The sequence below is a fragment of the Lynx rufus genome, unplaced genomic scaffold (genome assembly GCF_022079265.1).
Source record: "Lynx rufus isolate CCGP_SWC_20201006 ecotype Redwood Valley unplaced genomic scaffold, mLynRuf1.p SCAF_10, whole genome shotgun sequence".
Classification (NCBI taxonomy): Eukaryota; Metazoa; Chordata; class Mammalia; order Carnivora; family Felidae; genus Lynx; species Lynx rufus.
The window spans coordinates 37,768,918-37,913,096 of NW_025814824.1; positions in this window are offsets into that span (position 1 = coordinate 37,768,918).

Below are 144,179 nucleotides of genomic sequence, written 5' to 3' on the forward strand. Positions count from 1 at the left end.
AAATATGGGGAACCAGAAAAGGGCTGGAATGTTTATATTACAACAAGGAAAATTAGGCTGTAAAACAAGAATTTAAAAGCAATCCAACAACATTGTGCTGGAACCAGCATGGCAAGAAAGAACTGTTCAAAGATTAATGCATATATAAGCATAAGAAACAGCATCCAGGAAACAAGAATTATAATTTATTCAATGTAGCTCTGAGGCTCAAAGGTATTCACTCACATTTTTCTAAATTCCAACCTCCATAGTGAGCAGCAGAAAAAATAAAAATTATTCTATCAATATGTGCTTGTATAAAAATTCCACTGAAATATATTTGAAATCTAAAGTACCCTTGAGAATTGCCACAAAAAGTGCACATTTAGCTACATACACTTTTAAATTTAAAATATATTTTTCACAAAGTGATTTTATTCTCAAACTCTATTGCACCCTAGACATGAATATCATATCCTTCTACCCACTACATCTTTTCTCTGGCAGTCAATTACCTATTTTAGAGAAATAAATAATAAATGGTGAACTAAGCGACTTAATATGTTGGCAGATATACCGTGTATAATTTCCAAATGTTTAAGCTCCTTTCTTCTGAAATATGTTTAATACCAGAAATACTTCTTATATTGTTCTAATTAAATCTTTATAACTGTGAATGCAAGAAATGTTTTTAGACATATTTGAGTTTATTAGTAATGTTAATTTTCCACTCCTATTATTGAGAAAGGCTGAATGCATATGTAGCTGACCTCTCTCAGAAACATATGTATAAATCGGTTTACCACAGAGCTGAAGATCCAAGAAAAATACCCTAGGAATTAAACTCTTTTATATATATTTTATCATGAGTTTGAACAGATTTCAGTATCAATCAATCTCTTCTAAAAATTTTTAACAATGTCAGAAGCAGATGTAGTAAGATCAATTGGTCAACTTAAGCAATGTATTGGAAATGTATTATTAAGCCAAAAACACATCCTGTGTTGCTGAATTCTGACTGCACACTTAAAACTTTGGCTGACACTGATAAAATAAGTAATCTTAGAAATAGTTTTGTTACCTATTCCTGCTCTTATACTTTATTTAAAGAATTAACTGAAAACAACAGAGTTACTTTCTCAACTACACAATGTTACATACATTGTGCTCTCATTTACATTTATTATGTTTACAATACATGTAGCTCTCATATTAAGTCATGGAAGGACAAGGCATTACATTATTGAATTTAAGCAATACTATTAGCAGTGAAACATATAATATCACAATGCAGGGAAGAGAAAAAATGCATATAGGAAAACAGTTTTGATATTGCTTTTTGTTTTGTTTTGTTGATGTATGGGTGTGTATGTTGAGTGTATCTATTGCAAAAGGACAACCTAGAAATTCTTGCCAACAGGAATGAAGGTAACTATAACATTTCAGTTTGTCATTTTCTGATATCTTCCTCTTTACTCATCTTCTTTCTGGGGCAGGCAACAACACAAATGTGTTCCCAGGAGACCCCAGCATGCTTATTTACAGAGACTATAGAGATGAAAATGTCTCCACCATTGGGGCAGAGATTGTCAGATATTTACTGAAGCCTGTTTTCCTTCTGGGTATGCAGCTAGACAGCATTTTCCATATCCCTGTGGATAGAGAAGTCTGAGTTATAATTAAAGTAGTGATATCATGTGAGTGGTAGGTGAATTTGTTTTCTTTTTTACTGCCTTGCCTGGACTATAAAATCCTCCAAATTTCTCTGTCCCTTTCTCTTCCTTGAAGGGACATGATGGCAAGGTGCTAAGAGATGCTACTATCCTAGAGGTAAGGAGTCAAGGTCTCTGAATGGCACCTTTTAAAGGAACTGCCACCTGCTGCTATTACCTGAGAAAATTATGAACGTAAACTTGTTAATGAATACTAGAGTCCCAATACAACTTTACATGCCACACAATATACTTCACCACACAGAACTGAACAAACATAGCTATAGAAACAGCTAAGAAAGATTATAATTTTGAGACTGACCTTTGAACAAATATAGACAAATTGCCTATGTGATTATTATTATATCTGTCCAGATATTGTTAAATAAACACTGTGATGGATGCTGACATGACTATATCAGCCTCCAGTGAGCAAAAACTCCAGAAGAGAAGTGATAATCCAGATATTGAAGATAATAAGTGCAATTAGGAGAAAGACATTTTTCATAGGCCATTTACCATAGACATTTCAGTGTGTGTGGGGGGGTGTGTACTAAAGTATTATATTATTTTGTAAAATGTGTTGAAGTTAAAAACAGTGAATAGTTATTCCTTTGTTTACAAAAAAAGTCTGCATTAAAGTAATACTAACATATACTGAAAATATAGAGTAATAGTGACCTAAATAATTCAGCTCAACCCTCTCATTGAGAATGACTAGACAGATATGAAACTCTTGTTTGTTTGCTTGCTTGTTTGTTTTTTTTTTTTAAATCTACAAAGGGGTAAAATAGGCAGTAAACCATTATAGGACCAAGATTCTAGGTAATTAGGAATCAAAAGGAGGTAACGTTGGCAGTAGTAGCTGCTTTTCTCTTCTAAGCATCTGGTAATTCAAGATGAAGCAGACGAGATATGGAAAAGTTGAACAGAAGTTTTTGCAGCTTTATGAGGATGAGGAACAACAACAATAACAATAGCAACAAATAAGCCCTAGGAGTGGGCAAGCTTTTAAGCCCATTATGCTTTGTCTTGAGACCACAAAATGCTAAAATCTAGCAGTAAGAGTGAATCGGAAATATACTGGAAGTTTTAAGAACCGCAGCTTTGCTTCAAATATTCTAAACTCCCATGAGAAGATTAAGGTTATCTAGGGTTGCTATTGTTCTTGACACCTGACAAGAGTAAATAAAAGTCCTCTTTAGAAAGACGTAAACTAATTGCAGTGTTTAACTATTTCTACAATTTTTATATATTATATTCAGCACTATTTTACCCCTTAACTGACAAAAGTGAATAAGATGATATTAATACAAAGCAAAAATACAATAAACTATAAAAACAGATGCAAAAGAGAGCCATATGATCTAATTATCCAGATAATGTTCAACATAGTCAAGAATATAAAACACAAGATAGAAAACTTGGCAGAGAGCTGGAAAGTATGAAACCCAGTAAAAATCTAATCCATTTAACAGGAGAATAGATTAAGCTGAAGAGAAAATAATGAGTTGGAAGATAGTTTGAAAATATTCAGACTGGAGGCAGGCAATGAAAATAGTAAATACTGAAGAAAGGATAATATATAGGCACAGTAATGGAGTCTAATCTGAATAAGTGAAGAGTCAGAAAGATAGAAGAAAGAAAATAAGCCTAAAGTAATATGTGCAGAAACAATGCCTGAGAATTTTTTCAAAAGTGATGCAAGATATTCAGCTACAGATTTAGAATTCAGTAAGACCTAAAAAATCCTAGAAGAGAACACAGGCAGTAACTTCTTTGACATTGACCACAGCAACTTCTTCTAGTATGTCTCTTGAGGCAAGGGAAACAAAAGCAAAAATAAACTACCAGGACTACATCAAAATAAACTGCTTCTGCACAGCAAAGGAAACAACCAACAAAACTAAAAGGCAACCTACAGAATGGGAGAAAAGATTTGCAAATGACATATCTGATTAAAGGGTGAGTATCCAAAATATATAAAGAACTAATACAACTCAACACCCCCAAACAAGTAATCCAAAGGTAAAATGGGTAGAAGATATGAATACACATTTCTCCAAAGAAGACATCTCAATAGCCAAGAGACACAGATAAAAGATAATCATCATCACTTACCATCAGGAAAATGCAAATCAAAACTATAATGAAATATCACCTCACACTTGTCAGAATGGCTAAAATCAAACACACACACACACACACACACACACACACACACAAACAGGTGTTGGTGAGGATATGGAGAAAAAGGAGCACTCCTACACTGTTAGTGGGAATTCAAACTAATGCAGTCACTGTGGAAAAGTGTATGGAGTTTCCTCAAAAAGTTAAAAATAGAACTACCCTATGATCCAGCAATCACACTACTGGGTATTTACCCAAAGAATACAAAAATACTAATTCAAAAGGATACATGCACCCCTATGTTTATGGCAGCATTATTTATAATAGCCAAGATTTGGAAGCAGTCCAAGGGTCCATCGATAGATGAATGGATAAAGAAGAGATGATATATAATACAATGGGATATTCTTCAACCATAAAAAAGAATAAAATCTTTCCATTTGCAACAACTTGGATGCAGCTACGTAGTAAATGCTAAGGGAAATAAGTCAGTCAGAGAAAGACAAATAGCATATGATTTCACTCTTACATGGAATGTAAGAAACAAAACAATGAGCAAAGGGAAAAAAGAGAGAGAAACCAAGAAATAGGCTGTTAACTATAGATAATAAATTGATGGTTACCAGAGGGGAGGTGAGTGGGAGAGTGGGGGAAGTGGGAAGGAGTGCATTTGTTGTAATGAGTACATGATGTATAGAATTGTTGAATCACTATATTGTATACTTGAAACTAATATATAGCACTGTTTGTAAACTAACTGGAATTAATTAAAATAAAAACTAAAAAAAAAAAGAATTAGGGGAGAAAACAAAGATAGGTTTATCATAGTTAAGCGACAAAATAAAGGCATATAAGAATGTGCAGGGTAACCTGGAATTGAAAGGCCAATATACCAGGAAGAAGAAAGCTTTTCTGAAATAAGCTCAACATTTTGCAAAGCATTCTTCCTCCAAGTTTGAGTCACTTCTTAAGAGTGGACTGAGCAACCGAACAGTACTCTTAAACCCAGAGTATCTAGGAGAGTCATAAGACTAGGAATAGAAAGCTGAAGTTCAAGGCTAGTAAGGCAATCAAAACTTGAGGGACAAGATCCTATAGAAAAAAAGAACTGCAGAGAAGTGAGGCCAAACCTGTCCTAGCACCCCACCCCAGTCTTCCCAAAGTGTTTTCAGTTTTCTTAGACTATACCTGAGGCTTTTAGGACATAAGTAAAATGTACCAGCTAAAAAGCAGTAAAAATAACAAAGACTTTCCACAATTCCAGTGCTGGGAATACAAAATCAAAGTTAAGAGACCACTGGGTTACTACTAGAGACCTCATAGGGGACACATCCTAGGAGTAAACGCAAACCAAAAATGATATGCCTTAAGAAAATTAAATGCAAGGCACTTGGATGGCTAAGTCGGTTGAGCATCCGACTTTGGCTAAGGTCATGATCTCGCTGTGAGTTTGAGCCCTGCATAGGGCTCACTGCTGTCAGCCTGTCAGTTCAGAGCCTGCGTTGGATCCTCTGTCCCCATCTCTCTGCACCTCCCCATTTGCACACGCTCTCTCCCTCTCTCTCTTTCTGAAAATAAAAAAAATAAATAAATTAAATAAAACATTAATAAATACACTTAAAATTTTTAAAAAAGAAATAAAAAGAGAAAATTAAATGTAACTTCTAGATATTGCTTTCCCTAATTGGAATAATGATCAGACTACATATAAACCCTCATTGTAGGAAGATGATATCAACCAAAGTCGCTAGAATAGCCCTTTCCAACGAAATGTTCTGTCATTGTGAAAGCTGTATTGCCTCAAAGTGTAGCCACTAGTCACAGAAAGCTATTGAACACTTGAAAGTTGGCTGCTCTGACTTAGGAGCTTAGTTTTAAATTCTATTTCATTTCAATTACTTAAATTTAATTTTAAATAGGCACATGTCCTTCATGGATATTTTACTGGGCAGCACAATTTTGGCAATTCCCAACACTGATTCAAAAGTTATCGTATATAACAAGAGATTGGAATAAATTATAGTAACTGAGAGGTGAAGGAACATTATTAAAAGCAACCTACCAGATGCTACACTTTCTGGAGTTTTCAGGTATATGTATACATGTATACTTTTGCCTTTCCCCCACCCCCCATCAACCCTCAGTTTGTTCTCAGTATTTAAGAGTCTCTTATGAGTGAAAACATATAGTATTTGTCTTTCTCTGTATGATTTATTTCACTTAGCATAACACTCTCCAGTTCCATCCACATTGCTGCAAATGGCCAGATTTCATTCTTTCTCATTGCCAAGTAGTATTCCATTGTATATATAAACCACATCTTCTTTATCCATTCATCAGTTGATGGACATTTAGGCTCTTTCCATAATTTGGCTATTGTTGAAAGGGCTGCTATAAACATTGGGGCACAAGTGCCCTTATGCATCAGCACTCCTGTATCCCTTGGGTAAATCCCTAGTAGTGCTATTGCTAGGTCATAGGGTGGATGTATTTTTAATTTTTTGAGGAACCTCCACACTGTTTTCCAAAGCAGCTGCACCAGTTTGCATTTCCACCAACACTGCAAGAGGGTTCCCTTTTCTCCACATCCTTGCCAGCATCTATAGTCTCCTGATTTGTTCATTTTAGCCACTCTGACTGGCATGAGATGATATCTCAGTGTGGTTTTGATTTGTATATCCCTGATGAGGAGTGACATTGAGCATCTTTTCATATGTCTGTTGGCCATCTGGATGTATTCTTCAGAAAAGTGTCCATTCATGTCTTCTGCCCATTTCTTTACCAGATTATTTGTTTTTTGGGTGTGGAGTTTGGTGAGTTCTTTATAGATTTTGGATACTAGCCCTTTGTCCGATATGTCATTTGCAAATACCTTTTCCCATTCTGTTGGTTGCCTTTTAGTTTTGTTGGTTGTTTGCAGTGCAGAAGCTTTTTATCTTCATGAGGTCCCAATAGTTCATTTTTGCTTTTAATTCCCTTGCCTTTGGAGATGTGTCAAGTAAGAAATTGTTGTTGCTGAGGTCAGAGAGGTTTTTTCCTGCTTTCTCATCTGGGGTTTTGATAGTTTCCTGTCTCACATTCAATTCCTTCATCCATTTTGAGTTTATTTTTGTGAATGGTGTAAGAAAGTGGTCTAGTTTCATTCTTCTGCATGTTGCTGTCCAGTTCTCCCAGCACCATTTATTAAAGAGTCTGTCTTTTTCCATTGGATATTCTTTCCTGTTTTGTCAAAGATTAGTTGTTCATAAATTTGTGGGTCTAGTTCTGGGGTCTCTATTCTATTCCATTGGCCTATGTGTATGTTTTTGTGCCGATACCATACTGCCTTGATGATTACACCTTTGTAGTAGAGGCTAAAGTGTGGGATTATGATGCCTCCCGCTTTGGTTTTCTTCTTCAATATTACTTTGGCAATTCGGGGTCTTTTGTGGTTCCATAAAATTTTTAGGATTTTTCATTCTAGCTTTGAGAAGAATGCTGATGCAATTTTGATTGGGATTGCATTGAATGTGTAGATAGCTTTGTGTAGTATAGACATTTTAACAATATTTATTCTTCCAATCCATGAGCACAGAATGTTTTTCCATTTTTTTTTGTATCTTCTTCAATTTCCTTCATAAGCTTTCTATAGTTTTCAGCATACATATCTATTACATCTTTGGTTAGGTTTACTCCTCGGTATTTTATGATTCTTGGTGCAATTGTGAATGGGATCAGTTTATTTCTCTTTCTGTTGCTTCGTTATTGGTGTATAAAAATGCAACCGATTTCTGTACAATAATTTTGTACCCTACGACTTTGCTGAATTCATGTATCAGTTTTAGCAGACATTTGGTGGATCTGGCAGGTTTCCCATGTAAATTATCATGTCGTCTGTGTAAAATGAAAGTTTGACTTCATCTTTGCCAATTTTGATGACTTTTATTTCATTTTGTTGTCTGATTGCTAATGCTAGGATTTCCAACAGTAAGTTAAACAACAGCAGTGAGAGTGGACATTCCTGTCATGTTCCTGAGGTCAGGGGGAAAGATCTCAGTTTCTCTCCATTGAAGATATTAGCTGTGGGCTTTTCATAAATGGTTTTTATGATGTTTAAGTATGTTCCTTCTATCCCAACTTTCTCGGGGGGGGGTATTAAGAAAGGATGCTATATTTTGTCACATTCTTTTTCTACATCTATTCACAGGATCATATGGTTCTTATCCTTTCTTTTATTAATGTGATGTATCACATTGATTGATTTGTGAATATTGAACCAACCCTGCAGCCCAGGAATGAATCCCACTTAAAAATGGTGAATAATTATCTTCTTAAGCTGTTGAATTCGATTTGCTAGTACCTTGTTGAGAATTTTTGCATCCATATTCATCAGGGATATTGGCCTGTAATTCTTCTTTTTTGTAGAGTCTCTATCTGGTTTGGGAATCAAGTAATGCTGGCCTCATAGAATGAGTCTGGAAGCTTTGCTTCCATTTCTATTTTTTGGGGTAGCGTGAGAAAGATAGTTATTAACTCTAAATGTCTGGTAGAATCCCTGTTGGAACCATCGGGCCCAGGACTCTTATTTGTTGGGATATTTTTGATAACTGATTCAATTTCTTCACTGTTTATGGGTCTGTTCAAATTTTCTATTTCTTCCCATTTGAGTTTTGGTAGTGTGTGGGTGTTTAGGAATTTTCCCATGTCTTCCAAGTCATGCATTTTGTTGGCATATAATTCTTCATATATTCCCTGATAATTGCTTGTATTTCTGAGAGATTGGTTGTAATAAATCCATTTTCATTCATGATTTTATCTACCTGGGTCCTCTATCTTTTCTTTCTTCTGGCTAGAGATTTATCAATTTTGTTTATTTTTTCAAAAAACCAACTCTTGTTTCCGTTGATATGCTCTACTGTGTTTTTGGATTGTATATTGTTTATTTATGCTCTGATCTTTTTTATTTCTCTGCTTCTGCTGGGTGTCTTTGCAGTTCCTTTAGGTGTGCTGTTAGATTTTGTATTGGGGATTTTTCTTGTTTCTTGAGATAGGCCTGGATTGCAATGTATTTTCTTCTTAGGACTGCCTTTACTGCATCCCAAAGGGTTTGGAATGTTGTATTTTCATTTTCATTTGTTTCCATATATTATTTAATTTCTTCTCTAATTGCCTGGTTGACCCATTCATTCTTTAGTAGGATGTTCTTTAACCTCAATACTTTTGGAGGCTTTCCAGACATTTTCCTGTGGTTGCTTTCAAGTTTCATGGCATTGTGACCCAAAAGTGTGCATGATATGATCTCAATTCTTTTGTATTTATTGAGGGCTGTTTTGTGACCCAGAATGTGATCTATATTGTAGAATGTTCCATGTGCACTCAAGAAGAAAGAATATTCTGTTGCTTTGGGATGCAGAGTTCTAAATATATCTGCCAAGTCCATCTGGTCCAGTGTATCATTTGGGATCATTGTTTCTTTACTGATTCTCTGTCTAAATGATCTATCCATTGTTGTAAGTGGAATGTTAAAGTCCCCTGCAATTACCACATTTTTATCAATAAGGTTGCTTATATTTGTGATTAATTGTTTTATATATTTAGGTGCCTCTCAATTCGGCACATAGAGATTTATAATTGTTACCTCTTCCTGATGGATAGATCCTGTAATTATTATGTAATGCCCTTCTTCATCTCTTGTTACAGTCTTTAATTTAAAGTCTAGTCTGTCTGATATAAGTATGGCTACTCCAGCTTTCTTTTGATTTCCAGGAGCATGATAGATAGTTCTCCATCCCCTTACTTTCAATCTGAAGGTGTCCTCAGGTCTAAAATGAGTCTCTTGTAGACAGCAAATAGAGGGATCTTATTTTTTTTTATCCAGTCTTATACCCTATGTCTTTTTATTGGAGCATTTAGTACATTTACATTCAGTGTTATTATTAAAAGATATGGGTTTAGAGTCATTGTGTTATCTGTAGGTTTCATGCTTGTAGTGATGTGTCTGGTACTTTGTGGTCCTTGCAACATTTTACTCACAGAGTCCACCTCAGGATGTCTTGTAGGGCTGGTTTAGTGGTGATGAATTCTTTCAGTTTTTGTTTGGGAAAAACTTTACCTCTCCTTCTATTCTGAATGGCAGGTTTGCTGGATAAAGGATTCTTGGCTGCATATTTTTCTTCATCATCACATTGAAGATTTCCTGCCATTCCTTTCTGGCCTGCCAAGTTTCAGTAGATGGGTCTGCTACTACCCCTGTGTGTCTACACTTGTAGGTTAAGGCTCATTTGTCCATAGCTGCTTTAAGAATTCTCTCTTTATCTTTGTATTTTGCCAGTTTCACTATGATATGTAGCACAGAAGATTGATTCAACTTACGTCTGAAGGGAGTTCTCTGTGACACTTGGATTTCAATTCCTGTTTCCTTCCCCAGATCGGGGAAGTTCTCAGGTATGATTTGTTCAAGTACACCTTCAGCACCTTTCTCTTCTTCTTCTGGAATTCCTATGATATGGATATTGTTCTGTTTTATTGAATCACTTAGTTCTCTAATTCTTCCCTACTGATCCTGGATTTTTTTTATCTCTTTTTCTCAGCTTCCTCTTTTTCCATAATTATATCTTCTAATTCACCTATTCTCCCTTCTGCCTCTTCAGTCAGTGCTGTAACCACCTCAATTTTATTTTGCATTTCATTTATAACATTTTTTAACTCATCATGACTATTTTTTGTCCCTTGATATCTGCAGCAATAGATTCTCTGCTGTTCTCTATGCTTTTTTTCAAGCCTACAATTAATTTTATGACTATTATTCTAAATTCTTGTTCAGTTATATTGCTTAAATCTATTTTATCAATTCATTAGCTGTCATTTCTTCCTGGAATTTCTTTTGAGGGGAATTCTTCTATTTCCTCACTTTGGCCAGTTTTCTGTCCCTTATGCATCTTAAAAGCTTGTTGTGTGCTCTGCACTTGCAAGCACTGCTCTATTAAAGGAGGGTCATACACTGTCCGGGGCCTGGTGCCAGAGTCCAGCTCCAGCAGGTGCAGGGGTTCCCGAAGGAAAAACGGCGTCGGTGAAAATAAAACAAAACTAACATTAAAAACTGGAAAATAAAGAACTAAAATAAAAAACTAAAACTAAAATAAAAATGGACACAGACAACAGCAGTGTGTTGAACTGGCCGATTTATTGTAGCAAACGTGGCATTATATATGCTAGTGATTTCCCTGTAGCATACGTCAACTATGTTTTTCTAACATTACCTAATTTTGAAAATGTTCCTATATATAAACAACCTTTAAAAAATAACATGGTGATTTTCCCCTAACTTTCCCACATACCCTTTGATTATAGATTAATTTCTTACATTATTCCATTATGCATCTGCGTTTATCTATAATCTACAAAGCATTTGCTTTGGTCTTCTCGTGAAAGGCCCTCCATTTCTCAACACTTCAAGTGGAACAGTTACAGGGACATGACCTCCTAACCACATGAGGCCAGAAGAACAATGTGTTTGCCTAGGTCCAAGGTGCCAGAAAGGGGCTGAAAAAACCTTAGAAACCCATGTCTCATACATTCTGAGAGAGACAATGCACCTAGGAACCAATGAACCATTCTGTAGCTAAACTAATTAGGTTCAGTCATCATCTGGAATGCCTCCGTGGGGCCAGGTGGGCCTAGGGGTTGACGTCACCTGTGCCCAGAGATACACTCCTTAGTTGCTGGAGTGAGGCTTTCAAATCCGTATGTCTGTCCTTTACAGGCCCTCTTTGCTGGCAAAGGTATGAGGCTATCCTTCCTGTAAGTAGAGGAGTCTCCATAGGGGATGGCAAGAGCTAAACATGAGGCCACACAATTTCTTGAGGAACCGTATTTTCATCCCTAATGGTTCTTTTCCCAGGAGACCTGCCGAGGGCAATTCCCCAACAGACAACACCCCAGGTAGTTTTAAGGCCGTATTACCTAAAAGCTGGAGTACAAGAAGCTTCACTGTTGGCAGGCCGCCCTGCAGTCACCAATCCATCCACAGCCCGGGCCCTGCCACTCAGGCTGGGTTAGCTCGGCTTCCAACAACCTGGCCCTTCAGGAGGTGTTTTTTCAGAGTTTGTTACTCGCTCTCTGTTGTTGTGACTTTGGTTATTTTATTACCCTACTCGTAGTGATATTTTGGACCCTCTACCAGGTGTGTTTTGATTTGTTCCTTGGAGTATCCCTGTAAACGAAAACAGACAAGCAGGAGACAAAATCAGGCAAACATACAAACAACACAAACAAACAAGTAAACAAAAACAAAACAAACAAAAAAACTAAAAACAATCCAGAAGCAAAAAAACAAAAAACACCACTACAAGTAAAGAACAGGGTGGTGTGGTGCTGATGGAAAAGCACATACAAAGGGAGAAATGACAGGAGCGGGGGCTGGGCGGGGGAGGAAAAATAAACATTGATTAGGCAGAGAGACTAAAAGGCTTAATCCAGAGAGAGAAAGGAAAATAAAAAGAAACAAAGATAAAGTTATCCAGACAGAGAAACTATATGTGTTGATTATTCCAGAGAGAAAGGAGTATGAAGAAGGAGGTGTAGAACATGTATCAAGAGAATGGATTAAATATGTCTGTTTAGACAAACCAATAACCAGAGATACCAGCCCAGAGGAGGGAAGAGTTAAGGAGGAGAAATGGTGGGAGAATATATCTACATATCCAGGACTGCCCTAGAGTTAATCCAGACAATGCTGCAGTGCTGGTCTAGAAGAGCCATCCATCTCCTTAAACAAAATCTGTCTCGCTCCAGTAGATACACCTTTATCTGGTGCAGAGGGGCGTGGTTTGGTGTAGGCTGGTCCTGCCTCCACTGTCGCCAGTGGACAGATCCCTGAAGCCCCACCTTGGGGGGGGGGCGGGGGAGGAAAATGGAGATCCCCCAGTTTCTTCACAGAGCCGGACCAATGGACTCCATTTGAATCGTCCTCACTATGCCGTGGGCACAGATGGGGCAGTCCTTCTCGCTTCACCAACTCCCATGACCTTGCGGTTGTCTAGGATTCAAAATCCCGCTCTGTGTGCTCTGGCCCTGGGGAAGCGCCTCTCAGTGTGGCCCCATATGTGGTCCTGGCTGGCTCTGTCTGTGCCTCCGCACTTCAGTGAGGACCGCCTGCTCCTACTGCGGACTGTGCCACCGAGCTCGCCACGGAGCCCCAGGGGTGGCAGACGCAGGCAGGCTTTGGCTTTTTCCACAAGACTCCAGGGAGGGGGCCTCTTTCTCCTACTGCGGACTGCACCCCTGGTCTACCACCAAACCCAGGGCTGGCTCCCCTCCTCCCCAGGTGCGTGAATAGGGAGCCATCCCCAGTCGGAAGAAAGACCTGGAGTTAGAGATAGGATCCCTCTCAGTCCCAGTCTGAGCGCTTTCTCTAGTCCAGATATAGTCTTACACTTCCCCAGCCCCTCTTTCTCTTCCCTTTGTCTATCTGCAGAAGGGGATCTTTCCCCCCTGTGCCTACACAGCCTGTTTGATCTCCCCTACTTCACAATCACCCACCTATCTTTTCTCCAGTTGACCCATTTTCTTCATGGTAGATTCAGTCTCTTTTCCACCCAGACTCTTGGGGTTCAAAGTCCTTTGGCCTCGGGGCGCCTGGGTGGCGCAGTCGGTTAAGCGTCCGACTTCAGCCAGGTCACGATCTCGCGCTCCGTGAGTTCGAGCCCCGCGTCAGGCTCTGGGCTGATGGCTCAGAGCCTGGAGCCTGTTTCCGATTCTGTGTCTCCCTCTCTCTGCCCCTCCCCCATTCATGCTCTGTCTCTCTCTGTCCCAAAAATAAATAAACGTTGCAAAGTCCTTTGGCCTCAGCACCTCGCAGGAAGGCTCTCCCTCTACTTCTCCGCCATGTTGGCCCTGCTCCTCTGGTCTTTTATCTCTATCCAGTCTTATTTTAACTATTATTTTAAAACCTATGATAGGGAATTCCATTATCTGAAGCTCCCATGAATCTCTCTCTCTATGGTCTTTTTTTCCTTCATTCATTATCATCTGCATTAATGTGTTCCCTTATGTGCTAAGTTCCTTTTAATTCAGTGCTGAATTTTTGACATCTTACTATTTTTATTTTTCTCTGTCTCACTTAGGATTTATCATTTATACATGAACCACTCCATGTATTTCAAGTAAGAATTTGAGCTTAAACTACAATTAGAAGGGCTGGGAGAACAAAGGTTAATGAGGATATCTCTGTTTTTCAGAAAATTGGAAAGTTCAAAAGTCTCAAGAGAAGTTGATGGCAGCTTCGGGAGCAGCAGAGGGTATGATTCTGAGGGAGATGCGTGAAGAGCCCTGGCAAATCCCCACATTTCTCGCATACATGTGCCACATGCTTGCTTTAAGCTTTTACCAAAGAATAATGGCTTATTTTTCTTACTCCACTTTTCATCTATGAGAGTTCTTTCATCAGCTAAGTGTAACTGAAACCCTGCTGGCAGAAATGCTAGGAAAAGTAATCTCTAGTCTTTCAAATCTTTTGACACAGAGGAAATTTTAGAATGTTGGAATGAAACTATGTATCAAATGAAGTATCTGGACACATCTTGTTTGCTTCCCCTCCCCCTCCCCTCCCCCCCCCCCCCACCATCTGGTAACCTAAATGCTTTTCTTTTCAGGACACATAACGTAAATGTAGGTTTGAAAATAAATAATATACCTTTTTAACTTCCCCTAACAAATATAAACCTTAGTTGAGGAGGATTTTAAAGAGACAGACATATTGTTGAAGTATAGTACTGTGATTAGAAATATTTAGAAAAAAAAATACCAGCTTTGTTTGGATTATTAGTCATTAGTCATGTCACATAGGACAGATTCCTTCATTTCTTTAACATGCTGCCTTGTACATTGATACATCTCCAAAATTGTTATTATAGGGGCGCCTGGGTGGCTCAGTCAGTTAAGGGTCTGACTCTTGATTTCAGTTCAGGTCATGATCTAGTTGTGACATCAAGCTCCACGTTGGGCTCTGCATTGACAGTGTAGAGCTTGCTTGGGATTCTCTCTCCCTCTCTCTCTGCCCCTCCCCCACTCATGTTTTTCTCTCTCTCTCTCACTCCCTCCCCCTCTCTCTCTCTGTCTGAATAAATAAATATTTTACTATATTTCTATCATCATCTTCATCAAAAGCTCAAGTATGCCTACTGTGCAAAACAGAACCCTGATATTAATAGGCAGATTGGTCCCATTTAGTTCAAATAGTTCTATTTAACAGCACACAATTTTTTTTTTGGAAGCCAGAACTTTATAAAGATAACAAATATTTGTTGAGAATAACTGAGCCTATACTCTAAAAAGAGCTATAAATATTTTACATTACATGGTGTTGGCCTTTAGATAAAAGAATACAGTTTTCTTCTGCACAGATACATTTCTCCTTCACTCTACTTCCAGTGACAAGTCAGTAAAAATTTATTTCTCTTCAGTCCCAAGAAAAAGACCTGTTATGGTTCATCAAGTCAATAACATTTCATGAAGCCAGGATTGTTTCCATTTCCCCTGCTATTCCAAATAATCTAAATCCAGAGGACACACTTTTGTGTGTATTTATAAGTACATTTGGAAATTGCCCATACCCTCCTGCACCAAAATGTTTATTTTCGACAAAATGTGTGAAGTGACCTAGAATTGTCTTGACCGAGTCTTATTTGCCATCTTTTGTGACATATGGTAATCAACTAAGAGCTCAGTGAAAAATGCAAGCACTTTAATCTACTTTGGTTTCTTTTTAGCCTAGGCTAAAGAAGTTGTCCTGATGATCTATTTTGCTTTACTGGATCTTACTCTGATCTTTGAGGCCAACATTTATTAATAAAAACCAAGTACTTTTGTAAATTTTCATTCTATCTTTAGGTATTTTTCTTAAACACATGCAGGAAAGGGGTAACACTTTGACAAGACTCAGGTATCTGTGATGGCCTTTGTCCAAATACCTGTTCAGTTTCCTAGGGCTGAACAAACTGTTATAAACTAGATAACTTAAAATAACAGAAAAGTATTATCTCACAGATCTGGAGGCTACAGGTATGGATTCAAGGTGTCAATATCATGGGTTCTTTCTGAGGACTGTGAGGGAGAATCTGTTCCACGCCTCTCTCCTTGCATCTGGTGGTTTGCTGTCAATCTTTGGCGCTCTTTGACTTACAATTATATCACATTCATCTGTCCTTCATCATCTCATGACTTAGTCCCTGTGTTTGTTTTTGTGTCCAAGTTTCCCCTTTTTATAGAGACACAGTCATATTGGATTAGGACTCAGTCTAGTAACCTCATCTTAATTTGATCACAAAGACCAAAGCTTTTAGGATAGATGCCTGATTGAATATGATTGCACTACGACCTTTCAGTTTAAGTCTTCTATGCATAATATAATATAGGCTGAAATGCAAACATCTATTTTATTTTTGGTTGACGATACTTTGTTCAACGAAAAAAATCTTCAAACAGATGTAATACGACAATGCTTAAATAGCTTTATTCAGAACAGAAGGTAAATCTTCCCTCACCTTTCTGTAGCTGAGAACTTGAGTTCTAGTGCTGTTAACAGAGACAATAAATGTGGTCATGAGCCTGTGTAAGCCAGGGAACTAACTAGAGATGAGATCCCTCTGGAAAACAGAAAGAGCTGCCCTTCCATTAAAGAAGATAGGAAAATCTCTATACATGATTCACACTTATGCCAGTGCAGGAAATAATGTCTCCTTATTTATTTATTTATTTATTTAGAGCAGGAGAGAGAAAGAGAGAATGAGTGGAGGAGGAGCAGAGAGAGAGAGAGGGAGAGAATCCCAAGCAGACTCCGTGCTATCAGTTCAGAGCCCCACACAGGGCTATATCTCACTAATCGTGAGATTGTGACCTGAGCCAAAATCAAGAGTTGGATGCTTAACTGACTGAGCCATCCAAACACCCTGATCTAATGATCTGTGTGTGGAAAACAATTGATGGTTCCCCAGTACAGAAAACCTGGCTGCAAATTAATATAAAATTATCATAATCATAAGATTAAGAATCATATGAGGATCAATAATGGAGGTATCAAACCCAACAAAAAGGAGATACAATTCTACAAGAAATGGAAACAATAGGGGTGCCTGGGTGGCTCAGTCGGTTAAGCGTCCAACTTCGGCTCAGGTCACGATCTCATAGCTTGTGAGTTCGAGCCCCGCTTCGGGCTCTGTGCTGGCAGCTCAGAGCCTGGAGCCTGCTTCCGATTCTGTGTCTCCCTCTCTCTCTGCCCCTCCCCCGTTCATGCTCTGTCTCTGTCTCAAAAATAAATAAACATTAAACAAATTTTTTAAAAGAAATGGAAACAATAAAACATTCTATAAAATCTAAAAAAAAAATACATGCAATAAAAATGCCTAGAAAATGGGCAGAAGAAATCAAAACCATGTTAAAATAGCACACACCAGGAAATAATCTGAAGACCACTGCCTGGGTTTAACTCCCAATTCTACTTTTTGTATAATATTTGATACTCTTCTTGTCTGCTATGTCCTTCAGTTTACCCATTTGCAAAGTGGGGATAATTACAGTATCTACCTCATTAGGTTGTTGTCAACAAACACTAAAGATCTCATAATGTGTAGCCCATAGTTTTTTCCCATAAAGTAGTAAACTTAGAAATGAGTAAAAGAGTATTTTTTTAAGGGTGTGTGGGTGGCTCAGTTGGTTAAACGTCCAACTCTTGATTTCAGCTCAGGCCGTGATCTCACAGTTCATGAGATTGAGTTCCTCAGTGCTGTCCACACAGACTCTGCTTGGGATTCTCTCTCACTGCCCCTTCCCCACTCATGTGCGCACGCGCTCTCTCTCTCTATGAAAAAATAAGCAAACTTAAAAAAAAGAAATATAATCCATAATATAAAATCAAACTAAAAATCACAATTAAGCTAAAGTCAATAAACTGAATAAGCTTCCAGAACCAAATAATAATACTAATAATACTAATAATAATTAATGTAGAAAGAAAAAAATTAAAAAAAAATTCTTTCTTACATATTCTTCCAGAAACTAATAGAAAGGGGAACATATATAAGTCCATTTAATAAAGTAATCTTATCCAATTGAAAACTAGACAAGGACAATACAACAATACAAAAGAAGAAAATTAAATTTGTTTATGTTGAGAGATTAAAAGAAAATCATAAATAAGATACAAGAGACAGTTAAAATACATTTTAATCCATTATGGAGTTGTTCAAGGAATGCAAAAAATGTTTTACTATTGGAAAGCTCTTTAATGCAATTTACCACATTAACATTAAAGAAGTTATTGCGTGTAAAATTTTATTGGGATACAAAAAACACATTTGATATTAAGCCATAAACTCATAACAGAAAATAAACTCTCCAACAGCTTAGGGATAGATGGTAATTTCCAAAACCAAATGAAAGGGATCTAGGAAAATTCTAATACCAACAGAACACTTAAAAGTGAAATATTAGAATATCTTTTCTAAAATCCAGACATTATATGTCTGTCTGATACCAGGGCTTATAATCAGTATATATTGGAGATATTATCCAGTAGAATAAAATAAAAAATAAGTAGTAGCTATAAGAATAATAAAGAGGAAAACATTTGCAGACAATATGACCATCAATAAAAAAAATCCATTAAGGTACAAAGATTTAATGTATGAACTTTTGAAAAAAATTGTTAGATGCAACATAAAGATGAAAAAAAATGAGAATATTGTTATTGGTATTTTATGATTTTATCAGCATCAAGATACACCAGTGGATATAAGATAAAAATATTCATTTTGTGGAAATTAGAAATCAGAACATATAAATAGAAATTCCTAGTAACAGCTAATAAATGATTTAATTATTTCAGTCATTTGATAGCCTTTAGTCATTTTTGCCTTTTTTAAACACAGCCGTCATATAACTCACCATAAAATTACCTCTTCTAAATTTTACACGAGTGGTTGTTAGTAATATTTACAAGGTTCTACAACCACCATCACTCCTATATAATTCCAGAACATTTTCCTCACCCCCCCCAAGAAACCCCTATTAATTAGCAATCACCCCCAATCCCTTCTTTTCCTAGTTCCTGATAGCCACGAATTTTTCTATTATTATGAATTAGCCTATTCTGGATATTTCATTTAAATGGAATCAGACAATTTGTGACCTTTTGTGTTGGCCTTCCTTTGCTTAGCACAATGTTTAGAAGGATATAGAAAAATTTGAACCCTCATACTCTGCTAGTGGAAATGTAAAACAGTGCAGCCATTTGGAAAACAGTTTAGTGGTTCCCCAAAAGGTTAAAGTTACATTTGACCTAGACTTCTTACCTTTTTGCAGTTCAATTTCCAAATAATCAACCTGACCTGTCAACTCGCTACCCTGCAGTTACCCTACAAGCCCACAAGAGGCGGTGTAGTGTAGTATTTCAATACCAAAACTCTGAAATCAGGAAAAGCTAGATTTGCATCTATTTCACCCCATTTAGTTGGTGTTCACCACTGTAAAAGGTCAATAATATTGCCATCTTCACTAGGTTGATATGAGGACCAAATAGTTAATTTGTATAGACTGTCTAGAACAGTGCCTGAGAGCCAATGATGACTTCATTATTCACTCGGCAAATACTTTAGAGCTTCAGCTATTTGTTTCACATTATCCTAAGTGCTAGAGATGTAATGACAAGAGAAAAGGCTCTAGCTCACACAGTTACAATTCTATTGGAAAAAAAACAATGTATGTTTTAATGTTACTATATTTTTCTTACATAAAATATGTTATGTTAAAGATATTATATATCTTTATAATATTTACATATAATAAAATCAGATGGTGATAACGTTCATGAAGAAAAATAAAGGCGAAAGCAATAGAGACCATGTGTGTGACATGTGCAAGTTGCATAATCACAGGTGGTACCTTTGTGAAGGTGACATTACTGCACAGACCTGAATGAAATCACAGAGAGAGTCAAGCAGATATTTATAGGTACAGCATTAGAGCATTAGAGGAAAAATAAAGAAAAGCGGAAATACCTTCACAGTATTAGTTCCAGTGGTACAGGAACAGCATGGTGGCCTAGGACAGCAGCAGGACAAGGAGCATGAGTGTGGTTCCTCGGGTCAAGTAAAGAAAATAGTTCAAAAAGACGTTAGAGAGGGAGGGAGCCAAAACATAAGAGACTCTTAAAAACTGAGAACAAACTGAAGGTTGATGGGGGGTGGGAGGGAGGGGAGGGTGGGTGATGGGCATTGAGAAGGGCACCTGTTGGAATGAGCACTGGGTATTATATGGAAACCAATTTGACAATAAATTTCATATTTAAGAAAAAAACAAAAATAAATAAAATAAATAAAATTTAAAAAAAGAAAATAGTTCAAAAAGGAGAAGGTGACCACCTGTCCCAATTTACTCAGAAAAGCCTTGGTTTTACTACTGACACTGAGACATTTGGTCACTCACTAATGAAGATGAAAAACTGACACTAGGATTGGCAACGTGGAAACCTTTCTTGACCTAAGAGTATGAGTAAAATGGTGGGGAAACGTCTGATTTTCTTCTGCATTCAAGAGAATATAGGAGGAAGTACCAAAATTAGATTCATGAAGAATACACAAATCTTTCAGAGTTTTTATACGGAGAACAGAAAATAGGAAGGTAGATCAAGAGTTTTCAGTTTGTTTTCTTTGTTTTTATTAAAAAATATTGATCCCCACCCCGATCCTTCCATTCAGTAATTTTCTTAATTCAACAGTTTGGTGTATATACTACCTTTTGTCAATCCTTCTGCTATCAGTTAAATGTATCCCTCCAAAATTCATGTTAAATCCTAATGCCTAATGTGATGGTATTTGGAAGTGGGGTCTTTGGGAATTTGATTAGGTTACAAGGACAGAGACTTCATGATTGGGATTAGTGCCCTTATAAAAGAAACCCCCTATGGGGCGCCTGGGTGGCTCAGTCAGTTGAACATCCAACTTTGGCTCGGGTCATGATCTCACACCTCGAGAGTTTGAGCCCCGCATCGGGCTCTGTGCTGACAGCTGGGAGCCTGGAGCCTGCTTTGGATTCTGTGCGTCCCCCTCTCTCTGCCCCAACCCACTCGCGTTCTGTCTCTCTCCAAAATAAATAAACATTAAAAAAATTTTTTAAATAAAAAAAAGAAACCCCCTTTCCCCTTTGTGAGGATACAATAAAAAAGGGCCCTCTATGAACAAGAAATCAGGGCCTCTCCAGACACTGAATTTGATGGCACCTTGATCTTGAACTTCCCAGCCTACAGAAGTGTGAGAAATAAATTTGTTTTATAAGATACCCAGTTTCTGATATTCTGTCATAGCACCCTGAACTAATTCAAATAAATTAGAATTAAGGAATTTTGGAGAAGTCACTAATATTTAATAATCTCATTCCAAAGTCCTTCCTTCTTCTTTTGAACAATTTCAATCCTATTATTTTCCTCAAGACCCGTTTAAAATGTTATTTTTTCCATAGATGAGGCTCAATCGTATCCTCTACTTTTTTTGTTTGTTTGTTTTTGTGGTACCTTTAATTGGCTTTGACATATATCATGTTCCTGGACCCCTAGTAGACTTTAAACATCTGAGTAGTGGGTAATGGCACATTTCTATTTCTTCTGACTCCTCTTTTGTACTCAGTGTGTGTGTGTGTGTATGTGTGTGTATATGTGTGTGTGTGTGTGTGTGTGTGTGTGCAGTACCTAGTCAGAGTACTTCGCAAAGAGAATCTGGGCATGTCGATTAGAGGATTTTATGTTGTAAATTCACCCAAAAAATCCCCTAATGGACATACTCAGATTTCCCTGCAAAGTACTCTGACTAGATACTGCATACAGGTTCTGTGCACTGCTTTAGCTAAAAGACGCTTTGCTTCCAATACCCACTTCATTATTATTCATCTCAAGGTAATAGAAATACATTCTTCTCTCCTTTCTGCACTGATGTCCAAACAGTCAAGCACAATCGTCGTGTTCTCTTCTTCTCCTAGAGGTGTAATTTAAATTCCGAGATACTCAGAGTGAGGAATTAGAATGCCTTTTGCTTCATTTATAAAACCTGACAGCTTAATTCCAAATACTTTGGAGATTTAATTAATGAGAAGTGAATCAACCCTTCAACATTAAAAAGAAAATCTATAATTTGGCCTCTTCTAGCGAGCAGAGTAAAATGTCAAATTATTTTAGGCCAATGGACAGGATTTTTCATAACTTTTATGATGTAAATGTTTCATAATAATGTCAAAACTTCTGCTCTATTAAGCCAGAATGTAACTGATCCAATACAAATTGCCCATGACACAAAATTGTATTGATGTCTTCTTACCACAGAGATAAACTTGGCTGTGGAAAGTGGGCCATGCCCCCTCTGCAGCAAAAGAACGATATTTGGGAAATCAAGTGACCAAGCTCCTTACTCCTCCTGGAATTGCTTGCCAGTAGCAGCAGCTCTAAGGTGTACCTGCTTAACCTTGAGTAATAAGAGTGGAAAGATCTAAATTGGAACTGACAGTCGGGTTTTATATGGTAATTTTCTATTTGCTCTGGCTTCTCTTTTTACTCAGCCTTTAGGTATATACAGGGTACCTATTAAAAGCACTCTAAGCTACAAATTCTGAAGGATCAAATGCTTGGCCCAGACAGCAAATGAAAATGTTGACAAATGTGATTTCCACAAGTTGCTGCATTTATACCACTTTATATCACTTTTCAGGGTATATATATTTATTCTTCAATTATCAGAACTGATTAAGAGCTACAAATAATTTGATAATAACTCATAATACTATGTGCATGTATTTGCAATTACAAAAGATCTTGGTAGCTATCACAAAGCCTTTAGTTGTAAAGCATGGTAACCTGTACTACAGTTATATATATTTATGGAATAAAGAAAAGCAAGACATGGGAATATTTTGTTCTTATAAATGGCCAAATGAAATACAAACACTTAACCAAAGTAAGACAATGTTGAAGATAACTTTTCAAATAAAAAAGTAAGGTGAAGTATAAGGATGAGGCACATTGTTTAATGCTTAAAAGACAGTGTAAGAAGGATAGAGATGATAGGAAGGTATATTTCAACTCAACAAAAGAAGTGTGTTCCTATATTTATTTAGAATTAGTTCAACATTGAGTTAGTTGGTTGGGGTAGGCAGTGAATTTTCCATTTCTGGATGTTTAAGCAAAGCATATATCAATCTTCTTTTCACTATGCCTCATGTTATAAAATACCTTTACCATTGCCCTTAATAAACACATGTAAGCTTTATAAAACATTGTTTATCATTTATACCTATGATGTATTCTGATACTATCTGTATATATTTAAGAAAAACTCCTGTTATGACCCTTAACATTGATTTTTGCATGTTACTAATATTTCATAACAATTTGAAAATCACTGAAATAAATATTTTTTTAAATCTCTTTCAGTCTTATGATTCTATCAAAATAAAATGATGATACCCAACAAAATGATGCAAAGCACAGCAACAACAACTTCACATCTCTATTGTTTGAATCAGCTAAATTTGACCTATAACTGACTCGGAACTGGAAGAGATTGTTTCTCAGTCATATGGTAGAGGTCTTAATCGTTTCTACAATCATGTCAGAATCTTTTGGAGGCCCAGTGTCTTCGTCCATTCAGACTATTATTTTGAAATATTACAGGGGAGCCTGGGTGGCTCAGTTGGTTAAGAACCTGACTTTGTCTCAGGTCATGACCTTGCCATTTGTGAGTTCGAGCCCCGTGTCGGGTTCTGTACTGACAGCTCAGAGGCTGAAGCCTGCTTTGGATTCTGTGTCTCCCTCTCTCTCTGCCTCTCCCCGCTTGTGTTCTCTCTCTCCCTCTCCCTCTCTCTCTCTCTCAAAAATAAATAAACATTAAAAAACTTTTGAAATATTACAGGCTACGTAGCTTATAAAATAGAGAAATTTGTTTCTCACCATTCTAAAGGCTGGGAAGTCCAAGATCAAGGTGCCAGTATGGTCTTGTTCCAATGGAAACTCTCTTCCTAGTTCATAGCCAGTACCTTTTCTTTGTGTCCTTTCATGGTAGGAAGAGAAAGGGATCTCTGTGGATTCTCTTTTTTAAAGCACTAATTCCATTCATGAGGGCTTCACCCTAATGACTAAGCAGCTCCCAAAGACCCACCTCCTAATATCATCATTTTTGAAGATGAGAATTTAAATATATGAATTTGGAGGGCATATAAATATTTCTCCTATAGCATTCAGAAATTTAGAAGGTAACAGAGAACCCTAGTCACCAGTGTCAGAGTCACCCTTAAAGTGTTCATTGCCCAAGATCCTGTCATCTTCTTGAGAGAGACAGCCCCATTAACTCTAGACTAAGAATACACAGGGGATCTTCAATTTCAGTACTATGGCCATGGTTATGGATGTCTAGTTCCCTTGACAAGAGAAGCTGGAAATCTCAGTGTCTATGCAACAAACCATTAAAATCTTAGATGCATAATATGTATATTATGTTAAATACGTAATCGAAATGTTTCAAAAATGTGGCAACCGATGACTCTAGTTTTGCATATAGCTTTATATTGTGCTTTTTTTGGAAGATTATATGTGGTTCAATATTCCTTCATTGTATTAAGTCTTAGCTAGTTTTGGTAAAATTATATACATAAAAGTGACCGAGATATAGTATAAAATAATTGATAACAAAATCTGATAGACCTGAATTAAACTCCCATGTCTTCTTATTTAATGTGCCTGAAAGGCATGGTTTTTCTCACTTGTAAAATGAGTCTCAAACCTGTAGGGTTATTTGAAGATTAAACCAAAAAAGAGTGCCTAGAAATTGCCAGTGCCAAGAGGAACTTATGGAGACATGAGAGTGTAATGTGGTATCCTATCCCTGGAACAGCAAAAGGACATTAGATAAAAGTTAAGGAAATCGTAATAGAGAATGGACTATAGCTAATAATAATGTATCAATATTGGTTCATGAATTGTGACAGAGGTACCATACTAATTTAAGATGTTAAAAATAGGGAAAGCAGGGTATAGGTATATGGAAACTCTCCAAACTATCTTTGTAATGTCCTTGCAAATATAAAAACATTATAAAATTAAAAGTGTCTTAAAAAGAATGCCTTGAACAAATTACACAATTGCTTAATACACATATACAAAGAGTTCGTGTATGTATATATGTGGATATGTAGACACATTATACATATTTGTATAGATATGAGTAGTTGATTGAATATATGTATATATGCATATATGCTCAATAGATGAGTATTTACACATATATATGTATATACTCAATATATGTGTATATAAATATGTGTCAAAACTCATAAGAATATACATATATACATAATATACTTGTATACAAATGCACATATAAGGTCATGAATTTCTAAAAAGTTACCTCAACTTTTGAAAGTTCTCAAAATTTTTGCAAGTTACATGAAATAGAACAGAATGAAGAGACATTTAATATTTTTCTTTAGTTTTAATTTTTAAATTTTATAACATTCAGTGAGGTCTTCTTAAGTTTCTGAGCCTTCACTAATTAGACAGATGTGGTTTACATAAATCTGTATTAAAGAAGTGACTAAATAATCATCTGAAGGTGATAACCAGTTTTTATTCTAATAAGGATACAGTTTAGTAACAGCAGACCAAAGGACTCAACTTCAGGCCAGTCTCTATAACTCTGCTTAATTGACTATTAGAAGGTTCATCCTGTTGGCATTATTAGTTCAGAATCATCCATTCTCTTATGTAACAGTTAATTGCCATTCAGCATTAAGGCAAATGTTATATCAATTTCTTCTCCTTGGGCTTCAAATTATTACTTTAAATTGTTAGGTTTGCATTTACTGATATCATTAATATATATAAATCCACAATAATTATGTCACTTAAAAATACCGTTTAATAATATAGCCTAACATCTATATAGCCCTTTTGTAAGATTAAAAAAAAAAGACAGTCTCTTTAGCAAATGGTGCTGGGAGACCTGGACAGCAACATGCAGAAGAATGAAACTGGACCACTTTCATACACCATATGCAAAAATAAATCCAAAATGGATGAAAGACCTAAGTATGAGTGAGGAAACTATCAAAATCCTGGAGGAGAACACAGGTAGCAACCTCCTTGACTTCTTACTTGACACATCTCCAGAGGCAAGGAAAATAAAGCAGAAATGAACTACTGGGATCTCATCAAGATAAAAAGCTTCCATACAACAAATGAAACAATCAATAAAACTAAAAGGCAACTAATGGAATGGGAGAAGATATTTGCAAATGACATATCCAATAAAAGGCTAGTATCCAAAATCTATGAAGAACTTACCAAACTCAGCACCCAAAAAACAAATAATCCAATGAAGAAATGGGCAGAAAACATGAATAGACACTTTTTCAAAGAAGACACCCAGATGGCAAACAGACACATGAAAAGATTTCTCAACACTGCTCATCATCAGGGAAATACAAATCAAAACCACAATGAAATAACATCTCACACTGGTCAGAATGGCTAAAATTAACAACTCAGGAAACAACAGATGTTGGCAAGGATGTGGAGAAAGCCTATTGTGGGATGTGGAGAAAGCCTATTGTGGGATGTGGAGAACGCTATTGCACTGTTAGTGGGAATGAGAACTGGTGCAGCTATTCTGGAAAATAGTGTAGAGGTTCTTTAAAAAATTTAAAATTGAACTATCCTATGACCCAGCAATAACATTTCTAACTATTTATCCAAAGGACACAAAAATGACGATTCAAAGGGGCACATGCACCCCAGTGTTTACAGCAGCACTATCAGCAATACAATAGACAAATTATGGAGAAAGCCCAAATGTCCATCAACTAATGAATGGACAAAGAAGATGTGGCATACACACACACACACACACACACACACACACACACACACACACACACACAAAGGAATACTACTTGGCGATGAAAAAGAGTGAAATCTGGTCATTTGCAACAATGTGGATGGAACCAGAGGGTATTATGATAGGCAAAATTAGTCAGAGAAAGACAGAAATCATATGATTTCACTCATATGTGGAATCTGAGAAATTTAACAGATGAAAAGAGTGTAAGGGAAGGAAAAATAAGATAAAAACAAAGAGGGAGGCAAATGATGAGACAAATACAGAGAACAAGTTGAGGGTTGATGGACGGAGTGGGGCAGTGGGTTAAATGGGTGACAGGCATTAAGGAGGGCATTTTTTAGGATGAGCACTGGGAGTCATATATAAGAGATGAATCATTGGGTTGTACGCCTAAAACCAAAACTACACCGTATGTTAACTAACTTGAGAATAAAAAATAAATAAAAATGAAAACATCCAAACTGCAAAATAGCTTCTTCACATTCATCACTCTTCTTCCAACACAGGCAGTCAACAGATGTCACAATATTAGGAATATGTGTTTTAGAATTAGAATTTAACTGAAATATTGGCCCTAGTATATTGTTTGTGCAGGTTACGATTTTCTCACCTGAAATTAAGCAATGGTGTGATATCCAAAATATCTGAAATTATTAAATTTCCGAGATAATGTGACCATCAGCTCAGGTGCCTCTCTAACTGTCTCCAACACCTTCCCGTAACCATTGTATGACTGATTTCTAGTCGTTTTTTTCCTCCATGTATTCAAATTTATTTTCAACCAGAATTAACTTCATGACTACCTTATTTTAATACTTCTTTGTGAACTTTGAAAACTACTAGGCTTAATGCTTTACCACCATTTACTTTGGAGATTCTTTACCTGAAGTAGTATTATGACTTTCACTACAAGACTTTATGGTATCTATAATTATATAATACTGTGTTATTTAAAATCTCACCTACAAAAAATTATGCCATAGGACATGTAAATTTCACCAGATAAAATGTGATGGTGTTAGAATAAATTAACAATCCCTTTGTACTTGTTATAATAAATAGTATTTTAGTCTGTTTTAAATCTGTGTAAAATAAGTAAATTTCTTAAAGATGATTTTGTTACTATAAAAAAGTACTAAAAATGTTCTATAAAAACAGCAAGCAAAAGTCCATTTAAAGCTTAGTTATTTTTCGTAAAAAACAAAAGTATTTAAAATATATCATACAAAGTCTAAGAAATGATGCTTTTATCTCCTGCACTTATTTTGTAATAACTTGAAACCCCCCTTTCTCTTTGTATCCTTGAAGTCAGTTTGCCTGTAGAAAATCTAGACTGATTTGCATGATGTAAACATAAATACAAGCACCAAAAAAGGAAATCAAAGAAGTGATAATAAATTAGAATTTTTGGATAAAAGAAGATTAGGAAAAAATAAAGTTAGGATAAAATAAGTTAAGATGAAATAATATTAAAATATATGCTATTCAAAAGAAGGCAAGGAGGTGAGAATACAATGAACAAAAAGCATATACAATAATAGAACATAAACATCCAGGACACACACTTAAACCAACCCGTACTGATAATTATAATAAATTTACACTGTTTTTAAAAGCCAAATACTAGATACAGATAATCAAAATGGATAAAGCATGACTCAACAATATTGTGTCTATATGTAATATATAAAATAATTTGTAGGTTCAGAGTAAAAAAGATGGGAAAAGATATGACATGCAAAAACTGATCAGTAAGCTGGAGTAACAGCATGTATATCAAACAGAATAGATTTGAGGATAAAAAAATGTATTACCAGTAAAAGGGATCCAGGACCCATTTCCCAGTGTTGAGGAGGGGAGGTTTTTCCACACACTACCAAGCAATCTGTAGACACAAACTGAGAGTCCTACAATTCAACTAAATTCTATCAACTGACACTACCCAAGTCAGCATCAGATCCCACAGGTTAAGGACTCAGTCCTACAAAACATGCCCCTCCCCAGAGCCTTCAGATGCCAGTTGAAAGCACAGGTTATCTATCACCTGTGCTTGTGACCAAAAAGCTATAGATTAGAGGTTCTAATGACCTCTTTGGGTTCCATTAATTAGCTAGAGCAACTCACAGAACTCAGAGAAACAATATAGATTCCTAGATTACTAGAAATACTAGATTATGGGTTCATTATTAAAAGATGTTATTTAGAAAAGTTCAGATGGAAGAAATGCATAGGGCGAAGTAAGGGGAAAAATGGGCAAAGAGGCATAGTTTGTATACCCTCTTGTAGCAGGCCATTCTCCCCAAGTCTCTACCAAATTGAAAGGTCTCCCAAACATCTCCTTTTCATTTTTTTATTGAAACTTGATTGCATAGGTAGGATTGATTAAATACTTGGTCACTGGTGATTGGACTCGATCTCCAGACCCTCTCCTTTCCCAGAAGGTCAAGGGATGGGACAGAAAATTTCAACACTCTACTCACAGGATTGGCTCCCAAGGAAACCAATTCCCACCTTCAGGGGATTTCTAAAAGTCATCTTATTAACATAAGCCAAGTGGTCGAAAGGGGTTGTTCTGTATGGAGGTTCCTTAAAAAATTAAAAATAGAATTACCCTACAACCCAGCAATAGCACTACTAGGAATTCATCCAAAGAATATTGGAGTGCTGACTCATAGGAGCACATGCACCCCCAATGTCTATAGCGGCGCTTTCAACAATAGCCAAATTATGGAAAAAGCCCAAATGTCCATCAGCCAATGAAAGGATAAAGAAGATATGGTATACGCATGCACACGCTCATACACACACACACACACACACACACACACACACACACACACAAAGGAATACTACTCGGCAGTGAGAAAGAATGAAATCTTGCCATTTGCAACAATGTGGATAGAACCAGAGGGTATTATGCTAAGTTAAATAAGCCAGAGAAAGACAGATATATATTTTCACTCATTTGTGGAATTTAAGAAACTTAACAGAAGCTCATGAGGGAAGGGAAAGAAAAAAAAATTGTTACAAACCAAGAGGACAGCCAAATCATAAGAGACTCTTAAATTTGGAGAACAAACTGAGGGTGGGTGGTGGGGGGGAGAGAGAGGGGAAAATGGGTGATGGGCATTGAGGAGAGCACTTGTTGGGATGAGTACTGGTTATTGTATGTAAGTGATGAATCATGGGAATCTAATCCCAAAGCCAAAAACACACTGTATACACTGTATGTTAGCTAACTTGAGAATAAATTATATATATAATTAGATAACAATATATAATAATAGAATATATAATAATACATATAATAATAATATATTATATATACATATATAGGGGTTTGTTACATATAGCAAGACACATATTTCATCATTAAGTCTCTGAAGCTATTGCAGGAACTAAGGACAAGAAAACAAATATTATAATATTATTATATTTAATATAAATATTTTAAAATATATTATATATTAAAAATATTATAATTTAACAAATATATATAAATATTATAAAAGATGCTCCTGTTGCTCGTATCACACAGGGAATTCCAAGGGTTTGGGGAGCTCTGTGTTAGAAACAAGACAAAGACCAAATACATTTATCTTTTTGGCATATATAATATTTTATTATTTATTTATTTATTTATTTATTTAAATATAATTTATTGTCAAGTTAGCTAACATATAGTGTATACAGTGTGCTCTTGGCTTTAGGAGTAGATTCCCATGATTCATCACTTACATAAAACACCCACTGATCATCTCAACAAGTGCTCTCCTCAATGCTCATCACCCATTTTTCCCTTTCCTCCACCCCTGCATCAACCCTTAATTTGTTCTCTGTGTTTAAGGTTCCCTTATGGCTTGCCTTCCTCTCTGTTAGTAACTATTTTTTCCCCTTCCCTTCCCCAATGGTCTTCTAAGTTTCTCAAATTCCACATATGAGTGAAAACGTATGATATCTGTCCTTGACTTATTTCACTTAGCATAATACCCTCCAGTTCCATCCATGTTGTTGCAAACGGCAAGATTTCACTCTTTTTTATTGCTGAGTAAGTATATATATATATATATATATATATATATATATATATATATCACATCTTCTTTTTCCATTCATCAGTTGGTTTGGGCTTTTTCCATAATTTGGCTATTGTTGATAGCACTGCTATAAACATTGGGGTACAAGTGCCTCTATGAATCAGCACTCCTATATCCTTGAGATAAATTCCTTGAGATAAATTGCTGGGTCATAGGGTAATTCTATTTTTAATTATTTGAGGAAACTCTAGTTTCCTCAAATAAGTCAGTTTTCCTGAGTGGCTGCTCCAGTTTGCATTCCCACCAAGAGTGCAGTAATGTTCCCCTTTCTCCACAATCTCACCAACATTTGTTGTTTCCTGAGTTGTTAATTTTAGCCACTCTGTGTTTGAGGTATTATCTCATGGTTTTGATTTGTATTTCACTGATGATGAGCAATGTTGAGTATCTTTTCATGTGTCTCTTAATTGTCTGGATATCTTCTTTGAAAAATTGTCTATTCATGTTTTCTGCCCATTTCTTTTTTTAAATTTTTATTATTTTTTTAAAATGTTTATTTATTTTTGAGAGAGACAGACAGAACATGAGCAGGGGAGGGGAAAAGAGAGAGGGAGACTCAGAATCCTAAGTATGCTCCAGGCTCTAAGCTGTCAGCACAGAGCTGGATGCTGGGCTTGAACTCAGGAATGGCGAGATCATGACCTGAGCCAAAGTTGGACATTCACCCTACTGAGCCACCCAGGCATCCCAGTATTCTGCCCATTTCTTCACCGGATTATTTGTTTTTCAGGTGTTGAGTTTGGTAAATTCTTTATTGATTTTCGATACTAACCGTTAATCTGATACGTCATTTGCAAATATCTTCTCCCATTCCATCAGTCGCCTTTTAGTTTTGTTGATTGTTTCATTTGTTGTGTGGAAGTTTTTTTTTTTTTTATCTTGATGAGGTCCCAATGGTTCATTTCTGCTTTGATTTCCCTTGCCTCTGGAGACATGTCAAGTAAGAAGTTGCTGCAGCCAAGGTCAAAGAGGTTGCTGCCTCTGTTCTCCTCTAGGATTTTGATGGTTTCCTGTCTCACATTTAGGTCTTTCATCCATTTTATTTTTGTGTATGGTGTACAAAAGTGGTCCAGTTTCATTCTTCTGCATGTTGCTGTCCAGTTCTCTCAACATCATTTGTTGAAGAGACTATCTTTTTCCCATTGGATATTCTTTCCTGTTTTGTCAAAGATTAGTTGACCATACAGTTGTGGGTCAATTTCTCAGTTTTCAATTCTGTTCCATTGATTTCTGTGTCTGTTTTTGTGCCAGTACCAAATACATGTTTCTCATTATAAATCACAATATCACTACCAGTGATAAAAAAAATTTGATAAAATTTGATAAAAAAATAATGATAAAAGGATCAATTATGAATATATAAAAAATTTTAAAGTGTCTACACCTAAGAAGTAAATTTTTAAACATATGAAAAGCCATATATCCCCCTCAACCTTTCATCTCTGTCATCTCTCTCTCTCTCTGTCTCTCCATAAAAAGAAAAATAGATATATGAATTCCATTTGTTCCTGAGTGATTTTATAGTGCTGGTGAAGGGGCGCCTGGGTGGCGCAGTCGGTTAAGCATCCGACTTCAGCCAGGTCACGATCTCACGGTCCGTGAGTTCGAGCCCCGCGTCAGGCTCTGGGCTGATGGCTCAGAGCGTGGAGCCTGTTTCCGATTCTGTGTCTCCCTCTCTCTCTGCCCCTCCCCCATTCATGCTCTGCCTCTCTCTGTCCCAAAAATAAATAAACGTTGAAAAAAAAAATTTTAAATATAGTGCTGGTGAAAATGACCTTCTATTTATTTGTGTATATTTACCTTACAGGGTAAATCAAATTTCCTAAGAAGAGCTTAACTCTTCTTTCAGATGCAATCTATGTACATTTAGTATTTTTATTTTAGTGTATTTAGAACAGCAATGCATTAATTTTTTTCAGCATACAGACTAGAATAGTCCATTAAAACAAATTGTGTTTTTTTTTCCCCTCTAAGTCATTATATAATCCATTTATTTTTTTCATTTAAAAAATAAAATAATAAGAAAACCTCATTTTCCAAAGCAGTGTAAATTCTCCTGGGATTTTTTTTTCTATTCTTTTCTTTTTTTTTTTTTTTTTTTTTTTTTTTTGCAGAGAGAGAGAACATGCATGCACGCAAGAGCATGAGCGTGGGAGGAACAGAAAGAATCTTATACTACATGCTCAGCACAGAGCACAACACAGGGCTCAATCCCACAACCTTGGGATCATGTCCTGAGCTGAACTCAAGAGTCAGATACTTAACTGACAGAACCACCCAGGTGGCCCTGTTCTGGGATTCTTTATATAGGCTAGGCATCAGACTGCCTGCAGCCTGAAAGGGTGAGTGGACTCGAAATTTATTTGATTAGAGTAAACAGGGGCACATGGGTGGCTCAGTTGGTTAAATGTCGGACTCTGACTCAGGTCCTGATCTTACAGTTTGTGAGTTTGAGCCTCGTATTGGACTCTCTGCTGTTGACAAAGCCTACTCCAGTTCTTCTCTCCACCTCCCACCCCCAATCTCTGCCCCTCCCCACTGGTTCCCTCTCTCTCTCTCTCTCAAAAATAAACTTTAAAAAATCAGAGGAATCAGAATTGTCACATGCAGGACTTTTCAAGGGGAACAGAATTTGGGACCCAAAAATAAGCCTCTGGAATCCATATTTATCTGGAGCATGTATTTTTGAGAAATAGCAGACACAGGATTGACTGAAAACATAATCGATGTTACCCTTTTGTAAGAAACATTTACATTTGTAAGGGAAAGCTCCATTTGTAGGAGAGTCTTCCTCTGTACCAGGAAAAGGAGGATGGCTAAATCTCTAGAAATGCTCTTCAGTGGAGAAGGCAGGAACGTAAATCTGCATGATAACCATATAGTTTACTGTGCTTTGTCTGATAATCTCCCATAATTAGCTCTTCACCTTCCAACATCTTTTGTCTTCAGATGAAAAAGGTATTTAAGGTGAGGGCTTAGGGAGTTTTGCTGGGTATCTCCCTTGTATAAGGGAGGTATATACATGTTATTAAACTTCTGTTTGTTTTTCTCCTGTTATTCTTGCACACTAGAACTGCAATAGGTGACAGATGTCAGCCTTTTGTGACCCTCTCAAGTGACCTGAAGGAAACGTGAAAAACAGGAAGAACTGGAAAACCAATTAAGCAGAGGCATGCAGGAAATATTTTCAGATAATCAAATATGATAGAAACATAATATATTAAGATGACCTAAAGGTCTTTCTCATGTGTAAGTGTAAATCAGAAAACCCTAATTCTTACAAACATCACAAATTATACTGGGGACACACATGTATCTGGAAAACCCTTTTCCCCTTTTGTATATATAATGCCCTACAGCTAACAAGCTTCAGAGCTGTTCTTGAGAGCAATCTGAAAACTCTCCCAGGCTATAATCCTCAGTAGGAAAATGAATAAAGCATTTACTAACCTACTTCGTGGTTGGCTTTCTTTTAGCCCACAATCTGTCTTTCATTACATAATGGGTCCCAGCCAAGAACCTAGAAGGGCAGGGAAAATTATTTTGCCTCCTCTCTACCACCATAAGTGATGCTGATGCACTTTTATGAGGATCGAAAACCGCTGATTCCTAGAAATGTAATCAAACTAATGTGAGTTTGCTCCTTGGTGAGTTACAGCTAGAGATTTCATCAGGTGGAGTTGTCACCAAAAGGAAACTTTATTTGCTACAAATAAGGAGGTCATGGGGAATAACTGCCAAAGCCATGACTTCCTGAGTGGGATTGAGTGGGTTCTTTATTTAGGGTTTAGAATGAATGAATATTCATTCATTCTAAAGAGGAGTTTTGTCATGGCAGGTAAAGGTGGGCTGAAGACGGTGCCCATGTGTTTAGAAATCATGCCTATAAAGGCATCCCGTGTTATGATAATGAAGCTTACGCCCCCCCTTTGGGTGGAGACATTATAATGAGGCAGAGGTAACTGTTGGACAAGGAGAAGGGACTTTGGGCATGCTTCTGTGAGCCAGTATAAACCAGATGCCATCTTTGGCTTATCTCATGTAAGCAATGTAACACCTTGCTTCCTTTTGAACAGCACTGGGAGTTTACCACTTATATGTTGTCTCTGATATGGTTAGGCTATTTCCTGGCCTGGTAGAGACTCTTACATTTTTGTATTCATTTAAAATCCATAACTACTGAGGCTTTTGCATTTTTTTGTGCTTCTGACAACTCCTATTTTCTGTGATCTATGACCTACAATCTATGACCTGGGGTCCTAACGTGACATCTCCTATGTCACAAAACCAACGTCTCATCTTTCTTTTTCTGGGCATTCCCAACTCTTTCTGCTTACAGAAACACAATCTAAAATCATTTTTAAATTCTGATTCAGACATATGTTGTATTGTACACCGAAGTATAGGTGTAGCAGAACAGGGTCAGCTTACTTCTGCTCTTACTAATACTACCTGTTTTATAAGTGAGATTGAGGATTTTTTTTATGTATTAATAGTTCTCTCATTGTGACTCAATGAAATGAAACATATTTGAAGATCTAAAATTCTAATTTTTTGCATACAAACATTATTTCCAAATAAGTAAACCTGAGCCTCACACTCTATTTTGTAAATATTCATACCATTCACCTGAGAAGTATATTCTAAATGTCTCAGCTCAAAAAAACAGCCATTGATCCATATTAAATCTAAGTGAATATTTGGCTTCTCTTATTAAAAAAAAATAAACCTCAAGCATCTTGTATTTGTTGGATAAATTGTGCTTGCAGTTTTCACATTCATGAATATAAATTTCAACTTCAACCACATGTTTTATCACAATAGATTTACGTCCTATTGAGAAGGAACAGAATAGGCTATTCCAAAATGTACTACTTCGGCATGAGGATGGTTTTGAGATAGAGATCATTAAGAACGAACAGGTTCAGGAAAAGCTTTGTATCTCTCCTTAACTGTCTAAAAGACTTTAGATAGGAGGCCTGTACCAGGAAGAGAGCTATTACCAGAGATAAGTTTTTATATAAGAAAGATTTACTTGCATGGCATGGCAAACAATTGTTAACAAAACATTTGCTCTTTTCATCTTCCTGTGATTTATCGTCCTCTTCTTTAAAGCTCCAGACCCCTCCTAGCATCTCTTTAACTTAGTCTGGTGTATGAGCCTCAATGGCCTGACGACATTGGTTTGTGAGACTCCAGTAAGTATGTAGTTAATTTTTTTTTCTCGTTAATCTGTCTTATGTCAATATAATTAATTATTAGGCCAACTGAAGAATCTAGAAGGGAAGAAGGGAAAATTTTTCTTCTCCTAGATTATTTTTGGCTAATAGAATCTAGATTATTCTAATGGGTTAAGTACAGATATATATCTAGACTACAAAAAAAAATGTGGACTTCATTGTAAAAAGTAGTATTAGGATATAATATGTATCCTAGTTGTTAAAAACAAGACAAGGCCAAAATGGAGTCACTTATGCTAAGCCCCACATCACCAAAACAAGACTTAAGTATTTTTAGTATTCTCAGAAATAGAATCTTAAACCAATTGCAGGCCAGGAAGAATTTCCTGACCCCTTCAAGGTTTCTCTAACTGTTCTAATAATCAAATTGACACAAGGCAGATTAGCAAACAGAAGAAAAGCAAATTTAATTTACTACATATGGGGAATTAACATGAAACTCCAAGGACAGTCAAGGAAAATGAGGTATATATGTCATTCTAAACTAAGGATACAGGGTAGGAGTCTAATACTTCAAAGAGAAGACATGCAATTCATAGGACAATGAGAAGAATTGCAGATGTTTGATAATGAGTTATTTGTCTTACCATAACAATAGGTCACTCAGATAAAATTTACCTCTGGTAACAACCATCCTTTTGGGAAGGACTCCTCAATTTAGATTCTTCTATGTAGTTAAGTGAGAGGCAAAAGTTTCTCTTGAGCCCCTAGGGCCTTGATTGCCTTCAGCTTAATATAGTTTTCATGCTTAAGTGGCACATCGGGGGTACCTGTTCCAAACTCCTTCACAGTCAGGAATCATGTGATCAGCACTAAGTAGGTAATCTCCCTGATAACTCCTGCTATCCTCTCAAGGAGAGTTACTCTGCCATAACCAATCTGCTTTGTTGCCTGGTATAACTTCTTTGTTCCTGTTCCCTTCTGCCTATAAACGTGTCATTTTGTACAGCTCCCTGAAGCTTCTTTTCAGTGTGCTAGATTGGATGCTGCCCAATTCACAAATCATTGAATAAAGCCAGTAAGATTTTTTAAATTTACTCAGTTGAATTTTTTTACACTGTTAATATTGCTCTGTAGAAGTTTTGTTTATACTATTGAGAATTCAGTGCTTTATACATTAGTTCATTTTTTTTTTTCATTCAGAGGATATTATGTTTGTATTGTGGGATAAAGAACAAGACTAATTTATATGATATCTTTTAAAGAGTATATTTTCTACACTGAACAAAGGGTAGAGAAATACAAGTTAAATAAGTTTAAGTAACAATCTTTACATAATGAATTTGATTTGGAAGTATTAGTATGAACCCCTCACAATGCCATTTAAAAAAAGTTTTTTGTTTTTAATTCTTTGTTCCTTAAAAGTATCAAGAAAGAAAATAGTCAACTTAGTGACCAAATTGTGGTCTCTAAAACTCTTTTCAACTAAATTAAACCACCATTTCTCAGAGATGGCTGATTCCAGGTCTAGAACAGGAAATACACTAGACCAGCCAGGAATGTCTTATATAATAAAGCAAAAAATTTTTCCCACACTCCCTGATATCATATAAATGATTTCAAGAGTGAACTGAAAGGTACTCTCATTTACTGAATAATAAAAAAAAAACTCGATCATCAAGAAGAAAAATAATTATATTAGTTGAGATGCATCACATTTATTTAAATCCATGAGATCATACTGGCATTAAAGAAAATAATAAAAATAATTTACTAACATTATAAAATTCTAAAAAAAAAAACAAAGACCCCACTAAAATCTACAGACCCATATCCCTGATGAATATGGATGCAAAAATTCTCAACAAGATACTAGGAAACAGGATCCAACAATATATTAAAAGATTCATAGGGGCACATGTACCCCAATGTTTATAGCAGCACTTTCAACGATAGCCAAATTATGGAAAGAGCCTAAATGTCCATTAACTAATGACTATATAAAGAAGAGTGGTGTGTGTGTGTATATATATATATATATATATATATATATATATATATAATGGAATATTACTCAGCCATCAAAAACAATGAAATCTTGCCATCTGCAATGATGTGGATGGAACTAGAGTGCATTAGGCTAAGTGAAATCAGACAGAGAAAGACAAATATATGATTTCACTCATACGTGGAATTTCAGAAAGAAAACAAATGAACATAGAAAAAGAGAAGAAAAAATAAGATAAAAACAGAAAGGGAAACAAATCATGAGAGACTCTTAAACACATATAACAAACTGAGGGTTGCTGGAGGGGTGCTGGGTGGCAAGGATGGGCTAAATGGGTGATGGACATTAAGGAGGGCACTTGTTGGGATGAACACTGGGTGTTATATGTAAGTGATGAATCACTAAATTCTGCTCCTGAAACCATTCTTACACTATATGTTAACTAACTTGGATTTAAATAAATTGGAAAAAAATTCTAAAGAACCCAGTTACTATTTTGAAAACTGAAAAGAAGCATAAGAGCCAAGAATTTATATCACCTTGCTGTTCAAAGTACCTTTCTGGATAACTAAATAATTGAGAAAGGCATTTCTCTTTATCAGAGCATTCTAGTTTTAATGAAAAGAAAGAACAGAATTAGAATATCATCATTTGTAACCACAAATGAAATTATGGATCTAGGCAATGATCACTAAAAGGAAGCAATTAGACACAGAGGCTTCCTAATGGAAGAATACAATAGCGACTAACTACACCATGTTCTTGTAGAAAATCAATCTTAAATTGATCAGACTTCCAGATCTGAGTTTCAGTTTACAGAAAATATATGAGACAGAGGAAGAAATCAAATGCCATCTCAAAAATATAGCCAACAGTTCCAGACTAATATGTATGGGATAATGTATAGACAAAAAACATCTAATACTTTTAACAGACAAAGGGTAAGTAAAAGACAAAAGACAGAGAATCATTTCTTTGGTCTTTACTTTCCAATTCCGCAGTCACTTGCCACATGTGGCTATTTTAATTTACATCAATAAAAATTAGATTAAAAATTCAGTTCATCCAAGTGTACTTCAAGGGCAAAATAACCACACATAGAGACCATACGTACAGAAGATTTCCATGTTCACAGCAAGTTCTATTAAACAGAAATGCTATAAACTGAAAGGAAATTCAGAGCTGTATTAACCAAATATAATGTGTGTATTTTATTTGGATCCGATTGCAACAGCAGGGGTGCCTGGGTGACTCAATCGGTAAGCATCTGACTCTTGGTTTTGGCTGAGGTCATAATCTCACAGTTTCTGGGTTTGAGTCCAGAGTCAGGCTCCACACTGACTTGGGATTCTCTCTTTCCCTTCCTCTCTGCCCCTCCCTCGCTTGTGTATGTGCGAGTTCTCTCTCTCTCTCTCTCTCTCTCAGCTTTATCAAGGCCTAATTGACAGATAAGATTATATATGTTTAAATTGCACATGTGATGATGTGGTACATATATACATTGTGAAGAAGTTACCACAATTAAATTAATTAATACATCAATCATCACACTATAGTTAAAAACACTGTATTGCATATTTGATATTTTCTGAGAGTAAACCTTTAGCATTTTCATCACAAAAATGTTAAATTTTTTGAAGAAAACATTAAATGTGAAAGAATATATGTTTTAAATTTTCTTTTAAGAGTAACGTGAGCAAAAGTTTGAAGACCATTATTAAAACACTCAAGTGCATAAAAATCATTGTTATCCGTTAAAAATGCAGATTTTCCATTCTGCCACCTGGGATTCTAATTCAATGGGTTTGTGCCTGGAGTTTAGAAAGCTTCTAACTTTGGAAGTTAGTTTCTTTTCATAAAACTGTGAGAAATGCTGCTTCTGTAAGCATTGGCATGGCCCTCCCCAACTATCTCTTGCAACAAATGTGATACAAACAGAAATCACTCACTCAACTTAGCGGGTGTTGCAGCCCAAATCCTCAACACCCATTGACCCAACCTCAGAGAACTGAAGTCTATTAGGATATCAACGATGATTTTCTCTCAACCCTAACTTACTCCATTTACTCTACCTAACTAAATCTTAAAATTTCAGGATATGACTGAAAAACGGCTCTATTCATGATGCCTCTGACAGATTTCTTTCTAAATGGCAAGGATTTAGGGAAGCTTAACGTACATCGATCCAAATATTATAGAATGTAGTTATTTTGATCACTGTAAAATAGGCTTAAATCTCTACAAATCTTCATATAATGTGCCAAAACACAAGCCACCCATCAACTACTTCTGCATTAACATGATATCTGGAAAATATTACATTTGTCTTGTTTTGGTTTGGCTGATGAGCCAGTAAAGTAAAAAAGTGCAACTGGATTCATAGCTAAAGTTGGTTTTTGTTTTTGGTTTTTTTTTTTTACATAGCATAAAATGCCAGTATTTAAGCCTAATCAGAAAGTTCTATTTTACCACTTTCATGAAACCCCTAAGTGTTTCACTACTTTGAACAAGACTGTGATCTAATTAGCCATCCTCTCATCTTCCTGAAAGACAATGTCAGGGTTATAAAGGATGATCATCTTTGTTAAGCCACCCACTTATTGACTGAAGACTCAAAAGAAGATGTCACTGTCTCATGGTCTATTGACTGGGGGAGTAGAGGTCAAATCAGAAGGAGAGAGTGCTCTACTAGTGAGAAGCAAGAGAATCTGGAAAAAAAACTGTCAATTGTAGATCCTAATGGAACAGCTTCTGTATTTGTAGAACTCAGACAAAATAAATGTAGAGTAGCTACCACGAAGAATCATGTTTCCGCCTCCAAAAAAAGGGCCATAGTTAGTTTGATGTTATAGGTAAGTTATACATCACTTCCATTTCCAGTTGCTCACATCTTGCTTTTAATAACTTCCTTGCTGGCTTTCCTGTCTTTTTTTTTTTCTTGTCGTATTCATCCTATATGTCAAAGATAAAGTAATCTTTTGAAAACTATTTCTTTGTTGACATCAACATCATCATAAAAATCTCCAGCACATTCTCAATTAGCTATTAATTGAAACCCCAACCGCTTGCATTAACAAGCAAGACTCCTCATTAGATGATGAGTCCTAGCCAGTTCATCAGCATTCTTCCATTATCAGTCTGCAACGAAAGCCTTTTGCTTTAGCCAAGCTGAGATATGCTTTTCAAACTTGACATCGTTCACGTGGAATGGAATGTCTTTTTATCATTTGTTACTCAGAATGAAGTTCAATGCAATGTCTTCTCTGATGCTTTCTCAGGTCACATCGTCCTGAAAAGACTCATCTCCCAGATGATCTCTTAAGCCACTTTATTGTACCAGTGATATAACACTTGTCACATAGTATCTTTTACTGTAGCTTTCTGTGTGTGAATGCGCTGACACATCCTCCTGGTATGTTTGGGAAGAATCTTGACAGTGATCTTGTCCTCAAAGGAAAATTTGTAATTTGGCAGATAAATAGGACATAAGGAAGCTCAGAAAGGATGCAGAGGTATAAAAGGCAAAGGCATGTATATTCAGCCGTGTACAGGGCCCATTGTTTTCATGACACAATTGGCAGTAAAAAGAAAACTAAATCAAGTCAGATATCATCTTTGAGCTTTAGTATCTTCAATACTATGATTATGAAATGTGAGACTATATTACAAAGAGCAGAGTATGCTTACTAACATCTAGGAAGTACCCATTAGCTTCTGGTTTCCTTTGTTTTCCTCCATCATCTTCCCTAACTCTGTTTCCTTAACTGGATCAATTTGCATGATTCAATAGTACTAAGCATAAAAATAATTCTAGAGTGTTCTCTTCTTTCTTTCTTTCTTTCTCTCTTTTTTCTACAGTAAAAGGTAACTATATTGAAATTAGGCAAAACCTGCATTCTGGTCCTCTTTTAGGTAGAATTAGGATCAGGGAGGCTGGGTGGCTCAGTCAATAAGCGTAAGACTCTTGGTTTCAGCTCAGGCCATGATTTCACGGTTCATGGGCTCAAGCACCACATCAGGCTCCGTGCTGCCAGTGTGGAGCCTTCTTGGGAATCTCTCCCTTCCTCTCTCTCTGCCTCTCCCCCACTTGTACTATCTCTGTCTCTCTCAAGATAAATAAATAAACTTAAAAAATTTTTTTAGAATTATAATCTTAGGCAAGTTAGTTCACTTCTCTGTGACTCATTTTCTTCATCTCTAAAGTAAGACTATTAGATTAGATACATTTCAACCTTCCAGCTGTGGCATTTCATGAAATTCTCACAGGTATTTTCCAAAAGCAAAATTATTCCATTAGGAAACCTATGTGGTCTCTTGGAGGTCAAAGTCCTTTTTGCTGCATTTATCATGCTTCTGGATTCAGTCCATTTCCTCCTATCCTGCAGGTAGACAGAAGACAATGATAAGTAGTCCTTGATACACATATGAGCAGATTTTCTGTGAAGCCAAGAAAGCTCAGACTCAAAGATGATCGCTCACTTGTATGGATTGCAATCAAGTCCCCAGGAGTTTTTGATGCTTGTGAAAATCAACAGATTCCAAAATTCACTGTGTATTTTTTCTTATTTCTAGATACATAGTAACATTTGTACCTCATTTTTTTTTTTTTTTGGTAATTTCTTATCCTCTTTCCTAAAAAGAATCACACACATTTTAAAATATCTAGGCCCACCAGAACTTGGGTCTGCCCTGATGAGGCCCCTGCTAATTTGGGATTCTTTCTTGAAATGTACCATTAAGAACATAAATAACTAGAGAAGATAAAATTCCATGGCCTATGAATATATTCAAATTCATACTGAACTTTAAGAGTTAAAATAAAATCAACATATTGGATATTAAAACTAAAGAATTTTTGGGGCGCCTGAGTGGCTCAGTCGGTTAAGCGGCCAACTTCGGCTCGGGTCATGATTTTGGGGTCCGCGAGTTCGAGCCCTGCCTCGGGCTCTGTGCTGACAGCTCAGAGCCTGGAGCCTGTTTCGGATTCTGTGTCTCCCTCTCTCTGACCCTCCCCCATTCATGCTCTGTCTCTCTCTGTCTCAAAAATAAATAAACGTTAAAAAAATTTAAAAAAAAAGTAAAGAATTTTTGCATGAAGTGGTATGGTTTAGGGCGAATTAAGCCTAATTAGGATAATTTGTTATAAATACTTATTATTTTTTTCATATTTTCAGAAAACGATTTAATCTTTATTTTTGAGAGACAGAAAGAGAGACAAACACACAGTGTAAGCAGGGGAGGAACAGAGAGAGATGTACAGAAACTGAAGCAGGCTCCAGTCTCTGAGCGGTCGGCACAGGGTCAGACATGGGGCTCAAACTCACCAACTGCGAGATTATGACCTGAGCAGAAATCAGATGACTAACTGACTGAGCCACGCAGGTGCCCCATCATATTTTCACAGTAATAGTTATTAAGCATTAGTTACTTTCACATCCTTACTAAACAAAAAACTAAAAGTCATCTTACATACATTTAAATAAAGGATGATGTTTAGAACTTCTTATTGCATTAATTCTGAGAGACATGTTTTTATATCCAATTTAACATTTCTTAACTGGTGGCCAGTTGTCAGTCATAACGTCGTTGCCTCTATGACACATCTCAAGACTTGATTAGTGTTCCTGATGGGAACAATAACTGAATTCTCAGTAAACAAATCTTTTAAGAACCATTTGAAGAAGAACTATAGCTTCAGGTGTTGTTTCAAAATTTTCTGTGATACTTTCTGGCATGACTTTAAGAATGTGAGTGTCCACCCATTGCTGGTGGTAATGTAAAATGGTCCCACTACTGTGGAAAACAGTTTGGTGGTGTCTCAGAAAGTTGAACACAGAATTACCACATGATCCAGCAATTCCAATTCTACGTATATATCCAAATTAATTGCAAACAGGTGCTTAACCAATAGTCAAAAGATGGAAACAATCCAAATATCCAACTGATTAATAGATAAGCAAACAATGGAATAGGCATACAATATAATATCGATCAGCCATAAAAAAGAGTAAAACTCCTGATCCATACTACAACCTTAATAAACCTCAAAAACATTATGCTAAGTTAAGGAAGACAGATACAACAAGTCTCATATTATATGATTTCACATACATGAAATATCCCGAAGGGGTAAATCCATAGAGACAGAGGGCAGATTGGTGGGTGTCAGGGACTAAGGGGGAAAAGGATGGGGAGTAACTGCTTGATGGATACACTGGAAATGGAAGAGCAGAAACTTTGAAATCGAAATCTTGGTGCAGGTGGGGCCCAAAGTAAAAGCGTCAGAAAGAAGTTGCGTGCACTACATTTTAACTCCTGTGAAGATACCTAATGGTCTGGGCAGTGCTGATCACACTCTAGTTTCCTCCCTCTTTCCATCTTAACCCTCAATCAGTGGTCCAGTCTAATATAAGTAAATGGCACATTAGTCAAGGAAAGTTTAGTAATACCAATAAATGAAGTCAAATATTAATTTACTTGTGAGGATTCACAATGAAAATTTTTGGTCTCCCCTGAATGCCAGTTACTTACTATTTAATTAGATTTTCACATGTAAACAAAAATACTTTAATATAAGCTACTAATTACCTATTTTTGGATTTAACTAGAAAGCCTATATGCAAACAAAACAGCCAACTTAAATAGCATAGGGGTGATAATTTGATTAGTCGCTAATTAGCCTGAGTCTGCCTGAAATATCAGTTTTGACTACACTACTGATATTATATCCGTGGCTGGATAATGATAATACAGTTAAGTCAATATCATACATGGGCGCCTGGGTGGCTCAGTTGGTTAAATGTTCAACTCTTGATTTTGCCTCATGTTGTTATCTCGCAGTTCATGAGATCAAGCCCCACGTGGGACACTGTGCTAACAGCACAGAGCCTGCTTGGGATTCTTTCTCTTTCCCTCTCTCTCTGCCCCTCTCCCACTTGCACTGGCACATGCTCTCTCTCTCAAGATAAATAAATAAGAACTTTATATATATAAATATATATACATATAACATAGAAACTTAATATCTATCTATCTTTATGTATATCACTCAATATATATCAATATATATCATAGAAACTTACTCAATTTCTTGAAAATGTAAGAACAGATAGGGTAGGTGAATATAGCAAGCAATGATTTTCAAATAGGTAGTATCTGACTATTGCCATTTATACATACAAGGCTTATTTTGAGAAAGTGGTTTAAAGTGTCAGCGTCTTATACTGACAAGATATAGCACACACCAAAATCAGAAGTCTGAATACAATTTACCTACGACTATTGATTAATTCTGTGGAGTCTCACAGATAGGTCTTAGATATAACTGAAATATGTAAGAATCTCTGTACAAAATAATTTTAAGTTTAAAATGAATATGGCTAATAGCTTGTGTCTTTCCTCCAAGTTCTTCTCAGATTGTGTATTTCAGAGAAAATGGGGACGTGATAACTCTTGAGAAGACACATTGTTTTTTCTCCTCAAATATCGGAAAAGATGAAATGTTTGCATTTATTTTACAGAACACTTTCTCTACTTTGACCTATTTCTGCTCTTTCCACACCTATGATCTGTCTGATAATTCAACTGTATGTTACGTTTAGACAAGATAATTTTAACTTTGTTGATTGTAGCTGTATATGTGGGAAATGGACTTCTTGATTATTTAAGAAACAAAGTTTTAAAAAATATGTTTCAAGGTTCCAATGGGCATATTTTCTTCATAAATAGATAATAGATTACAGGAATATTTACTAATAAGTTTAAATCCTTATTTGGCTTATTTGTTTAACATAGATGTCATAATATAGTCAAATCAAGTATAGTCACTTCTGTAATAATGGTAATTAGATCATACATAATAAGTAAATAATAAATTCTTATGTGATAGAAATTAAATAGATTAGAATGAATGTAAAATTTATTCTAAAATAAGTGTGAAATTTATTGAATGATGGGATAGTTGTCTTAAACTACATGTTACTATTTTAAAAATATTTATTTTAGTTAGAAAATAACATAGTTATAAAACTTCGTTTCTGAAGTTACCAATAAACTCTGTTCTCTTTGATTCTGAGGCCTAGAATTATTGAAGGAACAGTTTAGTGATATAGAAACATAGAAAATATTATCCAGATAATATAAAAAGGTTTGCCAAATCATGAAGTCAACAGGTCTGTTCTTATATTTGCTTTCCAGTGAATTGGCTGTTACAGCATTTAAAATTCAGTGGTGTTTTGTAGTCTTTATATTTCCATGTTCTTCTTTATTCATAGTGAAATTTATAATACACGGGGAAACAATTTTGTTGAAATACATATCCTGGTTACTACCAAATACCAAATTTGTGACTCAGATATCATGAAATTTTTCACACAGCAAAATTATCTATGTAAGTCAAACCTTGTTAATAGAAATTAAATAAAATTTTAAAATGGAATGATTTTTAGAAAATGATTAAAACTTTACTCTCAAATGAGAACGTATATTTTTCCTGAAGATACTTAGGGGCTGTAAGCTTCAATGCTTTGGAATGAGTTCTAATATCAAACTTATTTCTCCTCACCGTACACAGGAGGATGAATTATAAAGAGTGTGGTCAAGAATAGATTTCTGCTTTGGCCTGATTTTTGTTTTCCAGAACATTCTCAAAACCTAGCAGGATATTCCGTGTTGCTTTTTCCCTTTACCTTTGTATCCTATACGCACAAAATAAAAGAAAAAAAAACCTTAATTTTTACATAAAAAACACCTAGTCTTTTTAAATGATATTATTATCTACTGAAATATAAGAAAGACTTGTTTTCCTCCAAATTATTATTTGAAATGTTTGTTTCTTGTGTTACTTGTTAATGGGAATGATAGTAGGATTTATAGTAACTTATTCATATTTCCATTCTCTCTCTCTCTCTCTCTCTCTCTCTCTCTCTCCCTCTCCCCCCCACCTCCACTGCATGCTTTGTCTCTATATTTCTATGTGGTTTTACAATTTTATTTTCTCTTCAACCATCCCTTTTCCACGTGAACTATATGTATTTTTTCTCTCTATGGCAGTAAAGGGAAGGACATTTTAACCTCTTTGGGATCAAAGAGTCCTTTTTTCCTTTGAATTCATATGAAAACTGATTCCCTGCTGTGCAGTGTTATGAAGCTTCCAGTGAAAATCCATTAAACATCTCCTTAGGAGCTAGGAAAGCGATGAGTTTGCCATTTAGATTATTTCATATCCATATTCCCTTGGGCCATATTATACTTGAACTTCTACTACTGTACTTTTTCTTTCAAATCTAAGTAAAACTAGAAATCTTTAAGAAACTTCAAAAAAGAGAGAAAGATAACTCAAACAGTTCATTTATTCTTGCTCTTCTAGTATTTTCCTGATAATCTTTAAAACTTGAAAGGTCTTATCAGTTCAAGATGATTCCTCTTTAGATGGGTAGATAAATGGAAAGATGGCTGGCTGCTATTTCTCACTTCCTTAGTAGAAATTTTATTGATTCTAAGGCTGTATGAGCTATGATGGAAAATTAGTGTGACAAGAGAAGAAATGAGGTTTGTTTGAACAGATGTGAAAACTAGAGATTAATTTACCATTAATATATCTTAAATTATAAATTTTCTTAATCTGGCCCTAACCCATATATATTTATTTCTATAGCCTCGAACTCTTACATTATTCTGCTTGTCCCACAAAAATTATTTAAAATTATTTTTACATAAGAATTGTTACAGACCAAATAAAAGTTAAATAGAACATTCTACTTTAAAGGGAATTTGTTTTTTAATTGATGGATACTAAGTGCATAGTTGTGCAACTTCAAAATTTATTTTTATTTTTTTTTAATTATTTTTATTTTTTTTTAATTTATTTATTTGTGAGAGGGATCCTGCTTGTCTGCACGCAAATACGTGTGTGAGGAAGGGAGGGACAGAGAGAGAGGTGAACAGAGGATCTGAAGCAGGCTCTCCCCTGATAAGCACAGAGCCTGATGCTGGTGTTGAACTCACGAACAGCAAGATCCTGACCTGAGCTGAAGTCAGAAGCTTAACCAACTGGGCCACTCAGGCACCCATCAAAAAAATTTTTTAATGTATTATTTTTAGAACTCCATTGGGTTGTAAAGCCTGGCTGCTAACCATTGCTAAAATGGTCTACCAATATCTTTTTTGCAAAGTAAATATGAGCATGGTAAGTAGAGGACCTGTGGTTCAGTTCCATCTTCTAAAGACTTTGGAAGTTATCACTTACATCCTTACAGCAAGAAAAAGCTGGACAAACTGAAATTTAAGGACATTTTGAGACTTCTCAAAGAACTAAGTTACAGGCCAAACTTCTACTTCAAAATCTGGAAACGGAGGTGCATCCAGAGGCACAGCCAAAATGTGCAGGTCTGGAGTAGAAATTGCTGAGGCAAAATAAAGGAAAGGGATATTTAAATAATATTATGATTATTAATATTATGATAATTTTGATAAGTCATTGAAAGCTGACTGTTGATTAGCATCAGAGTAAGAAATTCCTTTGGACCAAAACCACAGATTCGTGGGGTTTACACATTCAAGAAGCCTACCAGGTTCTCACTCAGAAGATTTGAAAAAGGGCCTTCCTAGCTCATTCATTGTAAAATACTGCAAGAGCCTTCTCTGTGACAGAGGTCCATTTCTCAGGACAAAAGACTTTACCAGAGCCTAATCTCAGCTGGGACATGGGCATTTCTCCTATCCCAGCCTGCTCAGGATTTCTGGTTTTACCAAATGGGAGTCAACTATTATCAAGGTTTCAAAGAAGAGAGTATGGGTAGGTGGGAAGGGATACTATACCATTGGAGAAACACTGATGAGGGTCACAGGCCCCAGACCCAGTCTTATTAAAACATTGAAATTTACCTGAAGTTTATAGAGCACTTCCCTTTCTCTGCACCATACCGTACAACAAATAGGGTCCAGTGTAATAACGGTGGATTATAATGAATCGAGCTGCAGGACAGACTCTCCGAGGTGGAGAGCTCAGTCTAGCCAGGGTCAAGAGATAAGACACAAATAAGTAATACTAGAAGAATTTAAAGACTGTCACCTATAACTACTTTAAACATTAAAATGAACCCAAATCCTAGAAGTCTATTTCACACAAAGCTTATCTTATCAGTAATTGATACAACAGGTCTATTTTTTGTTTCGACAGAAAATTACAAAGCATGCCATCTACCCAGAATAAAGAGCAAAGCATTCATGAAAACTGTATTCATGTATGATATAGATCTTGGAATTATCAAAAAGGAGATTTAAAATAAGGGATTAATATATTAAAAGATTCTAAGGAAAAAGACTGCACATAACGGTAGATGGATAATATGGGGCGCCTATTTGGCTCAGCGCCCAACTTGGGCTCAGGTCATGATCTTGCAGTTCATGAGTTATCGGGCTTTGTGCTGACAGCTCGGAGCCTGGAGCCTGTTTCGGATTCTGTGTGTGTGTTTCTCTCTGCCCTCGCTTACTTGCGCTCTGTCTCTCTCTCTCTCAAAATAAATAAGTATTAAAAAAAAAAAAAGAATAGAATGGGCAATGTAAACAGATATCAAAACTCTAATAAGGAGTCGAAAACAAATGTTAGAAAGCAAAAGCAACAGAAATGAAGAGTGTTTCAATGTACTCATCAGGAGGCTCAGCGTGGTCAAAGAATGTTCAGAGATGTTGTAGACTAAGTGAACAGCTACTTTCCAAACTGAGATATGAGGAGAAAAAAGAAGAAAAGAACAGAGCAAAACATCCAAGAGCTATGGAGCAATTACAAAAGATGTTACACATACATAATTGGAATTATTTGAAGGAGAAAAGAAAGAGCAGCAAAAATACTTCAAGTAATAATGATTGTGAACTTCCCAAAATTAAGGACAGACACGAAACCACAGATTTAGGAGCTCAGAGAATACCATTCAGGATAAATGCTAAAGAAGTGTTTTTGTTTTTTTTTTTCTTTTACTTAAAAAAAAGCCCTCATACCTATGCAGATTATATTCAAACTGTAAGATACCAAAGACAAAGGGAAATTCTTGAAAAGAGACAGAAAGAAAAACTTCATCAGTGAAGAACAAAGGTAATAATTACAGCCAACATCTATTCAGAAATCATTCAAGCAAGAAGATAATAAAGTGAAACACTTTAAAGTATTGAAAAGAACAACTATAAACCTCAAAGTCTGTATCCAGTGAAATTACCTTTCAAAAATAAAGGACAAAAAGACTTTCTCAGACAAACAAAACTGAAGGAGGTCATTGTCAGCAGACGTTGCAAGAAATGTCAAACTGAGTTCTTCAGGCAGAAAAAAGGATTATAGGTCAGAAACTTGAATCTATGTGAATAAAAAAAGAGCATTAGCAAGGCGTGAATGAAGGCAAATAAAATATTTTATTTTTCTCATTCTTATTGAATTAAAACAAACAAATATTTGTTAAAAGTAATAATAGTAATACAGTGGACGATACTAGCATATGCATAAATAAAAATAATAAAACAGTATCATGAGTAGTGTGAGGGGCGAATTGTGAAGTCCATTATAAGGCACCTGCATTACACAGATACTATTAGTTGAATGTGGACTTCCAATGGCTTAAGATATATATTTTAAACTCTAGGACAGTTTCTAAAAATCTTTAAAAATATAGATATGACAGAAAATATATTTTAAAAAGATATCAGGGTTTGAAGGCCCACATTCACCCCAATGTTTATAGCAGCATTATCAACAGTAGCCAAATTATGGAAAGAGCCCAGATGCTGATCAACACATGAATGGATAAAAAAGATGTGATATATATCTATACAGATATATTGATGTTTCGATATATATAGTTGGATGTTATTCAGCCATTAAAAAGAATGAAATCTTGGGGCGCCTGGGTGGTTCAGTTGGTTAAGTGTCTGACTTTGGCTCAGGTCATGATCTCACAGTTTGTGGGTTCGAGCCCCGTGTCGGGCTCTGTGCTGGCAGCTCGAGCCTGAAGCCTGCTTCAGATTCTGTGTCTCCCTCTCTCTCTGCCCCTCCCCCGCTCATGTTCTGCCTCTCTCTGTCTCAAAAATCAATAAAACATTGAAAAAAAAAAACATTGAAAAAACATTTAAAAAAAAGAATGAAATCTTGCCATTTGCAATGACACGAAGCTAGGTTGTATTATGCTAAGCAAAATAAGTCAGTCAGAGAAAGACAAATACCGTATGATTTCACTCCTGTGTGGAATTTAAGACACAAAACGTGAACATATGAGGAGGGGTAAAAAAAGAGAGAGAGAAGCGAACCATAAGAGACTCTTCACTATAGAGAACAAACTGAGGTTTGATGGAGGAGAGAGATGGGTGGGGGAATGAGCTAGAAGAGAGATGGGAATTAAGCAGGGCCCTTGTCTTGTGCACTGGGTGTTTGTTATACGTAAGCGATGAATCACTCAATCCTACACCTGAAACTGATAGTACATTATATGTTAACTAACTAGAGTTTAAATAAAAAATTGAAAAATACAAAATAAAATAAAATAGATACCAGGAACATAAATGCAGCAAGTAGAAAACAGTTACAGACATTGTGGAAATTAGCCTAACTGAGCCAATAATCAGTTTAAATGTAAATAATACAAATGCAATTAAAGTTAAGGATTCTAAGAATAGATTTAAAAGCATCCAACTTGTTTTAACTATTTTAATTTTAAATATATATACATATATGTATGTACATATACTCAAAAAGGTTAAAGGAATGGAGAAAGATAGACCATGCTAATAGGAACTGAAAGGACGTTGGCGTGTAATAATATAGTAATACTGTTGTATGGTAACAAATGGTAGCTACACTTATTGTGGGTGAGCATAGTCAAATTCATAATTGTTGAGTCACTAATGACAACTATACTTCAATAAAAAAAAAGGAAGCTGGAGTGGCTATATTACTTTCACACAAAGCCGACCTCAGTATAAGGGAGATTACAGGAATATAAGAAACATTAAACAATAATAAATTTGTCACTTCTCCGGGAAGACATAACAATCGTAAATGTGTACACGCTTAACAACAGACCATCACAATAAGAGACAAAAACTGAGAGAATTTTAAGAAAAAAAGAAAAATCTACTATTATACTGGAATACCACCTCACCCTTCTGTAATTGACAAATCAAACAGGAAGAAAATAAATATTTAGATGACCCGAACAATTCTAACAATTATGTTTGAACTGACAATTACAGAATAATCCATCCAACAAGAGCAGAATATACATTCTTCCCAAGTTCTCTTGGAACAATCACCAAACTAAGCCAATGGAATGAAACTATATACCACTAATGGAAATCCAGAAAATCATCAAATACTTGGAAATTAAATAAAAATATTATTTTTAAAAACATGGATCAGAGAAAAGTCCCAAGATATGTTTTTTAATTTTGAATCGATAGAAATATAACTTATGAAAGTTTGTGGGGTACAGTGAAAACAATGCATAAAAAAATCATAGCCTTAAAGGTATCTATACTAGATCTAACATAAATAACTTAAGATTCCACTTTAGGGAAACTAGAGAAAGAAGAACAATTTAAACCTAAAGCAAGCAAAAAAAAGAAATTAGGACAGAATTCAATAAAATTGAAAACAGTGGGAAAAATTAAAGAAACCAAAAACTGTTTCATTTTTAAAAATCAATGAAATTGATATGCTTCTACTCAGGCTAAATAAGAAGAAGGAGAAGATAAAAATTACCAATATCATAAAAGAAAGAATGGTCATTATTTGTGATCCCATAGACATTAAAAGGGTATTAAAAATACTATGAAAAACTAAGTGTTCACAAATTTTATAACTTGTTTGAAATGGACCAACTGCTAGAAAGACAAAACTACCAAAAACACAAACAAAAAAGGAATAGATAATCCTAACAGACCCATAATTATTAAACAAACTGAATTAACAATTAATCACCTAAATAAGAAAGCAACCAAGCTAATGGTTTCACTGATGAATTCTGCCAAATATTTAAGGAAAAAATTAGAGCAATTTTCTGGATTTTTTTTTAGAAATTAGAAACAGAAGAAATACTTCCTAACTCATTGAAAAGAAAGCTGAAGTAGCTTTGTTAGGTTCATACAAAACTAACTTCAGAACAAAGATTTTCAAGGATAAAAGGGCATTATATAATGATAAGTGTATCAATTCTCCAAGAAGGTATTCTAGGGCAGCATTTCCCTAAAATTAAAAATAGCTAAATATGTTACAAAAGAAACTACAGCCCAGTATCTCTTAGGAATAGTACATGCAAAATTCCTCAACAGAATATTAGAAAATTTAATCCAACAATGCATGGAAAGAGTCACATACCACAGGCAAACATGTTGTATGACAGGTATGCAAAGCTGGTTTCACATTTGAAAATCACTCAGTGTAAGCCAACGCATCATCAAGCTAAAGAAGAAAAATCATATGATCATAATAACTGATGCAACAAATATTGGACAAAACCCAACATCCTTTTGTGATAAAAAAAATGTCAGCAAACTAGGAATATAAAAGAACTTCCTCAATTTCGTAAAGAACATCTACAGAAAGCCTTACAGTTGACATCGTATTTTATGATGAGAAACTGTTTCCCCCCTGAGATGAAGAACAAAAAAAATGTGTCTGCTCTTACCACTTTCATTTCAACAATATAGTGGAATCCTAGCTAGTGCAATAAATAAGAAAAAGAAATACAGTATACAGTTTGGAAGTGGATAAATAAATCAATAAATAAAACTATTTGCAGATAGCATGCTTGTATATGTAAAAATCCTTAAGAATCTATTAAAAAACATGCCTGGAGCTATCAAATCAAATGAGTATAGCAAGGTCCCCAGGTCCCAGGACACAAGGCCAACATACAAAAGTTACTTCTTTTCCTATTCACCAGTGTATTAGCCAGCTTAGGCTGCCCTAACAAAATATCACAGACTGGATGCCTTAAACAACAGAAATTTATTTCTCACAGTTCTGGAGGCTAGAAGTCTGAGATCAGCATGGGCAGGTTCTGCTGAGAGCTTCATTTCTGGTTTGCAGATGTCTCTCTTCTTGCTGTGTCCTTACATGGAAGAGATGGAGAGACAGAGAGAGAGAAAGAACACTCCCTAGTATCTTTCCCCTGCTTTTTTTTTAAAATGTAATTTCAGTTGACATACAGTACAAGTTTGATTTCAGGAGTAGAATTCAGTGATTCATCACTTAATACAACATCCAGTGCTAGTCAAAAGTGCCCTCCTTAGTGCCCTTCACCCATCTACCCCATCTCCCTCCATCAACCTGCAATTTGTTCTCTATCATTAAAGAATGTCTCATGGTTTGTTTCCCTCTCTTCTCTTCCCCCCTTTCTCATATATTCATCTGTTTTGTTTCTTAAATTCCACATATGAGTGAAATCATATGGTATTTGTCTTTCTCTGACTTATTTCACTTAACATAGTACATTCTACCTCCATCCACATTATTGTAGATGGCAAGATTTCATTCTTTTTTTAAGGCTGGGTAATATTCCATTGTATATTTATACCACAACTTTTGTATCCATTAATCAGTCAATGGACATTTGGGCTCTGTCCATAGTTTAGCTATTGTTGATAATGCTGCTGCTATAAACATTGGGGTGCATGTACCCCTTCAAATCTGTATTTTTGTATCCTTTGGGTAAATACCTAGTAGTGCAATTGCTGGATTGTAAGTAGTTCTATTTTTAGTTTCTTGAGGAATCTCCATACTGTTCTTCAGAGTGGCTGCACCAGTTTGCATTCCCACCAACAAGGCAAGAGGGTTCCCTTTTCTCTACATTCTCTCCAACACCTGTCGTTTCTTGTGTTGTTAGTCTCAGCCATTCTAAGGGTGCCACGGTGTCTCCGTCAGTTAAGCATCTGACTTCACTTCAGGTCAGGATCTCAGGGTTTGTGAGTTCACCTCAGGTCATGATCTCAGGGTTTGTGAGTTTGAGTCCAGCCTCAGGCTCTATGAGGAGAGCTCAGAGCCTGGAGCCTGCTTCAGATTCTGTGTCTCCTTCTCTTTCTCTCCCTCCATGACTGATTCTCTCTTTCTCTCTCTTTCTCTCTCTCTCTCTCAAAATAAATAAATATTAAAGAAAAAATTTTAATTTCAGCCGTTCTGACAGGTGTGAGGTGATATCTCATAGTGGGTTTGATTTGTATTTCTCTGATAATGAGTGATGTTGAGCATCTTTTCATGTATCTGTTAGCCATCTGGATATCTTCTTTGGGAAAAAAAAAATGTCTATTCATGCCTTCTACCCATTTCTTAACTAGGTTATTTGTTTTTTTGTGTGTTGAGTTTGATAAATCCCTTATAGATTTTGGATCCTAACCTTTTATTAGATATGTTGTTTGTAAATATCCCCTGCCATTCCCCAGGCTGCCTTTTAGTTTTATTGACCTAATATCTCTTTTTCAAGGACACTAATCCTATTAGGTTAGGGTTCCACCCTTCTGACCTCATTTAACCTTAATTGTCTTCATAAAGGTCATATCTTCAAATAAAATCATGTTGAGGATTGGGGCATCTACATATGAATTATTAGAAAAACACATTCTACTCATAACAATCATCAGTGAAAGACAAATGTTTGAAATTCTAAAATATAATTTGTAATAGAACCAAAATAACAAGATACAAAGGTATAAATCTAACAAAATATGTATAGAATATGTATATAGAAAACTAAAATATTGATGAAAGGAATCAAAGAATATCTAAATGATAAGTAGATAGTCTATGTTCATGGATTAGAAGACTCACTTTTGTTAAGATAATGGTTCTTTCTAATTTTATTTTATTTTTTTAATGTTTATTTATTTATTTTGAGAGAGTGGGGAGAGAGTGTGTGAGCGAGCATGGGGCAGAGAGAGAGGCTCTGTGCCGATAGCAGAAAGTGGGGCTGAATCCCACAAACCTTGAGATCATGACCTGACCCAAAATGAAGAGCTGAACACTTAGCCAAAGGAGCCACCCAGGCACCCCCCTAATTTTATCTATAGATCCAATGCTATAGTAATTAAGCTGATTTATTCCTAGTTTGGAAGGTAGATTTCATATCTGAAAATTATTCTCTGTAAACTGCAACAAGAGGCTAAGGAATAATATAACTTGATGGTAAAAATGTATTTGGTAAAACTCAATACGCACTTGTGGTTAAAAAACAAACAACAAACCAAAACCTTAACACACTATTTTGCAGATATTAAAACAAAACAAATAACAACAATAACAAAACTGGTTCTAAAGTTCATATGGAAAAGCAAAGACCTAGAACGAAGGTTGAAGAACTTACACTAATTAATTTTCACACCTATGATAGTAAAACTATAGTAACCAATAAATAATCCCACTCAAATACTGCCAACTAGTCTTTGACAAAGGCACAAATGAAATGTTGCTGGAACAACTGGACATCCATGTGCAAAAAAGGAACCTAGACAGAGACCACAGACTTTCATAAAAATGAATTAAAAATGGGTGATACAGGAGCGCCTGGGTGGCTCAGTCAGTTAAGTGTCCAGTTAAGTGTCAGCTCAGGTCATGATCTCGTGGTTCGTGAGTTCAAGCCCCGAGTCAGGCTCTGTGCTGACAGCTCAGAGCCTGGAGCCTGTTTCAGATTCTGTGTCTCCCTCTCTCTCTGCCCTTCCCCCACTCATGCTCTGTCTCTCTCTCTGGCTCTCTCAAAAATAAACATTAAAAAAAATTTTTTAATTGGATGATACATTAAATGTAACATCAAAACTGTCAAATTTTTAAACAAAACAAAACAAAAACAAGAGAATTTGTAACTTGGGGTTTGGTGTTGTGTTCTCAGATATGACACCAAAAGCAAGATCCAATAAAACAAAATAAGTTGGACTTGGTAAAATTAAATACTTCTGCTCTATTAAACACACTGTTAAAAGAATGAAGGATGAGCCAAGACTGGGAGAAAATATTTGCAAACACATATTTCATAAAAGACATGAATCAAAAATATTACAAAGAACTCTTAAAACTCAGCAAGAAAACAAACACCCCAATTTAAAAAATGGGCCAAAGAGCTGAATAAACACCTCATCAAAGAAGATATAAATAGCAAATAAGCAGAGGAACAGATGCTAACCATCAATGTCTTTAGAGAAATGCAAAGCAATACAACAATGTGATACCACTGCACATTTGATAGATGCTTTAAAAGAAGAAGAAGAAGAAAAAGAAGAATACTATTCACTTTGAAGAATACCAAGCAACAGTAACTCTCATTTATTGTTGGTGGAAATGCAAAAAAGTGCAGCTTCTTTGGAAGACAGTTGGAAATTGCTTATAAGGTTAAACATAACACTATCATACAATCTGATGGTTGTACTCCTAGATGCTTTTCCGAATGGTTTGAATACTTAAATGTACAGTAAAACATGCACACAAATATTTATAGCAGCTCTATTCAAAATTGCCAAGCATGGAAGCAATCACTATTTGTTTCAATAAGTGAATGGGTAAACAGGTATGGTATATTCACAAATAGAATATTATTCAGCAATAAAACAGGAATGACTTAATAAGCCACACAAGATGGATGAATCTTAAATGCACATTGCTTAGTGAAAGCAGCCAATCAGAAATGCTACTTAATGCATAAGTCCCTTTTTTCTAACCTTCTGGAAAAGTCGAAACTATAGAGCTGGTAAACATATCCAAGTTTGCCATGGATTTGGGATGGGAGGTATTGACTAGGCGAAGCATACTATAATTTTATGGCATTTAAATTGTTGTGAATGATACTGTAATGGTAGTAGACATGGCACCATGTATTTGCTAAAAGTCATAAAACTTTACAGCACAAGGATTAGACCTTAATGTATACAAATTAAAAAAAAATCATTTCAGAGGTGAAGGGGTCACAGGATGGAATGTAGGATGTAGCCGAAGATTTAACTGGATAATAAATGTATGAAACACCCTCACTGAAGGAGATGGGGGAAAAGAAGCTGACCTAAGTAATTTTGGAAATAAGTGAAGTGTGTAAGGTTACAAACAAAGGGAATAGTATATAAACGCTGTACTCTAGGTGAGTTGATAAAATGGTTTCCCATGGAGGTCAGCATTGACAATTCTGAAATCACTAAACATGCATAATGGAATTGAACCATTAAGTAAAAAGATCAGCTAGTTTTCTTGATTTGAGGGGTTAGAGCAAGAGGATGATGAAATTATCTATGTGATAATGGATTTGATTCAGATGAATCAGTATGAGCTCGTGATTAACTTAATATAGACATGGATGAATACATATAGAAATATTTATAGATATGTGTATATTGATGGGTTAGCATACACACATGTATTTCTTTGCTCTAGCATCTGAGATTATCTATAAGCAACAATAATCCTAATACCTGCATCTTGGTTTCTAATATTATTCTTCAATAAAAGGAACTTGGGTTTCTTGGAGAAATGACTGATTCCAGAACTGAAGCAGTAAATATGTAAAATGAGCCTGGTGCACCTTTGTAGTGCCAGAAACTAAGCCAGCATTTGTAAAAACCACAGGGGAATGTCAAGAAGACACAAGGGTCAACTAAATGAGCTTGTAGTTGGTAAAGTTTCAGTTAAACATCTGAATTTAGGGGCGCCTGGGTGGCGCAGTCGGTTAAGCGTCCGACTTCAGCCAGGTCAGGATCTCGCGGTCCGTGAGTTCGAGCCCCGTGTCGGGCTCTGGGCTGATGGCTCAGAGCCTGGAGCCTGTTTCCGATTCTGTGTCTCCCTCTCTCTCTGCCCCTCCCCCGTTCATGCTCTGTCTCTCTCTGTCCCAAAAATAAATAAAAAACGTTGAATTTAATCTAAATAGGTGTTAATATAGTTGAAATTTGAATATAAAATAAAAAGTGGAATCTTCCAGTGAAATATATGCTACCATAATGATAATTTATTAGTAGTAATAATAAATAGTAGTATTATAACCATTTATTAATGGAAGTTATTGAATTACCAGAAAACAATAACGGATGAAAATAAAGAGCTTAGGCACAGCCATAAAATATGAAGAATTCACTTAGTAAAATTTAAAATAGCAAATATGTCTTTTGAAACATGTATTTCTCTCAAACATCACTTACACAAAGCTAACATAGAAATAGATACATAGACAGATGATAGATCTAGATGGATAAATAGTATATTTTCTGGAATTTCTGTGTAGTGGAGTGAAGAAAGAAATGTGGAGTGAACAAAGAAATGCGGCTAACATTTTTCACATGCCTCTTCTCCCAGCCTGAACTCTTTATCTTCCCTTATTGATGGCTCTTAGTATTTTGGAATAACATACCATAAAGCAGAAATTATTTAACTGATAGATTCTTAAGACAGAAACTCTCATTTGGAACACGGGGAATGAGGGAGAAAGACATTTAGGTTTTGTTTGCATTTAAACATGAAATTGTCAGATAATAATAAATTTGATCAAGTTGTTCTTGAACTGGCTGGATAAGTTTTCAGCTACTTCTCAGAAATAATGTCTTGAAGTGAAAAATAAATAAAGTTGTTTCAGGACAATAAACGTATATTATTTTTCTGCCAAGTTTGAGGATTCAGCTATATAAAAATGATAGACCATAGCTTTATATTTTACTCAGGTGAGTAACATAGCAGAAAACAAAGTTTAATTCCTGGGATCTGTGAGATTACTTTTTCTCTTTAATATGGATGCATACATATTTGTTAGCGAATTTTGACAAGTAACGCATTCATCTATTTTTGAAAACTAGAGCTTTGAGATTCTTTTCTATTCTGGTTGTTCTTTCTAGATGTTCTGTACTGTTCTCTACGCAGTGCATTGTATTTCCCTTAAAAAATGCCAGACTTAGGAGTGTGGCTATGATTCTTAGTCCTTACACCAGTATTTTACCATTTTTGCTCTGCTTTGTTCCATTTTGTTTTACTGCAGCCATGAAACTGTAGTAGCTCACAAGCAAAGCCATTATGTTTCATCTTTTCTACCTTAACTTTGTGCCATTTTAAAAATGCCATGCTTGAAATTAATTTATAAACTTGTGTTTTTTATGGCTGAATAGGTGAAAATATTTTTCCAAGCTTAAGGCTGGTAGAGAAAAGTACATTAAGAAAACATTGAATAGCTGTATTCCATGAATAGAGATAGAGACGTTTGATTCCTCCTTCCAATTGTTCTCAGAGGAGGAACACTGACCTTCGACACTCTGTAATTTACTCTCAATAGACTATTTAGCAACATAAACATCTACACTTGTTGTTGATTTTTTTCCTGTCAGAAGTTGTTTAGAGTGTCCTTCCTCCCTTTGGACATAAAGTGCTCATTCATTATATGTGTTTCCATTTCTGAACAAAATTCAACATTTGGTTAAAGCACTTCTGGGACTCATACTACTAAGTTTCTTGAATTAGGTGTACTAAAAAAAAAAGTACATAGTTGTCATGTTTTCTTTCCCTATAAACATAGACTTTATTTTGCTATTTGTAGCAATGCGCTTTTTTCCATCTAAGACAAAAACAAATGTAAGAGGCAATGGAGTGAAGGGTATATTTAAGAAATGTGAAGTTTTAATAGTTATTTTTTTTAAATGCCATGAGATTTGTGATTGTTTTTATGATAGTATATTTTTATATCTTTATGGAAACTCTTTATTTCACTGTGCTGTGTCCTTCTTACTGATACGTGTTCAGAAAAAATCTGACAAGTATACATGAAATAGGTTATATAACAAGACAGAAAATACAGAAATTCGCCAGAAAATTATAAAGAAAGAAAAAAACAGTATAAGGCATCAAATAACTCTAGATTCCATCCTAGAAAGCCTGACAGAAGTTAATCTGTCAAGTTTCTGTTTTAAAAGTTTATTTTAATATAAAGTGAAGCTAGAATTTTAGTCAAACTAAACTAGCAAATACATATTTTGAAATAAAAATATCTGTCAAACTCTGGGTACAAGGTGTAAAGAAAACAATTCAGTGAGAAAATCAAAATGAACTCAATTTCTAGATGTGAAAAGCTAGTTATGTGTTATTGAAAAGATACATGATAATTGTGCTATTGAAAAAGAATTCCATTTCTTTCTAAAATCAATAGCTTTACAATCATGATTGTTTTATAAGATTTTAAATCATAACTTTGAATAAACATGATTACAACCAAATTTAATTAAGATTTTTCAGCATCTTTGCTACTATCTGTATAATAGAAAAATAAAGAAGTGCTTAAGTAGTTGATTGGAGCAAATTTTAAATGTTGCTGTGGTGTCCAACTCAAACTGAATGTGTGATTGCTGTGATTTGAATAAGTAATAGGCTCATAGGAAAAAAAATTCCAAAATTTCTAGATTAGATGGGTAGACTTTTGATAATTTTGGTTATTCACCAAAATAAGCAATGGTGGTGACAGAAGTCTAGTTTTTGACAGAGGTGGAAATATGATGAGTGAATTTAATAAGATTTGGGTAGTTTTTATACAACCAGATGGAAAACTTCAATAGACATTTCAAGAAAGTTGTCTGTACTGGAGAAGGGGCTATTGTATTTATGGATAAGAATAAGTAGGCCAAACTGAGTAGAGGTTAAGAAATGGAAATGTACATTTAAGGGCTCTATAGGAAATGCTAGTGATGTTTAAATAGAAATGGGAAAATTGGGGCACCTGGGTGGCTCAATCGGTTGAGCATCTGACTTTAGCTCAGGTTATGATCTTACTGTTCATGGGTTTGAGCCCTACATTGGGCTCTGTGCTGACAGCTCAGAGCTTGAAGCCTTCTTCAGGTTCTGTGTCTCCCTCTCTGTCTACCCTTCCCCAACTCATTCTCTCTCTCTCTCAAAAATAAATAAACATTAACAAATATGAAATAGAAATGGGAAAAGAATATGGTTTGGGAGGCCAAGGAAGAAGAATAATTTAAAAATATTTTCAATAATGTTAAATACTGGAAAAATCAACCAAGACTTTATGCTACTCACAATATAATATAATGAATAATGACTAATAGATCTTGTTTTTAGATAACCTTAGCAAGAGGTGATGTCTGAGAAGTCAAAACACACAATATATGAGGCATAATAGGAAGATAACGACATAAAAGCAAGTACTAAAAGCAGACATTATTTTTAGAACATTGGCTATGAAAGAAAGGAGTGTGTGATTTCTGAGTTCATGAATGGATTTTTAAGATGGAATTTACAAAAATCTTCATGATAGTCTATTGATACATTAATCCATGTTAGTTTGATTATAAAATCAGTTTAAATGTTAAAATGTTGGATAAACATAAATTTCCTTAATGTTTTCTCTTTCCTACATTAAACCATAATAATAATAATATGAAGAAGAAGAAGAAGAAGAAGAAGAAGAAGAAGAAGAAGAAGGAAGAGGAGGAGGAGGAGGGGAAGGAGGAGAAGGAGGAGAAGGAGATAGCAGAAAGGTATAGAGGACTGGAAATGACATGACCAACAATTATCCTTATTGAGCAATACACTTCTATAAGCCAACTTTATCCTATCACTATACAACTCCAGAAAGTCAATTTTTCTCAATGTGTGGTCAACTGACTACTGTCATCAAGAACATTTGGAAACTTGTTACAAACGTATATCCCTGGGTATCCATTAAAGGAATATAAAATATCTCTTTTTAAAAGAAACCCAAAGTTGTCCTAAAGTTACATTTCATTCTAAGTTAAAAAAAAAAAGACAAGAAAAAGAAAAAAAGAAACCCAAAGTAATATTTATGGTCAGGAAGGTAAGGTGAATAATATATCATGGAATAGGAGTTTGAAGCAGTGGGGCTAAGGAATCTCTATTTGAATCAGTAACACAGAAGTTTTAGAAGTTTTGATGTTTTTGTCAGTATCAATTTTCTTCTCACAATACTGGTTGGTGCAGGGGAAGTGGTAAATCTTTAAATGTCTATTCTAGTTCTAAAATCTTAAGCTGATGCAAAATACATGAAAAACAGACATTGCTTAAATTGCAGAATAACGATTATAGGAATAATTATTTTAGATTAGATCTGAAAATGTCTTATTCCTACTTCCTTGCCATTTCTTGTTCTCCTTTCATTATCATGATTGTTTTTATCTTAAAAACAACATCTTAGGAGGGATTCTGAGAAGATGGTGGCGTAAGAGGACGCTGGGCTCACCGCGCGTCCTGCTGATCACTTAGATTCCACTTACACCTGCCTAACTAACCCAGAAAACCACCAAAAGACTAGCAGAATGGAGTCTCCGGAGCCAAGTGCAGACGAGAGGCCCACGGAAGAGGGTATGAAGGACGGAGAGGTGGTGCGTGCTGCACGGACTGGCGGGAGGGAGCCGGGGCGGAGGGGCAGCCTGCCGACCAAGCAGAGCCCCTGAGTCTGGCTTGCAAAAGCGGAGGGGCCTGAGACTGTGTTCCCACAGCAAGCGCGACTTAGCATCTGGGAGGTCATAAGTTAACAGCTCTGCTCGGAAAGCCGGAAGGCCAGAGGACAAAGGGAGGGAGAGTTGCTGAGCCCCCGGACAACAGAGCTCAGTTTGTTGGGGAACAAAGGCGTTCTCCAGTGCCACCTCCCTCGCCCATCCCCCAGCCAAAATCCCAAAGGGAACCAGTTCCTGACAGGGAACTTGGTTGCTCCACACAAATACAGCTGTGCTTCTGCGGAGCCACACCCCCGGCAGCAGGTCTGACTCCCTCCCGCTGCCACAGGGCCCCTCCTGAGTGGATCACCTAAGGAGAAGCGGCTAAGCCTGCCCCTCCCCGCCCCTGTGCACCTTGCCTACCCACCCAGCTAATATGCCAGATCCCCAGCACCACAAGCCTGGCAGTGTGCAAGTAGCCCAGACGGGCCAGCCACCCCACAGTGAATCCCGCCCCTAGGAGAGGGGAAGAGAAGGCACACACCAGTCTGACTGTGGCCCCAGCGGTGGGCTGGGGGCAGACATCAGGTCTGACTGCGGCTCCGCCCACCAACTCCAGTTATACACCACAGCACAGGGGAAGTGCCCTGCAGGTCCTCACCACGCCAGGGACTATCCAAAGTGACCAAGCAGAAGAATTCCCCTCAGAAGAATCTCCAGGAAATAACAACAGCTAATGAACTGATCAAAAAGGATTGAAATAATATAACAGAAAGTGAATTTAGAATAATAGTCATAAAATTAATTGCTGGGCTTGAAAACAGTATAGAGGACAGCAGAGAATCTCTTGCTACAGAGATCAAGGGACTAAGGAACAGTCAGGAGGAGTTGAAAAACGCTTTAAACGAAATGCAAAACAAAATGGAAACAACGACGGCTCGGATTGAAGAGGCAGAGGAGAGGATAGGTGAACTAGAAGATAAAGTTATGGAAAAGAAGAAGCTGAGAAAAAGAGAGATAAAAAAAATCCAGGAGTATGAGGGGAAAATTAGAGAACTAAGTGACACACTAAAAAGAAATAATATATGCATAATTGGTATCCCAGAGGAGGAAGAGAGAGGGAAAGGTGCTGAAGGGGTACTTGAAGAAATTATAGCTGAGAACTTCCCTGAACTGGGGAAGGAAAAAGGCATTGAAATCCAAGAGGCACAGAGAACTCCCTTCAGACGTAACTTGAATCTATCTTCTGCACGATATATCATAGTGAAACTGGTAAAATACAAGGATAAAGAGAAAATTCTGAAAGCAGCAAGGGGTAAACGTGCCCTCACATATAAAGGGAGACCTATAAGACTCGTGACTGATCTCTCTTTTGAAACTTGGCAGGCCAGAAAGGATTGGCACGAGATCTTTAATGTGCTGAACAGGAAAAATATGCAGCCGAGAATCCTTTATCCAGCAAGTCTGTCATTTAGAATAGAAGGAGAGATAAAGGTCTTCCCAAACAAACAAAAACTGAAGGAATTTGTCACCACCAAACCAGCCCTACAAGAGATCCTAAGGGGGACCCTGTGAGACAAAGTACCAGAGACATCACTACAAGCATAAAACATACAGACATCACAATGACTCTAAACCCGTATCTTTCTATAATAACACTGAATGTAAATGGATTAAATGCGCCAACCAAAAGACATAGGGTATCAGAATGGATAAAAAAACAAGACCCATCTATTTGCTGTCTACAAGAGACTCATTTTAGACCTGAGGACACCTTTAGATTCAGAGTGAGGGGATGGAGAACTATTTATCATGCTACTGGAAGCCAGAAGAAAGCTGGAGTAGCCATACTTATATCAGACCAACTAGACTTTAAATTAGAGGTTGTAACAAGAGATGAAGAAGGGCATTATATAATAATTACAGGGTCTATCCATCAGGAAGAGCTAACAATTGTAAATGTCTATGCGCCAAATACCAGAGCCCCCAAATATATAAAACAATTACTCATAAACATAAGCAACCTTATTGATAAGAATGTGGTAATTGCAGGGGACTTTAACACTCCACTTACAGAAATGGATAGATCATCTAGACACATGGTCAATAAAGAAACAAGGGCCCTGAATGACACATTGGATCATATGGACTTGACAGATATATTTAGAACTCTGCATCCCAAAGCAACAGAATATACTTTCTTCTCGAGTGCACATGGAACATTCTCCAAGATAGATCATATACTGGGTCACAAAACAGCCCTTCATAAATATACAAGAATTGATATTATACCATGCATACTTTCAGACCACAATGCTATGAAGCTTGAAATCAACCACAGGAAAAAGTCTGGAAAACCTCCAAAAGCATGGAGGTTAAAGAACACCCTACTAACGAATGAGTGGGTCAACCAGGCAATTAGAGAAGAAATTTAAAAATATATGGAAACAAACGAAAATGAAAAGACAACAATTCAAACGCTTTGGGATGCAGCAAAGGCAGTCCTGAGAGGAAAATACATCGCAATCCAGGCCTATCTCAAGAAACAAGAAAAATCCCCAATACAAAATCTAACAGCACACCTAAAGGAAATAGAAGCAGAACCTCAAAGACAGCCTAAACCCAGCAGAAGAAGAGAAATAATAAAGATCAGAGCAGAAATAAACAATATAGAATCTAAAAAAACTATAGAGCAGGTCAACGAAACCAAGAGTTGGTTTTTTGAAAAAAATTAACAAAATTGACAAACCTCTAGCCAGGCTTCTCAAAAAGAAAAGGGAGATGACCCAAATAGATAAAATCATGAATGAAAATGGAATTATTACAACCAATCCCTCAGAGATGCAAGCAATTATCAGGGAATACTATGAAAAATTATATGCCAACAAATTGGACAACCTGGAAGAAATGGAAAAATTCCTAAACACCCACACTCTTCCAAAACTCAATCAGGAGGAAATAGAAAACTTGAACAGACCTATAACCAGTGAAGAAATTGAATCGGTTATCAAAAATCTCCCAACAAATAGGAGTCCAGGACCAGATGGCTTGCCAGGGGAGTTCTACCAGACGTTTAAAGCAGAGATAATACCTATCCTTCTCAAGCTATTCCAAAAAATAGAAAGGGAAGGAAAAGTTCCAGACTCATTCTATGAAGCCAGTATTACTTTGATTCCTAAACCAGACAGAGACCCAGTAAAAAAAGAGAACCACAGGCCAATATCCCTGATGAATATGGATGCAAAAATTCTCAATAAGATACTAGCAAATCGAATTCAACAGCATCTAAAAAGAATTATTCACCCTGATCAAGTGGGATTCATTCCTGGGATGCAGGGCTGGTTCAACATTCGCAAATCAATCAATGTGATACATCACATTAATAAAAGAAAAGATAAGAACCATATGATCCTGTCAATCGATGCAGAAAAGGCCTTTGACAAAATCCAGCACCCTTTCTTAATAAAAACCCTTGAGAAAGTTGGGATAGAAGGAACATACTTAATCATCATAAAAGCCATTTATGAAAAGCCCACAGCTAACATCATCCTTAATGGAGAAAAACTGAGACCTTTTTCCCTGAGATCAGGAACACGACAGGGATGCCCACTCTCACCGCTGTTGTTTAACATAGTGTTGGAAGTTCTAGCATCAGGAATCAGACAACAAAAGGAAATCAAAGGCATCCAAATTGGCAAAGATGAAGTCAAGCTTTCGCTTTTTGCAGAAGGCATGATATTATACATGGAAAATCTGATAGACTCCACCACAGTCTGCTAGAACTGATACATGAATTCAGCAAAGTTGCAGGATACAAAATCAATGTACAGAAATCAGTTGCATTCTTATACACTAACAATGAAGCAACAGAAAGACAAATAAAGAAACTGATCCCATTCACAACTGCACCAAGAAGCATAAAATACCTAGGAATAAATCTAACCAAAGATGTAAAAGATCTGTATGCTGAAAACTATAGAAAGCTTATGAAGGTAATTGAAGAAGATATAAAGAAATGGAAAGACATTCCCTGCTCATGGATTGGAAGAATAAATATTGTCAAAATGTCAATACTACCCAAAGCTATCTACACATTCAATGCAATCCCATTCAAAACTCCACCAGCATTCTTCTCGAAACTAGAACAAGCAATTCTAAAATTCATATGGAACCACAAAAGGCCCCGAATAGCCAAAGGAATTTTGAAGAAGACCAAAGCAGGAGGCATCACAATCCCAGACTTTCGCCTCTACTACAAAGCTGTAACCATCAAGACAGTGTGGTATTGGCACAAAAACAGACACATAGACCAAATGGAATAGAATAGAAACCCCAGAACTAGACCCACAAATGTATGGCCAACTCATCTTTGAAAAAGCAGGAAAGAACATCCAATGGAAAAAAGACAGTCTCTTTAACAAATGGTGCTGGGAGAACTGGACAGCAACATGCAGAAGGTTGAAACTAGACCACTTTCTCACACCATTCACAAAAATAAACTCAAAATGGATAAAGGACCTGAATGTGAGACAGGAAACCATCAAAACCCAAGAGGAGAAAGCAGGAAAAGACCTCTCTGACCTCAGCCGTAGCAATCTCTTACTCGACACATCCCCAAAGGCAAGGGAATTAAAAGCAAAAATGAATTACTGGGACCTTATGAAGATAAAAAGCTTCTGCACAGCAAAGGAAACAACAAACAAAACTAAAAGGCAACCAACGGAATGGGAAAAGATATTTCAAATGACATATCGAACAAAGGGCTAGTATCCAAAATCTATAAACAGCTCACCAAACTCCACACCCGAAAAGCAAATAACCCAGTGAAGAAATGGGCAGAAAACATGAATAGACACTTCTCTAAAGAAGACATCCGGATGGCCAACAGGCACATGAAAAGATGCTCAATGTCACTCCTCATCAGGGAAATACAAATCAAAACCACACTCAGATATCACCTCACGCCAGTCAGAGTGGCCAAAATGAATAAATCAGGAGACTAGAGATGCTGGAGAGGATGTGGAGAAACGGGAACCCTCTTGCACTGTTGGTGGGAATGCAAATTGGTGCAGCCACTCTGGAAAGCAGTGTGGAGGTTCCTCAGAAAATTAAAAATAGACCTACCCTATGACCCAGGAATAGCACTGCTAGGAATTTACCCAAGGGATACAGGAGTACTGATGCATAGGGGCACTTGTACCCCAATGTTTATAGCAGCACTCTCAACAATAGCCAAATTATGGAAAGAGCCTAAATGTCCATCAACTGATGAATGGATAAAGAAATTGTGGTTTATATACACAATCGAGTACTACATGGCAATGAGAAAGAATGAAATATGGCCCTTTGTAGCAACGTGGATGGAACTGGAGAGTGTGATGCTAAGTGAAATAAGCCATACAGAGAAAGACAGATACCATATGTTTTCACTCTTATGTGGATCCTGAGAAACTTAACAGAAACCCATGGAGGAGGGGAAGGAAAAAAAAAAAAGTGGTTAGAGTGGAAGAGAGCCAAAGCATAAGAGACTCTTCAAAACTGAGAACAAACTGAGGGTTGATGGGGGGCGGGAGGGAGGGGAGGGTGGGTGATGGGTATTGAAGAGGGCACCTTTTGGGATGAGCACTGGGTGTTGTATGGAAACCAATTTGACAATAAATTTCATATATTGAAAAGAAAAGGATAAAATTTAAAAAAAATCTTAGAAAAACAAGTTTTATTTTCTAGACTTAACTGAAAACATTACATCTTTCCGAAACAACAAATACTCTTTTTTTTTTAATGTAACCCCTCTCTGAAAATTTCAGAAGTCTTTAAGCAACTAAATGTTTCCTAAGTTTTGTTGGTGTCTTACTGCTAATGAAATAATAGCATGTTAAGATAAAAGGGATTTTGGGGATTTCCTATCCCCAATGCTCACTTTAGACTTCTTTTTGGGATAAAAAATGAGGCAACATAAACCAGATTTACCATTCCCACCTGAAAAAATAAATAACCAGACAAAATATAGGAAACAATGTTCTTACAAGATGCTGAACTTCAGCTAATGATGAACAGTGACTCCAAGATGTGGGAAATAAATTAAAGTGACTTCGATCATTGCCCCAGCTTACTGCCTACAAAGAATTTCCAGGCAACAGGATATGTTGGGGCTTGGAGGGGAAGACTGAAATCAAGAGCTCCCTGAGTTGAAGAGAGGACTAGGTTTCCAAGGGAAGAGAAAGAGCCTGGAATTTTCAGGACAGAGAATCAGCAAGGAGGGACACAGGACACACAAAGAGTTTCAAAGATCTGGATAGGACAGACCTCATGTTTTTAGCTCACTACTGATCAAATCATGGAGGAAACTACCTAGTGTCCTTATAGGAAATGAGAAGTGGATGACAAAGGAGAAAAAAAAAACTGCCTAAAAGGACAACATCCCCACCGTCTCCAAAAAATCTTCACATTCACAGAGTAGTAATTTCTGTTCTTATCCATTATAGTGGAAAAACCTCATAATTCTTATGGCATTATGTAGAATATTAACAAGGGCTTTGCTGCAAGAGTTGGGCAGTTAGTCCTAAATTAAATGGCGCTCTGGTACCACCTAATGAAACTTAAAAGCAAGACCAGAAAGGATGACATTCTTTTTAAATAACCCCACAACAACCCAGAATAAAGATAAAAAATATTCGTGTCTGGCTTATGTTAACCACTGCATGGTTTAGTAAATGACAAGTAGATGACTTGACATCCTATTTAATTTTCCTGTTTTCCCTTTTGAATGTTATATTTTTTTTATAAATTTCTACCTCATTTCCCTTGTTGCCTTTCATGCATCATTTTGTTTTAAAAATTATTTTACTATAGAAATTATTAGTATAGAAAATTGAGAAAACACAATCTTATTTTTGCAAGACCAATCCATTCCATATAGAGTGTGATCCATCATGCCTTTTCTTTTTTTGATCATGATTTATTTATATTTTAATATGAAATTTATTGTCAAATTGGTTTCCATACAACACCCAGTGCTCACCCCAACAGGTGACCTCCTCAATGCCCATCACCCACCTCCCCTCCCTCCAACCCCCCATCAACCTCAGTTTATTCTCAGTTTTTAAGAGTCTCTTATGGTTTGCCTCTCTTCCTCTCTAACTTTTCTTTTCCTTATGGAAAGAGTCTAAATGTCCATCAACTGATGATTGGATAAAGAAATTGTGGTTTATATACACAATGGAATACTACGTGGCAATGAGAAAGAATGAAATATGGCCTTTTGTAGCAATGTGGGTGGAACTGGAGAGTGTTATGCTAAGTGATATAAGTCATACAGAGAAAGACAGATACCATATGTTTTCACTCTTATGTGAATCCTGAGAAACTGAACAGAAGATCATCATGCCTTTTCAAGTGGCATTTTATTATGAGTATTTTGTATATCAAATATTTTTTTTTAATTTTTTTTTTCAACGTTTATTTATTTTTGGGACAGAGAGAGAGCATGAATGGGGGAGGGGCAGAGAGAGAGGGAGACACAGAATCCGAAACAGGCTCCAGGCTCTGAGCCATCAGCCCAGAGCCCGACGCGGGGCTCGAACTCACGGACCGCGAGATCGTGACCTGGCTGAAGTCGGATGCTTAACCGACTGCGCCACCCAGGCGCCCCTGTATATCAAATATTTAAATTTATTTTGTGATAATTATTAATATTACCTCTCTTTTTTGAGAGTTTTCTACTATAAATAACGCTGTAATAAATGCCCTTATGAATTCTTCACACAGCTCTCTTGTTTGGCTCAAAGGCCTTTTTTTCTACTTTGGCTCACTCTGACTTCAGCAACGCCTCCACCTCTATATTCCAGGCCCCTCATTCCTCAATAAACCTCCTTTCTTTCTAGTATCTAGGTGAAGATACTCTTTCACCTCCACAGTTGTCACCTACTATGTCAAAATAATTGCCAATGTCTGCTGCTTGTTCTTCATTAGTCACCTACTTCACAGAGTCTTACACAGATTCTTAAGACCTTCCTGTGATCAAGGCTAGTCTAGTAAAACTATACTGTTAAAACATCATGAATACAGTGTTGATGACATTTTCAACTGTGTAGCACAGAAAATTGCTGCTTAGAACCCTATCACCTCTCTCCAGAAATGGTTTCCTTGGCTTTATGACTTTCATAAAAATGATTTTTTCGCTTGTCAGTAATTGAAATCTACTGAAGATGGTTTGCCTAAAAAGTGACATGTATCTGTGCATAGAGCTTCCACATCGAGACTGTACAACTTCAGGTATTGTTGAACACAGGGCTCAAGTGCTAATAGGACTCTTCCTCCCACTTGTTAAGTTTTTATTTTAACTCCAGTTAGTTAACATACAATATGATATTAGTTTCAGGTATATAATATAGTGATCCAACTATTCCACATATCACCCTGTGCTCATCAGACAGTGCACACCTTAATCCCCATCACCCATTTCACCCATCCCTCCCACCCCCACACCCACCTGTCTGGTAACAGCGTGTTCTCTATAGTTAAGAGTCTGCTTCTTGGCTTGTCTCTATCTTTCTTTCTTTTCCCCTTACTTGTATTTTTTTCTTAAATTCCACATATGAGTGAAATCATGGTATTTGTCGTTCTTTGACTTCTTTTTCTTGGCATTTTGCTGTCTAGCTCTATCCGTGTTGTTGCAAATGCCGTCTCATTTTTCATGTTGGCTCCATTCAGGTGACATCTTTTTTGTGGTGGTAAATTGTCAAGCAGACGCTCCACACTTATACTTTATCCACATAGCAATTCCAGAACAAAAGAGCCTCTCTCCCTATTACTCCACCAAATTTCCATAAGGGTCTCATTGGCCTGCTTTCCTTCACATGCCTATTATGAAAGCAATTGTGATGCCTAGGGCTATTGATCCCCAAGTTTTGATGAATACATATATTGATCAAGATACATACCATATATAGACTGTGTATAATAGTATATGAAATACAAATTATATATAGAATTATATAGAAATATGCATTATATATACAGTTATATATGTTATACATTATATATAGAATATACATAGTTATTATATACATTATATATAGAATATATTGCTTTTATTCCATTCCCATTATTCTACTCCAGGTTCAATAACCCTCAACAGGAATATTATACTATTTTCTTGATTGGTCTTCTTGATACCTTGGCCTGTCATACATTTCTGATATTATACTCTTCATAAAGCACCATTTTAAACATGTCATTCTCACTGCTAATAAATTTTCATAGATTTCTTGTTGACTATTAAAATCTATCCAATTTAGGTGGGCAATTAGAACCCTTCATAATATGGCCATAAGTAACTGTCCAGTATTTTATTACAACTTTTAGCTTCCTACTTGTGACTTTTCTGTGAAGTTGCCTTTCTTCTAATCCAAATTAAAACAAAGATCATCCATGTGACCTTTAACAAGCCACTTGACCTTTCAGCGCTTTTGTTGTGAGTACCAATAAAAATGTGTTTCTGCATACTGTCTGATAGATTGCATTGTTGAATTTCTCAGGGCAAAAAACTTTGGGCTCCTAAGGTTACACTTTGTGAGTGCAGAGTTTGTGTCCACTGAACAAAAATAACTATAGATTATTAACTACTATAGATTTCTGATTGAAAAATCTGAATGCCATGTAGCAGACAGATTATTATTGTGTTTTAATTTCTACATGGAGTTAAACTTTTATTCTTTATTTTTGAAGTATCTTTACAACTTTAACGATACCATATTTTGCTACCCATTTAAATAAGTAGATTTGCATTAAAAACCATGTAGTTTAATCAGTCCTCTTCAGCAAGCCCTGAGTTGTCTTATAGTATTGATCACAATGTGTCTAAACAAATCCCTTGGGAGAGGACAGAAAACCAACTGGGGTTCATGTGTTTTTCCAGTTCTAAAGAAGCTCTGTTTTTTTCAGCTTTGCTTTTTGATTAAGTTTGGAAGGTGTTTACAGCTCACATTCTGAAATAAATTACAGCAGAAACCCCAAAACAATATCGTTGATTGATAAAGAAATCTTTTTTATTTCATTATGTTTAGTTTTAAAGAATATCTCTCTTGGACTTGAGAAGGTGGGTTGTGCCTTCCCAGGGGACATTCTTGTTCACAGATAATGATGTTTAACTGCCTATAAGGCCAACACTGTTGTCAGTCAACTTTGTTACCTCTTTAGCACTGTAGAAACTCACATTACTATAACCAGTCCTCTCAGTGCTCACTCTGAGCTTCTTGGCTAATATACATTGGAATAAGACTTCCGCAGACTTCTGATGTTTTCCCAGATAACTCTGACTCATGTACCAGGAGCCTTTCTTTGTATCTGTATTTCTTATACTTCTAGAATACTTTATCTGTCCAAAGCAGATTGATCTCACCTGTCTAAACATCCCTCCCTCTTTAGATAATTCAAAATTAACATTTTAAAATTATTACTGCAATAATGAGAATAACATTTGTTATTGTCACTTTTATTATTATTGTTGTTGTCAGGTCACATACCATGAGACAATAGTTAACAGCCAGGCTATGAAAATAAACCACCTCGAGTGAAGGCTGGCTCCACCAAGTATTTGCTATATAATACTGATAATGTCACTTAAACTTTCGAAGCCGATCCCTATTCATGACTGAAATATGTATGCTGCAAACTGCCTACAGTGCTTCTAGATGACAGCTTTTAGCAGTTACACTTTTCCCAAAATGGCCCTTGACTTGAGAGAGCTGTCCAGCTTTATGTTATACCCTATGGCCCCAGGAAAGCTAGTATCCCATAACTAATCAGCTATAATGTATAAGACACAGAATAACTTTCATGAGCCAGCCTAGCTTCACAGCTTCTGCATCTCAGGCTAACCTCTCACTCTGCCCACTCTGATTCCCCTTCTCTGCCTTCCCATGAACACACTGGGAGAACCCAACCTACAAGAGTAATGGTTACTAATTTTTAGCACTGTTCAAAGTACTAAGTGATCAGACAAAATAAGTAAGAGCATCTTTTTCCCCTTCAAAGAGTATAGAGATGTGTTTTCAAAATTATGGAAAATGAAATCATTTTAACTGGTCATTACTTTTTAAAAGTGTATATTTATTTATTTTGAAAGAAAGGAGAAGACATGAGCAGGGGAGGGGCAGAGAGACAGGGAGAGAGAGAATCCCAAGCACACTCTGTGTGGTCAGTGCAGAGCTTCGATGGAGGGTTCAATCTCATGACCTGACTCAAGACCTGAGTCAAAATCAAAAATCAGAAATTTAACCAGAACAACCTAAGTGTTTCTTTAGTTGGTCATTATTGACTTTTTTCTTAAAGTAACAAGAAAATTAAGGGGCGCCTGGGTGTCTCAGTAAGTTGAGTGTCTGACTCTTGATTTTGTCTCAGGTCATGACACCAAGGTCATGGAACTGAGCCCAATATGGGGCTCCATGTGGAGCATGGAGTCTGCTTAAGATTCTCTTTCTCCCTCTGCTCCTCTCTCCCACTCTCTGTCTAAAAAAGATAAATAAATAAAAATAAAATAAAATAATAAAATAAAATAAAAAAGTAACAGGAAAATTAAGTATGTCAATGGCCTTCCCAAGCAGTAAGGACAAGAATTCTTTTGTGATATATTGTCATGGCTTCATAGATTGGTTTATCCAGGAAATCTAAGAAAAATACAAAATCAACTGTCTAGCCTTTATTCAGGAAAAACGGATTAAGCATTCATAGGGCAATAATCAATGAGACATCTTAGACATTATAACATTTTTACAAATTGCCATTCCCATTGTCAAAAGTCTATGCCAAAATTTCTTTAAGTTTTTTAAAGAAAGGGATTTTGTCATTTGTCCCTCCTGTTACAGAGGTTTATTAAGGACCTTTCTTGTGCTAGGCACCAGGCTTGGCACAGTTTTTATATATTACTGTAGAGTAAACCTCCCAGAGTCAGCCTAGTGCCTGGAAGATCACAGACCACTGAAAACTGGTTTTTCATGCAAAAATGAGTAATGAAAGCACTTGAGATAATGACATCTGAACTTAATTGCTAGTTCTGTCATGCATATGAGTTGTAGAAATTTCCCTTAACCCTTCTGCTCTCAAGGATAGTTAAATATAATCATCAAAGAAGATGGCACCTGTCCCCCAGTCTCTGTGGGAGGGTCAGAACCCACAACTGAGATGGGTGTCTTGCTCGAAGTTGTAAAACCGTCTCTTGTCATGATCATAGAAGTAACTTTACTTTTCTTTGGGTAAAGCTAATTAACAAATGCAGATAGCCCTTGATCTGTCCCTCTCTCCCCAGTGTTTAGAAAGCGTCCCACCTTTGTTCAGTAGAGGTGAGTACAGATTCCTGGCCTCTTCAACTGCAGCAGCTTTGAATAAAGTTTTTCTTTCCTGTTTGACTTTGTCTATTGCAATATTTGCTTTGACAAGCCCAAGTGAAATTTATTACCAAGATCTATCCTTTCTGAAATGTTTTAATATGTATAAGGAAGAGAAGCAGAAGAATACAGTACGTCGTGGAGGAGTCAAGTAAGAGCCTTAAATGCAGGTAGAAGCTAGTTGAAAAATATTTTCATTAAACACTGGCTGTTACCCATGAAGTTACGGAGACAGAGAGGTGAAAGCACTCTCAGAAATTATTGTACCTCAGGATACTACAATTTTTTGCTAAGAGGTTCAGGCTGAGAACAGACATGCTCCACGTTCCGATGGTCATATTTTCCCCCAGACATATTTAGAAAAATAAATAATGAAAAGGAAGTAGTATTCTCCCCAAATTGTACAAATGTCAAAAAATATAGCCACCCTCCTGAGTGTTATTGTGCCTTGCTGTCTCACCCAGGTGGAATCATCATTCCTTTTGTCAAAACACACCGAAAATAATGTGTGAGGAATTGGAGGAACTCTCATTTTTCTAGTGATAAATTAACACCATGATGGTCCCCGAACTCAGCTACCTATTCTCAGCAAAGTCAAGTCAATTGAAGGATTATATAGAGGGTGCCAAGAATTAATAACCTCTAGAAAGGGTAGCTACTTTTAAGTCATGCTACAAAGTTCCTACACTTTGCAAGAAGGCTGACTAAGAAGAATCTTCTCACTATAAATATTCATGTATATAATTATTTCTTGCATCGCAAACACTGGCACTCAGTGTTTGAGAAATTGACATTACGATGCTTATTTAAAATGCTTCGTTATACTTTCTGCAAAATAAACGTCTATTATGCAGCAGAAAATTTAGAACGTATAAAATAAGAAGTTGGAATCTAAAATTGTCTGTAAACCCATAATTTCTTGATAGCCACAATTAACATTTTAGGTATAGCTTAATGTTTAGTTTGTACTACAAAGCAGGCATTACTCTATGTCAATGTTAGTATATTTAATTCTCATAACAGCCCCACATGATGAGCACTGTTCCTATCCATATTTTACAAGCAAGGAAATAAATACAGAAATGTTAAGTGACCTGTCCAAGATCACAGATAAGAAGTGATCAAGCCCGATTTGGGTTAAGTTCTTTGACTTCATCACCCACGCTCTGATACAACATAATGCTTAAAACCAAACCTTTATTTTGAGAAATTTGGTTTGCCAAAAGATTTTCAAATATATACACAATTTAATGGTGAACTTATTATAGCTACATTTTCGTGCATATTTTTCTACTCATCTCTTTAGATTAAAATTCTAGAATGAGACTGCTTAGACCAAGAGAATGCCCATTTTAAAAACTTTGATGCATACCGTCAAATTGTCAACATAGATTTTAGCAGTTTTATTCCATTTGTACTGTAAAAAAAAAAAAAGAAAGACCCTTCATTTTTGTCCTCTCATAATCAATTTTTTAAGTTTACTTATTTATTTTGAAGGAGAGAGAGAGAGAGAGAGAGAGAACGTGCAAGTGCATGAGTGGAGGAGGGGCAGAGAGAGAAGGAGAGAGAGAATCCCAAACGGGCTCCATGCTGACAGCTGAAAGTGAGGCTCCATCTCATGACCTATCAGAGCACTACCTGAGCCAAAATCAAGAGTGAGATGCTTAACCGGGTGATCCACCCAAGAGGCCCACAATAGATTACTTTCTATTCCACCCCGACCACCACTGTATCTGAAAATTTGGATTAAGGCAAGACCTAATGTAAATATAAATTGTATTAGAATTTTCCTTATTTATCAGAAGACACTATATAGAAACACTTGTTCATTGTCTAGTATTTTTATAGCACTTTGAAAAAAACTCTTAAATTCACCTTCGTTGACTTTCATTAATTTTACTACTTCAGGACATAGCATGTATAGGCTACTTTCCTAGGTGTAGTCAATAATGCAAAGATAAATAATGTTGTTCTTTTTCTTAATTAGCTTGCTAAGTAAGAGGGAAGTTTTCCAAGCAAATAGTTGAAGCAATAAGCAGAGTAGAGGTCTTGCTAGCTACAATTCAAGCAACGTATTATTATATTCCAGAGGGGTGAAGAGAAAACCATGTCAATAATGATTCAGGTGGCACAGTAGGCTTCCTACAGAGTTACCTTTAGAGTTGAGGTCTAAATGAGAAAGAACACTTGGGTAAAGGTAGAGAAGTTTGAAGAATATACTAAGCCGTGATAAAGCAGGCTACGAAACAACTGTATGTTTTCTGAAAGTGATCAAATGGAATTATGGGAATATATCTTTTCTTTTTTATGAATTGGGGGTGTTTAGTGGAAGACGGACTTGACTTTTTCCGGCTATAAGAAGAAATCTTATCATCTTGTTGTGTAAACACGCTGTTCTATTGGCTTTTTAATCAACACTGCCCTCAAGAGGGCTAGGTATTTCCAGTGATAAAATTTGTGCCGCACAAAATAATCATAAAATAGTCATCAAAAAAAAGTATATTCATCACTTCCTTTGTGCCCAACACTGTCCTACTCACGGGTGAGAGAGTGATCTGCCTAAGATCCTTTTTTTCAGGGAGATTATATTCCAGGGGAGGGAGATAAAATAAATAAATAAACAGATGTGTAAAAAAGAGATTAGTAGTAAGAGCTGAATGATGGAAACAAAACGAGAAGCTGAGATAGACAAGATACAGCCAGCCAGGCAAAGACCTAGGGAGCACATTGCAAGCCCAACTGAAGGAACCCATGGTCGGGAGGAAACTCAGAAAAGGAGAAGGCTAAGTGATTTTGACAGTAATGACTGCTACCTTCAGTCTGTTATCAAAATTAACTTTACCTTTAGCTTCTTGCCCAAGAGTATTTTATAATTCTTCATTCATTTTTATTTCTGCCTGCTTGGGGAGTGTATGTAGCAAGCTTTAAAAAGTATCATTTTATATTTTACTTATCCACATGTGCTGAGGCGTTACCGAAAATTCTTCCCCAGTCACTAAATTCCTTCTTTCCTATCCCTAGATGCCCAGTAACCCATACCTATAGTCCCATCCAGCCACATATTCGAGATCACAGATCATCAAAGTAGTCAGATCATGAAAGAGTTCTTGAACTCTTTAAATATTCTACTGAAAGCAATTTGATAAATCAACTCCAGATGATGTTTGTTTCATGATTTTTTTCGCTTTGAGAAATGATTATAGAATGAAGCTTCCCATCAAAATCTGCCTTTCATTTTTGACCAAATTGGGCTTGCTCTCTTCCACATAATTTCATCTTAATTTGATTACTAGTAACATTTATCAGTAGCTTGATGCTTTATTTTCATTTATTTTTCTCTTTTTCTGAGGTATTTTACATTTTTTTGGAATGTACATTGTAGAATAATACTATCACTATAAAACTATATTTTTAAAATGTTCTTTAATATATTTTATTTATCTTAATATGGTAATAGTTATAGCACATAAGATTTACATGTATTGTTATAACTATTAACCATTTGATAAGAAATGTTTTTTTTTTCTTTTTCTTTTTCTTTTTCTTTTTTAAATCCTAATAAGCCCTAAGCTATACAGTGGAATCATCACTGAACAGGATCATGGAATAAGTCTAGTAATGAAAATTTTAAGAATTGTGGTGGGGATTTGTACTCAATTTAGGTGAACATCAACCTTAAGGCAAAAAAAAGACAAATGAGTTGTTTCTCAAATAACTCACTGAGTATGAGGCTTGGCCATTTGAAACTATGTTTCCTAAATTTTTGAAATTTTCTTGCTCACACTGTAAAATGAACACTAACTGTACTTGTCTAGCTTAGGAAAGGAAGTTCTTTGGGATTTTCAAGTTGTTTGGAGATTGTCACTTGATATATTGCTTTAATCATTTTGCTGTTTTAATCAATGCGCACATGTGCTCGGCGAGATCTGACGAGCATCGTATAATGCACGCCAAAAATAACAAGCAGGAAAACCTCTGGGTCCTCTCCAATTCCAAAATATAATGTAATCTCTGAACCAAATGAAAGTGTCCCCAGTCCAATTTGTTCAAGGCAACATGATCAATTTATATCCTCCCGAAGAGAAATAAAGGAAAGCAAAATGTAAAGGCAGTTGGAGCCTCAAATATATTCAGAGATCCTCTGAACGCGTCAAACAAGTGTCATTTTCACCTGAGGAAAAGAACTTTAGAAACAAATGTTTCAGAGTTACACAGCAGAGTCCCTTTAGTTAGCACTGTCATGGAAAAGAAAACAAGTTTAAGCATGCCAAAGTGAATCAGCAATAGTGGAATCAAATTCATTAAGGTTCTATTCAAATCCCATATACACTTATTCTAATAGTTACATCAGTTAACATTTATTGTATGTTTGCTAAGTGGGAGACGGATCATTGAAAATGTATTCCGTTTTAATCCACACAAGAATCTAAGAGGGGAGGTACTTATTATCTCTGTTTTTAAAAGGAGCAATTTGAGGCTGAGTGGTTTTGAGCAACACAGACAGGATTAAAATGGCATAAATAGGGGCACCTGGGTGGCTCAGCTGGTTAAATGTCTGACTTTTGACTTCAGCTCAGGTCATAATCTCACAATTCATGAGTTTGAGCCTCTCACCGGGCTCTGTGCTGACAACATGGAGCCTGCTTGGGATTCTGTTGCACGTTCTCTGTCCATCCCCAGCTTGGTCTACATACGCACGTATATACATACATACGTACATACATACATACTTAAAAAATAAAAACAATAAAAAGGCATAAAAATAAATGAATGGTTTTCTTTCTTATTGCTTTACTGAATCTCTCGAAAGAAAATCTATTAGTGCATCTGGATGTCTTCTCTGGAGAAATGTCTGTTCATGTCTTCTGCCCATTTTTTAAATTGGATTATTTGGTTTTGGTGTTGATTGTATAAATTATTTATATATTTTGTATACTAACCCTTTATTGGATATGTCATTTGCATATATCTTCTCCCATTCCATATGTTGCCTTTTAGTTTTGCTGATTGTTTCCTTCACTGTGCAGAAGCTTTTTACTTTGATGTAGCCCCAATAGTTTATTTTTGCTTTTGTTCCCCTTGCCTCAGAAGACACACATCTAGAAAAATGTTGTTACGGCCAATGTCAAAGAGGTTACCGCCTGTGTTCTCTTTTAGGATTTTTGTGGTTTCGGGTATGACACTTAGGTCTTTAATCCATTTAGAATATTTTTTCGTATGGTGTAAGAAAGTGGTGCAGTTTCTTTTTTTTTTTTTTTTTTTTTGCATGTTTCTGTCCAGTTTCCCCAACTCATTTGTTGAAGAGACTGTCCTTTTCCCATTGAATATTCTTTCCTGCTTTGTCAAAAATGAATTGACTATTGGGGCGCCTGGGTGGCGCAGTCGGTTAAGCGTCCGACTTCAGCCAGGTCACGATCTCGCGGTCCGTGAGTTCGAGCCCCGCGTCGGGCTCTGGGCTGATGGCTCGGAGCCTGGAGCCTGTTTCCGATTCTGTGTCTCTCTCTCTCTCTGCCCCTCCCCCGTTCATGCTCTGTCTCTCTCTGTCCCAAAAATAAACTTTGAAAAAAAAATTTAAAAAAAAAAAAAAAAAATGAATTGACTATATAGTTGTGGATTTATGTCTGGGTTTTCTATCCTATTCCATTGATCTTTATCTCTCTTTTTTTTTTTTTTTGTGACAGCACCATATAGTTTGATTACTACAGCTTTGTAGTATATCTTGAAGTCCAGAATTGTGATGTCTCCAGTTTTGTTTTCCTTTTTCAAGATTGCTCTGTCTATTCAGGGTCTTTTGTGGTTCCATATAAATTTTAGTTCTGTAAAAAAAACACTGCTTTGGGTAGCATAGACATTTTAATAATATTTGTTCTTCTAACCCTTGGGCATGGAATATCTTCCCATTTTTTTGTATCGTCTTCAATTTTTTTTAATCAGTGTTTTATAGTTTTCAGAGTACGGGAGACATCCAGACGGCCAACAGACATATGAAAAGATGTTCATCATCATTTACCTGCGGGGAAATACAAATCAAAACTACAATGAGATATCACTTCACACCTGTCAGAATAGCTAAAATCAAGAACACAGGAAACGACAGGTACTGGCGACGATGTGGAGAAAAAGGAACACTTGTGCACTCTTGGTGGAAATGCAAACTGATGCTGCCACTCTGAAAAACAGTTGGAAGTTCAAGAAGTTAAAAACAGAACTACCCTACCATCGAGCAATCCTACTATTGGGTATTTATCCAAAGAATTCAAAGCACTACATACACTCTCATGTTTATAGCAGCATTATTTACAATAGCCAAGATATGGAAGCAGCCCAAGTGTTCATCAATTGATGAATGGATAAAGAAGATGTGACGTTGTGTGTGTGTGTGTGTGTGTGTGTGTGTGTGTGTGTATGTGTATAATGGAATATATATATTGGAATATTATTCAGCCACAAAAAATGATGAAATCGTTCTGTTTACAATGGCATGGATAGAGCTAGAGAGCATAATGCTAAGGGAAAGAAGTCAGACAGAAAAAGACAAACTGCATGTTTCCACTCATATGTGGAATTTAAGAAACAAACAAATGAGCAAAGAAAAAAAAAGAGAGAGAGAGAGAGAGACAAACCAAGAAACAGACTCTTAATTATAGAGAACAAACTGAAGGTTACCAGGGGGGAGGTCGGTGGGGAGTTGGGTTAAATAGGTGATGGGAATTCACTTATTTAACTTCCTGATGTACACGTGTGATGAGCACTGGATGTTGTATGGAAATGTTGAATCACTATATTGTACATCTGAAACTAATGTGCCATATATGTAAATGAACTGGAATTAAAATGAAAACGTAAACAAAATTAAATAAAACTGAAAAATGAAAAAAAATCTATTTGGGCAAAATGGTATAAAAAGGAAACAAATTTCTATCACTAATAAAAATTCATTATGCTTGCTTTTGTCTCTAAAGCAATGGATATTCTAGGATTTGCAGCAGATGTTTTTTTTTTTTTTTTTTTTAAATTTTTTTTTCAAAGTTTATTTTTGGGACAGAGAGAGACAGAGCATGAACGGGGGAGGGGCAGAGAGAGAGGGAGACACAGAATCGGAAACAGGCTCCAGGCTCTGAGCAGTCAGCCCAGAGCCCGACACGGGGCTCGAACTCACGGACCGCGAGATCGTGACCTGGCTGAAGTCGGACGTTTAACCGACTGCGCCACCCAGGCGCCCCTGCAGCAGATCTTAATTGAAATGTTATTTTCACTTATTTAAAAATTGCATGAGTAGAGTGGTTGGTTAATTATGATGAGTTGAAGATTATTTTTCTTCTGGTTTTCAACACTTCGTTTCTTCACTTTAGTATGTCAATAAGGTAATTTTCTGAAATTATGGTAAAATGTAAGATTGTTTTCCATTTTTCAAGGTAGTGGGGTTGGGTTCAGGAAAAAATAATTGTATGAAACAGGCAGATTCAACAATAAGTAGATGACCAACCCGATTAAAAAAAATGGGCAAAAGTCTTGAACATACATCTTACCAAGGAAGATAGACCAATGACAAGTAAGCCTACAAAAAGATGTTCATCAGATGAGAAAGTGAACATTAAAACAACAATTAGATACCACTACACAACTATTAGAATGGCCGAAATCCAAAACACTGACAGCACCAAATGCTGGCAAGGATGCAGAGCAACGGGAACTTTCATTCATTGTTGGTGGGAATGCAAAATGGTACAGCCACTTTGGAAGATAGGTTGGCAGTTTCTTTGAAGACTGAACATATACTTTTCACATGATTCAATAATCACACTCCTTGGTATTTACCCGAATGTGTTTAAAATTTACACCCACACAAAAACCAACACCAAGATAGTTGTACCAGTTTATTCACCCCTGCTACACATAAGTGAAACAAATCCAAGTCAGTATCAAAAAAGCATTGATAGCCGAATTAAGATTTGAAGCCCTGTTCAAACTGCAGGTTAACCTGTGAAACATGCATGCATAGAATAATAGTTTGCTAACCATAGAGCAAAGATTTTAGAAATGATGTACAATTTGAATGGCTGCACACAAGACAAAACTTACAGTCTGAAACTAACTGGATAGCTACTAAAACAAAAACAAGATTCATCAGCAGAGTATAACTGGACCCAGAGTCTACACAACACAATATTCAAAATATGTAAGAGATAACCCCAAATTACTCAACATACAATAATGTAGGAAAATGCGATCCATTCTCAAGAAAAAAGACAACTGGGAGATGTTGCTTTGGCTGAATGTGTCCCTCCAAAATCTGTATATTTGAATCCTATCCCCAATATGATGACTTTAGAAGGTGGAGTCTTTTGGAGGTAATTAGAATTAGATGAGGTTGCAAGGGTGCCACTAATTAATGGGGTTAGTGCCCTTAAAAAGAGTCATGAGGGAACTTGCTTCTGCTCTCTTTTTCCACCATGTGACACCACAGGAGAAGATGGCCTTCTATAAAACAGAAAGTGGGCTCTCATCAGACAACAAATATGGTGGCCCCTGAATTTTAGAATCCTCATCCTCCAAAACAGCAAAAAAAATGACACTCTGTTGTTTAAATGACACTAGGTTATAACAGCCCAAAATGACTAACACAAAGGTCATCTCCAAGATGACCCATATATTCAAATTATCGTAAATATTTCAAATCCATTATTATAATTCACCTAAATAAAGCAAAGGAAGACACACACACACTTGAAACTATTGGATTACTCAGTAGAGAAATAGAAACTATAAAAAGGAACCAGAAGGAAATTTTAGAACTGAAAATAACAATTTATGAAAATCATGTATGTATACACACATACACATACACACACACACACACACACACACATATATATGATTCTTGGTGCTTAATAGCAAAAGCAGATTATAATCTCTGAAAATCATATGTTTATGTGTGTATATAATCATATATTTATATTTATATAATGCTTGGTGTTCAATAGCAAAATACAGATATCAGAATAAATGTACAGTGAACATGAATATAAGTCCACAGAAATTATACAATCTGTAAAAAACAGAAAAAAAATTGCAATTAAATGAACTCAGATACAGGGAGCTAGAGTAAAATATTACCTGAAAATTCATCAAATGTGTCCTTGGAGCACTAGAACAAAAGGAGAAAGAAGTGAGGCAAAGAAAAATAACCAGTACCTTCAAGAATAAAGCATCCTCAGATGAAGGGAAACTAGAAGAATTCAGCAAGAAACTAACTCCTCTATGGGAAATGATAAGTCCTTCAGACAGAAGAGGAATGACACCAGATGGAAATATGGATCTGTGAGGATGAAGAAATATAAGAGGAAGAACAGTAAATACTTGAGGAAATATTTTTTCAGAAAACTATTTATCCTCCTAAATTCTTCAAAATATATGTGGCTGCTTTCAGCAAATATTGTAACATTGTCTGGTAACATTCTGAATATATGGGGGTGTAATATATATCACTCCTATAGCATAAAAGTCATTGGAGAGAATGCCAAAAGTACCTGTAAAGGTAAAGTTTTTTACATTTTATGTTAGGATGTACAATATTAATTCTAAGTTAACTGAAAAACTGGTATTATAACATAATCTTTAGAGCAAACATGCACACACACACACACACACACACACACACTAGAAATATAACCAAAATGTCAAGATAAATTGAAATGGAATAACAACAACAACAACAACAACAAATTATCCAAAAGAGGGCATGCATGGGGAACAGAGAAACAGAAAAGAAAGAGAAAAAGAACAAATAATAAGTTGATACATCTATTCCAACCATATTAATAATTACATTAAATGTTAATACCCTGAGCACTCCAATTAAAAAATACATTGATAGTATGTATAAAAATCATGACCTGGCATATGCTGTTTTTAGAAGAAAAATTTAATAAGACACAGATATGCTGCAAACAAGTAGACGGACAAATATACATCACAGAAATAGTAGACATAAAAACACTGAGCAAATGATTTCACTATCAGTTGACTTCATGTCAAAACTGATTGCCAGAGAAAAATATGGATCTCACAGAATGTTTAAGATACAATTCATCTGGAAGACATGATGATTATAAATGCATACACATCTAATAACAGTAACTAAAAATACATGAAGAAAATTTGAGAGCATTAGGGGAGAAATGGATGCCACAAATATTATATAAGATCTCTGTTTGGTAGTTGATATAATAATACCTAGATAAAAATATCAGTAAAGGCACAGAAGGTCTGAATCAACCAGCTGAATCTAACTGGCATTTATAGAACAACCTAGAACTGCAGAATATAAATTATTTTCAGTTGTGCATGCTACAGTCAATAAGGTGGACCACATGCAAAGTCATAAAACAAGTCTTAATATAATGTAAATGGATTTAAAATTATAAAGTATATTACATGTCAGAGTTAAATTAGAAAGCTGGGGGGGGATTGGGAAAAGGGGGGGAATGGTCAAAGTGTACAACTTCTTATAAGAAGAATAACAAGTTCTGGGAACCTAATGTAGAGCAGTGTGTTTATAGTGAATAATATTTTCTAAGAGAGTAGACCTTAAATGTTCTTACCCCCAAAAGAAATGATAATTATGTGACAAGATGGAGGTGTTAGCTAATGGAGATGGTAGTAATAATTTTGCAATGTATAAATAAGCCAGATCAACATTTTGAACACATTATACAGATGCAGCATTACATGTCAATTATATCTCAATAAAACTGGAAAATGACATAAAATAACACAAAATAACATAAAATAAGATACAATTAGACCAATTTTTAGTTTTTATTTATTTTTTGAGAGAGAGAGAGAGATAGAGCATGAGCGGGGAGGGGCAGAGAGAGAAGGAGACACAGAATCCAAAGCAAGCTCCAGGCTCCGAGCTGTCATCACAGGGCCTGACATTGGACTCAAACTCACAAACCATGAGATCATGACCTGAGCCAAAGTCAGACGCCTAACCAATTGAGCTACCCAGGAGTCCCTAGACAGAAGTTTTAAAAAAGAATGCAGTATCATAGGAAAGCCTCAAATGCCCCCAAATTTAATTTTGTTGAATAACATATGCATCAAATAGAAATGTATTTCTAGAAATGAATAGCATATGCATCAAATAGAAATGTATTAAATGACAATTATCATATTTTGATTGTGTAATCTCTATTATTTGTATAATTTTTATGTTCTAATGTAGCACAGGCTGTCTGCTCAGCTATACCCAAGAGCAACAAGGAAAGGGGACTCGTTTTTAGGTTCCACATCTCCACATAAGCGGAGAATAATACAGATTCGCAGTATAGTTATTTATTCTAAGCAGTCTAAAATTTGGGCCTCAGGGGCAGGCAGAGTTAAGACACAGAGAGAGGACCAATTTCTCCCTCAAAGCCTCTTCAAATCCTCACTATAGCCCTTGTGTTTTGTTGGTGTATTAACAAAATCAGATTCCTTTTGTAATAAATCCCTTCATTAAGAAAAAAAAGGTTGTGCTTCATTTAAAATCTGATGTCACATTCTGTAAAAATGATAAGAGCTAATATGTATAGATAATAGCTCGATTCTAGATACCAAGATGGTGACTACACTTTACTAGTTGCATAAAAACAGTTTTACGAACACTTGTACAAAAATTGTGTTCTATGAATATTTTAACTATTAGTTCCTTGTTATTGTATGATGTACTTGCCACCATTTGAGGAACTCTCTTGCTGTATTTTACTCACCGTCCTTTTGGTCCTGTTTTTCATTAAAGGCACACCAACGTGAATAAAATTATTTATGCAAATTTTATTTAAACAGTCTTCACGGGGGACAGTTCTATCACTATTCACGCATTTTATAATATATAAAAGTTAAACCTCCATTTAATAGACATTCCTAATGCAACAATTGCCTTGGGCAATGTTAAAGAGGCAAACACTATCAAGACAATGGGAAAGAGAGACCAGGATGAAGTCTGAGCTCAGCTCCGTTGAAACAAATCAGAGTTTTTAAGAGCTAGGCTGAGGGCCATGGTAGGCCTTCTGTGTTTGCCAACCAGCCAAAGCCAAAGAAATCTTCATGACAGGACACTGTGTACAACTTGGAACAAGAAACCCAGCTCAGTTGGGCTCCTACCCTCCCACAGGGACTGGGGTTCAGTGTCTATCTTCCTTGACTACTTTTCAAAGTAATAGATCTTAGGTCCTCGAGAAAGACAGGCCTAGGTGGTAAAACTAGCAGAAGCTTTTTAAAAGATTTAATTCGTCAAGTTTTCTAAAAGTAAACGGTGTCCGCGAAGCGGGGAGTAAGAACCTGTGTGGTCAGACCATCTAGGTTCCTTCCTTAAGGATCAGTGTCAGAGGGAAGTCAGGAGCTAGAGGCAAGAATAAGCCCGTCTGAGGTTTCTCAAGCTGAGGAAATGGTCAAGGCCTTCTCGTTCATTATCAATTGTTAGACAATTTCAAAATTCATTATGAATAAATTTGGGTCTTGAGGATTCTTCGAGTTCGGATTAAATAACTGCAGGGGGTTAAACTAGAGAGGAGCGGGTGATATATTCTCTGACTTACAACAATCAGTTGATGTAAATTATGATCTGTATGAATTTGGAGGTGAAACAATATAATTAGTATCATAACTTCTCATATGTAAAATCAGAGAAGATGCCTCCAGCAGACACATTTTACAAATAGGAATGCTAACTGAAGTAACCTAAATTAACCTAGGGCCTACAAGAATTTCATATACGCTTGCACTCTGAAAGATTTTGATTTAATTTACTGAGCAATTTGAAAATATAAAAATTGTGCTACAGATAACATTGATGGAACACTTCCCTTCTATATTTTGACGTTCTTTTTCCCTAAAAGCATGCTGATATTATGAGAACACTTTTCCATGTTTTCCGGTAAGCTGTATCAACATATGACAGTTACATGGCTTATTCAATCATATTTACCTAAGTACTGTCAACGTAAATAAATAATAAAAGAGGAAAAAGGCAAAGCATTTGCAGATCCAAATTGAAAGTAATAGCTTCCATTTATCTGCTATATTTAAAACACTCTACTGTAAGGATTAATATGATCTTATTTATGCCAAATTTTCAAAAGAAAACACTGAGGATCACAGAATTAGATAATTTGCCAAAAGCTATGTAATTAATGTTTGTGGGGACATGAGTGCAATCCAAGCTTGGCTCACTGCAAATCTTAAGTTGTTTTCCTCATAGTGTATCCACCATCTGAGACAAACAGCTACAGTGAATGCATTTTTGTTTGTTTATAGACTGTTATCATTATAAGAACAAACTTCATAAGCTGTTGACAAATTAGATGTTTTTAAGTAATAGGAATGTCGACAAGGATACCACAGTCTTCTATTAATTATTAATTGATTTATGACATCATTTTTAACAGCTTTCCAAAGCCCCAAAATAATTCTATGATAAAAGATGTTTTTTTAGAAAGACATCTTTAAAAGATGTGGGTTTTTTTGAGAAAAAAAAAAACAGCATTTTTTTTTCTTGTATACAAGAAAGAAACTGAAAAGACAGAATGAATGGCTTATGGTCTGCTCACTGCCAAACCTCCACCACCCCTATGAAGCTGTACCAACCACAATAATTTATACACACTCCCCACACCACACATACACATGAATGTACATTCCCACACACATCAGCACTATTGCAGCCAAGATCAAACCTCGCTAGTCCCTGAAGGTCTCTAATTGCAAGTACTCAAGTCAGCAAAAGGTCTGAATAAGCTTCCTGGGCTTTGTATTAAATGATTTGGGGATAAAATTTGTGGGATATTTCCAAACCTACGGCTCCGACTTCACTGAGACCAGAATAGGTCACTTCTAAGTAGAACGAAAATCTTTAGGTTTGCATTATAAACTATTTCTTTACTCAATTTACAAAGTGGTCTCCTAGCCAGATAGAATCAAGAGGATAAAAATTGAGACTGTGTCTCTAAATATATTTACAAGTGATCAGCACAGGGAATAAAAAAGGAAAGCCATTATGTCAAGCTCTGAATGATACCTGTGAAGCATCTGAGCGTGTATATGTCATATATATATATATATATATATACAAACACACATATATATAATTAGTATCATATATGTATATATATGATATTATGATATGATTATGGTATTATATGATTATGGTATATATGATATGATTTTATTAGTATCATCATTAGTATTATGATATAATTAGTATCATATATGTATATATATATATATATATATGGTTTTACTCTTCTCAAGAAATTAGATTTAAAAATATTCTGAGCTTATAGGGGCCCATTGTGTATCCACAAAGTTTACGCCTCAAGACAGAATTTAGCACAAAGGATTAGAGTTTTGAGTGTGAGTCCTCACGAATGAAATGAATATTTGCTTTTTTTCCTGCTGCCATAAGGTGAAATACATTGAAGCCGAGGTGTAATTTTCCCAAGAAAGCTGCTTCTCCAAAGCAGGTTATCTTTGAACTATTTCCTTATTGACAAATAGTTGTTGTTTTTTTTTTTTTCTGAGGGTTCTAACTATGTTCAAATTTATTGCACCTCATTACATGATTTTTGGCTCTGGAGTTCACGGGCATACTTACTTTACTGAGATACAGCAGCGGCAACAAAACTCTTCTCTATTGACCACTGTTGATTATTTATCAGCCAACAAATGTTTGGCCAATTTGGTCTTTTTGTGAATAAAGTGATTAACTGAATTTCATAAAGGAAAGTGTGTCCTTATTCTATCAGGTTTAATTGCCCCTTGTATAAGTAGATGGGCTGGCCTGTGAGTTCAGACATTCTTTTTTTTTTTTTTTTTTAAAGGAATATGCACTTCTTTTTTTTTTTTTTAATTTTTATTTATTTTTGGGACAGAGAGAGAGAGAGCATGAACGGGGGAGGAGCAGAGAGAGAGGGAGACACAGAATCAGAAACAGGCTCCAGGCTCCGAGCCATCAGCCCAGAGCCCGACGCGGGGCTCGAACTCCCGGACCGCGAGATCGTGACCTGGCTGAAGTCGGACGCCCAACCGACTGCGCCACCCAGGTGCCCCGAGTTCAGACATTCTTAGTGAGAGAAATTAATCTCTCCAAACTATTCGTCACTTGGAGTCAGGAGCAAGAGTCAGAATCTAACATAGCTTGTCAAATAAATATTAATATAAATAAATATAACATGACTGTATTATAAAATCATATTGACTAAACTGCTAATAAATATAGTGATCTACATAATTTATCAGTTATATTCTACATAGATTTCTAAGAGTTTTTGTTAATTACTGGGTTTTCATTACATATTTTAAATGTCCGTAGCATACACACACTCCCTCTTGATCTCTTGCTTTCTCTGTAAAGTCATAACAACAGTAATACAGGTGAGTATTTTCATTTGCTTCAATAATAAAGGAAGTGTTTCTTTTCACAATTGGCCTGAAAAAAATATTAGTTATCTCATGCAGCATGAAAATGACAGAATGGAAGAAAGGCTTACATGACTACAAGTCCCGGAAGAAGGGCAAAAAATACTGGAACATCCTGCAGTGAGTTTATCCACCTACAACCACACAGGGACCAATTATACAGATTGAGGATGGCTTGACAGAATCAAGAATGAGTTCAGGAGCCCCTGAGAGAGAATCGAAGATTAGATCAATACAATTCTAGCATAAATGAAAAAAGAGGTAATTAATACAGGAGGCCAACCAATAAATTAGGCAATCGTGTTCAGGAAATGGTGTGGGACTTCTGCTGCCCTAAAATTTCCTCAGTAATCACATGGAAAGGTTCAGGTTACCCTGGATTCTTTTCCATAAATAAGTTTCTTCATTTACTTACAAGACCTACTAGGTAGATACATGGAAAAGGATGAGAATTAAAGCTGCAACTTTAAATATACTTACAAGTTATTAAAAACAGAAAGAAAAAAACAAAAGCATGATGCCAAGCCACGGCTCATACTTGTGTGTCAGTATCAAGTGGATTTTTATGGATAAAAATTTCATTTGTAGATTATATTACTAATCTCTGAAAATGTGTGCTCAAAATTCGATATACATAATTATTCAGAAAGTCACACAATTAAAATACATAATAACTAAATCATGGTACACCCGGGTGGCTCAGTCGGTTAAGCATCCAATTTCAGCTCAGGTCATGATCTCACAGTTTACGAGTTCCAGCCCCCCATCAGGCTCTGTCTCTCTCTGTCTCTCTCTCTCTGCCCCTCCCAAGATCTCACTCTCTCTCTCTCTCTCAACCAAAAATAAACATTTAAAAATAAATATATAAAATAAAATACATAATCACTAAATCAAATTTTATAACAAAAAATTAGAAGGATTCAGAAAGATTTTCTTTTTTTTTAAGTTTATTTATTTTGAGAGAGAGAGAGAGCATGTGTGTGTGAGTAAGGGAGGGGAAGAGAGAGGGAGAGAGAGAATGCCAAAGGGGTTCTGTGTTGCCAGTGCAGAGCTTGACATGGAGCTTAATCTCACAAGCCCATGAGATCATAACCTGAGCCAAAATCAAAAGCTGGACACTTAACCCACTGAGCCACCCAGGCACCCCAGAAAGATTTTCAAAAGTTATACGAAGGCATTGCAACACATGGGAATTACTTTTAAACTGTCTCATTTATTATATACATTATCACATATGCATCGTTAAATATAGATATGAAGATCATGTTTGAAATTTTGATCATATCTAACTAATATTCCAAAATGTTTGTGAAGGTTTTAGGGAATCTTGTGTCTATATTCTGAGGTAGTTCTTGTCACATGGGAATAGTTTGTTTAGATAACGGTTAAGTCCAAAGTGTATTATCTCTCCAGGCACAGATTGTTGTAAGGCCCAGCGTTGATTGCAAATGGCATATTTTGCTTTCTTTCCCCAAACCATTACTCTTTTATAACATCAGCTTAAATATTAATATTATTATGTAAGCAAAAATGTTAAGATAGATAAAATAGCAATCTCAAATAATAATTGTGCATGTATAAATTATCTAAAAAGGTTTGGAAGTGAATTTTGAATCTAGCTGAAAATGTCTCTCCATATTTACATTAGTAAGAAGTTGCTTCTGGTGTTTGTTTTCTATTGCTGTGTAGCAGATTACTAGTCCTTGTGACTGGAAACAAAACTGATTTATTCTGTTACAGCTTCTGGCAAGGAAAACAAAAGCAAAAATCACCTCTTGGGGCTACATCAAAATAAAAAGCTTCTGCACATAAAGGAAACAATCAACAAAACTAAAAGGCAACCTATAGAATGGGAGAAGATATTTGCAAATGATTTATCTGACAAAGGGTTAGTTTTCAAAATAGATAAAGAAGATATAAAACTCAATACCAATAATCCAATTTAAAAATGGGCAGAAGACATGTTTGATTTTTTTTTACTAAGTTTAATTTCAGAAAAATTTTCTTGAGTTGTAGATTTTTTTTTTAACATATGTGGTCTGTTTCCTTACTTTGGTTCTTCAAGGACTTTTATTATTCACATGTTCACTCTTTCTTGCATTGTCACTTATTCTCAAATATTTAACTCCTTATGTGCTTTATTTTCTTCTTAAGATTTTTTCTCTATATAAAAAATTATATCTATGGGGAGAGAGAGAGAGAGAGAGAGAGAGAGAGAATCCCAAGGAGGCTCCGTCCTGCCAGTGCAGAGCCTGACATGGGGCTTGAGCCCATGAACCATGACATCATGACCTGAGCTGAAATCGAGAGTTGGACGCTTACCGGCTGAGCCACCCACGCTTCCCTCTATTGACAATTTTTACGTGAAATTAATTTTCCTAAAATTTTGGAATCACATGTATTTCAGGAAATTCTCTTATCATCCCTGAGCATTTTATTCTGTTATTTATGTGTAGGGGTAAACAATCTTGTGGTTTGCTTTCTGAGTTTTCCTTCTTCTGTCCCTATATCATATTGCTAGGGCCACCATAACAAAGTACCACAGACTCAGTGGCTTAAAAACAGAACTTTTTTTCACACTTCTGGAGTCTAGAAGTTCAAGACCAAATTGTCAGCAGGTTTGGTTTCTTCTAAGGGCTAACTCCTTAGTTTGCAGATGGCTGTCTTGCTGCTGTGTTCACACATGGTTCTTCCTTGGTCTTTGCATTTTCTGTTTGCTCATCTTTTCTTATAAGGACAATGGTCAGATTGTGATAGGACGACATCTATATAATCTCCTTTTATCTCTTTAAAGGCCCTATAACTTCAGATATAGGCACATTGAGATATTGGAGGTTAGGACTTTAACATACAAATGGGCACAATTCAGCTCATAACAGTTCCTTTGCCCGACTTTCATTTAGATTTCTTTTCCCTTTTCTTAGTTGCTCCTATTGTGCTCAAATTTTACTCTAATTCCAGAAGTATATCATTAACGTGGATCCCTCTTAGAAGGAAACTCTGAGAGATCAGTTTCAAGACTTCATAGAGAGTAGACTCTTCCAGTTTACTCAGTTCTTCTAACCCGGTGCCCTTGCAATCTCCCAGTATTGGAGGGGGCAAGATCTCTCTAGGTTCTGGCTACTGCTCTCAAACTGGTGAACCCTTCTCTCCAGGAAACACCTACTGACTATTTTGAAGGTCTTCTGTTCTCAGAACCTTAGCTACTCTACCAGTTTCTACTTGCCTCCCACATTGAATCAATATCATGTAGGACGTTGATCTTTAGTGGGTGGTCCTCATCTGGTTCATATGTTAGAGCTCAATAGGACTTCCCCACCTAGTGTTTTAAATGTTGTTTACTGGTTGATGATTTTGCTATTTCATTCCTCTGATTTCCTTGTATTGGTAATTTATGTTTTCTTTCTCTTGTTTTCTGAATCTACATTGTTAGATATTTATCAATTTTATTTATTTTTTATTTTTTTATGTTCTATTTATTCATTTCTTGAGAGAGAGAAAGAGAGTGAGATCACGCCGGGGAGGGGCAGACCAAGACAGAGGGAGAGAGAAATACCCAGCAGGCTCTGCACTGTCAGTGCAGAGCTCGATACAGGGCTCCATCTGTAGGACACTCGACCGACTGAGCCACCTAAGCTCTATGATTTTATTATCTCTATTGTTTTAAGGTTTTTTTTTTAATTTAATTTATTTCTGTATTATTTCTTTCTTCTACTTATTTTGGGTTTAACTTGATAATCTTTCTATGGTAATTTTCAATATGCTCTGTTTTCATTACCATTGATATTGAAAGTTTTTTTTTAATTTTTATTTCTCTTTTTAGTCATTTGGAATTATGTTAATTAATGCTCAAGTAATTTGGGGGGGGGAGCTGGGAATTTTTCAAGTCTCTACTTTTAAATTGGCAACTAATTTAATTCTGTTATGACCAGAGAACATTGTACACAATTTGAATTCTTTCAAATGCATTAAGTCCTCTTTTATGGCCTAAAGTATAATCCATTTCTGTGAACTTGAAAAGAATGTATATTTTCTGTTTACTTCTTATAGTGTTTGATTAATGTCAATTAGGTACATTAGTTGATAGTATTTTCAAGTACTTTCCTACAAACTGTCTAATTGTTTTATCAATTGTAGAATGAAGAATGTTGACATCTCCTACTATAATTGTGGATTTATTTGTTTTTTCTCTGTATCAGTTTTTGCTTGATGTAATTTAAACCTGTGCTATATAACCTTTAAAACTTGTATTTCTTCATTATGAAGGGACCTCATATTGTTATCATTTCTGATAATATTTCCTTATTTTAATGTCTCCTTTGCTGTATATTCATAGAACCACTGCCTTCCCACAATTCATGTTTATATGGTTCATATCAAAAACAGAACAAAAGCCTCTTAACAATTGATGACCAGCTCCACACTAAGAGATATGTGATGGTGTTCCTAACGATTCTCCTATTCAAACAGTTAAGTTTTTAGGTTATTGTTTTGTTTATATCTTTGTTTTTAAATGTGCTTGATTCTAATAGTTGTGTTAAGGTTGTTTTTTGCTTATTCCATGGTCTTTGCTATTTCTCAATTTCTGCTAATTCATTTTGTTCCTAGTTACTGCTTAAATTTGGGGGCTTTTTCACATATTTAATAATTCTTTATTGTATTCTTGTCATTACAAATGCTAAGTTCTTGAGTATCTGAATTTTTTCTGAAATTTTCTTAATAGCAATTTTTTTTTAGCAACAGTTAATTTACTGCCAGTTAAGCTTAATTTTTTGATGCCTGTTTTTAATCACTGTTCGAATTTATCAGAGTAGGTTTTATTCCAGAGCTGAATTAACATCTTCCTATGGCATCATTTTTCTTGGGTTTCTACTGAATGCACTTGTCCATGAGGTATCTCTACTGTGGAAGGTCACAACTCAAACCCCTCTTATCCTTCTATGATCTTTTGTACTCTTCCAGCTTACAAATTATTTGTATTTATTCTTACCCAGTAGATGTCTCTAGTGTGATTTGTAGAGTTTTCTCACTGTGCATGTTCAGCTTAGTATTCAACCATGAATTTAAAGGTATTACTACGTAGCTTTATGGAATCCTTTATCTTCACAGCTTTCCTCTTACTGGTACTTTTTTTCCCCTCAAATTTCAACTAAGGCAGTAGCCTCAACTTGGATCTCTGTCTTAGCTCTCTGGCATACATTTTTAGGTTCCTCTAGAGAGGTTCAGAAAGGCTTTAGAATTGGAAAGCATATATAATTGCAGAGCTCATCTCATTTGTTTCTCTTTTCTTAGAAGTCACACTTATACACTGTTCTTCATATGTGTACGCAGATATTTCACATATCTCATCCAATTTCAAAGTGTTGTTGCTTTTTGTTTGTTTGTTTGTTTGTTTTGTTTATGTTGGGGGCCTAGCATCAGTTACCGATCCTGGTTGTAAGCCAAATTCAAATTATGTGTTTTTATGATGAGATTAGCAACTGCTTTCCTTACATCTGGCTGGACTAAATTAAACCTTCAGAAGTATCCCAAATTCACTAAATCATTCTTGACATAATATATCAATTATTCATATTAAAATGTATAAACACACAAGGTGTATGCATTTAATTCAAGACTGTGTAATATATTCAAACTTGGAAAGTACAGATTCAATCTTTACTTATGATTTAGTTCATTTTCACATATATCTTGAAGAATGAGAGGATTTTGCCATGTGAGAAAGGAGAGACTCAAAGAGTATTCCACACAAACCTTATGGCATGAAAAAAGTGTAGGAATATGTCCATGTGTGAAGTCTTAAAGAAATATCAATACATTTTATGTGACTAAACCTCAAGAATCATGGGCTGTGCAATGAAAAATGGTTGTTGTGGTGTGGTATATGGTCTTCACTTTGGGTGTTAAATATGAGCACTTCAAAGGTATTTTTTATTGTTGGGAGTAAAATTTCCATGAGACTTCAATTTTTCTTTTGACTAGTGTCATAGATTTGTGACAGGGTCTGGAAAAAAAAACGTAAAGTTCTGAAAGGGGTATCTATTTGCATTCATTCGTGAGCTTAACTAACTTTCTTGGTGTTACTGTTTCAATAGTTATACAAAGTGCATGCAAAGTCCCTAGAAAGAGGGCAAGACTCTCCCTATAAGTACAAAAAGAAAATATTTAAAACCTTGTTTATATTTATTTTCTCCCTTTCTTCCCTTGTCTCAAGACTATGTTGTATACGCAAGAATTATTTAGAGCAAACTGCTCATTTGGAAATATGACACTGGTATAAGTCCATCCAACTTACATCATTTTCATTACTTCAGACAAATTCCATTCTTATCTTTCACTAGAAAGACTATTGTCATCAAGAAGAGCTGAACTAGAAGCCAAGGTCATAGCTTTGTAAGCTTCATATTAAGACTATTAGATACCCCCTTCTCCTAGATGACTGACTTCACATCTAAGTTTAATATTCTAAAGTTTCCATTCCTCTCTTTCCCTCATAGCATGACATGCATCTATCCAATTAACACCATAATACTCTCATTACAGCACTTCCAAATACATGAAACTATAATGCAAATATAATGCAAAGGAGGTATTAATTCAGAAAATTTAAATAAAAATAACTTTTAAAAAGATACAAATTAAATGAACTTTTCTTGACAAGATAAACCTTACAAGAAAAAAATTGATATCTCACAAGGCCAAAAGTAAAAAGGGAACCAAAAATCACAACAGCTTTTGTGTGGATGGGTGGTGACTACGTTGGTGAGACACCTCTGATATCCAGAGTAAGTTTTCAGCCCCTGCATAAGGTTGAACACATCCTTTGAATGATGCAGTAAAATCTTGCTCTTATAAAACTAGAGCATAGAAATAATGCATTATTTTGTATCATCCTTAAAACCTGAAGAAATTTTCAATGTCAAAGACATTGAAAATAGCCTTTGGGAAAGCTAAAGAATTGCTAAGTGCCCTCATTAAGGCATCGCAATCAAAGCTTTCTTTTCAAACCAGATTTTTTTAAAAAATTGTTAATGTATTTTAAAGGGTTTAGATAATTATCAAAATGTATAAAGAAAACTTTTAAAACACAGGTATTAAGAAGAATAAAGATTTTCATAGACTTTTCAAAAGAAGAAAACACTTGAAAACAATCCATTAGGAATCAAAAAAGGCACCATTAGCTATGATCTGTAGTGCATCAGTACCACAAAAACAATTTTCAAAAGGGATTCTTCAGTTGTACCCTAGCAAACATAGGATAACCTTAAGTACTAGAACTGGAAAATACAAAGCAAATGTCTATCTTTCAATAGCAACAGAAGTTGTCCAGTTTATTGCTGAGTCTAAAGGAAATTAATTAGGTAACTTTCTCCATCACTACCACTTGATGTTATGGGAAAAGAGACTGGAGTAGAGACCTGGAAAAAAGGAAGTGTTGGAGGCATAACATGAAAGAAGTAAAGAATAATCTTCACTGAAACAAACCTATCTTGTAGTTTAAAAGGGATACTAGTAAGTTAAAAACAGAGTCATTCATTATAGATGTTCTTTAGTGTGGATCAAAGTACATGAAAGAAGTTCACCTTTGAAGTTAGGTTTTCTGCTTGGATTCACATACCCATAATGCTTTTTTCCCCTTCAATTTGACTTAATGAATTCACCATTTATATATTAAGTAACACTACATGCAAACAATCTGCTAATTGCTGCAAGCATACAACAGATCAGTTTAAGTTCCCTATATCTAGGATCTCACAGTCCAGCAAGAGGGGCAGAGGTGATATACAATGACCTCTACAAATAGGTTTTAAGTTGCACTCTGTACATTGTCGGTACATACAAGGGAGTATTGTTCTCATAGTACTCAGCACAAATTGGTATATTCATTAAAGCGATTTTTGGCCAGGGATAATAACTTATCTTACTTTCTGAGTCTAGTGTGTTTTTCTTTCCATTTTAAAGATAGGTATTTGATGGATAGCAATCAGCAAAGTTCTGGAACCACCAGCAGAAAACTTTCTCAATATAGTTTAAAAGGATTTATTTTGATAAACTAAGTATAGCCCAAATACTAGCCTCATCTTTTCATGCTCACAAACTTGACTGGGTAAATACAATCTCAATTATTCCTATGAGTGGCAATAAGAAATTTCCAACACTCATAACTAAAAGCAGTATAAAAATGCATAGAGTTATATGGGTAACACAACTACCGTGGGGATCAGAATATTTGCATTTATAGAACCAGCATATTCTCTTCCTGCATGCGCTGTGATAAGGAAAGACAAGTATGTAATTAGCAGATGGCTTGATGAGAATCAGAATAAGAGTAGTAACATAAATAAATAAAATTTACTAACAATAGGAATAAGACCTAATGTGCACATATATACTCATAATTGGGTTGCTGTTGACATTGAGTTCATAATATTCAAATATTATTGATAAATGCTAAACCCACCTTTTCAATTGGGATGGAATCATTAAAGGAGTAGTAATAACTGAAGTCTGTAGACATAGTCTTCTTGTTATGTATACGTATTGTATATCTTGTTATATATAGATATTGTGTACCTTGTTACACATATATGTAATTAATATTATATATCTACACACACAGCTAACACTATTAACCTCTCTGACTCTCTTTTTCTTCGTTTTCATTCATCAACTCTTGTGAATGATGCATAGTTCATTTCTATGTGTTAATACCTTTCCATCAGTCTCTGGCCCAACTGTCAGTATTCTGAGTCATAAGATGCATGGCTACCATTTAAGTCATTATATGTTGACCTTAAATTTGTGTCAGAGAACATACAGTGTTGAGTTAGGGGTGAGATAGAGCTTACCCAAAGTTGCAGAATAACCACTCTTCATGTTCCCTTAGCATCAGTCTTTATAATGACTAATACGAATAAATATTAGTACAGCTACTAGCAACTTTCTCCTTATTGTAGAAGTTATATACTTTGAGTATCTAGTTTATTTAAAATAATTTAAAAATTATTTATTTAGATACACAACTGATGAAATTTAATGTAATGCATGGTTTCAACACATACAGAAATCAAACAATATTTATTGATTCGAGATGTAAGAGAAAGAACCAAAAGGTCTTCATAAAGATTTTGTAAGCCAAAATGTTATGTTTGTCTTCCTTTTTTTCTAACTTTTCTTTAAAGTTTATTTATTAGAGAGAGAGAGAGAGAGAGAGAGAGAGAGAGAGAGAGAATGAGTGGAGGAGGGGAAGAAAGAGAGAGGGAGAGAGATAATCCCAAGCCGGCTCCATGCTGTCAGACCCCCAATGGGGGGCTGGATCTCACCAACCATGAGATCATGACCTGAGCTGAGATGAGTTGGAGGCTTAACCTACTGAGCCACCCAGGCACCCCATGTGCCATTATCTACCTAAAAGTCCATCTGACCATCTATATAACAAATAGTGGATGAAGAAAGGTTGCTAATGCTGCCTTGTCTGATGATGTGGCTCCTCTATGATTCCATGAGTTATTATCAAAATATTGACCTTTAAAGACCCCACATTAATTGGATATTATGTACCAAAATGGACTGATACTTATAATATGGGGAAAAAAACGAGTAGTATCCCAAAGCGTTAGTTAGGAAAGAGAAAGAATTTTTTAAAAAAAGAAAGAAAGAAAAGAAAAGAGAAAACTCATTACAAAAGTGCAAAGCCATTGAAAACATTTGAAAACACAGATCTTTTAAGTGATAATTAGATTCATGGGAAAATTGGCATATTTAAACCTTTTATTCCAATACAATGTTATTTCAATTTCTTTTTGATTATTAGGCCCCTGTAAAACTATTCATTTGAATTATCAAAGGCACAAATATAATAAACAGCCATATTATGGAGTGAAATGAAAAATGTGCATGCTATGTTAAAGTAAATCATACAACTTCAAAGAAATTTGTGCTTATGCTTGTTTGCTTTGGCAAACACTTCCTAGAACCTAAAGGGTGTGTATTTCCGTATAGTCCAATGGGTATTCTTTAATAGAAAAATAAAAAAAAGCAAATTTAGATTACCTCTAAGATCATACCTAGCTTCAAACTTTATTACTTTTAAAAATCAAGATGTTTTGGATTCGGTTGACAGACACGCAACTAATATTTATTTAAGGAAAAATGTTTTATATTCATATACTTGTGAAAAGTACAGAGTAATACTGGTTTAGGGTACCTCCTGACACTGGGGCTAGATATAGGACTCGTCACCATCTCTTCCCTTTATTCATAGGCTATTTCTCTTTGTGGTGGGTTCTGGCAACTCCAATCCAACATCATCTTCCCTTCTACCTATTTTCCAATAGTTCCCACAAAATTCCTAGAATTAAATTCCATCCCGTTCATGTCCACCCTTAATTATATAACTGTTGATAGTGGTAATACCTACATAATTTGTCAAGCTCTGGGTTATGTGCCAATGTCTTGGCTCAGAGTGGCAGCAGGTATCTCCACGGAGGATAATTGAGGCACTGCCTCTCAGCAGCTACCTACTCATAGATCCCTCTACATGGAAAATTTATGAGTGGATGACCAATTTGCACCCCTTTTTTACCACATTCTCAGTTCCATCATATGTTGGGTTATAATTTCTTTTCTTTCAGCCATGATGTCTGCACAAAGAAAAATATTGCTATTTTTGCTTGTCCAGTGTACCATCATTTGTGGACAAGAATTCTCCATGAATCATACCAAACCTCAAGGAAAAGCATCATATGGATCAATCAGGATATTTCTATCACTACTGTGGGCTCCTAAAGCAATTCATGGTAACACAAATACTCCTTTCAAAGCTTTATAGTACGGGAATGGTGCCTCAAAACTGGTACCATGATAAATTTTGATTTTAGAGTGTTATATCCAGGGAAATCAAGGGGAAGGAAATTCTAGAACAGCCTGTCTAGTAGAAATTTCTGTGATTTTGGAAATCTTTTCTAATCGGTACTCTCCGGTATAGTAGCCACTAGTCAAATGCGGCTATTAAATAATTTAAATATAAATATATGATTAAGCACCTAACTTAATTTTAGTTTAATTTTAATTAAGTTAAATTTAAATAGCTCCATGGGCTAATGGCTACATATTGGACAACAGCTCTAGACAATAAACTGCATCAGGTCATGTCTCTGCTATTCATAGTTATTCCCCATGCAGTATAGTTTCCAGAGAGTGGCAGGCACCTAATAATTGCATTGTCAATAATAACACAAATAGCTGACATTTCTCAGGCACTTCTTAAAACCCAGGCACTATGCTATATTCTTTAACTACTTCACATAAACATCTTTGCAAAGATGTTTCACCTTCATCCTAATAATATAGGGCATTTCCCAGAAGTCCAGAGTATTGTGGTAGATAATGAAAGACTCCAGCCAATTAAAATCTATGTATTGAGTAGCCTCATTCAATAGAATATTCTCCTAACAGAATATAATGATAGACTGCCACCACTCTTTTCTTATAAGCTTTATTGACATATAATTGATATACAAAAATTGCAAATATTTAATGTATAATTATAATTGGCTTGGACACATACATACACCTGTAATACTATCATCACAATAAAGGCATTAAACATAGTCATCACCTCCAAAAAAGATTGTGCATATGTGTGTGCATGTTCAGAATACTTAACATGAGATCTATACTCTTAACATATGGAGAGAGAGAGAGAGAGAGACATAAAATTTTGTTTTAGAAAGTGTGTGAGCAAGGGAGAGGGAAAGAAAGAGAATCCCAAGCAGGGTGCCTGCTCAGAGCAGAGACCGACTTGGGGCTTTATCTCACCACTGTGAGATTAAGACCTGAGGCAAAACCAAGACTTGGACGTTCAACTGACTGAGCCGCCCAAATGCCACTATCCTCTTAACATATCTTAAGAATAATATTATAAACTATAGACACTTTGTTGTACAATCTCTAGGAGGTATTCATCTTACATAACTGAAACTTTATATCCTTTGACCAAGAACTCGGCATTTCTCTTTTCCCCAGCCCTAGCTACTACCATTTTATTCTCTGATTCTATGAGTTTGATTGTTTAGATACTTCATATAAGTGGCATCATTCAGTATGTGTCCTTCAGTGACTGGCTTATTTCACTTAGCACAATTTCCTCTTGGTTCATTCACATTATAGCAAATGGTAGCATTTCTTTTTTAAGGCTGAATAATATTTTATTGTACATACCACATTTTCTTGATCCATTCATCTGCCAATAGACGTTTGGATTGCTTACATAGATAGCTTGGATATAGTGAATACTGACCGCTACAATGTACATAGGGACACAGATATCTCTTTGAGATCGTGATTTCAATTCTTTTGGATATATACCCAGAAGCAGAATTGCTGGACCCTATGGTAGTTCTATTTTTTAGTTTTTTGAGTGAATTCCATGCTGTATTCCATAATGGCTACACCACTCTACTATCCCACCAACAGTTTATAGCGATTCCAATTTCTCCACATCCCCATCAACACTTGTTATCTTTTGATTTTTTTGGTAATAGCTATCCTAACATGTGTGTGGTGGTATTTCAATGTGGTTTTGACCTATATTTCTTTGATGATTAGTGATCTTGGACATTTTTTTTCATAGTTGGCCATTTGTTTATCTTCTCTTTGGAGAAATGTCTATTCAATCTTTTGTGCATTTTAAAAATCAGATTATTTGTCTTTAGTAATGACTTGTAGGAATTCCTTATATATTTTGGATATTAACCCCTTATCAGATAGATGGTTTGCAAATATTTTCTCCCATTCCAAAGACTGTTTTTCATTCTGTAGATTGTTTCCTTTGCTGTGCAGAAACTTTTTAATTTGATACAATTCCACCTGTCTATTTTTGGTTTTGTTGCCTGTGCTTTTGGTGACAAATCCAAGAAATTGTTGCCAAGACCAATGTCAAGAAGTTTTCCCTGATTTTTTCTTTTTTTTTTCGCAAGAGGTTTTATAGTTTCAGGTCTTTAGTTTAACTCTTTCATTCATCTTAACTGATTTTCATATAGCATACAATAGAGGTCAAATTTTATGCTTTTGCATGTGGATATCCAGTTTTCCCAAAACAAGCACAACTCAATAAAATCACATCTTGATTCTGCAAATTCTGCAGTGAAGAAAGGATATTGCTAGGGGGTGGATGTTTAGACTTTGATCACCAATTCTTTCCTTTTTTGTGATAGGCTATTTCCGACTAACAGTTACCACATATTTTATCTACTAATGCATTAGCTATGTGTTAATCATAGCTATATTACCATGATTTTTCACTTTAATGACTCCTCATGATTTAAATTTGCCTAACATGGGACCGATTTTCAGGGGATGCCCTTTCTTATTTATTGCACTTTGCCAAAATTGAATGTAGAATTTTGTTTGGTTTTGTTTTGGATTTGGTTTCGTTTGCTTGTTTTAGGAAAGACTGATTCATTTAAATAAGAATTTACAAATCTTGGGGAATCCAAAACAAAACAAGGCAAACAAGTAAACAAAATAGATACATCTGCCACAAAGAGGAACATATTATTAGACAATCTATTTTTCAAGTTGAGGAAATCAAGACAGGTTCTTAAAAAAGAAAAGTGAATTGACAATGCATGGGTATATAGCTCATCCTTGTAACTTACTGGGTATGAGAACTCTAACAATTTTTTTAAATTTTATTTATTTATTTATTTATTTATTTATTTATTTATTTTTAATATATGAAATTTATTGTCAATTGGTTTCCATACAACACCCAGTGCTCATCCCAAAAGATGCCCTCTTCAATGCCCATCACCTACCCTCTTCAATGCCCATCACCTACCCTCCTCTCCCTCCCACCCCCCCATCAACCCTCAGTTTGTTCTCAGTTTTTAAGAGTCTCTTATGCTTTGGCTCTCTCCTACTCTAACCTCTTTTTTTTTTTTCTTTTCCTTTCCCTCCCCCATGGGTTTCTGTTAAGTTTCTCAGGATCCACACAAGAGTGAAAACATATGGAGATTATACCATGCATACTTTCTAACAATTTTTTAACCCACCTATGCCTCAGTTTTTCCATTAGTAAAATGGGGATATCAATAGTGTTTATCACATAGTGGTGTAAAGATTTAATTTAATATATACTTAATATATACTTAAATATATACACTCAATAGCACCCAGCAGGTGATATTTAATGAAGATTAACTATTATGATAATTATTAATGTTATCAACATGGTCAGAATATGGTCTCTTCAGAGACGTTTCTCTGCCTAGTTTCTGGCATTTCACCATGTGACAAAACTGCTCTAATTCTAAATGTTTTCTTAACATTTATTCATTTTTAAGAGACAGAGACAGAGCACAAGTCAGGGAAGGCAGAGAGAGGGGGAGACACAGAATCTGGAGCTGGCTTCAGGCCCTGAGCAGTCAGCACAGCCTAGCACAAGGCTTGAACCCACAAATTACGAGATAATGACATGAGCCAAAGTCTGACGCTTAACCAACTGAGCCAGCAAAGCACACCATTTCTACTCTACTTCTAGATTACATTCAAGCACAACTGGATCCCTGAAGAGTACAGACCATAAGGTTTACCTTTTATTACGTTGTTATCCAAATTCCAGAATTCCCATTTGTTAATCCCTAGTTTTGATTGGTAGTAATAACAGCCTTTCAAGGGTAACAACTTCCGCTAATTTTGAAGGTGCAGCCTTACCCCATGACTTCCATTAGACAAAGAACCCTTAAAAATTACAAACATGAGGGGCGCCTGGGTGGCGCAGTCTGTTAAGCGTCCAACTTCAGCCAGGTCACGATCTCGCGGTCCGGGAGTTCGAGCCCCGCGTCGGGCTCTGGGCTGATGGCTCAGAGCCTGGAGCCTGTTTCCGATTCTGTGTCTCCCTCTCTCTCTGCCCCTCCCCCGTTCATGCTCTGTCTCTCTCTGTCCCAAAAATAAATAAACGTTGAAAAAAAAATTTAAAAAAAAATTACAAACATGAAATATTTTTTATATATTCAAATAATTTTTATTTATTTATTTATTTTATTTTTGAGAAAGACAGAGAGACAGAGTGCAAGCTGGGGAGGGGCGGACAGAAGGAGACACAGAATCTGAAGCAGCTTCCGGGCTCTGAGCTGTCTGCACAGAGCCCCATGTGGGACTAGAATTTGCGAACCATGAGGGCATGACCGGAGCTGAAGTCGATTGATTGATTAACCGACCAAGCCACCCAGGCACCCCATAAACATAAAATATTTTATAAAAAGGTTGAAAATTTTACAAAGCAGCTACACATTTACTGCTCATTTGACCCACATTTCAGAACAGTAAGTATGCTAATGTAAGTATTAGCATACACCTTCCATAAATAAGAAAACTAAAAATGAAAGAAGCCAAGAGATATGTATGGAGTGGGGGTCACAATTAGGAAACAGGAAATTTCTTCCTAAACTTTAGACTTTCTGATAATGAGTTTTTACTGATCAGGGTTGCTTTGTGAATAAAATAAGAAATGAGAGGGGGATGCTATAATATACAACTTTTTACCAGACTGCAAGGTCATTTACAGAATAGGAAACTACATTTTTCTATTTGGGTGATCTTGCTGAACCTCAAAAATCCAAATAAACTCCATAAATTTTTTAAGAAAGAAAACATTATCAAGGATCTCACTGTTGTAGGAATATGCAGTTTCAACTTCAGCCTACTGTAAATAAAAATGGTTAAAAAAAGAAAACAACAACATTAATCACATTACATTTCTTACTCTCACGTCTTGTTTATGTTACATATCGGCTGCCCAAATACATATGTTATTCCTATTGCAATTCAGATGTTCATATGCTTACTTCTATATCAACTATTGTTTTCTCTATGGGAATAATTAATTTTCATCACTGCACTTTCGTACCTATATTGTTTTCTCACAGTTTCTTCTTCAATCTCAAATTCTTTAATTAGGGATTTTACTTAAAAGAGGATGATAAAAGACACAAAGAGATTTGATGTCAAAGCAAAGTGCCTAACTGAGAAATATTCAAGTGAATTCTATATTTGTTATCTTAAAATAAAACTTCAAAGGAAATGATGGAAGATTTTCAGGTTCCTAACTATATGAATAAGAATAAGAGACAAAAAAAAATGATTAAAAATGATGAAAAGCCATGTAGATGAATAGGTCTTTATAATTGCATGTGCGATTGCCTACTGGACTCCTGGCTTTTCTTTGGGTGGAGGGAGAGTATCTTTCTTTTAGAGGGACATTCTGAATAATTTTAGTACAACATTGAAATATAGTACAAAAAAAAGGTTTATTTAATCATGAGCTATGATTTTGTGATACCATTCTTGACCCACAGTACAGGACCTGGCTTTTAATGCATAAAGATATCTGGTTACCATGACTATAATTACCATAATTTTACACCTATTAATTTTGTCTGTAGAATTAATTTCCATAACTTATGACTTGAAACAAAAACATGGGTCTTGTTCCATAGTTTCCAAGAGCAGAATTATTATAAACCTCATAAATGCCAAATGTTATTATTATTTTTTTTTCTTTTCTCTGAGTCCTCCAACCTGATTCCCTCTTATTAAAATTCAAACAGCTGTGAAATGGCCAGGCGATTTGAAGATGAAAGTAAATGTGAAGTGACCTTCATCCATGCTGAACAAATAGAATATTATAAACACACTTTCTAGTTGAAGTTACACAAAGCAAATTAAGAAATACCTAGGGCTATAATTTACTACAAAAATGTTTCTTAAATTTCTGACAGTTTCATTTAACTGACTAATTAAATTTGCTTGTAGGCATTTTAGAGATGGAGTCTAATAACTGCACTGTCATTTGGGAAGAAAATGAAAATTACATTTTCCGTGAGAAATATGTTTGTAATGGTCCAGGTTTCCTACTAAACATTTGACAAATATCTGTAAGTATTTATGCCTAGCTGTATTAGATGATAATACCAATTCTATTAAAAGGTGATTAAAAAATCTCATGTGTAATAGTTTGGAACTATAATGTGCTTTTTCTAAAGGACTTGCCAAAGGACGAAGTTAAAACGCCTTTCTACAGCATCGACAGTATGTATCCATTGTATATTTTGTTTACTCATGTCATAGAAATTAGCATGTGTGGATGATTCAATTTATAGTTCTCCCCTTTGATTGTGTGCTGCTTCGTCCCATGAATGAACCAGAGGAATCTCCTCCCCAGAGTTTGCATTTTCTAGATGTCAGTCCAAGACTACTGTGAAGGACTTAGCATTCTGTGTTTACTAGTACACAAGCTTAATACATCAAGAGGGCTAATAGATTTTTTGATTTCCCTCTAAAGAAACCAAGCCTACAAAACTCCTTTTATACAGCATGTTGTAAGGCTGCAAGGAAAAACATTCAAATACAGTTTTGCAAACAGTGTCTTCAGGCGAATCTTAGAATAAAATACCCTACAATTTTCTATAATTATACTCCTGAATTGTGGATAATGGTCAAAACACTGATTTTCTCTTTTTATTCTCTTTAGAAACAATCTAGGCTCTCGGCATGTTAAATATAAAACACCTGACAACGTTTAATAATTATTTCCTTTCATTATGTGTAATTCTGTTATTCATTTCACAAAAATGACATTTCAGAGAAAAACGTGAAAGCTACAATTTTATAATTATTTTGCCAAGTGCCAATGCTTGTATGCTCTGTGAAACCAGACTAGCTCAGGGTTTAAAATTTCACTGAATCTCTGCAAAAGCATCTGCATTTAATTTAGTTCCTCTCTTACCTCCCATTAACCTGTAAACCCTCTGAAGGCATGAAGTGGTATGCACTCATCATGGAATACTCTTCAGCCCCTAGTTTAGTGTCTGACACAGCAGTCATTTGATCTGCATTTGCTGACTTGAATTGCCTGACATGTTTAACATGAAGCTAAATTAATAGGGTGTGGCATTCAGGGAAGGGAAAGTTAAAAAGATCAGCCTTTATTATTCTTGCTGCCCTAGTGGTTTCATGTTTTCATCCTGATTTAAAAAAAATAATAATGCTCAGATTTGTAGCAAAAGTGAGAAAATATTTTCATAATAGAAAAGTTTATACAATTATTGGTGCTAATTAGAGAAAACTGGGAGGATTTCCAGTTTCTGATTTCTCTTGCTTCATTGAAATTAAAATCAACACCCTGAAAGTACCTCCTACCATCCCAACTTCATTTGTTTTCATTTTTTAAATGTTTATTTATTTATTTTGAGAGAGAGAGAGAGAGAGAGAGAGAGAGAGAACACAATGGGAGCGGGGCAGAGAGAAAGGAAGAGAGAGAGAATCCCAAGCAGGCTCCACACTTTCAATGCAGACACCGACAGGTGCTTGAACTCACGAACCGTGAGATCATGACCTGAGCCAAAATCAAGGGTCAGAGGCTTGATCAACTGAGCCACCTAGGCGTTCCCCCAACTCAATTTTTAACAAGCAAGTTGGAATCAAATCATAACCTTGGCCTATAACTTGTCTATGCTCTAAGTTATACTTTACATAGAGAGTTTGGATGGTCCATTTTTGCCATATTTCCAGCATTGAAGTCAACCAGCCAAAGAGTACAAGAAACATCTCTGTAGTCACATAGAGTTATGTTTATTTAGCTTTCTGCAATAAGTGAGAGCATGTACCAAAGGAACCATAAGAGTCCCAGTGCAAGGAGTTTGAATGGATACCTTATTGTATTTGTGCTTGTTTTGAGTGATTTTAAGCAAGTTTAGAAAGTGGGTGTCGATTTTGGAGTGGGTGGCATCAGGAAGGGAGGTAATGTGGTCATTGGGTACCTTGGTAATTTTTTGTTTAGGAGACTTGAGAATTACAGCAGGAAGATATTTGTCAAAGGAACAGAAACAATAATGACTGAAGCCAAAAAAGGAGAATGACTAGTTGTTATTGGTTTTTGTTTTTGTTGCTTGGTGTACTTGTCTCTGTCTTGTACTGCCATGGCTAAAGAGTGACCTTTTGCGAGTTTGTTTAGAGTCTACACATGTTTACATGTTTTGTGGTAAACACAACAGCTGAATTGAAAGCTTCTAGCTCCCAGTTTCTAAATTCATTTTTTTCTTTTTCTTACCAAATATTACTATAGTTATTAGTAATTTTTGATTTTTTTTTATTTGTGGATTAATTTTAGACAGGTGATGAGGAGTTTCTCCTGTGACTGCTTCATCTAAAAGAAATCCAGGGGCGCCTGGGTGGCTAGTCGGTTAAGCGGCCGACTTCGGCTCAGGTCATGATCTCGCGGTTCGTGAGTTCGAGCCCCGCGTCCGGCTCTGTGCTGACCGCTCAGAGCCTGGAGCCTGTTTCGGATTCTGTGTCTCCCTCTCTCTCTGCCCCTCCCCCGTTCATGCTCTGTCTCTCTCCGTCTCAAAAATAAATAAACGTTAAAAAAATTTTAAAAAAAATAAAAGAAATCCACTCATTATTAAGGCAAAGTAGTTGCTCTTTCTATGTCACATCTCCCTTTTAAGTCCAGCTGGCCAGGAAAACCCCTATAAATGGAAAAAAAAATCTGGCTTCCCCATTTCTGTGGCATAAACAGAAGAAGAATGCTTGATAACAGAAGTCTAGGTTTAAACTGAAAATCTACTATCATCTTGGAAACTATCTTCCAGGTAGGACTTCATAAGGATTCATCAGACCAGAGTTCAAACTAGCCTTGATGGCTACTTGTTTGACATTGTACTATACAATTCATGGTATAATAAAAACCTGAGAGTTTGAGTTCTTTTAAAACTCAAAATATAGAAAATTAACGGGTACAGATCAGGAGAAAAGTTAAGATTCCTGATGTCAAATCTGACTCATTGAGAACAAGATCTTGGATTCAGCAGGCAGTGCTAAATAATGGTGAGCCAAGCCTGATTTACATAACTGGTATGTGTTAATGAATTGTAGGCTTTTGACCAAAAGATCCGAATCACATTTATTGGTTCTTAAGGAGTGTTTCTATGAAAGAAGAAGAAATGGGGAATATTGTAGAGAATATGGGTGGGTCCAATATCATTGAAAGCAACTAAACATAAATGACATTTTCCATGGGTACCTATGGCTCCTGTTTGAGTAATACACACACACTAGCTTGAATCCTAAAAATAAAATTTTCCAAGATAAATAGAAAGCTTTTACAATATCTAGTAGCAAACTACTTAGGGTATTCTTCTATCTTAAAGAGTGGTGCTCACTTTGCATTTCACTTTATATTTACCATCATTTCACTAAGCAACTAGAATAAAAATCAGGGGCTAACAAAGTTTTTGATCCCTCTGCTCAAGGATTCTATTTTACCAGAAGGTAAGTAAGAACGGGTTATGGAAACTTAAAGTGGAATCTTCATACATCATGTTACTCCCAGGTGACAATTACTACAGTACAGTGGAGTGGAGTGTTAAATACCCAGGTGAAGCAGACATATTTCATTGCAAAGGCATCTTGCAAGGAATAGTTTCCTTTTTCAGAGAGAAAACTTTTTACAACTCAACTTTTTCTCTGGAGAGGATTATGGTCAAATAATTAAAAGGATGTAGAGTAAAGGCAATTCTAGCATAGATATTACAGCAATTACAGAAATAATAATATCAATTTTTTTTCTAAAATATTTTATTTTACATTCAGTATCTTCAAGGGCCTCTGGCCATGCATTTCCACATTCTTAAAGACTGACAAGTGCAGCAATTTTCTTTAACTTTCTGCCTGTCTTAGATGGCCTAGCATACTCTCCCTTGAAGCCTCACTCACCAAAACAGCAAATAAAGGGGCAAGTGTTGAGCACATTCAGAGAGTTAAAAACGAGCGAAAAAAATAAGATTCATACAATAAAAATAAAGAGGCAGGAGAATTCATTTAGCATCAACAGGTACCTTCTGCAATATCTGGTTCTATCAACATACTACTAAAGTTTTAGGAGAGCCTGAACCTAAAAATCACAAGAGTGGGTTTACAGATGAAGACTTGTTTTGGTTGCAAGTTATAGAAACTCATACTAAGATGAGGAAAAATAAAAGTACTGTATTGGCTCATGTGACTATCATGTCTGGAGAATGACCTTTAGGCACAGCTGGGTCAAAAGACCCAAATAATTTTCTTTTTTTTTTTTTTTGTAAGTTTTTATTTAAATTCCAGTTAGTTCGCATGCAGTAATGTTAATTTCAGGTATACAATTTAGTGATTCAACACCTATATACAACACCCAGTGCTCATCACAAGTGCCCTCCTTAATCCCCATTACCTACTTAACACTCTCTTCACCTGCCTCGCCTCTGGTAACTATCAATTTGTTCTTTACAGTTAAGAGTCTAGGTTTGTCTCTCTTTACCCCTATGCTCATTTGTTTTCTTTCTTAAATTCCACATATGAGTGAAATCATATGGTATTTGTCTTTCTCTGACTAACTTGGCATAATTCCCTCTCCTCCATCCATGTCATTACAAACAGCAAGATTTCATTCTTTTTTATGGCTGAGTAATATTCCATTGTATGTATATGTAAATATATATATATATATATATATATATATATAATCACTTATTGTTTTTTTAAAGCTTATTTTTTATTTATTTTTGAAAAAGAGAGAGAGCAAGTAGGGGAGGGGCAGAGAGAGAGGGAGGCAGGATCCCAAGCAGGCTCTGTGTTGTCAGCACAGAGCCGATGCTAGGCTCAAACTCACCAACCGTGACACTATGACCTGAGCCAAAATCAAGAGTCAGATGCTTAACCAACTGAACCACCCAGGCACCCCTATACCACTTATTCTTTGGTTATTTATTTGTGGACGTCTGGGATGTTTCCATAATTTGGCTGTTGTAGTTAAAGCTGCTATAAACACTGGGTTGCACATATCCCTTTGAATTATTACTTTTGTATTATTTGTATAAACACCTAGTAGTGTAATTGCTGGATCATAGGGTAGTTCTATTTTTAACTTTTAGAGGAACCTCCATACTGTTTTCCACAGTGGCTGCACCAGTTTGCATTTTCACCAACAGTGCCAGAGGGTTCCCTTTTCCACACACTCTCTCCAACACCTGTTGTTTCCTGTGTAACTGATTTTAGCCATTCTGACAGGTGTGAGGTGATATCTGTTTGATTTGTATCTCGATGATGATCAGTGATGTTGAGCATCTTTTCATGTGTCTGTTGACCATCTGGATATCTTCTTTGGAAAAATAGGACCCAAACAAATTTCAATCTCCATTTCTATTTATTCTTCTTCATCTTTTTTTTTTTTTTAATTTGAGAATAGTTGACACATAATGTTACATTAGTCTCAGGTGTGTAAGAAGTTAAATAGTAATTTGGTTACCCACCCATAGCGAGTCAATGAATTTATTATATATAATGCTTCGCTCACCACGAGCGTAATTCATGCAAAAAACAAAACACCAGCCTGATTAGACATTTTTCTCTATATCTCCTTTTTCGCTTTTCTTTGACTCTGCTTTTCTCAGTATTGGCTTTAACCTCAAGAGGGTTTATTAATCACCGAGATCCGTGTAGTCACAAGTAGTCTCTTCCTCACAATTTAGCAATGCAGTAGATGCTGTTGGTGTCCTGCCTATATCCCCATGGTACTCGGAGTTCCCACATGTGCTGTGGCTTCCTATCCTAAGCATCTGCAATCTCTCTGCTTGGGGCTTTCCGTGACTGCTGGAACAAGAGCAAGCTGGGAGAGTGAAGGATTGAATATCTCCTGGAGCAGCCCTCAGCCTGGAGGTACATTCTGCACCATCGCCCAGAAATTCCCAAGGAGACTAACTTCAGTTTCCCAAAGGTAATCTCCTCATTACCATACTCTCAACTGATTTCTTGTCCTTCTCTGATCACTTCCCTCTTCCCATACCAGGGTTTCTTTGGATCACCTCTCAAATAAATCACTTTCCCTCAAATCCTTGCCCAAGAGTCTGCTGCTATGGGAATCCAACCTAACATGAGCAGCCTCAAAAGAAGATAGCTTTTTCCTCTAGGTGCTAGCTGCTCTGAGCTCGTCTTAGCTACTCAGAGCACCAGATTCAAGTCATATGTCCTCTTTTGCTAAGGAGAGAACCTATATGTGTATTTCTTACATAAATAGATGTGTCTATTTTACAAGGGCTAATACCTGTGGGACAGGCAAAATGTGATATTTCCACATGAGTCTGAAATGTTTCATAAGTGAAAAACAATTGTAGAAGACATAGTTACTTCTGGCTTCTGAGGGACATCAAATTACCATTTAACTACTTACACCATACACAATTGTTTAGAGTAACATCCTGAGTCTAAATAATCCAGAATCAATTATACGCTATTTTAGGCTATTATTTTGATGCAAATATACTGATATTTAATTAAGTTCCTTTGGAACATGAACTTGTAAGTTTATAGACTATAAGAAATAAAGTTTTATTTATAATAATAGATTTCTTTAAAAAACATGTGAGACTCTGATGAATATCAGAAACAGCGAAAAGGATACTGATAAATTGGATGCATAGATTCTGGTAGATTTGTGAACAAGCTACACTAAGCTGACTTTTTTTTATATCAACTCCAGTGGAAAGCGCTGTAAATATTCTACATGTATTATGACCCCCCAGTGGAAACAGAAACATACTAGGATTGTTTTCTTTCTCTTTCCTTTTTTGCTTTGCTTTTGAAGTCTGAGTCAAACCTGTAGACTCTGAGGCTTATCTCGATTGAAAAGCCACTACATTTTGGTGTGAGACCCATCCATGGGGTTCATCCTGAAGTCAGACACAGGAGTACAAGGGCATAATTACCATGATTACTTCTATAGTGAAGGCTTTACTTGCTGACTGGAGGGGATAGAGAGTAAGATAACTTTTCTAGCACCTGTATGACGTATCAGAAATAAGCTACACAGGGCGTGCCTGGGTAGTTCAGTCAGTTGAGCATTCGACTTCGGTTCAGGTTGTAATCTCACCATTTACGAGTTCAAGCCCCGCACTGGGCTCACTGCTGTCAGCATAGAGCCTTCTTCGGATCCTGCTTCAGATCTTCTGTTCCCCCTGTCCCTTTGCTTCTCCTCTGCTTGTGCTCTCTCCCTCAAAAATAAATAAACTTAAGAGAAACAAAAAAGAAAGAAAGAGGGGCGCCTGGGTGGCGCAGTCGGTTAAGCGTCCGACTTCAGCCAGGTCACGATCTCGCGGTCTGTGAGTTCGAGCCCCGCGTCAGGCTCTGGGCTGATGGCTCAGAGCCTGGAGCCTGTTTCCGATTCTGTGTCTCCTTCTCTCTCTGCCCCTCCCCCGTTCATGCTCTGTCTCTCTCTGTCCCAAAAATAAATAAACGTTGAAAAAAAAAATTAAAAAAAAAAAAAAGAAAGAAGGAAGCTACATAGTATGGAAATCAAATGGGGGTGCATAAAATGGCCATGGTAAATAATAAGCACTAGCATCCAAAGCAGAAATTCGTTTTTAATAATATCAATACATTTTGCTAGCTAATTAAGAGAAGCCACCAGTCATTGGTTACCCCTGGGAGAAACTGAGTAAATTTAAATTCACTTCTGAAAGCTTAGAAACTATGTTGTTAAAGAATTCACGGAAATATATGGGCAATGCAACTCATATTCAGCATTAGAATAAGGACTTGGCTCTTCTGCCACTAACTGTACTAACCAGAAGGAATTATTTCAGCTCACCAGGGTAGACGCATGAAGAAGAAGTTGGGTACCACAAACTGTGACACATGCTTCACGTTTACTATGTCATGGCTTCTCAGGCACAAGCGACTGAGCAGAGTACAGATTCAGCAGAGGTATCATTATTCCCCTTACAATACAAAATGAACAACATAAACAAAATCCCCTCAGTTTTAGGAGGAAAAGCGGAATCCACTTGGATCCACTTGGATATACGTGGGTGCCTAGGAGCCCTCTGTCTAAACGTTATTAAAAGGGGAGGGCACGATAGTCTTACAATAAAGAAAGAAAATGCAAATTATGCAAAAGGACACGCATTGGATTTGCTTTCCCTACTTTAATTTTTCTAGGTTCATAGGTAACATTTTCATGGCCCTAAGTCTACCCTTCCTACCTCAATTTCTAAAATATTTCACGTCTTAACATCATTTAGAGGTGGAAGACTGGATTTTTCTCTTGACAGTTTGGGGCAGTAAAGACATCCAAAGTTGGGAATATTTTGTATTTAATAAGGACTGACAACACCTTATTTACAAAAGTCTTACAAACCTGAGAGATAAAGAAACATTCTCCCACAGACCTGCAGGAAGAGGACCAGATAGAATCCGAGGCCGGAAGCGACCCAAAAGTAGTTTTGAGGATTTTCAAGTTCTTTGTTGACTTTCCAAATGTATTCTAGGTTATTGCTTGAGTGGACATAAAGACGACTAAGAAAGATGAAAGCAGCAAGCCAAAGAATGAGGAAAAAAGAATGGTAAAGAATGCTAGCTGTATAGAGAAGCACTTTCACCTGTACTTCCTGAAAAGGTTGGGAAAAGCCCAGCCACCATGCTCCGTTTGATTGAAAGTGCCCTGGAAAAAAAATACCCCAGGGGTGACCTTGAACAAGTAATATCACCCAGCTGATCCTCATCTATAAAATCAGAGACTTGGATAAGCAGATCTAAAAAGTTCCTTTCAACTGTAATATTCTCTAACTGCGTGACCTTCCAGGAACAGAATTCCTATTCTTTTATAGACTACAGGGAATTTAAAATAAAACGAACACACTTTAAGACGCTATTCAGTCTAATGAATCATTTGCTGTAAGCCGTTTGGGAAAATGTGCTTGATGCTCTGTGCCCGCTGAAGAAACGAACAGTACCTTCGCTTTGCTTTAGGGTGGTTTTAAAGGAGAGTAGACGTGGATGTGATCAAACGTGACACCAGTATGCTGTGTAATACGTCCTAGCCTCCCCTCCAACAATGCTGAACTTCAGAAATAGCTAGAAAGGAAAAGGCTTTCCTGGTGTTCAAGGCAGTAAATAAAGCTGAAATTCAGAAAGCCAGGATCTTGTTTGAGTTTTAGCGCTGGAAGTGTAGCTTAAAACAATTTAATCATCTTTTCATGTCAGTGATTTGATTCACATGGAAAATGTGATGCTTTGGTTCATATCTGCTTCTGTGTTTCAGTCATGGTAAGGAGACTGGAAAGAGAATCTTTGAAAGGCCTTGAGTTACAGCAAGACAGAGGTACACAAACATAATGCTGTTTGTACTTATGATTATGCTGCTATTTATTTTTGCTGAGCGACTCCATTCGACTCATAAACTCAACATTCCAGCAGTAAAAGCAAATATATTTCCTTAGAAACGTATTTCACGTGTCTTTAGAGAAGGCAAAATTGCTTGTCGGACAACATTTCAGAAGGGGCAATTTCATGGGATTCTCCTGTTTTTTAAGTTGAACACCTATTTAAAGTTATGTTTTCTAATTTCGTTGATTTCTGACACTCAAACCTCATTTCAATTAAATCTTACTGCATAGAACTAGGCATACTTTTATCTGCAGGTTTTGACAAGGGCAATAAAAGGGGGAAAGAAAAATGACAATCAGCAAAAGATTGCATTATCAGTTCAAATATCGACTCTTAACACATTGTCGGTTACTAAATATGAAATACTGCTAAGGTTGTCCTCCTTCAGAATTAAATCATGAATCTTAATTTTTGTCTTACAGGAAATTTTGAGAACCAAAACTCATGCTACATTTTATTTTGTATTCAGAACATTTGACTGAAACTTAAATTTTGTGGCTGTGTATGAAATCTGTTGGCAATAATAATAGCAGCTTCGTATTTGCCCTGATATATTTTTAAAATTTATTTATTTATTTTGAGAGAGGAAGAGAGAGTGTGAGTGGGGGAGGGACAGAGAGAGAGGGTGAGGTCACCACACAGAACCCCACCAAGGGCTTGAACTCATGAAATTGCGAGATCATGACCTGAGCCAAAATCAAGAGTTGGACACTTAACTGACTGGGCCACCCAGACACCTCAAGCTTCAAATTTGCCCATATTGTGATAGAAAGCTTTTTATTATTATTTGACAGGCACCTGAATTAAGAGATTGAATCTTCAAAACATCCTCTTGAATCAGTGTATTGATAATTTCATTTCATTAAAATATATATATATATATATATATATATATATATATATATATATATATATATATTTAAGTAATCTCTACCCAAAGTGTGGCTCGAACTCCCAACCCCAGGGTCAAGAGTTTCATGCTCTTCCAACTGAGCTGGCCAGGCACCCCTGTCATATCACTTTAAACTTTAGGAAATAAAGTCACAGAAAGGTTAAGGAGGAACTAATTCGAGGCTTAAAGCTACTGATGACACAACTGAAATTTCAATTAGGCAGTCTGGCTCCCACAGTCCACCTACTTACTAAAATTCTACATATGGTCCCTACCCCAAGGGATTCTACTGATGTTGTGGGGTTCTGTTATGGATATAAACAGCTATTTTTATCACCATCACCATCTACTCTTACAATTTCACATAAAATGTCACATAGCTCTGAACTAGGGTGGGGATTGGAAAACAAAAATTGGATGAGAGACAGAAGACACAATTTCAGTTCCAGCACTTCTCTTGACTTAATGTTTGATCTGGGACAAATCACTTAATCTCCATAGACTACAATTCCTCGTGGGCAAAATAAATAAAGAAATAAATATAACTGCTGGGATATGGAATTGACAAAGCCTTTCCAAAATGATTAAATGCAGATTCTATAATTATAAAGTGCTTCACTTGTATGAAAAGTGCTTCGCTTTTTATGAAAAAAATAAATAGATATGACCTTATCCAATTTTGGAGGCAAATAAATTCCATTGCTATAAAAATATTTTTAAGATGTACATTGTATATTCCATTGGCTTGATTTGGATGTTTTGATAAAGAGCAGGTCGGTTCTTAAGAAAAAAACAAAACAAAGCAAACATCAGGATAACCATCACAAGAGGACATGTGTGAGCAAGAACAGCAAAGCATCAGGTCACGTATTTACAGGTTGAATTCAATAGATTTTTCATGGCAAAGAAGAAAAACACCTTTATAGAAAGAATGGAAAATGGTTACAACAATGATATAATAGATAAACAAACTTTGATAGGGTTATAACTTAATCAAGACAAGGGAAGAGGCTTCTTCCTAACGTCATAGAGCTAAAATCACTTGGAAGAGACCCAGAAGTATTATGTTTACTTAAGTGATTGGCTTGGACACATAGCCTGCTACAGTCTCAAAGTGGTAGGCGTGGCCACAGTGAGGGTAAAAATTACTGAAGGCTCTGATACTCTGGTAAATCACTGTTGAGAGAATATCACCAAGTCACAAGTAGAAACACAATGTAAGAATTATTGGATATTAGATGCACCATAAGTATTTTTGTACTATTTTTAGTATTGGTAACTGAAGCCAAGTAGTAGTATGCAGGTGAACTAGATGAAAAAGAAAAGATGCTTGCTGTAGTAAAATTTTTGGAGACATGGAATCAGACTCTGTAAAGTTGTACAATGGCATCCCTTCTGATAGTGATCAATGGGGATAAGGAAGCATCATCATGGGATCCATTGCGTTCTGGCATATTTTCTTCTACGATTAACTATTACCTCATATGTCAGGAAAGGAGAGAGGTTAATGGAGTCTCCAGGCATGCATGAGGCAACAGTCTTCAGTTTAGCTAAATTATATTAATAATGTTTATCAAAGCATCCAAATTTCCCAGTGACACCATCATGCCTACTATAACAAAGCCCTGGGATATTCAGTATTCTGAAAAGAGGCCTGAATATTATTATGTTCTTTGAGGCATAGTTGGCAAACGACACATTTGGAAAAAAAAAATCTTGCCTTCCTAAAAATCCCACATATCTCAAAACACTTTCATAGTCTTTATGGACTAGGAAACAACCAAGTGAAATAGATAACACTATCCCAACTTCTCAAGAGGAGAAACTAAGGCTCAAATAAATTGCAAATTATATAACATCATTTAACTCTACAACAGAGTGAAGATTTTAACCCAAATATTTTGTTTCCAAATTTAAATCTTTTTTTATCCTAATATAATAGTAAAAATCCTATATAACTCCCTGAAGAGACAGAAATATCTTGAGGAGTAGGGCTCTGTAAATTAATTTATTTTTGCCAAGTAGAAAAGTTTATTTCATGAAAGAAAAAAAAAAAACCAGCAACACCAAGAGGTGTTAAATTGGATCAGGTAAAGTTTATATTTTCATGTCAATTTTTTTTCCAGTTTTATGGAAAAAAAATAATGTACATCACTGCATAAGTTTAAGGAGCACAACATGATGGTTTGATTTGCATATATTATGAAATGATTACGACACTAGGTTCAGCCAACATTCAGTAAATTCATTTTAACCTGTCACTCATTAGGGAAAAAGAAAAAACAGCTGCAGATGTGGTAATAAAACAGTTCTGTAAAATCTATAAAATTGTTCCTTTAAAACATAAAAATATGTGGCTTGCAAATTTAGTCTGAGATAGACATCTTAAAGACCAAATGTCTATCACCAGTGTTTAACTTTTCAACAAGATATGTTGTGCTCTACTACAACTGTATTGTTAGCTTTACAACTGTACACTAAAACTCTGTTGTTGCTTTTGTTGAAAGAGATGCTGTTGCTAGGAAAACTTCCAGATTTGGTAAAGAATGATTTTAATTGATGATATCTTTATTTCTTCTTTGCTCTAGGCCATATGTTACAACAGAAAGAATTTTTATTTGAGACAAAAAGACTTGGAATTGAATTTCTATTCATCCATCAACCATCTGCATGACATTAATCAAGCTACTGTGATGGATCTCTCTAATGGTCAATCAACAATTTCATAAGACTTCCTTCATCTCTGCCTATTGCCAGGTTCCTCTCAGCCCTGCCTGCCTGCCAAGAGCTCTTCTTATCTTCTTTGCTTGATCCATCACCAATTTTCTCCTCTGGACCTGTGGGTGTATATAATCCTGAGTTATGGCCATTCTCAGCCACGCTGATGCCAATTAAGTCTCAAGCGACAATGCTGCGAGGTTAGAAGTTCTGCGCTCTGATCATCAGTCTGGGTACCTTTACCATTATTTTGTCAATACTTACTGCAAAACTTGGACATCCTATCTCTTCTAGGCCCCCGTTCTAACTCCTTCCCTCTTCTCTCTTCCTCTCAGTGAACATGGAGTACAGACAAGCTCATGTTTCATTAGGGCTCTTGGCTGTCAGTCTTGGCATCTCCTATGCTGCTCTATTTCATCATGATCAGGCAATGGCTCAAAAAACACACTTCAAAAACCCTTATTTATTTCTGATAAGGAGATCTTATGCAGATTCAACCTTTTCTCTTTGAAATTTTCAAATTTGTGCTTAAAGAAAACATAGTCACACACTCCTCATTACACAAAATATACATTTCAGCAATACATAAATGTACTTGCTTTATTATATGCACTATTAATATCTTTCTCAGAAACGTTCTTGCATATGTTGTAAATATTCTGTTTGTCCTTTTAGGTACGGTTTCCACGTTTCCCCATGAAGCCCCAGTCCCGGAGGCTCAGTTCCATAGATTTTATCAGACTACCAGTCTTTCTTTTAGTTTGCGCGGCCAATGAAAGATTTTCCTGGCCAGAAACCCATGTGAGGGAGTAGCGTGAGAATGAGGTATAGGTGCCCCAGATTTTCACAAGGCAGAGGGTGGGCAGAGGCTGTATGCTCTACTTGGGAAGCTCCTTTCCTACAATAGTTCTGAGGAAGTCATGAAAACCACTGTCTTCTTTCCCCTCCTGGTCTCTGCTAGTCCTTTCTTGGCTTCCTTGGTCCTCCATATCCCTTCGTAAATGGTGCCGTCATTAAATTCTCTATACTCTTTTTGTACATGCCATCTGTCTTTCACAGGACCCAGCCCGATATAGTCTCCCTGCACCAAGTTTAACTAAGCAGTATCTACTGCAAGTGCTCAGCTACCGTTTTAGAAATAATTGGTCCCTGAACAGAAAGGGAAGAAGGAACTGGTAGAAATAGTTTACAACCCTTCTGTCAGGATTTAAAAATGTAATTTCTCATTTAAAATCATCATACCCTACAGATATATAAAGATATATAAAGTAGTCAAGTTTAATAGAACATTTTATATACTTTAATAATGTTTAAGACTTAATTCTATAAAAGAGTATTTGAGGTGAAAAAAAAGAAATGAGTGATACTTTTCCTTTCTTATTCAGTTTCTTTTATACTCAGATTAAAAAAAAATCAAGTCTGGGAAATTCCCTGCTCAAAAATCAGGTCCGTAATTATGATCTTGGGAGTCTAATGATTTTAGGTGTTCCCTTCCAGGCAGCCCCCTTTGAAGCTGATTATTAAATCATCATTTGCAGATCATTTTTTTCTTACATAACTGATAAATAGTTCACGGATCTTCTGAATAATCAAGCAAGCAGTTATATTAGACTTTCATAAAAGACATTGGGTCTTTTGCTTGGGTAATCTGCAAGAGAGGACTTTCTTTTTCCTCTTGAATACTGCCATGATTATCTACAGAACTTTTCCTGCCATCCAATATAAAATTTATACTTCAGAGATACTCCCATTCTGCTTTATCGTAGTATATAAGACTGATCCATAACAGTTGGGTTAGTAATTATGCATCATCAAACTTTTCCAGCTTTCTTGAAGGGATTCTGATAGACTTCTTTTTTTAATGTATGTATGTGTGTTTGTTTGTTTGTTTGTTTAGAGGAAGGAGCAGAGAGAGAGAATCCCAAGCAGGCTCTGTTCCATCAGCTCAGAATCCAATGTGGGGCTCAATCTCACAAAACTTGAGATCATGATCAGAGTCAAAATCAAGAGTTGGACGCTTAACTGACCATGCCACCCAGGCACCCTGATTCTGATAGACTTCTAAACCATAGTATCTCATAATATTGTTGGATGACTATTGTAGCAGAGGCTCTTCTCCAAGACTGATTTTCCCTTTTTCCTAAGCATACCACCAGCCCATATATCCCAGACTCTTGGGGTCAGTCATGGTAATTTGACAGAATTCCAGCTCACTCTCAGAGTAAATGATGGGTGTCATTCCTAAACCTGGCCTAGGAAAATCTCAAACATGCAGTCCTCATGTCCATTCCTTCTTCTGACTGAATCACATGGAGATTACCAACAGAGTGACCATGGAAATCATATGTGGAAGACAGTAGAGAGATCATTAGTATGCATGGCTGAAAAATTGAATAGAGCAGAATCCTTCTTTCCTGTCTGGAATTGCCCTTTCTTGTAACTGAGCAGGAAAAACACCTGTTGAACCAATACACATTGTTTGTCTATCTGTTATAAAGGTTAGCCTACCCTAACTGACACAAGTGATATGACCACATTAATTCTTTCTCACTGACGGTTTAAAACATTTTTCTCATTTGTGTAGTGAATTCCCTAGCTGATTTCATTGCATGAATTTTCAATTTTTTTAGATGGATAAGGATAAACATGCACCAAAAGGTTACTCACCTTGTTTAAGCCTACCCAGATACTTGACACCTACCTAAGTAGGTATATGTTGGGGGCTGGAATTTGAAGGACCATTGTCTGCCTCCAGAATATTGCGTATAGCAATTGTGCCATGTCATGGACCAGTGTGTTCTACAGTGTAAAGTCCAATCTCTTAAGCATGACAATCAAAATCTTTCGTGATGTGACCCTAGTTCTTGTTGCCTACCTATTCCTTTCTTCCCTTCTCTATACCAGCTAGGCACCAAAATGATCATTTCACCAAAACATTCTGCATTTCTATCCCACTGTGTTTTTAAAAACTCTTACATCATGTATACTTTTCTTCTTCCTTTTAGTTTCTCAAAACCCTAACAGTTATTGTCAGGTCAGCTAAGTGGTGTCTTCTCCATGGAGATTTACCTGAGCTAGCCCTATTTATGAGTCAGAAAGCAATCCTTTCTTTCTCTTACCTCAGGAAGCAACTTTTTTACCTCTTATGCATTCATTTAATAGGTTATATCCCAAGCTTCCTGAGAGTAGGAAGTGTTCTGTCTTCTTTTTTCGTTTCCCTAATGACTGTCACAAAGCCTTGAATAAATTCAGTATTCAAAAACTGCTGGTTTAAGCAAAATTAGGTTCATTATTTCATGGCCCTTTACAACATAGCAAACATTCTAAACAATTATGAAGAATCACTATTCCTAGATACTAGATGAAGAATCTTTTATATTGGGGCACTTGGGTGGCTCAGTCAATTAAGTATCAGACTCTCGATTTCGGCCCATGTCACGATCACACAGTTTGTGAGATTGAGCCCTGTGTCCATGCTCAGCATGGAGCCTAATTAAGATTCTCTCTCCCTCTCCCTCTGCCCACCCTCTCACGCATGAGCACTGTGCACTCTCTCTCAATAAACAAATAAAAAAATAATAAACTTATAAAAACTATTTCCAATTATCCAAATGTATTATCAAAGATGATTCAAAGGCCACGTCAAGGTAGTCAGGAAGATGAAGGTCACAATGTTATTTGATTAATCTAAAATGATCTTGACATTTAGTCATGGTATTCCAATTATAACGATAAGATTTTGTGTTTTGTGTCATAAGAATATTCAGCTATTTTTCTCCATTCTTCATAATTTAATATATGCAACCAAATTCATTAAAAATAGAGATGTCACAGCATTACCACTAAAAATATAATAAATGTTAATCTCCCTGATAATGTGTTTCCATTTTATGTGGTCTACGTACAGACTAATTCATCCCTGTGGCAAACGAAACAAGATAACAATGACATATCTCCATTTGGTATATGAATTATCCTAACAACATTTAGTTCTATGGAAGTACAGATTTTCCTTAGTAGTCATCAGTCTTATAATTCATTTTCAAAAAAAAAATGGTGTGTGAGGAATTTAATCAGCCATCCTGTTTTATCTGTTCAGTATGTCCAATTCTATCTCAAAATTGATGAACTTTTATACTGAAAATGTTTACCCATAACTCAAAGATTTTTAGTTTTTCTGACTTAATACAAAATGGGCAAGAACATGCCTAATTCAACAGATACCAAAAATATCTCCTGCTGAACTGACATAGAGCCACTATGGTAACACTTACAGAGACCAATTGCATTACGATCAAGAGAAATATTCTCAAGGGCAAGAACATATTGTGGCTCAAACCTCTGCTAGTGGAGGAGTGCCTGATTATGTGGGCTCTTAGGGAGTTGTCTAAAGTAGGTGGGAACACCATGAGGTCCTTAAATTTAAGCACCACACAAGTGGGATACTGACTATATGAATTTTCTCTACAATAGAATTGTCCTGCTGTGCATAACCACATATTTCAGTCACATTGAGGTATTAGCCAATCAGTTGAAGCAAGTTTGCTTTCTTAAGGAGCTTAATCAGATTTTCACAGAAAATATTTGTTGGCAAATATTTCACCAAAGAATAGATCTAAAACTTATTTTTACCTTCTCTGACATGCCTTGGAGATCTGGCCCCTTTAAGCAGGCTTCTATACACTGAGAGGCTAAGATTTAACATCCTTGGCTTTATGATGTGCAAAGACAAGCCCATGAGAACACAACTGCACAGGTTCCAAAAGAGGGCGAGTGCGTACATCCATGAAGGAGAAAACTGAAAAGCTGCCCCATACTTGCAACCTTTTCCTAAATTAAACTTCCATTTTCCTTTTTAAACTTCTTCTCACTTTGATCCTGATCAAAGCTATCCATTGTGGCTCTTAGACTATTGTTTGTCTTTGCTTGGTTCTTACCTGGATAACTATAGCTGATTATGGTCCTTTTCCCACAGCTGCCCTTGACATTCTGAGGGGCTTTAGAATCCTACTGAGTTCTTTTATATTTTGACTTCAGACCCAATTTCTGGGCTTTAGACATCAAAATGCTTTTTAAAAAAATTCTAAATAAGGATGACACTTATAATCAATATATATGTTTAATGGTACAAAGTTTTAGCTTCTCCTTCTGGAAAGATATTTGACAAATAACAGTTGACAGAAATATGTGATTTATACCTGGAAGCTGAAATACTGATTCAGGTTCGCCTCAGCAACCAAGGTAAAAGGTTGGTCTGCTTTGGTTTTGGATGTGTAATACTTATGTTGTGCCTGTTGAGCATGCATACACACACACACACACACACACACACACACACACACACACAGAAGTTAACAGTGGAGATTATACGTCCGTAAATTAACTAGATTTTTTTCTTTACATATTGCCAACAAAATGACTTTAATATATTACTTGGACCGTACTGGGGGATCAATTTAGTACAAACATTAAAATAAAAAGTACTTTGTAAATGCACTCTAAGTGAGGTTTAGAGGCATCTATGAGACTTCTTGATTAACTTAGACACTGCTCCCACTCAATGTAAATATGGCCTGTGGCTGTGTACATTTCATAGATCATTTGCACTACTCAATAACATCTGAAGAATATTAATCAGGCTAAAATAAGAGATAGAAAGCTAAAGAAATTCAATATAAACATGTAGCAGAGTGAACTTTCTGACCTCTCCTGGTTGAACAGACAAATCTATTACTTAGAATTGGTCAACAGATACACAGGAAGGATTTGCCACAGGGTTATCAAATTTCATAACAATCAGTGACAGTGACGGGGCCTTGCTATGAACTTGAGAGTTGAGTTTAAATTAAGATGAAATGTCCTAGATCAGGCATTAGATAAAGCTGCCCATTATATTATTAATTTTAATTAGATTCTTTGCTTCCTTATGTTCTTTGATCTGAGCTAAGTAATTAAGTCCATTTTACTTTCTAATTGGATTGTAGTGCATGTCTTGCTAAATCCAAAGATAAGAGAATGTGTAGGTCTTAAATATATACAGCTTTGCAGTGGGTATCCTGTTTATAGAATGGTGCTTTGGGGGTAAGAATACATTTTCAAATTTACTTTACTACAGCAATAGTGTTGATCTTTCCAGGGAGAATATAAAACATGATTTCTTACATTTATGTAATGTTTCCTGCTGAGTCCTTACTTTTAAAACAGAGGCTTTTGGAATATAGAAGGAAGATATTTTCTAGAAAGAGAGGTTTAGGGGTCCCAGAGACAAAATGCAGCCCATCTTAAAGACAACAATGTTCCTAAGATAAGACTAGATTCTGGTTATGAGCCAGATCAATGATTTGATGGTGCAGCTTATCTTGAACCAACCGTCAGACTGTTGAAAACCTTCAATTTAATGATGCAGATGACTTTTGAGGTTGAGAATAAGGAAAATAACTAAAATTGAGCCCATAATCTATTCAAGGCATGGTGAAAAGTATTTTATATAAATCATCTCATTTAACCTAACATTCCCCCCTTTGGAGTAAATATTTCACTGAAGTTCATTTTACAGAAAACTGTAAAGAAAATTGAAGCATAAAGACTTAATGTGACTTGACTCTGTTGTTACATATCAGATGTAAACCTTGAACTGATGTATTTATAACTCCAAAATCTATGTATGTTTTAATCATTACCTGTCTCTGTACCAACTCTAGTTTAATCACAAGTCTTAGGAACCTCTCCCAGTCTTCATTTTCCTACGTTTAAGGTGGAGCCCGAAATGCTTAAAACTCTTAGTGGTGCTGTATAGATTTGAATTATTCACATTTTTAAGTAAGATTAATGTGACATCATCACGGAACACAAGAGGCAAGTCAATATATTGTTTCTTTCTCCTGAAACGATAGCTAAATGGAGGAATTATCTGGGTCTTGAATACAATAGCATTTAAACAACTCACTGATAGTTTCTGAACTGGCCTTCTTGCTTCCCTCTTACTGTTTTATCAGCCAGAATTATCCAAACGAAATGTAAGTGAAGGTATGTCAGTACTTTCTCTAAAAACTACAATGGCTTCCCACTTCATGCAAAATATAATTCAAAGTTTTCTGGGGCACCTGGCTGGCTCAGTCTCTTGGTTTCAGCTCAGGAGATGATCTCATGGTACCTGAGATTGAGTCCCGCATTGGGCTCCATGCTGACAGCGTGGAACCTGCTTGGGATTCCCTCTCTCTCTGTCTCTCTCTCTCTCTCTCTCTCACCCCTCCTCTGTTTGTGCTGCCTCTGTGTCTCTCAAAATAAATAAATAAACTTTTTTTTAAATTTGTTTTTACATTTATTTATTTTTGAGAGACAGAGACAGAGAGAGAGGGAGAGAGAGCACAAGCGGGATAGGGGCAAAGAGAGAGGGAGACAGAATCGGAAGCGGGCTCAGGCTCCGAGCTGTCAGCACAGAGCCCCATGCGGGGCTCGAACTCACTGACTGCCAGATCATGACCTGAGCCAAAGTCGGCTAATCAACCGACTGAGCCACCCAGGCGCCCCAATAAATAAATGTTTTTTTTTAAGTTTTCTTCATAGTGTACAAGGCTTTCTGTAACCTGACGGCTTAACTTGTGTGACTTCATGTCCTATCACTCACCTGCTCCCCACACTGATTCAGGCAGCCACCCAGACAGACTGCTGGCTTTTCTTCAAACACTGGCAAACATTCTCTGCCCAGAGCCCTTGTTTTTACTCGATCTTCTTCCCCATACCTATGCATATGTTGTTCCTTAATTCAAGTCTCAGCTCAAATATGGCCTTCTCTGAGACGCATTCTCTGACCATCCCATACAAAATACTATGAAATAGCACAAACACTCCACCAACACCACTTTCTTCACTATTTACCCCTGAGTCTATTTGATTTTTCTTCAGAACCTGTATTATATGACCACTGATTTTATTTACTTTTGTACCTTTCATGTTTACTACCTTCCTCTTACAGAAACAGGTTTCATGAAAGAAAAAGGACATGGGGCGCCTGGGTGGCGCAGTCGGTTAAGCGTCCGACTTCAGCCAGGTCACGATCTCGCGGTCCGTGAGTTCGAGCCCCGCGTCGGGCTCTGGGCTGATGGCTCGGAGCCTGGAGCCTGTTTCCGATTCTGTGTCTCCCCTTCTCTCTGCCCCTCCCCGTTCATGCTCTGTCTCTCTCTGTCCCAAAATAAATAAAAAACGTTGAAAAAAAAAATTAAAAAAAAAAAAAAGAAAAAGGACTTGATTTGCTTTGCTCACGGCAATGTCTCTAGAGAAGAAAGGGTGTATGGAACACTATATAAACTCAATTTAAAAAATAATCTTTCTCCCCATGGGGCCCCTGGGTGGCTCAGTCGGTTAAGCGGCCAACTTCAGCTCAGGTCATGGTCTCCCGTTCCCTGAGTTCAAGCCCGAGTCAGGTTCTGTGTTGACAGCTGAGAGCCCGGAGCCTGCTTCGGATTCTGTATCTCCCTCTCCCTGCCCCTCCCCCACTCGTACCTCTGTCACTGTCTCTGCCTCTCTCTCTCAAAAGTAAATAAACATTAAAAAAATATTTTTTAAATAATGAATGGTGGGGCGCCTGGCTGGTTCAGTCAGTCAAGCGATCAACTCTGGATTTTGGCTCAGGTCAAGACATTACGGCTGTGGGATTGAGCCCCTCCTCCGGGTCTATGCTGATAGTGCAGACCTGGTTGGGACTCTCTCTCTCTCTGCCCTTCCCCCTTTCACACTCCTGCGTGCACACATGCTCTCTCTTTGTCTCTAGCTCTCAAAATAAATACGCTTAAAAAAATAAACTTTAGTAAATAAATAAATAATAATGAAAGGTGAATGAATTAATGAATGAATGAACAGATATATGTTAATGTGCATTATATTAAAAGTACTATTGTATGCATTTTGAAATATGTCTGGTTTTATACACATATTTTCCAAAGATCTTTTTTAAACCTTTTTTTTTATATGACACAAAATCTTCTATAAACACTGAGCCATCACACCAATACATTTGAGAAGAAGGAAATATCCTTGTTGGAGAAGGTCCAAGAGCAGGGCTCTTGTTTAAATTATGTATTTATTTCTAATACCTGCATTTCTTTAACCTTCCCAGCCAGGGACATTTAGCAATCTATCCTTGGTGAATCCCATTTCATGTTTTGGTGATAACACGTTTAGTTAGATAAAGTGACTTTAACTAGTAAAGTAGTAATATCAGCTATAATTTTGGCCCCTGTTTGCCCTGATCTCCCAGCCTCTGAATTACCTGTAGGAATGGAGTCTAATTTTTACCCTACACATCCTGTTCAACTTTCTTCTCCCATCTCTCTGCCCACTGCTCCTAATATCTGTTCGACCCATGTGGACCCCTGGATGTGCCCTTAATCCTTGTTGTTGGAACTTCTGATTGCTTACCTAGCCCTGGGATTTTGTGTGGGCTCCAAACTCCACTCTGACTTTTCATTCTACTGTTTTAGTTACCATGTTCATCTAATTCCAAAATTTTGAAGGATGTTTTATTGTAACAAATTCAATATTATAGTGAATGAAGTTATTGGTTAAAGGAAGAAATCACTAAGTATATCAAAAGTCAATAGCTATACATATTTAATATCTAATAGTATTTATTTTCAGTGCTGGTTACAAGTATATATCCTATCAACATGTACATGAGATACAGTGTTACAATATGCTGTGGTAAATTACCTGTATATGAAAAATGAGGTTTATTTATAATATAATTATAAATAGCAGAAAAACACCCTTTCTAAATATCAAGAAATTCTGTCATGGCTCCCTACAATAGTTTTGTGTTAATCTTGGTAAAATTTCAAGTGATTTAGTATGTAAACTACAACTTGATTATAGAGTATAATTCAAAGTATACATGATTTTTCAAAGGGCATTATGATTTGATTTTTTATTTAAAATATTGTTATTATTTTGCCACATGGCTTTACAAACACAGGAGTGAAAACAACATTTCTCATCGCATATGTGAAAAGATTTTCCATAGATGATTATAGAAATAACAAACATGACATACTGGGAAAACTGGATGAGAATGAGCTATATTTTTAAATAATAGATTCTACTTAATGAATTGGAAAACGGGACCTTTGCTAGATCATAATATGAAGAAAAAATAATTTGTGCTTTACAGAAAATCTGTGTTTATAATTATGTTCTCTTACGCACAATGTGAACAATATTTCTTTTGAGGTAGACATAAGAATTCAAAAATAATTAAAATGACATCCCCAAAAGACATTTAACACATTTAACATTAAACACATTATTATAGGCATTACCCTATCCCTTCATACCTAAAATGGGGCACATGCATGGCCATCACACATGACTATCTGAGAGGATCAAATCAGGATGTTTATGCTTTCAGACCAAAAATCAACAGAGCACTTGAGTTTTGTTAGCTATTCAAACTTCTCCTCTGTCTATTCAATGTTCTGCTTTCCTATTGCTAATGTTCATTGCCTCAAATTGGCTGAAATACACGCTTTTTGTGTTCTACGAAAATTCCATCTTCTCTTGACAAATGTCCTTATGTCCTTAGAGTTCCTAAATTTATTCACTGATGAAACACGTCTTCATAAATTCATTACCTAGTATAATAAATGTTTCTTTAAAAAGAATGAAAGAAGAGACTTAAAAACTGAGAATAAACTGAGGGTTGATGGGGGGTGGGAGGGAGGGGAAAGTGGGTGATGGGCATTGAGGAGGGCACCTGTTGGGATGAGCACTGGGTGTTGTATGGAAACCAATTTGACAATAAATTTCATGTTAAAAAAATAAATTAAAAATTAAATTAAATTAAATTAAAAAAAAGAATGAAAGAAAGAAAGAGAAATAAAGATTTACTTCCAGAAAAACTTTAGATATTTGTGATTTAAATACATTTAGGCAATTTATTATTGTCTGAGAATTAAATACTATCCACTCTTTCATTATGCCCTGGCCTTCATATATTCTTTACGAAGGTTTCAGGTTGCTAAGTATGCATGGATCTCAACACAGATATGCAGTATTATTGAATGAGATCTCTGTCTTTAAAAAGATTTAGGTCTATCCCTCAACATAGTAAACATCATATATGACCCACGACTAATATTGTACTCAATAGTGAAAGGTTGAAATCTGTCCCTTTAAGATCAGGAACAAGACAGGGGCACCCACTATCACCACTCCTTTTCAACATAGTACTAGAAGTCTTAGCCAGAGCAGTTACTCAAGAAAAAGAAACAAAAAGCATCCAAATTGGAAAGGAAGAAGTAAAACTGTCTCTGCTTGCTTATGATACAATTTTGTATATAGAAAATCCAAAAAAAGTCCACCAAAAAATTGCTAGAACTAACAAATTCAATTTTAATATTTAATTATACATATGACATTATATTTATGATGAATTATATATATGATGACTATAAATGATGAGTTGTATAATTATATATGTGTATATATGATGAAATATTATTCAGTCTATAAAAAGAAGGAAATCCTCCCATCTGACACAACATGGATGGACCTTGATGGTAGTATGCTAAGTGAAAAAGCTAGAGAGAGAAAGACAAATACCATATGATCTCACTTATACATGGAATCTAAAAAACATCAAACTCAGAAATGGGGACTAGAATCATGGTTTCCAGGGGTAAGAGGTGAAGGAAAAAGGGAAAAGATCAAAAGTAGCAAACTTTCAGTTTCAAGAGGAATACATTTCAGAGATCCAAAGTACAACACGATGACTCTATCATATTGTACACTTGGAAGTTGCCATGGCAGCAGAGTTTTAATGCTCTCACCATAGCAACAACAAAATGGCAATATGTGACATAAAGGATATGTCAACCAACCTTGTTTTGGTAAATATTTCGCAACATATACATGTGTCAACTCATCACATTGTACACCTTAAATTTACACAATGTTATATGTTGTCTGTCTCAACGAAGCTGGGAAAAGAAAGATCAAAGATGATGACCATCCTTCTATTTTAAGGCAGCAATGTAGCAGTTCAAGCATTTGCCCCATCCATGTTAACTAGATGGCTACTCCATGTAACATTAAGAAGGGGATTCTGAACATGTACTTTCGTTTTTGTATTAACATTAAAAGTACATGAACAATAATTATTTTGAGTAAATTGAAGTTTTAGTGGATTAAATATTTCCTTTAGGATAAATGTCTTCATATATTTTATGGAAATATGTAAATCTTTTAAAACCATTGTTTATAGTATATTCAATTTATGATTGTTGTTTTTTGGACAGTGAGCATGATCTTTAAGTCAGGCAGGTTATAAAAGTGAAGTGGCAGCTGGTGCTTAGGGAATGCTAGAAAGACTCTATACAAATATCATCCCTACTCAGAAGAACACTGAGAAAAAGGAAAATGCCTTTCTTTAAAAGAGTAACGAGAAGTTACCTTCTTTTTATTAGGAAAAAATATCCACATTCACAATTACATGACTCAATTATTTAAATTCTTTCTTCTCACACTCAGAGAAAGGGAAGATATAATCTACACCACCTCATACCCCTGGAAGGGGAATTTTCCCTAGACTGAGAAGAAAATTAGTCATAAAATGAAATATCCAGAGCTCATATGTAGGTGACAAAATAAGAATACTGGCAAGATTTTATTTCTCAACCTGTCTTTTTAGCTAAATATAAGGTGCGAATATAAAGAAATGAGATTGGTTAAAAAAATAAAACAGATAGCAAAAAGAAATAAAAGTCATCCACATCGGTAAGGAAAAAAAAGAAGTAAAACTTTCACGATTTGCAGATGACATGATACTCTATGTAGAACACCTGCAAGACTCCACCACAAAACTGTTGGAACTGGTGAATTCAGCCAAGTTGCAGATGAATATACAGAGACTGGATGTGCTTCCATACACCAATAATAAAGCAGCAGAAAGAGAAATCAAGAAAAAAATCGCATTTATAATTGCATCAAAAACAATAAGAAACCTAGGAATCAGCCTAATCAAAGATGTGGAAGACCTGTGCTCTGAAAACTATTTAACACTGATGAAGATGACACAAAGTAATGAAAAGACATTTCAGGCTCATGACTTGGAAGAACAAATATTGTTAAAACATCTACAGTACCCAAAGCAATCTACACGTTAACTGCAATCTCTCTCAAAACAACACTAGCATTATTTGCAGAGCTAGAGTAAACAATCTCAAAATGTGAATAGAACCACAAAACACAAACACACACTCACGTGCATGCATACACGTGTACGCGCGCGCGCACACACACACACACACACACACACACACACAGAGGTAAGAATCCGAGTGGAGTACTGTTCCCTTTCAAAGAATCCAAGTGACTATTATTCCCTTTCCTAGGGTCACTGAAAATTGCACACAGGATATAATCTGTATCCCACTGCTCTGAAATATTTTAGATCCGTCTATGAGAAGAGGTTAAAAATGTTAGGCTATAATACAATGGAAAGAGTTTGTGATTTGAAGTTAACCGTGAGTGCTTTGATGCCACCTTGCAAAGTATATTATATTGAGCAACCAACATGAGCTTCACTTTCAGTAATCGCACTCTGTAGCTGTGAGAATGATATAATAAAAACACATAATAATTATGTGATACCTACTCAATAGTCAATTTTTACCTTCTTTTCTCCTTTTTCCCTGTCATGAATAAAACCAAACTGCCAAATCCTTGACAAGTACCGTTGCTACCTTTTCAAATTTGTTTCTCACTCATTCACATGTCCTACTTTTACACGGAACCTATTCTTTAATCAGCGTTAACTCGTTGAACATGCTTCAAGTAATATATAATATTTCCTTCCTGTAGTGGAATTCATTCATGTAGTTCCTTCTAGTAAAGGACTCTTCCCTAAACCTCAGTTTAATCTATGGCAATGTCACTGTTCAACCAAGTATCACTGAAAGAATCCCCTGAGCCCAGATGGATGTAAGTCCTTCCTTTATGCTTTAATATAGCCAGACTCCTACTTCCTTGCACACCCTTCCACATCATAGAACACATTTACAGCATTTATTTATTTATATACTTTATTTCAGGGAAGGAGCAGTAGTTTATCTTGTAGTCTTCCCCAGTAGACACCCCTAGTTGGTATTCAAACAAGGTGTTTTGGGTAAGTGTCTGTGAAATAAGAACTACAGAATTGTTCTGTATTCCATCTAAAATTTGTAATACAAACAGATTCTCAGAAGCTCCACAGTGTGAACAATTTTAAAGTCAATGCTCTTTTCTACTTAAATAAGAAAATAAGGTGTTTTGGGCTATTGTGCTGTTTGTTTTAAAAGTCCAATATAAAAATACTAAAACCAACTTTTTGCTGAACTCTTTTTTGTAACTTATTTCTCCTGTTTTTACTTATGCGATATTGGAGGGTTTTTCAAATGATAAGAATTTATGTCTCTTACCTTCTCTGTCCTGCCTTAAAAAATCCACCAAAAAAATGCATTTCATGTCCTTGATTCTGTTTGCATCTTAGCTGATAAAAGACTTGCACTGTCATTTTTGACAACTAGATTTAATTTAAATTATCACATATTATTATTCTCTTTTTAAATTTCTCTTCAATTTTTATTTTATTTTTTTCACAGTTCAGTCCCTAGTAATCTGACATATTGTGATATTAACAATTTGGTAAAATTGTTGCCACTTTCCAGAATGCTCCAGTATAAATTTGTAATCGTTTTCATATGTAACAGTTTACTTTGACTTTTAAGTTTAATATTACAACAAAAAGTACATTTCCACAGTATTACATATGCTTTGTAGATACCCTTTTAAATGCCCACAAGATAGGCTGTAACCATACTTCAACTATGGGGTATTTAGAATGGTTTCTTATTAAGTTAATTTTTTTGTTATCTTTCGCTATTTTCCTTTTACTGAGTTTGCTTTTTGCATTCACCTTAACTGTATGATTGGAATCAATTGCATTTAATTAATTAGGACATCTCCTGTTCCATATCTTGTTCTGTGTCCTTAGGGTTTACACCAGATGTTTCCTAATTTAGGAATTCTGCTCTTCAGCAACTAAGTCTGGAGGTGGAACATTCTTCATTATGAGGCCATGCATACAGCTCTGATCACCTGGTGTAGGTCCCAGCTTCACCATATCTTGGCTCTATCACTTTGGCTGCTATACTTCTCAGTGCTTCTGTCTTCTCCGCTGATAATACAGGGGTGATGATAATAGATTCCTTAAGGCAGGGGATTAAATTAGCAAATGTATATAAATCACAAGTTTGTGAAATGGGTATATAATACATATATTAATATATCAGGAGCCTCACATGGCCTGCTGTAGAACTGATTGATATTCTTAGCTGTGTTTTGGTTGATATTTTTGATTAATGGCTTGCCTGAAGACATTTATATGCTAATGAAAGCCGGAGATAATATGAACAGAGGTGTTAAAGCTCTGTGAGCAGTTTGGCCTGTTGGGTTAGATAATCTGGAAAGATTTATGAACCCAGGTTATTAACATGCTTACAGCCTAGAAATCTAGGACTTAGAGGTTTTACATATTTTCAGCTTTATAATGATTAAGTGAATAAAAAAATACGATGTCTTAATGTGTCAATTATACTTGCATAAGAAAGGAAACCACATCTTTTTTTTAATGAGGTATAATTGACATGCAACATTACATTAGTTTCAGGTCTATAGTATAGTGATTCAACTTTTGTATACATTACTAAATGATCACCATAACAGGGCTGGTTACCACCTGTCTCCATATACGCTAATATACAATATTATTGACTATATTCCCCATCCTGTACATTACATACCCGCAACTTATTTATGTTAAATATTTATTTATTTTCAGAGAGAGACAGGCCATGAGTAGAGGAGGGGCAAAGAGAGGTGGAGAGAATCCCAAGCAGGCTCCATGCTCAGCGCCAAGCGTGATATGGAACTCAATTTCATGAGCCATGAGATCATGATCTGAGCCAAAATCAAGAGTTGGACACGTAACTGACTGAGCCACTAACCCAGGCACCCCATAACTTACTTATTTTACAGATGGAAGATTATACTTCTTGATCTCCTTCACCCATTTTGCCTCCCTCACACTCTTCCCCTCTGGTGAGCACCAGTCTATTCTTTGCATCTCAGAATTTGGATTTTGGTTTTTGTTTGTTTTAGAATCCATGTATAAGCAAAATCATGTGATATTTGTTTTTGCTCTGTCGGACTTCTTTCGCCTAACCGGATAGCCTCACTGTCCATCCATGTTGTTGCAAGTGGCCAGATTTCATTCTTTTTTTTTTTTAATGTCAGAGTAGTTTTCTGAAATGAGAACTACTACTCTGAGTAGTATTCCATTGTATATATAGTACATATTCTTTATCCATTCATTTATGGATGAGCACTTAGGTTGTTTCCATAATGTGTCTATTACAAATAATGCTGCAATAAAGCATATATCTTTTTGAGTTACCATTGTTGTTGTTGTTTTCAGATAGATACATAGTAGTTAACTACTGGATCACATGGTAGTTCTATTTTTATTTTTTTTTGAGAAACCTCTATAATATTTTCTATAGTGGCTGCACCGATTTACATGCCCATGAACAGTGTACAAGAGCTCCCTTTCTTCACATCCTCATTAATACTTTTTATTTCTTGTCTTTTTGATAATAGCAATCCCAACAGATATAATATCTGTTATATCATTGTGGCTTTGATTTACATTTTCCTGATGATTGACAATGGTGAACATCTTTTTATATAATTGTTGGCCATCTGTATGTCTTCTTGGGAAAAGTATCTATTCAGATCCTCTGCCTAATTTTTATTTGGATTGTTTGGAGGGGGGGACATTGTTGTTGTTGTTATTGAGTTGTATGAGTTCTCTATATATTTTGGATATTAACCCTTTATTGGGTATATTATTTGCAAATATTTTTTTCCAATCAGTAGGTTGCATTTTCATTTTGTTGATGGCATCCTTCATTGTGCAGAAGCTTTTTAGTTTGTTGTAAGTTCCAATACTTTATTTTTGCTTTTTTTGCTCTTGCCTTTGAAATGAGATCCAGAAAGACATTGCTATGACCTATGTCAAGGAGATTAATGCCTATGAATCCCTCTAGGAGTTCTATGGTTTCAGATTTACATTCATGTCTTTAGTTAATTTTTTTTTATTTTTTAATGTTTTTATTTATTTTTGACAGAGAAAGAGACAGAGAATGAGTGGGGGAGAGGCAGAGAGAGGAAGACACAGAATCCAAAGCAGGCTCCAGGCTCTGAGCTGTCAGCACAGAGCCCGACACGGAGATCGAACTCACTGACTGACATCATGACCTGGGCTGAAGTCAGACGCTTAACTGACTGAGCCACCCAAGCACCCCTTATTTAATTCATTTTGAGTTAATTTTTACATAGGATATAAGATAGTGGTCCAGTTCCATTCTTTTTCATGTGGTTGTTTAGTTTTCTCAACATCATTTATTGAAGACACTGTCCTTTCCCCACTGTATATATCTTGGATCCTTTATCATCAATTAATTGACCATATGTATGGGTTTATTTTTTGGCTCTCTATTCTGATCCTTTGACTTATGTGTTTGTTTTTATGTCAATACCATACTGTATTGATTGCTATAGCTTTGTAGTATAGTTTGAAATCAGGGAGGATACTATCTCCAGCTTTTCCTTCTTTCTCAGAATTATTTTGGTAATTCAGAATCTTTTTGATTCCACTCAAATTTTTAAATTATTTGTTCCTGTTCTGTAAAAACAGCCATTAAAATTGAATCTGTAGATTGCTTTGAGTAGTATGGACACTTTGACAATATTATTTCTTCCAGTCCATGAGCACAGAATATCTTTCCATTTATTTGTGTCTTCTTCAGTTACTTTCATCAATATTTTATAGTATCCAGTGCATAAGCCTTTCACATCCTTGGTTAGACTTATTCTTATAAATGTTATTATTTTTGATACGATTGTAAATGGGATTTTTACCTTGATTTCTGTTTCTGATGGTTTGTTATTAGTGTACAGAAATGCAAATTATTTTTGTATATTAAATTTGTATGCTGCAACTTTATTGAATTCATTTATTAGTTCTAGCAGCTTTTTTTTTTTACCGTTTATTTATTTTTGAGGCGGAGAGAGACAGAGCATGAACGGGGGAGGGGCAGAGAGAGAGGGAGACACAGAATCGGAAGCAGCCTCCAGGCTCTGAGCCATCAACACAGAGCCCGACGCGGGGCTCAAACTCACGGACCGCAAAATCGTGACCAGAGCTGAAGTCGGACGCTTAACCGACTGAGCCACCCAGGCGCCCCAGTTCTAGTAGCTTTTTGGTAGAGTCTTTAGAGTTTTCTATACACAGTATCATGTCATTTTCAAATAGTCATAGTTTTATTTTTTATCCAATTTGGATGTCTTTTATTTATATTTTCTTAACTAGCTGCTCTGGCTAGGACTTCCAATACTATGTTGAATAATAGTGGGGAGAGTAGGCACCCTTGTCTTATTCCTGACTTTAGAGGAAAAAACTTTCACCTTTTCATCACTGAGTATCATATTAGCCATGGGTTCATAATTTATGGCCTTTAGGATATTGAGGTACATTCTCTGTTAAGGGTTTGTCTGATAAATGGATGTTAAATTTTGTCAAATGTGTTTTCTGCATCGAGATCTTCGTAGACTTTTATCTTCATTTTGTTAATGCAGTATGTCACAGTGATGGCAGATGTTGAAACATCTTTGCATTCCTGGAATAAATCCCACTTGATCGTGGTATATGATCCTTTTAATGTGTTTTTGAAATCATTCTGCTAACATTTTGTTGAGGATTTTTGCATCTATGTTCATCAGGAAGATTGGCCTGTAATTTCCCTTTTTTGTGTGTGTGTGTCTGTTTGATTTTGGTACCAGAGTAATGCTGGCCTTGTAAAGTGAGTTTGGGAGCACCCCTTCCTCTTCAGTTTTTTTGAGGCATTTGATGATAGGTATTAAGTCTTTGAACGTTTGATATAATTCACCAGTGAAGCCATCTGGTTCTGGTTTGCTGGGAGGTTTCTGACTGGGAACATAGTCAATGATATTGTATATGGAGACAGATGGTAACCAGCCTTATTATGTTGATAATTTCATAATGTATATAAATGTTGAATCACTATATTAGAGACCTGAAACTAATGTAATATTGCATGGCAATTATACCTCATTAAAAAAAAGATATGATTTTCTTTTTTATTAAAGTATAATTGACACATTAAGACATAGTATTTGTTTTATTCACTTAATCATTATAAAGGTGAAAATATGTAAAACCTTTAAGTCCTAGGTTTCTAGGCTGTAAGCATGTTAATAACCTGGGCTCATAAATCTTTTCAGATTATTTATTTATTATGCTGTTTATGGAAACAGGCCTGTATCATAATGAGCTTTCCTCTTGGAACTGCTTTTGCTGCTTCCCCTAGAGTTCTGTTGATTTCCAGCTCATTGATTTCTGCCTCACCTGCTCTACTATTGAACCTCTTTAGTGTGATCTTCAGTTTGGGTATATTCTTCAGCTCTGTGAATTCTTTTCAGTACTTTCTTATATTTTCTATCACTATTGAAGTTCTCCCTGCATCCATGTATTCTCCTCCTGAGTTCAGAGAGTGTCTTTATGGGCATTACTTTGAATTCTAGCTGACTCTCTTAATCAAGGTCTTTTTCTGAGGTTTTGTCTTGTTTCATGTAAAACATGCTTCTCTGTTTTCTCACTTTGCTTGACTCTATGTTGTTTCTATGTATCAGGCAAAACAGCTACCTCTCTGAGTCTTGTAGAAGCGGCCTGTGGAGGTGATGAAGGTTCTCATTCAGCATTTCCATAGTGCTTGGTTATCTCTTAAATCTCTATGCTTTTCTAAATCACCTAATTTGTTATTGATTCGTTTCTGTTGAGGGTGTACCAAGATTTGTCACTATTCCATGAGAAGTCTCATTTGGCACCTATTTTCAGGCCGACGAGAAGTCATACCCTCGGGCAACAGTTTTTAAAGTCTGCAAATCTATACACTCCTGTCAGGCTGCAATGGCAATCCCTGCTGGCCTCCTGACCAGTTCTGGAGATGCTTCTTGAGTGATGGTTGCAAAAAGCTGGGCTCCACACAAGTGTATATGCTCCTTCCCAGGAGCCTTCATCAAGTTGTAGCAAGGTCAAGGGGGTGCACAAGGATGGTGTCTACCTGGTCATCTTCCCTGGGAGTGTCTCTTTAGTCTCTAGTTGTCTGGAACCTGAAGACTGTCCCTCAGGCTGAAGCTCCAAGCTTAGTAAATTGGCCATTTTCACAAGGAGACTGGAGTTGTGCTTCAGTCTGCTATCTTTGTAGTGCCCTGAGAGTGGTGGCCCACCAAGAGCTGTCTTTGAAATTGTTCCATTCTTAGGAAGTTCTGGAATGCCAGCCCTCTTGGCCACCAAAACCACGCAATCAAAAGTCACCCCCTGCGCGAATTGTGCACGACCACTGGTTTTCGCTAAGCAGGCAAAGTGTATAAGGCTCAGGGCATGCTCAGGACATGCTCACGGGCTTCACAAAGGCAGTGGGCGAGTACCTTGTCTATGCATTCCTGCTGCTTTAGGCTGGGAGCAGGAGAATGCCTTGACCACTTGTGCTCACCAGGTCCAGCGAGGGGTCAAAGAAGTCTCACGATGGCCTGTACACTCCAGCTTCAACAAGGCAATGGGGCAGTGCGGGGCAGTGCAGCAATTGCTTGCCCCTTGGCCCCCACCATCTCTTAGCAAGGCTACAGGAGGGTGCCACTACTGTGATGGCCTACCTGCACCAACAGGGTAGGTAGAGAGTGCAAAAATGGTGTCTTCCAGCACCTCTGTCTTCGAGGACTTTTAGCTGTTTCCTGCCCATCCAGTAGATGCTTTTATATTTGCAAATGACTCTCCTTCACATTTTGTCTAGGTGCTTTTCACACTGCTATTTTTTTACGGGGTTTCAGAGTGAGTAAAACTATACAGGAGCCCTTTAAAAGGGGAAACTCAGTTTCCTATAGCACTTTAGGATGTCAGCCCTGTTGGTTTTCGAAGTCAGACATTTGGGGAGCTCATCTCTCTGGTGCGGATCCCAGGGATGGGGTGCCCGATGTGGGACACCAACACCTCACTCCCCCAGGAGAAGCGCCAGATGGGTGAGATCCCTCCCTTTTGTGTGTTGCTGCACTGGGGGTGGGATTTTTGGTGAGACTGTGTCTCTGCCTCTCCTACCCATCTTGATGGGGTCTTTTAATCCTTTATTGTGGATAAGCAGTTCATCCAGCTTTCAGATCTTTTTCAGAGGGACTTAATCCATAGGTAGTCTTGGATTTTGTGTGTCTATGGAAAAGGTGAGTTCAGGATCTTCCTATGCTACCATCTTGCAGAACTACTATTCAAATTTTAGATGCCGCATGGAGAATAACTGCAAAACTTGATTTTTCCAATGCAATCTTTTTCCAAACAAGTCCTCATGTCAGTCCTCAAGTGCATGTCAGTTTGTTCTGGTTTTGTTTGCTTGTTTTTTATTTGTTTGTTTTTGCAATTAAGACTATTTTGTATCTGGTTTTATCTTCTCACCATCTCTACCGTGTAAGAAGGTAGTAAGAATCATCTCACGGTTCTTACTACCCTCTCTATTAACATGTTTGCTCTGACTTTGCTGGCAGGAGTGATCTTACTGATTTTCTATTGAACTAGGTAGAGAAATAGCCTTGTATTATCTCCATAGATAGTTGGCCTTCCTAAGTCATTTATCAATTCTTATTACCATGAATGTAGGAGTAATTGAAATTCTGCGTTGTCATCACCCACCACTGATATGACCTGAATTCTTCCCTGTGATACTTCCTATCTCTTCTTATTATACAATAACTTCTTCTGGTAATTTATGCACATTTTGAATATTCCCATTCAATTTTGTGTGATGTGAGGCACACGGATGTTCTGCAGTGCTTCTACAAGATAGTTCATAGAAAGAAAGAAGTTTAATATATGACAAACATATTATTACTAGATGTGCTCTGATGTGGAACATGTGAGATTATACAGAAATTGAATAGAGAACCTTCATGTTTATCTTTTCTCTGTCTAATATGGAAAAATGCCTCTAGCTGAACTTAATAAAATATTTACTGTATAGTATATTTTTCTCCACAAGGCAGGCAAGTTAGGCCTGCCATAGCCCTGATGACTCAGTGAGAAATCAAACACAGAAGGGTTTAACCTGATTTCAATACAAATTTCCTTGTAAGCTAAGGAGTTGTATCACTAAGTACTCACTTGTTCTCCTGTTCCAGTCCCTCAAACCAAAATCATCAAACTTGGTCATCTGGGGTTTTCTGAATGCTGGATTCTTCTCCATTTGAGACTGCTGAAAATTTTAAATGCATGGATTGTGGGCACTTCAGGTTGACCTTTATGAAGAACAGGGGAAAGTTGCATCCACTCATTGGTGTCTTTGAGCTCAAGAGCACTCTTTGCACCACGTGTTTATTGTTTTAGCAGCCTACCAGTGAATGCAAACTTACACCCTGCACACATCGTCATTCACTCCAATTTACATGTTAACTACATGCATAGCCTATCCAAGTTCACTCAAAAAGTGTATTTTCTTTTCAAAAATAAGACTTCTTTCTCAAATTCATTTCACTAAACCCTAGAAGTAAATATTTCTAGAATCTATTCTTTCTTTTCCAAGCATTACCATTGTCATAGTCCAAACACTTATAAACTCTCTGCTGGATAATTACCAGAGCGTCCTGACTGTCTCCTCTTTCTCATGCTACACTGTTCCAGATAGATCTTTGTTAAAAGAAATTCTTGTATCTAACTTCCATGTTTAGTATCCCCCAATGATTTCCTGTGAAACACAAAACAATCTATGCACCTTAATATACAAGACCCTTCTTAATCAGAACAACCTTTCCAGTTCCTTTTATTACCATCACTCACTTTGAAAATTACTCACAGTTCCAATACACTAAATGCTCACCCATATCCCTGCTTTACAAATCAATCTTCCTCTTAAACTTTCCTC